At 39.6% G+C, this 144,179-nt stretch overlaps 1 protein-coding gene across 2 annotated transcripts; it reads left to right on the top strand.

Annotated features, from left to right (window-relative positions):
* Window positions 1–18,316: 18,316 nt before the first annotated feature.
* On the top strand, window positions 18,317–89,090 carry MAP3K7 (mitogen-activated protein kinase kinase kinase 7). 2 transcript variants are annotated; one of them, XM_066358865.1, is made up of 17 exons: window positions 18,317–18,756; window positions 34,160–34,270; window positions 37,047–37,112; window positions 37,993–38,038; window positions 39,747–39,885; window positions 48,280–48,404; window positions 50,890–51,018; window positions 52,802–52,932; window positions 54,790–54,871; window positions 57,394–57,524; window positions 58,175–58,304; window positions 60,900–60,980; window positions 66,140–66,204; window positions 78,141–78,246; window positions 83,903–83,964; window positions 84,663–84,778; window positions 87,354–89,090. In XM_066358865.1, exons 1-17 carry the CDS (start codon window positions 18,637–18,639, stop codon window positions 87,532–87,534), a joined length of 1,821 nt encoding a protein of 606 aa, XP_066214962.1. In that variant the 5' UTR covers window positions 18,317–18,636; the 3' UTR covers window positions 87,535–89,090. The 2 variants fall into 2 exon arrangements, with proteins under 2 accessions (XP_066214962.1, XP_066214963.1); XM_066358866.1 differs by lacking the exon at window positions 60,900–60,980.
* Window positions 89,091–144,179: the final 55,089 nt, after the last annotated feature.

Raw genomic sequence — 144,179 nt, forward strand, 5'->3', positions numbered from 1 at the left:
TATATTATATATATCCAGGAAGAATCTCCCACATATGTTAGAGTATGTATGTTTTTCAGGCCCAAAAAAGAAACAAAATTTTTACCCACTATCTGTATTTAGTAGAGTTGCACTGCCACAAGCAAGATTCTACCAGGACTGTTTGCAGAATACTAAATTCTTAGTTGAATTTCCCCTAGATGTAAATTCTGAGATGAGGACTGAGTGCACTTGGTTTATTTGAAAGTGACCCTGGCAGAGTAAAGGTAATAGAGCAGGGGTCAGGAACCTATGGCTCGCAAGCCAGATGTGGCTCTTTTGATGGCTGCATTCGGCTCACAGACAAATATTTAATAATAAAAAAAACGTTAAAAATATAAAACATTCTCATGTATTACAATCCATTCATTTCCTACCGCGCATGTTCATGGTTGCAGGTGGCTGGAGCCAATCACAGCTGTCCTCCGGGACAACACCAAATTTTTATTGGATAATGCGTAATGTACACGGGTTGTTGTATGGCTCTCACGGAATTACATTTTAAAATATGTGGCATTCATGGCTCTCTCAGCCAAAAAGGTTCCCAACCCCTGTAATAGAGAAAAGGAAAGGCAGCCAATATAGCACGCATTATTAAAGTACCTACAGTGGACACCACAGGAAAGCTCTAGAATTATTCAAGCAAAGGGGTGAAGAACTTGAGTATTTATACCTCTACACCATAAGTCACTGGATTAAGGGCCATTACCTGAAGGATATTAATTCCCACACATTTTCAGCCTCCCAATGGGCATATGGACAAAGAGGGTTTTGGAAAAGTAAGGTTAGCCTCCCAACAAAGATGCAGTTATTGGCCCTTGGAAGTCAAGCTGGTATGCTCGCACATCTGAAGAGATACATGCGAGACATTCATAGTGTCTGCTACACCAGCCAAGTAACAGCAAATGGTATATAGCAGAAAAGTCCCTATAGTAAAAAAAGAGAGAATATGAAAATAAAATGACTCCATTTTTGTTAGTCTAATAAGTACCATGTGTCAGTTCGAATATGCTATTGTTTTTCTTTTAATGAAGATGGCTTATACTGATTAACTAGGTTTTGAGTTATCTGGATATATAAGGTATAAAACTTCCTCTCATTTAGATTGATCAACTATAACTTCTTAGTATCAGGCTAAGTAGCCTTTAGGGGCACTATAGCTAGTGGCTACTACTGTTTACACTCAGTAAATCATTGGTGCCTGATAAAGACTGAATAAATAGTTGATAACTGAGCTCTCCAGGCACAGATACACCAGAACACCACACACAGTCATGGCAGCCCACTTGCACTGAGTTCTGAATTTTTTTTTAATTCACTCTTGACCACAAGGGATAACTTTGATGCAGGCCTTTTCCTTCTGTAAGAGACAGTTGTATACTCTGTTTTAGCCATAAAGTTTCAATAATAAAAATAATAGATTAAACCCTAACAATTTCCTTCTAATATAAACACAATCATATAGTAAATTTCAAAATCTAAAGTAAAAATCATCTTTTAAAAAAACGCATCTTGAAAGTAGTTATTTAACTTTTTGTTCTCTATATTCCCTAAATGTCCTGCATTTTTCTCAAGATCTAATATTTTAAAGCTAAATTTTAAATAAATATTTTACATCTTATTATGATTCTGCAGCTAAATTTTTATTGTTTTCAGAAACTGTCCTATTACCTGTTCAATATGTTCAATTGAAGATAAATGATCATTTCTGATACTTATTTTTCTTTACAAATCAAACTAGAGACACAGAAAATAAAGTACAGTTTTCCAAAGGGGATCAATGTGAGGGTTATTAACATTGATAATGAGTCATTTAGAAAAAAGTAGAAATAAGTAGAAATCATTCTGAGCAGGAAGGTTTGATAAACATTTTAAGAAATTGAAACCAAAGATGACTTTTTTTTTTTTTTTTTTTTGTATTTTTCTGAAGCTGGAAACGGGGAGAGACAGTCAGACAGACTCCCGCATGCGCCCGACCGGGATCCACCCGGCACGCCCACCAGGGGCGACGCTCTGCCCACCACAGGGCGATGCTCTGCCCCTGGGGGGGGGGGGTCGCTCTGCCGCGACCAGAGCCACTCTAGCGCCTGGGGCAGAGGCCAAGGAGCCATCCCCAGCGCCCGGGCCATCTTTGCTCCAATGGAGCTTTGGCTGCGGGAGGGGCAGAGAGAGACAGAGAGGAAGGAGGGGGGGTGGAGAAGCAAATGGGCGCTTCTCCTATGTGCCCTGGCCGGGAATTGAACCCGGGTCCCCCGCACGCCAGGCCGACGCTCTACCGCTGAGCCAACCGGCCAGGGCAGATGACTTTATTTTTGTTAATTTCATAAGTACCGTGTATGTCAATTTGAATATGCTATTGTTTTTCTTTTAATGAATATGGCTCTAATAAACTATAGAAATGATCCTGGAAAGTATAGTCTTATACTGGCTTATGTTGATTAACTAAGTTTTGAATTATCTGGATATATAGGGAGGTGAAAAACTTATTCTCATTTAGATTATCAAGATTGCTTAATTTGACCTCAGAATAAAATTTCCCTTTAGGCTATGAATTTCTTCCAATTTGGATCAGGATAATGACATATTATAAGCAACTGCCATTTATCCAGGAAACCAGAAGTATTTACTAGAATAAATCTCTAGAGAAATTTAGAGATTTAACACCCTAACATAAACTAAATGATAATATTATTTTTCATCCTCCCCAAATTATCAGTTTCTCTGTAATGCGATGCTGTATAACAACATTACATTTGATGCACTAGTTACTTTGAGTGAACCAATACAATTGAGTTATTGACTTTATAAAACCAAAGATTACAGCAAGATCAAGTTGTCCTCAGCAAGGTGAATTGTCCCATGGACCCAACTTTAGTCAAAAGGAATGTATATCAAATCAGAACAGAATTACTAGCATCAGCTTTCTTCTTTTAAACAATAGGAAAATGGGCCCAAAGTTAAAATGGTATCAATAATTTTTAGCTCTTTAAAATGAATTTAAATTATTTATTAAATATATGCCACTGCCTATATGTAACATTAGTGGTTCTGAACTCGGACTGGGCTATAAAATATAAACTAAGATTGCCTCAGTCACATTTTAGACCTACTGGGTTGGAATCTCAAGGAATAATACTCACTGACTGATCTGTAGGCTGAGGCTAACTTGTCGCATTATGTCATCTATTTCTGTTCCTCTTTATAGAATTCATTCATAGAACATTTTTGAGCATCACATATTTTCTATACACTCTACTACGTATATACCACTTCAGATACATTAAGCCCTAGGGATAGACATTTTAATAGTTAACAATATTGATATAATTCCTGTCCCTATTAACAACACAAATTTTTTAATGTTAATAGGAATAAAGCATAACTCACATAACATAACTCATTTAGCTTACTGTTGACAGCAGAATTAGGTTTCAAATGTTAAAAATTTAGCAAATTACTTCTTTGTTTAACAATTCAAACTAAGACTACCAGCATGGTTTTAATAATCCATGCTAATACTGTCTTCTGCACTTCAGGTAAAAGATTCCCTTAACGCAGTGGTTCTCAAACTTTTTGAAGTCCAGGCCCATTTAAAAATCCTACAAATAATTGTAGGCGCACTACCTACAAATTTCTGAGAAATTTTTTATAATAATTAAGTCAAATATTAAAGAACAAAATATAAAATCCAAGTGTGCTTTTATGGTAATTAAACAAAATAAATACGACAAAATTAAATTTATTCTGACATTAAAAAACATTTTTATGTTACATTTTTTGAGTTATGCTTTTTAGAATTCACAATAAAGAGGGGTTAAGAAATTTAAAAATGACAAAAAAGTTATCTTTTTATATATATAGATACGCTCTTATAGTAAGATTTAGTAAATTCGGAAGGTCCCAGCACGAATGTGTTAAGTTTTATCATTCTTGTATTTATGAGAAACATGAGCCTGATGTGTCCTAGCAATTTCTTCCATGTTTGGGCTTGTATTTAAAAGGAAAACTCTCATTTCCTCATCAATACATTGAAGAATTCCTCTTTTTATTTTTGTGTTGAGTGCAGAAAACCCCACCATACATGTCATCTTAACTTTACACCAAACAAAGGATAGAAGAAACTTGCCTCCAGTCTTTCCGGGGAGCATGGGGGGCAGTGTAAACAATCCAGCACCACAGCTTAACAGCCTTTTGCAACCTAATCAGGCAAGTGAGGTGGGGGGTTGGGCAGACAGTCAGTTTACAGCCAATTCCCCACACTTCTGTCCCTCAAAAATCTAATCTCCAAAAACCCTGTTGGTTTTCTGGTTCCCAACAGGCACATATTTCTGTGGAATGTTGCACTCGCCGGGTAAAACAAACACTGGAGACGTTTGGAGAGTTTCAGACAAAGTTTTATGGCCAAGAGAAAAAGAAAACAAAGCAAAACAAAACAAACCTGCGCAGGGGTGTACTCAAGTGATAGTCACAAGAGCCACACCCCGAGCGCCTACAGTCTAGGGGTTTTTATAGTATAGCAAGCAAGCAGTTCATACAGAAGCAAATTTGGCATTTAGCAATTGGTTCCCCCAAATTAAATTCTAGTCACGTGCCTTAGTAACCAGTCATACAGTTGAAAGCCCCAGCTGGAAATATCCCTATCTATCCCCTAGGATGTGGTTACATTTTCTGTCTTAGCAGTTCTTGTGACTTCCTTATCTCAAGGACTCCTCAGCTCCTAGCCATCCTGGGAGTCTGACGACTTCTCTATCTCAAGGACTCTTCAGCTCCTAGCCATCCTGGGAGTCTGGGCTCATCTGTTTACTGGACTAGTTCCTTTGAAGTTATTTCTAAAGCCTATTAATGTATTTTATAACTTTTATTCGAATGTCACATGGAATACCATAGGGCATGCCTGGAAATCTTCTAAGGCACACCAGGGCACCCTGGCACACACTTTGAGAACCACTGCCTTAAGGAATAGTTGTTATAATTCACTTCCTGAAAGTCTTCTAATACTTCTAATATTTCTTCAATTATCTGAGCACTAAATATTGATTTCTCAAACTTATTAAATGTGATAGAACAAGTGAATATTGAAATCAAACTAAAACACCATTTGATGATTTTCTATTTAGACTATTTCTCTGAATGCCTCTAGGCATAATTGAAAGATCCTGTTACTTTTCCTGTACCTTGTGTTAAAGTTTAAGTACATTAAATAATTGAATTGATTAACAATTTTTAGAATATTAATTAGCATTTCAACAGAAATTTAACAGAACTTTTTATAATACTTTAATCTTGATCGTACCAATTTCCCTCTCGGAACACTTTGAATTCCCAGAGATGACTTCCGAATATGGAGCTTCTATTTGCTTAATGGAGCTTTACACCACTGAGATCAGCTCTGTGGGGGCCTGGGGAGCTCAGAGCAAGATAAGAAAGGGGCTGCTTACAAATAAGAATGCAAAATAGACCCTCTCAGCCTTGCAGATTTCAAGCACTATATATCCCTTACCCTGATTACAACTTCAGCAGAGTGGAGTGGTTTGTTTATTGAAATAATGAATAGTAGATGGCATCCATTTTAGTGGAAAATTTTAATTTATGATTCCCTGAGGCTCTGTGAAATGAAACACCCTTATTTATAACTGTAAATGAAACCAAATTGCTTCTGGAATTTCTTCTGTGAAAGACCATCTAAGAACACTGATTTTATATTAGTCTTTGAAATAAAAGATTTAATGAATGCACTTTTGTAGTGAAGAACACTATTTCTATCAAGATTATTTTTATTCCTGAAGTATGTTCTAAACTGATTAAGTGTCTGCTTTTAAAAACTAATGCACATCATGACATTTAAGCTTGTCTCAGGAACTCAGAAAATAAAATTCTCTATTCTGTCTGATTTTATGTTTATTTTAGTTAAAATATCAGTTATTTCTGAAAGCAATCATTAGTGCCACAATAACATCTTATTATCAAACTTCAATGAGCAAAGAATTCAAATTAATTAAATAGTATTCAGGAAAAAAAAGGAAGTAACATTTACCCTAGCAAAATCTTGATAGAGAACTATCCTAAAAATTAGTCATTTTAAGAATGAAGTGACTTAAATCAGTGGTTTTCAACCTTTTTACACTTGGGACCAGTGAACATATAATTATTTCAGGGACCTCTAAAGCAGAAATCACTCTGAGCATAAGAGAATTTGATTAAGATCACTGGGTCTATAATCTTCACACAACATCACTGCAAGTTAACTCTTTTGTGGGCAGGCACAAAAGTTCTGGTGGACCAGTCTGCGGACCAGTGGTTGAAAAACATGGATTTAAATTGTGCAGAAGAATAAAACATTTTGAAAACACTCAAATACTTAAGAAATCTTCATGATAAATAATTGGTATGCTACTTATATATCAACTTGGCTAACTATTAAATCTTCTCTCAATGATATTACAGAAAATATTTGGTTAACACATTCCATATACCTGATGTAAATGAAACATCATTTACTTTAAAATGTAGATACTCATTTACATTACAGAAATTATTGTGTCTATTAATTTCAGGTGCTGTTCTAAATCCTTAGGAGACAGTAGTGAACACAATGCTTATAATCTGGGTCCCAGCGGAAATAACATTCAATGGACAGGAGTGGGGTGGGGGTGGAGGATAGAAAATAAACTAGGCAGCCAAATAACTAAAGAAGATAATGTCTGGCCCTGGCTGGTTGGCTCAGTGGTGGAGCGTCGGCCTGGTGTGCGGGGGACCCGGGTTTAATTCCTGGCCAGGGCACATAGGAGAAGTGCCCATTTGCTTCTCCACCTCCCCCCCTCCTTCCTTTCTGTCTCTCTCTTCCCCTCCCGCAGCCAAGGCTCCATTGGAGCGAAGATGGCCTGGGCGCTGGGGATGGCTCCTTGGCCTCTGCCCCAGGTGCTGGAGTGGCTCTGGTCGCAGTGGAGCGACACCCCGGAGGGGCAGAGTATCACCCCGTGGTGGGCAGAGCGTCGCCCCTGGTGGGCGTGCCGGGTGGATCCCGGTCGGGCGCATGCGGGAGTCTGTCTGACTGTCTCTCCCCATTTCCACCTTTCAATAAAAAAAAAAAAGAAGATAATGTCAGGTAGGTAAGGGGCTAGACATAAAATAAGACTGACTAATGAACAGAAAAAGGTGGAGTGGGGAGCTAAAGAGACGCAAATGTTATTACCTCTGGGGTACTGATTGAGCTGAGACAAGTAATTAGACAGAGACATCTATGGGAAATTTGAAATATTGCAAATCAAAGTTGGGAATACCTTACCTGTAGACCACTAATATTTAGGAATAGAAATCTAACATGTAAAAACAGTCCTTCTCCTAGCTTTTGTGGGGTTCAGGGCAAGACTATAAATACAGGCTCACATATTGTACTATATGTCTACATATTTATCAGTTCTAACTGAAGATAACAAACTGGTAAAGGTAATATAGTCCATCCTCCTATCATGACAACATTACTTTTACCAGAATGTAGTGGTATAAGCAAAGCTGGCTTTCAGCTCCTGACTTATGCCCCTCTTTTTCTACTCTGGACTAAATTCTATGTCGCAAGGAACCTTAAACACTCATATATCGACACCTCAACCTACCCATCTGAGCCTATTCACACTCTCTCCCCACCACAACATATCCTTGGCTAGCCCTCAAGAGGCAAGACCCAAATCCAATGGACACTTGAGTTTTTCTCATGTTTCACTTCTTGGAAGAACTCAATACTGAAACACTCTTTTACTTTTTTTTCCATACATTATAATGCTTAGTTTTCCACAAATGTCTTTGGTAATTCTTCTGCCTCTACTCATGTCTTTAAAAAATTTATCTTAAGGCTCTGTTTTAAGTCCTATTCTTCCTCACTTTACACATCTTCCCTAGGTGATCTCATTTATTTCCACAACTTAAAGTATCATCAATAGGTCAGTATCTATTTTCCTAGCTCCATCTTTTTCCCCAAGACAAACTGATTACTTGTTAGTTATACTTGGAAGCCTCTCAGGTATCTCTAGCTTAACATGTCTAAAACTGATTTCTTTATTCCCTTTTTCCCAACCTTGTTCCAGTCTTCCCTGCTTCTGTAAACAGCACCCTTTCTATCTGAGTTGCCTAAATGAGAAATCTGGGGATCATCTTTTACATTGTTCTCTCCTCTACTTCCTTCTCCCCATATGCAGTCAATGACTAATCCCACCAATTCTTTTCCCTCAGAATCTCTCAAATCTATCCATTTATCTATAATCCCTATGGGAACTATGTTCAAACCACTATTATTTCTTGCCTTGAGTACAGCAACAGCCTCCTAACTTGGTGCTTCTCAAAAGATTTCATGTCATGGCACATATAAAAAATTATTATAAAATACTCTGGGATAAACTAAAAAGAATTTGGAGGTATCTATTGCTTTCTCAGATGTAATTTTTGAAAATGAATACATAGTATTAGAGACAATGTTAAACATTAGATTTGTATAAATATCAAATACTTTTTCAAAAATTTAGTAGAGATTTTAAAAAGCTTTTCTTCATAAACATAACTTTCAGTATAAAAATTTATACTTGAAATGCCTACTACCAATTCCTGATCAAGACTTTTTAAGAATGATTTATTTGAACTTTTTTTTTTTTTTTTTTTTTTTGCATAGGAGAGAAAGAAAGAGACAGACATGGACAGACCGACAGGAAGGGAAAGAGATGAGAAGCATCAACTCGTAGTTGTAGCACTTTAGTTGATCATTGATTGCTTTCTCATATGTGCCTTGACCAGGAGGCTCCAGCTGAGCCAATGATCCCTTGCTCAATTCAGCAGCCTTGGGCTCAAGCCAGCAACCATGGGGGTCATGTCTATGATCCCACACTCAAGCTGGGGAGCCCGCGCTCAAGCCAGTGACCTTGGGGTTTCCAACCTGGGTCCTCAGCATCCCAGTCTAATGTTTTATCCACTGCACCACCACCTAGTCAGGCTCTTTGAATTCTTCTTGATTGTCATCATCAAAGAGAAACTTTGTTCATACATTTAAATTAAAAAAATATTTAAACATTTTTACAATCATTTTTAAGTTTACAATGATTGAAATCATATGAAAGACTCTAAACATTCTTTTAAAATTTCAAATATAATGTTCAAATTGTTGTGCTAATATAAATTAATTTTGAAAACAGTTAAATTTTTCATGCCAAGTACTTCAAAAACAATGATGAAGACTTTATCTGCAGGACACATGGGCACAACCAATACAGTTGCCTAGCATGTAGCTTGGTTAAAGGGAGGAGACAACATTAGCTGCGAACAGAAATGTCAGCTATTTGTAATGTCAGAGCACAGAATACCTTGAAGCTGCACCTGCCAAAAAAGTCTACTCCACCCTCACAGACCTACTTGTACCAACCACACAAACCCTTCCAACAGCTCCATAGTCTGTGAAAACCTGGGCTGAAGATGTGGGGAGTAGAAAATATGGAATAAACTTAAATACTAAAAAAATACATGAGTCTGGGGAGCTGCTCTCCGGAAGTATTACTGAATTGTTAAGGGGTTATCTATACTCTGCATATTGCAGTTTTGAATATAGTACAATAGAAAACTATTTCTGAACTTTCTGGAAAGAATAATATTTGATCAATTGGGCTAGTATAGTTCTGGGTCAGGGAGTTAAATATAGCACTTTCTAGGTACAGGGCTCAACCTAAACGGACTTACGAAAAATGAGTATTTGTTGCTTGCATACCATTCCCTGCTTTGCACCTCCTGAGTCTTCAGACTCTTCTTCTGGTTAACAGCGGCTCCTTCTCAAAGCCATGCTTCCTTGATTCTGGATCTAAGCTAAACAAGATATTTTTAACCTCAAACCTCCTGTCTTCCTTTCCTCACTCAAGGGTACAGTTACCAAGAGCTTTTGAAAAAGAAAGTTCCCTGCTCTTTTGAAATAAATAGCTACCAAAAGAGATTCTCTCTGTTGGTATACTGGAAAGTGAAGTATGTCATATAAAAAATTAAATTGCTACAGCATGCATTCTCAAGGGGGTGATATCAACTCCAAGGGGGTAAAAATTGGAGAAAATATCCCTTTTTATGTATAAAGCAGAAATACGCACACAGTACAAAAACATATATACAGTATTATCTGTAGTGTTAAGACTTTGAGTGCATTAAGAAAAAGTTGAAAAGGACTCCTTAGGGGCTATAATAAAAATAAAAAGGTTGATAAACACTGTTCTAGAGCAATGGCAAATACCACAAAAGGCAGAAGACAATAACGGAAATTCATTAATGCTATCATTAAGTTTATGAATACAATGAAACCTGAAGCCCATTCAAGCTGCTGACTTCCCTTCCTGCCCCCAAGTGAGAAGGGAGGAGGGGGGAGGCAGTCAGACAGACTCCTGCATGCACCCCACTGGGATTCAACCAGCATGCCCACCAGAGGGCCATGCTCAGCTCCTCTGGGGCGTTGCTCTGCTGCAATTGGAGCCATTCTAGTGCCTGAGGCAGAGGCCATGGAGCCATCCTCAGCACCCGGGGCCAACTTTGCTCCAATGGAGCCTTGGCTGTGGGAGGGGAAGAGGGAAACAGAGAGAAAAGAGAAGGGGAAGGGTAGAGAAGCAGATGGGTGCTTCTTCTGTGTGCCCTGGCCGGGAATTTAACCCAGGACTTACACACACCAGGCCAATGCTCTATTGCTGAGCCAACCGGCCAGGGCCTCTTGACTTTCCTTTTAACTAAGCCAATAAACTCCCTTTGTAGCAGTGGTTCTCAACCTGTGGGTCGCGACCCTGGCGGGGGTCAAACGACCAAAACACAGGGGTCTCCTAAAGCCATTCCGACCCACAGGTTGAGAACCACTGCTTTATAGTTAAACCATTTTGTGATGAGTTTCTCGTTATATATAACAAGTTATATTAACTGATAAAACATGGAACTCTGTACCTGATGTATTACTATATACCAGGGGTCGGCAACCTTTTTGGCTGAGAGAGCCATGAACACCACATATTTTAAAATGTAATTCCATGAGAGCCATACAATGACCCATGTATGTTATACATTATCCAATAAAAATTTGGTGTTGTCCCGGAGGACAGCTGTGATTGGCTCCAGCCACCCGCAACCATGAACATGAGCTGTAGGAAATGAATGGATTGTAATACATGAGAATGTTTTATATTTTTAACATTATTATTTTTATTAAAGATTTGTCTGCGAGCTGGATGCAGCCATCAAAAGAGCCACATCTGGCTCACGAGCCATAGGTTCCCACCCCCTGCTATATACAGTCATCCCTCGCCATATCATGGTTCACTTTCATGGTCTCACTGTATCGTGGATTTTTCACTATATCGCAGGATTTTGCACTATATAAATATTTTTATATATTTATTATTTTAATTATTTTTGCAGTAAAATAAGCAAAATAAGTGGGGAAAGGTTAATAACAGTGTGGGAAAGGTTTATAAGAGTGTGAGGAGAGTTTATAAAGCCTTAAAAATATATATATAAATAATAAAATAAATATGAGGTCGCTACTTCATGGATTTTCGCCTACGGCAGGGGGTTATGGAACCTAACCCCCAAGATAGAGGAGGGACCACTATATGCCAATGCAGCAGTACACTGAGGTAGAGCTATTTTAGTCTATTTCTGCTAAACCTCTATGAAAATAGATGACAGATATCCTCAAATCCAAAATGAGACAAATAAGATGAGAATCCCATCTAGAATATGCAAAGAGATAGTGGGATTGGATCTCAAAACTCTTTTGGCCCTCTTTCCCTGGATAGTGTAAAAGGCTTAAAATTGAAGACAGAGCTCAAGGTTAAAGGGGAGATATTAGGACACTGACATGAGGGTGGGTGGGAGAATGTCCAAGCTGGAAGGGATTTCAAGGAGACTACTTAAATAACTTGATATGTATCTTTAGAAGTCTGTGGAGACACAGTAGACTGGTGACTGAAGTTGACGTGAAATTAAGAAGCTTCTATCTTAATTTATAAAAGTTAAAGGGGATGCATACAAAACTTACATGAACTCAAATGGGTTCAGCTCTCCTACCACATTTCTCTATATTGACCCTGGAACAACACAGGGGTTAAGGCACTGACCCACACACACACACAGTTGAATATTCACATATAACTTTTGACTCCCTAAAAATTTAAGTACCGTTGGTATCCAAGGGGGATGGTTCTAGGACCCCTCACAAATGTCAATATCCACAGATGCCCAAGTACCCTATATAAAATGGTATAAATCTATGTGTACAGTTGGTTCTCCATATTCACAGACTCCTAACTACAGATCAGAAACACAGGTATATATTAAAAAAAAAAAAAGAGCCCTGGCCAGTTGGCTCAGCAGTAGAGCATCGGCCTGGCGTGCGGGGGACCCAGGTTCAATTCCCAGCCAGGGCACATAGGAGAAGCGCCCATTTGCTTCTCCACCCCCCCCCCTCCTTCCTCTCTGTCTCTCTCTTCCCCTCCCGCAGCCAAGGCTCCATTGGAGCAAAGATGGCCCGGGCGCTGAGGATGGCTCCTTGGCCTCTGCCCCAGGCGCTAGAGTCGCTCTGGTCGCAGCAGAGCGACGCCCCGGAGGGGCAGAGCATCGCCCCCTGGTGGGCAGAGCCGGGTGGATCCCGGTTGGGCGCATGCAGGAGTCTGTCTGACTGTCTCTCCCCGTTTCCAGATTCAGAAAAATACAAAAATAGAAAGAAAAAAAAAATCCTGCATATAAGTGGACCTATGCACTTCAAACCTGTGTTGTTCAAGGGTCAACGTACTTAGGATTCTGATTGCAAGTGACAAAAATACAACTTAAATCGCCTTTGAGAAAAATGGAAATTTACCAGCTCACGTTATCAAGTTACAGAATAGGAGAGGTAGATTGGACCTTGGGGATGACTGGATCCAGGGACATAAACACTGCTGGGATTTTATTATCAGAGATTACTAGAAAGGTGTCAGGCAGATCCCCCACCCCTAAAGAAAAGGTGATTTGTAAGCAAATAGAAATGAATTGATTTTAGACTAGTACCAAAGTCAGTGGATAAAACACAGAGCAGAAGTATTGGGGTAGAAGATGTTCAAAATCATGTAGGAAATTTACTACAAAATGTATCCAACAACAACAAAAAAGATTTATCTATAGATGAATGGATGGACTGATGAACAGATATGTGATAAAGCAAGCACAATAAAATGTTAATGGTAGAATCTTCATAGCAGATACATGAGTCTTCACCGTAAAATTTTCTATATGTTTGATACTCTTCATAACAAAATGTTGGGGGAGGGGGTAGTTAAGCAGAAGAACAGCATCATGGCTGTAGTGATTAGTCCCTTGTCAGCACAATTCTAGTGCTAAACTAAAGGTATGGGAAGCAGCTCTTGCACTCCAGAGAAAGGTAGACTGGCAAAAGCTACTAATTCATCCATAACATATAACAAATATTTCTTGAGTTCTCTGTTGCTAGCATTCACTATATTAAAAACAAGGTGTTGGCCCTGGCCAGTTGGCTCAGTGGTAGAGCATTGGCCTGGCGTGCAGGAGTCCTGGGTTCGATTCCCGGCCAGGGCACACAGGAGAAGCGCCCATCTGCTTCTCCACCCCTCCCCCTCTCCTTCCTCTCTGTCTCTCTCTTCCCCTCCCGCAGCCAAGGCTCCATTAGAGCAAAGATGGCCTGGGCGCTGGGGATGGCTCCATAGCCGCTGCCTCAGGCGCTAGAGCGGCTCTGGTCGCAACAGAGCAACGCCCCGGATGGGTGGAGCATCGCCTCCTGGTGGGCGTGCCGGGTGGATCCCGGTGGTCTGCATGTGGGAGTCTGACTGCCTCTCCGTTTCCAGCTTCAGAAAAATAAAAGCAAGGTGTTAAATCAGAAATGACTTGCAGAGTGAGAGTACAAGGTTAAGAGGTGATCATTCTAGCTTGGGAATTGAGAGTAGAAAAAAACAGGTAAAAATGGCTATCCCATTGACTTAATCTGCTCAATTTGATTAGTGCACTAGGCATCATTTTAAATGTAGAAATAAAGCTGATTTCTCACTTGGACAACTGAGTAGATGATGAGATCCTGCATGGAGACAGAAAATGCAGACAGAACAAGTTTGTGGTTAGTGAAAACTTTTAAATTTGCTTTTTGGGATCTTGAAATTTAGGTGCTACATCTAAATAGAGATGTCCAATAGGTTCAGAACTCAGGGGAAATGTTAAGCATTAAGAGAGATTGAGAGTCATCATCATAAAAGTGGCATAGGTAGTCAAGACCCTAGGTAAAATTATCCAAAGGGTGTACTGTGAGAAGAAATTATTCTTTCATTCTTTTATCCATTCACCAAGCTACCATTGTTTCTAGAATTATGAATAAAAAACCAAGATTTTCCAGGAATTCCTAACTTCTTGATTGTCAAATCCTACATTCTACTTGCAATCCCAAATTATTTAACTTAATTCTGTACAGCATATATTGGCCTGCCTACTCCTTAATTGGCAAGTTCTCTTCCAGTGATACTCAGATCACCCTTCCCCTCACTTTCTTCCCTTCTGTTCTTCAACCTCTTACTAAGACAGCATTTGACATTCACAGGATTTTATCCTTGGTTCTTAAACCTTCATCTATAATTCTAATTTTCCCAGTTTGGCTTTAAGTAAAACTAAATAAAGTACAACAGCTAATTTAAAACTAAAAATTATGTTGATAGCACAACACAGGCAATACTATCCACCTTGGACATACATTGACTTATATTCTACTAGCTTGTGGGGTTCATAATTGTTTTTGACAAGAATAAAAGTCTGAGATGTTCTAAATTACAGCAGCTGGGGAGTAAGAGGAGACGGAGCTGTCAGCCTGTTAACGGCTGCTGGCCAACGAACAAAACACTGCTCACATTCCTTTTATTGCCTGTTGGAATTTTGGGTTAATTTCCAGGTGGCTATTTCCACAGCTTATTTTAGCCAGGCACCATCTAACACCTGGGCTTTCCAGGTTGCTGCCCACAGTCAATCTACAGGAGCAGGCATTTCTTTATGTGGATGTAGTGCTTATCCAAGTGCTGGTCTCACTTCACCTTCTCTAACCCCTTTCCCGGTAGCTAATGTGAATTCTTTAAGACTACCTTTCTTCTCCCTACCTGATGTATAAAAATGCTTGCAAAACTGCACAATGGACATGCTGCCTTTTCTACCTTGCTATGCTTCTTGTGATTTAGACTCCATGTCCCAAGACATGGAGCTAACATTTTAGCTTAATAAAAACCTTATTTAAAAAAACAAAGAAACACTTCAGATTTGGAAGTTACTGTACTTCCCCATGTACAAAACACACCATTTCTCGAAAAATTTGGGGTCTAAAAACTGGGTGCATCTTACACAGTGATTATAATTTTTTTACTTGTATTTCCCGCTTTTTCACGCTTGTTTTTGCGCTCATTGTTGTAGATTTTTTTTACTTGCATTTTCCGTTTTCGCGTTTGTTGTTTTTTTTTTCAAATTTCGAGCGCCAAAATTAAGGTGCGTCTTATACATGGGAGCATCTTATACAGGAAAATATAGCAAATTTTTTTATTTGTTTAATATTTTAGTCTTTGAATCTATTTTCTCTTGTTCTGAAGATAGCAAAAAGAATATATAATTTTCAAGGGTACTGTTAATGATTAAATTATAAATGTGAAGCACCTAGCATGGTGCTCCTCCACACTCTGTGTACTATTAATTAAGGTGACCAACTTTTTTACAATGAAAAGGAAGACAAAAATAAATTGAAGTAAACACTATTGTAAATAAAAGAAACATTTTATTCATTGAAACAATACACTATAATATGATAAATGCATAATAAAAACATTTGCAATATTTTATATTATAATTATGCTTACATGCCTATTAATTTTTAATAATAATTGTAAGAAAAAAGTACTCATTTAGATACAAATACATCACATCACATGCAATGGATCGACTCTGCATAGATCAAATACAGACATTTACAGATCAGTCTTCCAATATCAAAAAGAGGATTTCCAATATCAAAAAGAGGACATGTAGGAGGACACTTTTCAAGGGAGAACAGAACTTACAAAAGGACTATTCTCCCCGAAGGAAGACAATTGGTCATCTTATAATGCAACCCATAACTTCAGTTGAACACAATAAACTATGTCAAATTATAAATACCTACCTTACTTAATATTAACTTCTGATCCTTGAACATTCAGCCTACATGTTGTTATTCAGGTTACATGTGTTGTAAAGTATCGTACCTTAATTCCACGGGTTATGTAGAGACACCAAGGCAGGATACAGAAGAGTTTTTAAGAGGAGATTTATTACTAAGCTGGCTGTATATGCCTTACACGGGGTATAGCTAACCCAAATCGTGTAGCATTGACTATAGCTTTGAGGTTAGTTATATACACTTGATCACATACAGGTTGGGGGGGAAAGGAGGGGGAGTGGTCTTGTACCTTTGTCTAGAGGTACATACATCAATCACACGATTTCAGAATGAGAGGGGGCTTACATGATGTCAGAGGATAAGCGTTTGTAAATCTCCCATTAAGGAGAAAGAAAGGGGAGAGGAAAGGGCTGCTTAAATCTTTCTTCCTTCTCCCGTATTCCTGGCTAGCTGTTTACCTTCTTTCTCACAGGTGTGGGAAGAGAGGGTGTCCAACTCCCCTTCCTCGTTCCATTCAAAACCTAGTACAAAAACCTCTGCCTTTTGACCCAGCAATCCCACTTTTAGGAATATACCCCAAGAACACCATAGCACTGTTTCAAAAGAAGAAATGCACCCCCATGTTTATGGCAGCATTGTTCACAATAGCGAAGATCTGGAAACAGCCCAAGTGTCCGTCAGTGGACGAGTGGATTAAAAAGCTTTGGTACATATATACTATGGAATACTACTCAGCCATAAAAAATGATGACATCAGATCATTTACAACAACATGGATGGACCTTATACTGAGCAAAATAAGTAAATCAGAAAAAAATAATAACTATATGATTCCGTCCATAGGTGGGATATAAAAATGAGACTCAGAGACATGGACGAGAGGGTGGTGGTTACGGGGTGGGGGGAGGAGAGGGAGGGAATTGGGAGAGGGGAGGGGCACAAAGAAAACCAGTTAGAAGGTGACGGAAGACAATTTGACTTTGGATGATAGGAATGCGGCATAATCAAATGTCAAAATAACCTGATGTTCTCTCTGAACATATGTACCCTGATTTATCAATGTCACCCCATTAGAATTAATAATAAAAAAAAAGAACCTCTCTACTTACAATATAATAGCCCTTCCTAAGCATGAATGTGATCGGCCATCTTGAGCTGGTATAAATCATGCACAAGTGTAGAAATTATATTTACAAAAAAACTCTCTGAATGCTTGGCCTAAATCATAAAATGCCTTTTAAGCCTCTTAGTAAAAGGGGTTTCTTATCTCAGTACAGAGTATGTCCTTGTAAGCCAGGAAGCTCCCACATTCTTCTCCTTCATTTTTCCACAAAAAAGAGGGGGAAAGAAACCTGACTCTTCCTTCTAAAATATTAATATTAATTTTTGCAATTCTTCCGTACCTTACCACACATGCTCTGACTCGCTCTATATACAGTGGTACCTTAAGATTCTAATTTAATTCATTCTGTAACCAAGCTCATAAGTCAGGCAATTAGTATATCAAACTGCCAATACCAGACCGTGCGCCAACGCGCCAACTAGCAGCAGCTTCCCGAATCACGACTGGTATCTCAGAATTTCCCTCGGATCTCAAACAAAAATACGGACCAAGTCGCAGCTCGTATCTTAAAAAAAAAAAAACACAAACTTATGTTGGTCTGTTGGTATCTCAAGGTACCACTGTATAGGGTACTTTTCTTTAGAATTCTTCATAGTCATGGACTTACTCAAAGTAACAGTACAACTGCTTCCTTCTATACATCACATTGAGGGAAACGTTTCAAAGGCTTAAGAAAATAGTTGAGCTTAGTTTAGCGGTGAATCTAAAAAGTAAGCGCCCAGACAAAAAGCCCAACACTACCACCGAATGCTGCAGGTCACTAAAAGAAACGGAAATGGGTCCATACATAGCACACGAAGCAGATTTGAAACCATAGCTTTCATCTTTCCCGCGGGTTCCTAAAGGACCAACCGCAATGGCATTCCAACGTGCTCTGCGCGACTTCCGTTCGCGCATTTTAAGTACGTCAGAGGGTCAGCTCTCGCGGTATCATCCGGTTGCTGAAGCACTTGAACAAAGATCTCGCGAAATTTGTTCCACAGATCCGAGTTAGCCTCTTACCCTCCCCCACCTCCCCCAAACTGTCCTTCCTTACTCAGTCTCAGTTACCAAATTCTCCCCTCCCTTCCCTTGAGCTCAAGGCCCTCCTCCTGTTTCCGATTTCAGGCCGGAATCGGAAGTACAGTGGGCGGGGCCCGGCGGCGGAAGGCGCAGCCCAGCCGGAGCGGGGACTCGGCTGTGGCCGCTGCCCTGCCTCCTCCACGCATCGCCGTGGCTCCAGACTGAAGGTCGGTCCGGAGGCGGGTGGGCGCGGGTCTCCCCCGGAGTGTCCGGGCGGCAGCCTCCCCGGGCCACCCGGGCTCCACGAGGGATCATGTCTACAACCTCCGCCGCTTCCTCCTCCTCCTCGTCTTCGGCCAGTGACATGATCGAAGCCCCCTCCCAAGTCCTCAACTTTGAAGAGATCGACTACAAGGAGATCGAGGTGGAAGAGGTGAGCGAAGCCCGGCACGGATGTGCGGGTCCCGGCCTGTCCCGCCTCCTCCTGGTCCCAACTCTGAGGGCGCCTGTCGGCCGGTGGGATTCTGGGGCCCCGGGGTTCACACGGGAGTCCCCGACGCCCTGCTGAGACCGGGTGTAGACGGAACTCTCCGCCTTCAGCTGCTCCGAGGTGTCTCTCTTTTTGCCTCACTTAACATTCTTGAGTTGGATTTGACACTCGTGTATCTGGTTTGGGTCATCAACAGGAAGGAATACTGGTGAGACAAGGTGGCCCACCAGTTCCCTTCTCTGTGAGTAGTGAATTCGTCAAAGACCGTAGCCGTTTTGGAGGTTTGTTCACTGAGGCGCGGCGTCCTTAAGGGCAACGGATTGTGCTGTGAGGATCGACATCTCTCTCTTCCTGGAACCTAATGTGTGCTCGGTACATGCTAGGTAAATTAATACATCATCGTATATAACAGCGTTTCCCCGAATATGGTCGGTTTGTTTCGCCTTTACTACAGAGCAGTAGTCATAATATTAAATGTTCTGCCTCCAGCTGGGCTAATTAAATGAATTTCAATATTAGTAGAGTGTAGACTGGTTACGACGAAAAGCTGTTTCAAGTTTCATATTCTGAAGAGATAACGAATGACTTCCGTGACAACTGGAATATAACAACAGACCAGAAATCGCTTTAGAAAACCCGAATCCATTCTCTGGTCTGTAGTAATTTAAGTTAGTTTAGAGCAAGGAAATCATGCGTGTTTAGTACATTGCTCCTTTTCAGATTCACAGAGTAGATTGGTTCTAAGGACCATAGCATTTAGAAAGGTAAAAACTGTGTACATATAATTTAAAGAATCACTTTGTATAGTATTAAAACTTTGGTTGAAAGTAGTATCAATCAGTTATTATTTATTCATCATTTTCAAAATTATTAAGTACTTTGCATTGCATATACCATGAAGAACCCTGTATGTCCTGTATCATAAACTCAGTTAGGACTTCTTTAAAAATCCACAATTATTTTTAGGTACTGGCAAGCTAAAAGTAGTGAGATAATTATCACTTAACAAATAAGTTTTTTTTTCTGTGCATGTTCTGAAGAATAATGGATTACATAATAATTTTTATTTTGTAAAGTAATCTTAGAAATCACTGAAAACAACCCTATTTTACAAGATAGTGTAAGTAGGAAGAGCGGAGCCTTTGGAGTTAGAGAAAGATCCAATATATCATATATCTGCTATGCCACTTAATAGCTGTGTGATTTGGAGCAAGTTTGATAACCCCTTTCAGCTTTAGTTTCCTTAACTATACAATAAGGGTAATTTTATTTTATCTGTATAACAGATCCTGTTAGGCAATATGCAAAACCCCAAACTCAGTGTCTGACACATATTACTAGGAAACTTTCAGAGAGGAAGTGACCTGCTTTAAGGTCACATGGCTAAAAGAAGGACCTGTATTTTGAAAAGAGAGGGGAATTTTTTCCTGTGTAGGTGGCTTTTTTTTCTTCTTCTTCTTTCTATTGGGGCTATAATAAATTCCTTTTTCAGAAGTGGATAGTTGATCTAATTTTTCTGGTTAACATTCTTTCTTTTTTAAGAATAAAAACTCAGTGAGTCAGTATAAAAGAATTGCAGTTTTTAAATAAGCATTTATGTCTACTCTGTGGCAAACTGTCATGCTTGTAGACTACAAATTGTTATATAATAATAACTTGTACTTCATGGTCTACCAGATGCTTTCACATACTTACATCATTTGATCCTTACAACCTTAGTTTTTACACACTACTTTCTAAAGCATTTTACATTCTTGCTTCTTGGAGGAATGAAAGTTACTAAGGAGACATTTTATTGCTCTTCCCCCAAAGTCATTTAACTTCTGATAGGTTTTTAAGTTTCCAAAGACCCCTCTTTTTGTTTAGATAATGTTTCAACCTTTCTTTGGTATATTTAGGACAGTGGTGAGAAGTAGAGTTTTGTTTCTAAATAAAAATTTCTAATATTAGGCAGTCATTTAGTTTTTTAATAGGTTAAAATCATGAATAAAAGAACAAAAAGACCAGAAACAAAAAGTATTTACATTGCTTTCAATATTTTATATGAACATGTATATATATTTCTATAAGTAAAAGAAAATCATATTCTGTATTAATCAAATAACACTAAATCAACATTATATCGATTCAATTAGAGACTATATAAGAAAAACATTCCAACCACAGGGCAGATATGCAACCATTTAGTAGATGCACATGTTTGAGGCATTAGCTGATTTTTTTAACCCTTGCATTCCTGATATTGTGACTCAGTAACAGCAGTGTGGCATCTCAATTCAATTCTGATACCAAATTAGAAAAGGTTTTAGCCTTAGAAGTCTACATAGGTACTTCTTTCTTTTAAGTCATTTAGTTTTTACCTTCTGGATTTATGTGTGGAAAATGTTAGAATAAGTTGTAAGGTAGGTACTTTGGGAACGAGCTTGCCACAAGTGGTAAAGGCATTGTGGTATACTGAGCTGGGTATTTAAAAAATTTAGATGTCACACTGATGCAGCAATAACGTATTTCTAATTTTGAACAAGTCACCTCATTTTGGGGGGTCTCTTGATTTCTCATGTGAAATAAAGGATTGAACAAGATAATTTTTAAGTTATCTTCCAATTCTAAAATAAAAACACATTTATTGTTTCTAGTATTTATGCTCTGTTTCTACAATGAGCTTTAAGGGCAGTGATGGGGATCTCCCATGGAATGTAGTTAAACCAGCTAATCCCGGTTAGACAGGGCAAGTGATATCCCCATTTTATAGATACTGATCAATGAGTTTTATTTGTTAGAAGCCTTATGCCTAACTAAATGGTAGAGTTGGGAGTGGAATTTGAGATTTCTCACTCCTGAGTCAGTTGTTCTTACGGTAGATTTACAATGTTTCTTTAGTTCTCTCTAAACTACTCTATAATGAAACCTTATTTTGAGGACGAGGAAACAAAAATACTGATTTCCTTTATAATAATTGGTCCTGAGCCCTTAATAAACATTCTTCTCCCTGCACAGTACTTCTAAGGTGCTGAGGAAAATGAGTAGAAGAATTCTAGAATGCTTTCCTTAAAAATATTGACTTGTGGCCCTGGCTGGGTAGCTCAGTTGGTTAGAGCATAGTTCCAAAGTGCAGAGGTTACCAGTTCGATCCCCAGTCAGGACACATACAGGAACAGATTGATGTTCCTGTCTCTCTCTTTCTCCCTTCCTCTCTCTCTAAAACCAATAAAATAAACATTTTAAAAATGTTGACTTGTGAGACTAGAATAAACACAGAACAATTAAAAATTACATTTTTATGCCTTACCAGTGGTGGTACCGTGTACTGAGCATCAACCTGGGACATTGAAGTCCCAGGTTTGAAACCCTGAGGTTGCCCAGCTTGAACACAGGCTCATCCGGATTAAGCACAGACTCACCAGCTTGAGTATGAGGTCGCTGACTTGTGCATGGGATCATTGACATGGTCCCATGGTCGCTAGCTTGATCCCAAAGGTTGCTGGTTTGAAGCCCAAGGTCACTGGCTTGAGCAAGGGGTCACTGGTTCAGCTGGAGCCCCCTGGTGCTGTGACTAGGAGTTGATGCTTCACATTTCTCCATCCCCCTTCTCTCTCTCTCTCCTCCCCCTCTCTCTCTCTCTCTCTCTCTCTCTCTCTCTCTCTCTCTCTCTCTCTCTCACGCGCACACACATCCGCACACTGAAATAAGTAAGTAAATAAATAAATAAGAATTACATTTTTAGCCCTGGCCAGATAGCTCGGTTGGTTAAGCATCGTCCCAATACACAAAGGTTGTGGGTTTGAGCCTCAATCAGGGCACATACAGGAACAGACTGATGCTTTTCTTTGTCTCTTTCTCTCTCTATATATATATATATAAAATCAGTCAATAAAAAAATTTTTTTAAAAGAGAAAAAAATTGCATTTTTAGGACCACAAATTTAAAGCTTTGAATATAATGTTAATTGAGCACTTAAGCTATACTTTGAAAGTAGGTTTAATCACATGAGGCTCCATTGAGTGGAAAAGAGTTTGAAACTAGATTTTGAATAAAATAAGTAGTGTGGAATGGGAAAGGCACTAAGATGAATTCTTTGCAGTTGTTTCTCTGCCTAGGATGAATGTTCTTCCAGAACTTCACAGCTGGCTCCTTCTCACCATTCAAGTCCTACCTCAAATGAGAGAAGCTTACCTGAGCAACCTAGGTCACTTCTATTCATCCTTGTGGTACTTACCAGTAACCAAAATTGTGTATTCCCCAGCAAAATGTAATATGCCTTATTGACACTTGTAACTCGAATACCTAACACCTAGAAGTTGAATGAGTAAATGAAGTTATGACAGCATAATCATGAACATTTAATGCTTGTTATATTACATGTGATAAAATCAGAGGTTAAGATTAGTTAGTGATTTGGCTAAAGCAGCATTTATACTAGAAATTAAATCTGATCCTTGTAATTGTCGACTCTATAACAGTCTGTGTTATACCTAGCAAATACTTTTGTTTAGCAGGGGTCAGGTGCTGTGAGCCAGGTATCAATAGGCCTTTACTAAAATGCTAAATAGACCATATGTGACATGGGTGCTTTTTAAAAGGAAGACTTAGTGTTGACCTCAAGTATGTAAAGCTTTGTTTTAAAGGGAAATATATATAGAATTTTGAAAATGATGTGCATTTTATAGTTGTAGGTTATGAGTATGTCAGCAACTGATAATAAGAAAAACCTAATTCATAGTGGCCTGAATAAAGTGAGTCCATAGGTTTGTTAGTCAGTATTTAACTATGGATATTCAAGATTATTAATAAGCTTTTCTATGTGAAACGTAGTGATCATTGGTTTCAGCAGATGTGGAACTGTCATCACAGTGAAGAGGTAGCCCAGTGATAACTTTTATATTGTGCATGTATAGCTTAAAAGATGATACGAGTATATTATTTGAAAAAAAGGCCTATTCAATGGCCCAGATGTCTTATGGCAGGCTTAAAAAGACTGAATGAAAAAATTCAAAAGAAAGTTTTAATCTTTTGTGTTATCAAGTCTGTCTTGTCAGCAGATGGCAGTTCTACTCTGCCACAGTTTATTAATAGATTTTGAAGTTCTGAAATAGTTGGAGGCTCCAAGTTCTAACTAATAAATGTAAGATATATGCCTGTTCTATCATGTTCCAAATTTCTAGCCAGCCTAATGGCAGCGTAGCCAAGGTTCATTCACTTAGTTCATAGAACAGCGCCAAACCAAACTGATAGCTATAGTCACTGAACTAAAAATAACATAAATTGGGGACAATGAAGAAGAATTATTTCAAGTGTGGTGATTACAGGAGGGAAAGAGGAATGGGAGAGGTGGGGAAGGCTAGAGGGGGATAAATGGTGATAGAGAGAGACTTGGCTTGGGGAGATGAACACACCATACAGTATACAGATGATTAATGAAATATATAGCTAAAACCTATATAATTTTATTAATCAATGTCACCCCAATTCAATTAAAGAATAAAAGTAAAAAAAAGAATTATGTCATAGTAAATTAAAAGCACAAGGGCATACATCCCTTTCCATTTAGTTTTGTTTAGGTGTTTTTGTTTTTAATAACCTGATTTGGATGAAGGAAAGGAGTAGTCTTCCATCCTAAGGAATCAGTTTTTTAAGGAGTTGCTTTCTTCACACACATACACCCAAAATTCTGATTTTGATTTTTGTTTCTTTTAATACTAATTGCGTGAAAATATTATATGCACCATTTCTTAAAATTGTGTTACATTTTTTATTAAATTAAATTTAAATCTGCTTTACTACTATATGAGATTAAAGTTGTGGACCCAAAACCAAGAGGAAATTAACCATGGCGAGTGGGGGAGTAGTGGAGATACGTATCGTAAAAGAATTGATCTAAGAACATTTTAATTTAGAAAACATTTGCCTGACCAGGTGGTGGTGCAGTGGATAGAGCATCGGACTGGGAGGTGGAGGACTTAGGTTCAAAACCCTGAGGTCACCTGCTGGAGCGTGGACCCATCTGGCTTGAGTGCGGGCTCACCAGCTTGAGTGTGGGGTTACTGGCTTGAGCGTGGGATCATAGACATGACCCCATGGCTGCTGGCTTGAGCCTAAAGGTCACTGGTTTGAGCCCCAGGTTACTGGCTTGAGCAAGGGGTCACTTGCTCTGCTGTACCCCCCCGGTCAAGGCACATATGAGAAAGCAATCAATGAACAACTGAAGGAACTGCAATGAAGACTTGATGCTTCTCATCTCTCTCCATTCCTGCCCATCTGTCCCTATCTGTCCCTCTCTCTGACTCTGTCTCACAAAAAAAAGAAAGAGAGAGAGAGAGAGAGAGAGAAAAAAAAAAAAGAAAACATAAATTTATAAGAAAATATTTCTAAATTGACTTCTTTAAAACCAAAGCCCTCTTTGAATTCCTCTTTTCTTCTATTTTTACAGATGAGGGATTGTGACAATTATCTGAAATATTATTCTTAGGTTCGCCATTTTATATTTATTTACTTTTTTTAAGGATTTTATTTATTGATTTTAGAGAAAGGAGGGAGAAAGGCGGGGTAGGTGGGAGCAGGAAGCATCAACTCGCAGTTGCTTCTAACATGTGCTCTGACCGGACAAGCCCAGGGTCTCCTAGCAGCTACCTCAGCATCCCAGGTCAGCACTTCATCCACTGCATTACCACAGCCGGGCTAGGTTCACCGTTTTAGTTGGATGTGTGTGATGGGGGAGATAACTTGTTATTTGGATGTGAGCCCTTTTTCACACTCTTGGTGAAAATTGATCCTTGGAGAAAGTTGTTCAAAATAATTGTTAGGAAAACTTACCAAAGAAACTTGTATTATTCATATATGAATGCAATCTGGAAAGCATATTTGATTTGTGAACTTGAACTAGAAATTTGGTAGTAGATAAAAAGTAACTTCCTTTCAGAGTTTTGTAGCTTGACTTTAGGATTTCCATTATTTACCTCAGTTGCCCTTGTGTGTCAGTTTGCTGTCTGTGCCATTCATTTCTATTGATCTATTATGTGCTCAAGAAAAACATTGGTTTGCTCACAAGAATTCTTTTTCTTTCTTCCTGCCCAAGATGGCATCTCAGTGCACTGCAGAATTCCCATAAATAATATCAACAACATGGCCTCTGCATCAATATGTGTGATGGTTTCCACTGAAGTATCGTGTCTCACTGTTACTATGTTTTTAATATAACCTAATACAGCTGTTCTCAAACATTAAAATCACCTGAAGAGCTTGGTTAAACACAGATTGTTTGGCCCAACCCAACAATAATTTGGGATTGGAACTGAGATTTTCTATTTCTCACAGATTTCCAGGTGATACTGATGCTTCTGAACCAGAGATCAGGCTTTGAGAGCCATTGGCTGAATGCTGTTGCTATTTTTATATCTGGTTTCTTGGCTTCTTGTGACATTCTCTTGGTTTGCCTGCCTCCTGACTCTTTGCTGGTTCTTTCTCCTCTGTTTGTGTTTAAAATGAAGTTCTTCCAGGCTCAGTTCTGGGGCACAATATTTACGTGTTATTTTTTGGTGACCTCATCCAATTGATAGACTAGAATACCAACTAAATTGTGCTGCTGACTCTCCTAAGTTCTTATCTCCTGCCTGACTTCTTTTTGACTCCTGTTTCCACTTTTTTTCGTGATGTTTCTACCAGCTAATAGACATCTTAAACTCTGTATGACTAAAACAGAACTATGTTATTTTTTAAAACTCTTGCTTGTCTGATTGTTTCTTATCCTTCATTAAACTGTTGGCTAATTATATCTTTCTCTCCACCAATTCTGTCTCCAAACAATCAGCAGGTTCTTTTGACTTTGCCTATAAAACATATCCCAGACATGCCCATTTTTCTGCACTACCATCAATCTTGTCCTCACAGCTATTCTATCTTGCTTGAGCTGCTGTTTTAATTAGCCCTCCTACCTGGTCTCTCCATTTATACTCTAGCACCCCTCCAATCCATTCTTTACATAAGAGCTAGAATGGCCTGACCAGGTGGTGGTGCAATGGATAGAGCATCAGACTGGGATGCAGAGGGCCCAGATTCAAAACCCCGAGGTCACCGGCTTGAACGCAGGTTTGCTGTCTTGAACGTGGGATCACAGATATAATCCCATGGTGGCTGGCTTGAGTAAGGGGTCACTTGCTCTGCTGTAGACCCCTGGTCAAGGCACATATGAGAAAGCAATCAATGAACAACTGAGGTGGCACAGTGAAGAATTGATGCTTCTCATCTATTTCTCTTCTGCCTGTCTGTCCCTATCTGTCCCTCTCTCTGTCACACACACAAAAAGGCTAGAATGGCTCTGGCCAGTTGGCTCAGCAAAAGAGCGTCAGCCCAGTGTGTGGAAGTCCTGGGTTTGATTCCTGGCCAGGGCACACAGGAGAAGCGCCCATCTGCTTCTCCACTCTTCCCCCTTTCCTTTCTCATTGTCTCTCTCTTCTCTTCTGCAGCCAGGGCTCCATTGGAGCTAAGTTGGCCTGGGTGCTGAGAATGGCTCCATGGCCTCTGCCTCAGGTGCTAGATGGCTCTGGTTGCAATGGAGCAAAGGCCCAGATGAGCAGACTATTGCCCTCTAGTGGGCATGCCAGGTGGATCTCAAGTCGGGCGCATGCGGGAGTCTGTCTCTCTGCCTCCCCGCTTCTCACTTCAGAAAAATACCAAAAAAAAAAAGGCTAGAATTTTTTTTTTTTTCAGATTTTGTTTTTATTCATTTTAGAGAGGGGAAAGAGAGAGAAAAGAGGGGAGGAGCAGGAAGCATCAACTCCCATATATGCCTTGAGCAGTGCAAGCCTGGGGTTTTGAACTGGCAACCTCAACATTGCAGGTTGATGCTTTATCTGCTGTACCCCCACAGGTCAGGCTAGAATGATTTTTAAAATGTGAAATCCTGTCACATCTTTTCTCCTTCAATTCCTCTGATTGCACTTAGACTGAAATTCAGACTCCTTTTTATGGTGCAGAGAGCCATTGAGGATCTAGACTGCCTATCTCTCCAGCCTTATTTTGCTTCACTCTTCACCCACTACACACTGCCCACACTGAATGAACACTCTTTCTCTGGGTCATCACTGAAATGTCCTTTCTCTCAGTGAGCCCTTGTAGGACTGCACTGTTTAAAATTGGGGCAGGGGTTGCATATGTGTGTACACAAAAACACATACATTCTGCTTTTCTAAAAATTATACATTTTTCTTATATATCCTGTTTTTTCATTTGTCTCCCTTCATGAGAATATAAGTAGTAAATGCAAAGATTTTGATTTGTTTACTCCTATGTCTTGAGGATAGCACCCAGCCTATAGATGATGTTATGTTCAAATATGGTCAAATAGGGAATGAGGGTTTTTTCCTCCCCTTAGGACCTTTACATTACAGTAGTCTCTCACCATAGCGCGGTTCACTTTTCACGGTCTCACTGTATTGCAGATTTTTTGCTATGTCACGGGATTTTGCGGTATATAGATATAGATATTTTTATATATTTATTTTTTAATTATTTTTGTGGTAAAATAAGAAAAGTAAGTGTGTGGGATGCCTGACCAGGCGGTGGCGCAGTGGATAGAGCGTCGGACTGGGACATAGAGGACCTGGGTTCAAGACCCCGAGGTCGCCAGCTTGAGCACGGGCTCATCTGGTTTGAGCAAGACTCACCAGCTTGGACCCAAGGTCTCTGGCTCGAGCAAGGGGTTACTTGGTCTGTTGTAGCCCCCGGTCAAGGCACATATGAGAAAGCAATCAATGAACAACTAAGGAACCGCAAGGAAGAATTGATGTTTCTCATCTCTCTCACTTCCTGTCTGTCCCTATCTGTCCCTCTCTCTCTGTCTCTGCCACACAAAAAAGAAATAATAAGTATGGGAAAGGTTTATAAAAGTGTGGCAATGGTTTTTAAAGCCTTAATATATATATAAATAATAAAATGGAATATATGGTTGCTACTTCATGGATTTTTGCCTATGAGGGGGCAGGGTTCTGGAATTTAAACTGCAGGATAGATGAGGGACCACTTGTAATTCTTTCCACTTCTTTAGTTGGTCCCTTGTGTCATTCAAATATTAAGTTAGTAACCTCAGATGGCCTTCCCATACTATCTTGCTTGAAGTTTCCACTAATCTTTGTTATATTACCCTGTTTTTTTCTACATGGTATTTTTTTACAATGTTATTTTTTTATTGATTGATTGATTGATTTTTAGGGAGAGAAGAAAGGAGACAGACAGAGAGGCAGAAACATCAATCTGTTCTGTTTGTGCCCTGACCAAGGATTGAACCCACAACCTTTGTAGATCAAGACAATGCTCTAACCAACCAAGCTATCAGGCCAGGGCCTGTTATTTTTTTATTCAGATCTTTTTGTCTATTGACTGTCTTCTTCCCCTTTCCCTTTAATTGAAAGTATGTTCCGTGTAGATCAGGGATATTGTGTTATTTACTACTATATTTCTGATATCCCAAAGACATTCAAGAAATACTGGTTTAAGGAATAACAAATGGGGTTTATTGTTCTCTCGGCATAAACCTCACATTCACCTCTTGAAAGCAGGAGGCCTTACCCCTTTCTCCCTGCTTGCTGATTAGGCCTTCCCCTTAGGCTTTCTTGATCAGCTGAGCTCTACATTTAACCCCCTGTATTTGAGATGTCTTCCATCTGATAGAGGTTCCAAAACTCTGCCCAACAACAGCCTCCTTCTTGCAGTCAGAAGATTCTTGAATTTTCTTGTTACCTTGCTTTTCTCTTGGCACAAGTCTTTCTGTATCATTTCCATGTTCTGTTGGGGCTTCAGAGAACCTGAGTAGGGCCTCCACCTTCTATCTTCCTTGCCATTTACTCATTTGTTGCTTCCCATGTTGGCAAAGAATATTCTCTGAGGTTGCCCCCTCCAGGGGATCTCATTGAGAAGTAGGAGATAAATTCTTTCTACCCTCAATCCCTAAACCCGTCCCAGAAGGGGAAGGGGAGGTTGTTTAGCCACTATCATATGCTTTCACCTTTGGCTAGTGTTTAAAAAAGTATGTAAGTAGTGCTGCTTTGTCTGTAATTTCTTCTCTCTCTTTCTCTTTCATCCCATAAAGTCAGGGACCAGGGGTTTTTTTATGTATTTTTTTTCATCCTTAATATTTACACATTTATGCCATTTGAAAAAAAATGTCATTTTTTGATACTGCAATATGGTGATTTATAAGAACTATATAGTTGGTCTTTCAGATGACCAAAATATATGTTTTTAATATATTTGGTCTTCATCTAGGGTTCCCAGTTCACAGCTCCTCAAAATCTCAGAATTTTATGACTGAGGAGAGCAATAAGTATGTCTTTTGTTTGTGTTTATTTTTGTTGATGTGGTTACTTTTGGACCACACCTGAAAATGGGACCTGTGGGATCTGATGCTGTCTGTCTCAGGTACATAGTGTCAGAATTGAGTTGAATTGTAGGACACCTAACTGGTATCTAAGAATTGCCCCATGATGTGGGGAAACTTCCCCTCCACATATTGGAATTGGTGGCCCGAATCATTCAATACACAGAAATTTAAATTCTTTAAATATTGATTCTATACATCTAACCTCACTCCTTTGAATTCACAGCAATTATTTTTTCTATCATGTAATTTGCTTTACATGCACAACCTAGGTGGACATCTTGGACTTTTTTTTAATCATTTTTAGATCTGTTGATTTATTATACTTGTAAAATAGCTTTATGGTGCTAACTTGAGTTAATGCTTTTAAGATCATGGGCTCTCACTTTACATGAATATGCCTGTTTTGTATTTTAGAGTATTCCAAAAAATTGGTTTCTTAAGCAAAAGGGAGAAAATTTATCATGTCCTATTTGCCCACATTTTGTTCCTATGTTTTTAAGTTGAAAGCTCAGCAGCCATCATCTCAGCACTAGGTGGCACTTGTGCATCACAATTAGTAATACATACTGTACTTAACACGGTTTTTGTGACAACTGCATAATCCACAAATATGTTTGGAATCCCTCTGTGGACATTCCTGAGAATAGGAAAATGAAACGAGAATACTATTAAGTACCATTTGTTTTGATGTATTTGTAAATACATGCTTGAAGACTAGAGTAAATTACTTCATAATTATTATTTCATAGTAATACAGAATGGTAAGGAGAGTCTCCATCCATACATTCTTAACCTAATGTGTAAAGTATTTTTCCCCCGCCGAGGAAGAAGAAAGGGCATAGCCACGAAGTGTGGAATAATAAAGGCTTTATTTAGTACAGCGCATCCTACCTGACGATGTTCTCTGGCCCTGGGGACAGAGGCCAGGGAAGTCGCATGGGGTGACCCGTGTGGGGAATATTTAAAGGGTCTCTAGGGTGGAGGCGAATTGATATGACGTGGTGAAATCTCGCTGGCTGGCAGACAGTCGCTCTTTTCCAAAGGGCTCCTGGGAAGTTTCTTTTGGCGTGCATGGGTGTGGGCGGTTCTAGCCAAGTTCCCAGGTCTGGTGTCTCACGTGACCTTCCCCCATTGCTGTCCACCTTACATTCCGATCTTTTGTGTTAATTAGGGGCACCACTTATTCATCTGACTACTTTCTGCTGATTAGAGGCGTGTGGGGAAGGGAGATCAGAAGGTGGTGGCTTTGAGAGGAATCGTGAGGGACATTTGTTTGACCGTGACTTGAGAAACTTCGCGGATGCAGTCCTGTAAGGATTTAAAAAAGAGGAGTAATAAGGGGATCTGCAGGGTCCAGCCTTTTGGTGAGCTGGAGATGGGTAGGGCCCAGTGGTTCTGACTGTCAGCAGTCCTGTATGGGGGCAAGCTTGAGGCAAAACTGCATGTCAGGAGTGGCATAAGAAGGGGAAAGGAAGGGGTCCCATCCACTCCCATAACCGAGACCTGTGAGGGAACTAGAGGTCCAGAGTGTGATGGCAAAACAGAGAAGGCAGCTCCTGTGTCCACAAGAAATGAGATGGACTTACCCATTCCTGCAGCATTACTCTGGGGTTTGGTGAGGGTGATGGGGGTCTCCGAGTCCAGGCCGTGTCAGTCGTCCATGATGTCTAGGAGTTCAAGCGGTAGGCCTGTCTGGCTGGCTTGGCCTCTCATCTGAGTGGCTTGTCCTCCACGTAGAGACGCTGAGAATGAGCCTGCTGCCAAAAGGGGGCAATCGCTCCGCCACTGACCAGACTGTTTGCCGTCAGGGCAGGGCTCAGTGGGCAACTGTGGGCAGGAGCCCTGCTGGGACCAGTGACCCTCCTTGCCACACTTAAGGCAAGCTCCTGGTGAGGATCTTCTTTGCAGCCTGGACTTAGGTTGAGCACCTTCTGTGCCTTGCCCCTATTGCTCTGCCGGCCTTAGGGCTTCCACAAGAGCCTGGGTTTGGAGTGTTACCTTCTGTTGCATGCGGGCCCGGCAATCAGCCTTGGCCTGTTGCTCTTGACTATTAAAAACCTTAAATGCCGTGTTCATCAGGTCTCAGATAGGAGTTTGGGGGCCCTCTTCCGCCTTTTTAAGTTTCCTCCGAATGTCCGGGGCCAATTGGGAAATAAAATGAGTAGCTAATACAGTGGCCCCGGCACTGGAAAGAGGGTCTAAACGAGTATGGAGGACCATAGTGTCAGTGAGGCGATTTAAGAAGAGAGCCAGATTTTCCTCAGGTCCTTGAGTAATTTCCCTTAATTTGTCATAGTTAACTACCTTTTGTGCTGCATCCTGCATGCCAGCTACAAGACATTCAATCATTTGGTCTCGTCGTCTCCTACCTGTTTGTTCCGTCTGGTAATTCCAGTTGGGGTCCGTATCAGGGACCACCTCTGGGCCCACCAGCATTTGAGGGTTTGAGGCGTGGACCTTATCTGCATGAGCTCGCGCCGCTGTCTGGATTCGGTCCCATTCATCGGGGGTAAAGGTAGAAGACATAATAATATAGAGATCATGCCAAGTGAGGTCATATGCCTGAGTGATATATTGGAATTCCTTGGTGAAATCTCACTGGCTGGTAGAGGGTCGCTCCTTTCCAAAGGACTCCTGGGAAGTTTCTTTTGGCGTGCATGGGTGTGGGCGGTTCTAGCCAAGTTCCCGGATCTGGTGTCTCACATGACCTTCCCCCATTGCTGTCCACCTTACATAATGTTTTCATAAAATTAAAGTTTGTGTTTGGACCTGTTTGCTATTCTTCATGGTTAATTGTGAGAGAAATGAGTAGTGCATCTCGTTACACTGGTTCATAACCAACTCCAAGCACTTACTATTCTTTTGTAGTGTTAAAGAAAAAGTCTGGTTTTGACTTAGGAACCCTGTAAATATTAACTGAGGAAAACGTAAGCATCTCCCTTTTATTGTTGAGAAAACAGAAGCTCAAAGACATTGACTTGACTAGTATCATAACTAAGAGATAGACAGAACCAATGTTCAACTCAAGTCTATTGGGTTCTAGAGCCCAGACATACTTTTTCTGTACTTCTAATGGTGACAGGTTTAGCCAGCACTCATTTATGTTAAAGCAACTGGATGACAATTGCAAATGACTAGTGTTGGTTTCTTTGTCTTATGAGAGGTGGGGTGTAGAGCAAGAACCTAAAGAACAGGAGGAGCCTGAGCACCCTGGGCTAGAGAGGGGAAAGGACAACACATTGCCGAGTTGTGCATCCATCACCATAATTCAGTTTTCAAACCTTTTATCACTTTGGTGTAGGTCTCCTCCCTATTTACAGTTAATCCCAGTTTTCACTCAGTCCCAGGGAAACTACTAATTTACTTTGTATATCTATGGATTTGCCTTCTCTGGACATTCCATATAAATGGAATTGTACAATCTGTGGTCTTGTATTTGGCTTCTTTCACTTAGCATAGTATTTTGGAGATTCCTTCATGTTGTAGCATGAATAAGCAGTTTCTTTTTCTTGACAAAGCATTCTATTTAATACATAATGCCACATTTCATCTATCTTTCACAGTGGCCAGCCTTTTGTCTATATTTTTATCCTTTCCCTTTTACTGTTCGCCACTACTGAATTATTTAAAGCTACTTTTAATTTCATAAATATGATAGCTTAAAACATGAATTATATGTTTCTGCTTTTTATTTTTCCAAACCATTTTTTCTCTATCTTCTCATTCATCATGCCTTTTTAAATTTATTTCCTGTTTCCAAAAGTCTTGTTTGTTTGCTGTTTTGGTTCACTTGAGAATGAAGACATGTCTAGACCATAAACGTTCAAAGAAACAAATACATTTCATTTATCCTCACTTTAATAAAAGTTCTTTCAGATTGGCTCTAGTGTTACATGTTGGGCTGGACTTATTTGTCTCCGATTCTCATTGTTTGTTTGTTTGTTTAATTTTTCCTTTCTTTCTTGTTTAACTTAGGTTGTTGGAAGAGGAGCCTTTGGAGTAGTTTGTAAAGCTAAGTGGAGAGCAAAAGATGTTGCTATTAAACAAATAGAAAGTGAATCTGAGAGAAAAGCTTTTATTGTAGAGGTAAGTTGAGATGTCATTTCTGTTGTGTAGTTTTTCACCCCAAAATTTTAAGTATAAAAAAATTGTCTCTCATTTGTCATTTCTCTGTATATTTGAATATCAGTAATTTGAACTAAAGGTAATGTCATATGAACATTTTTTTCAGTCATAGTCTTAATTCTGATTAAAAATTAGGGAGAAGGGGGGATTAAAAAATTTTTAAGGGGGACTTAATTAAATGAATTTATGCCTGAATTGAAATATAATCTTATCCATGTAATTCAGCTCTATTTTCACGGTACACAATTTAAATTTTAAAATAAAAAAGCAATGCTATTCTCTCCCATTATCTAAAATTAAGAAGGGAAATTTTATGCATTCATTTTGACTAGATATTTTTAGAAATTCAAATGAAGTTATTTTAAGGGGAAATTATTTCAAATTTGCTTTTTCTCATATAGCATGAAAATTTACAACTCTGTTCTCTTACAGATTTATTGATGAAGGGAATTTAACAATCATGAGAGTGTTGTATTATCAGACTTACTCTGTTAATTTTTGCTGTTTTGTATATTAGATCACAGCATTTGTTTAATCAGAAGTTTTATCACTTTTTAGCCTCATTGGACAATGGATAAGTAGTCTTTATAACCCTCTGAATTTATATGTGATTTTATTTAACGATAATTTTAAACGATACTGCATGGTATTTTTAAATGTATAATACTGAGAAATGAGAACTTGGTTGTGATATGCTGAAGTGGATTTTGTAATTAATTGAATGAGTTGAGAAATACTGATGAATGGTTTGATGTTATCATAAAGAAAATTATTCTCTATTGGTGTGCTCTGGAAGTCTGGCCTCAGTGTTGCCTTATTCATCATTTTTGTCTATAGTTTAGATAAGGTAGTTGATTGTATACTGTTGTATTGGCAGTTTCACAAAACTTAAGTAAAAACGTTAATTGTTAAATGCTAGGAAATAAGAGTGAAAAATATTATAGTAGTTTGGAGAAAAAAATTATTTTTTTGAGAAAAAGTATTTTAATCAAGGTTATACATACATGTAACTTAAATTGATAAATGGTTTTCCACATATTCTTTCTAAAAAAATTTAAAGACTCCTGTATCTCCTGACATCAAGTTTTCTGCTTCTCAAAGGCAGCTACTTTGAGCTCATTTCTTAATTTTGTTTGGCGTTCCCCGGTCCAGAGACTCCTTATTTTACCTTCTCTACAGTGTCCACTTCTAATCTTTGGGATGATCAAGAGCCAGTCACTGACCTACTCGAAGTCACACGGAGGGAAGGGATCTTTGAGTTTAACTTTAAACCAGTCTCTACACTCTTACTAGCTTACTTGCATAGGTACCAGCACTTCCCGCCTTTTCGGGGTTTTGGGAGCTAAAGCTGGTTGCTCTCACTTCTTCTCATTCCCCTAGGTCTGCTCTGTCAGTTATCGCTAGTCATTTGCTTCCCAACATCCGAAACTCACATTTTCTTCATCCTTCTGAGCTTAAGCCTTGAAAGAAATACCTTTACTGTTTAGTGGGATTTAGGGAAGGAACAGGAATAAATGCTTAAATAATCTGCTATCTGAAGCTCAGTGCTAAATCTTAACAAGATGAAATATAATAAGTATATATTTATATATAATAAATGAATGTGTACAATAAATAGTGATAATTCTTCCATTACAACCAAAAATTCACAGATATTGGCTGTAGAAAAATACAACATTTTAGTTGCATATAGTGAAAAGGTTTACCTTAGTGGACTTCATATGAGCCAGCAGTATAATGTAGGTAATAGAGAAGGAAGGGAAGAAAAGAGGGGGAAAGGCAGAAAAGAGAGAAGGAAGAGGAGAAAGACAGCAAGGAGCTATTTGAAGGGACACATTAATAGGAGTCTGAAATGTAAAGCAAGAGAAATGAGTTCAGCCAAACAGCGCACTGACCTCAGTATGAACCATTGGGTCAGGGAAGATTAAAACTGGAAGTAGAGAGAGCACCTAGGAGAAGGCTGTAGTAATTACTGCAGTGGTTCAAGTTGGAATTATTTAAGGCAATGGTATTGGAATGGAGAGGAAGGAATTTATTCAAGAGATGTGAGATGGATTGTAAGGAAGAGGATACAAATACGCAGAAAGAGTACAGATTTTAATTCAGACCGAAGTTGAGACCCTGGCTCTGCCACTTCCTAGCTATTGGGTATTTAGCAGCTCACTTTACCCTTTCTTAGCCTTATCTTAAAGGTCCCTCCCTCATCTTTAAAAAAGAAATGATAATACCTACCTTGCAGAGCTGTGAGAATTATACAGTCTCTATTAAGTGCTTACCCGGGCCTGCATAGAGTAGGTAGATTATTCAGCCTGAGCTGTGATGATGAAGACGACCATGAGATGGCTTCTCTGGCTTTGATAACAGCCCGGTGCCATCTCTGGGAGGGTGTCCTAACATTCTTGGCAAAGTTGATTTCTTCTTATTTATGTCTTGTTTATAATTCCTGTTATGGCACTTTACACATTGCTTTATTTGTTTTAAATAATTGCCAACTAAATAAACTGTGAGATCTTTAGGGCAGGGATTTTATGCCATTCTGGGCAGACACTTATGACCACAGTGCTTTCTGCATATAAATAGTGATTGTTGTACTTGATCTTAGCCAAAAGGCCAAGAAACAGTAAATAGTGATTATTGAATGATTAATGTTTGTTACCACCCTAAGATTTTTAATGACGCTGTGAAATCAGTTCCTCAAAAGTTATCACATTTTAAAAGAAACCTTAATTTGTTACAGCTTCGGCAGTTATCCCGTGTAAACCATCCTAATATTGTAAAGCTATATGGGGCCTGCTTGAATCCGGTAAGTTGATCACTTTTTCATTGTTAGCTGTGTAAGGAATGAGTGGCAGATAGGTGCAAGTATGTAGTTTAGGTTTTTTTGTTTTTTGTTTTTGTTTTTTTTTTTTTGTATTTTTCTGAAGCTGGAAACAGGAGAGACAGTCAGACTCCCGCATGCGCCCGACCGGGATCTACCCAGCACGCCCACCAGGGGCGAAGCTCTGCCCCTCCGGGGCGTCGCTCTACTGCGACCAGAGCCACTCTAGCGCCTGGGGCAGAGGCCAAGAAGCCATCCCTAGCGCCCGGGCCATCCTTGCTCCAATGGAGCCTTGGCTGCGGGAGGGGAAGAGAGAGAGAGGAAGGAGGGGGGGGTGGAGAAGCAGATGGGCGCTTCTCCTATGTGCCCTGGCCGGGAATCGAACCCGGGTCCCCCGCACGCCAGGCCGATGCTCTACCACTGAGCCAACCGGCCAGGGCCTGTAGTTTAGGTATTTTGATGATATATTATTTCTGGGACATAATTATACTTTATAGATTTGGTTGTAGTCTGTTAGCAACACTGTATATTGAAGGAATTGTTTAAGGTGTTCTTATCAATAACCTAATTTCCATATGAGGCTTAGGATAATCTGTGATGGCACCTATTCATTAGCAATGGAGAAAGTCCCCAAAGCTCTTGTGTTGTGTTTTTACATACTTCTCTACTCTTAGACACTGGGTGCCTAGACTGACAATGTTTTAGATCTTAGACAACTTTTCTTCCCCTAGTGTCCTGTAGGTAGGGGCCAAAAGAATGTTTTTTAGTGCACTTTTAAAGTCATAAGTTGAACTAAATTATCTTTCTAGTCCCCTAAGATGCTGTAGCTCTTGTGGTTAATTATTCTGGCCTATGCTTCCTTTAGGTGTGTCTTGTGATGGAATATGCTGAAGGGGGTTCTTTATATAATGGTGAGTGTCGTTAGACCTAAAACAATTGAAAAGCTTTTAAAGTAAACTATAAGTTACTTAATGTTGTTCACAATTTATCTTCAGAGTCTCAAAGAAGATAACTTTAAAAAAGAAATCGGTGTTGACCTGGTTTTAAGCGTTCCACTCAGTATAACACCTTCTACACACCTTTGTGCCCCCACCTGCCAAGTCTCCTCCACTCCCTTTCCCTCCCGTTGCCCCCTCCCCTAACCCCACTCCCTCTTCCCTTTAGCTATTGCTAGCTTCCCTGTTGTCTGTATATATAGTGTGTTACAGATATATGATTTTGGCTAATTCCTTCATGTTCTTTGATCCCCCTTCTCTCTGACAGCTGTCCATCTGTTCCCAGTGACCCTGTCTCTGTTTCTCTTTTATTGAATGGGACACTCAAAACTATGTCAACACAACATATTAATAAATAAATATATCTGCAGAAAAACAAAAACAGAGAGAGAGACCCACTTTAGACCAAAATAAATACATAGTGAAAGTAAAGGAATGGAAAAAGGATGTATTTCATACAAATGGAAATGGAGCAGATGACATCAGCAGCATAGCAGTATGAAAGGTGTTCCAGCTCTCACCCCTTGAAATTACAAGTTGCACAGCTATAATTAAACAAAGGATACCCTGCCCAGCACACAAGCAAGTCTGATAGATCTTTGTATTAAAACATCAGAGAGTGCGTGGCTGAGTGAAGAGGGGAGGAGGGAAAGAGAAAGGACAGAGACAGGTGCCATAGACACAGTCCCTCCGCCCCCAAAAAAATCTGGTAAAGATTAAAAATAAAAAGATAAGACCTACAATATTAGTATGTAAAATTTAGAAATCTAAGTATATCAATCTTATAAATTGATGGTACTTTTCATAATGTTAAAAGCATTTAAGTCAAGTAAAATTTGCTTTTTAAATAGATTTCAAAATATTATTTTATTTTAGCTTTTTTCTTTTTGCCTCTCTTAGCGTTGAGCCTCCCCGTTTTAGAACTCTTTAACCATACTTCCATTTCATTCTGCTTTCTTTGAAAAAATAAAATTGGGGAAACTCAATTCACAGAACATTTTAATTATAACAATGAAAGAAAACTGTTATTAACTAGTGACCTTTATAGAACAGAGCTCTGTCACTCTAGGCACCAACCATATATGTGAATGTATTGTCTTTTGTTGCACCATATATATAAAATGTTGCATTTTGTTTTTTAAATTAACATTTTATATAAAGTTTTACTTATATTTACTGCCCATATATTCATCATTCTTAATGTGCATCTAATGCTCCATTGTTTTATTTGGTTGAACCATTTCTAGTCTTTAGCTATTATAGAAAGTATAATTGTAAACATTTTAATACATTTTGTTTCCTTCTGTACTGCTACTCTGTCTTTCATAGTAGTGTGCATCACATTGCTTTTATATAATTGTGAGATCCTGCATCTGTCAATATGGAAAAGTGTGGTAGTGTATATTAATTTTACTTAAATGTATGTATAACATTCAGTGGAAGTGCTATATTAGGTACTTATTCCTTTGAAATGATTAGATAGTTCCATTTTTTTATTTAGAAAATAACTAAAAGCAGGACTGGTAGGAGCATGTGTAAAAATACCCAGTCAGTGCTTGCATTCATCTTGTGTCTTTTATTATATACAATAAAGTTCTTTTTAGTTTGTGCCTTTCTTTTGCAGTGCTGCATGGTGCTGAACCGTTGCCGTATTACACTGCTGCCCATGCCATGAGTTGGTGTTTACAGTGTTCCCAAGGAGTGGCTTATCTTCACAGCATGCAGCCCAAAGCTCTAATTCACAGGGACCTGAAGCCACCAAAGTAAGTCTCTCTCTCTCTCTCTCTCTCTCTCTCTCTTTCTCTCTCTCTTTTTCTTAAACCCCTCCCTCCCCCTTCCTTACCTTCTTCCCTGTCTTCCTCCATCTCCTCCCCACGTCTCACTCCCCACTTCACACTTGCCACTCCCCAATTCAAGCTATGGGGTGCACAAAAGCTTCTCTTTTCTCTTTCCTGGCATAAGCGTGTTTATGTTCACTCACCATCAGAACATCAGAAAGAGAAAGAGAGGGAAGCATTAATTTTTGTTCCCCTTAGTTGTGCATTCATTGATTGCTTCCTGTATGTGCCCTGACCGGGGACTGAACCCACAGCCTTGGCATTTTGGGATGACGCGCTAACCAACAGAACTAACCAGCCAAGGCTCATACTTTTTTTTTTAACTTAACTTCTGAGTCTTATCTTAGCTGTCTATCTTGGCTAGTGAAGAAGAAATCACTTAGCCTTTTTTTCTTTTTTATGAGTCCTTTCCCCCTATATCAACAGAGTTGAATTATCAAAGCAAAAACATGGAAATGTAGCTGTTTTCCAGCAACAAATTGACTGATTCAAAGGATACAGGCAAGCATCAGGCAAAGACAAAGTATCCTTTTCTTGGAGGAACCCGAAACCATTAGATGCAGCTCTCTAAAGTGTCCCTTTCCTACTGTAGTATAGAGCATGTTTTAGCTTTGGAATAACCAACTAGTTATTCAACAACATGCGTGAAGATATCTCACAAAAGGAAGGCATTTCAGTTTTCTGACATCTTTATATTTCATAATTACACAGCCTAAATGACTACCTTCATTGCCTAGCTAACCATATCCCAGAATTCCATAAATTTTAGGATTTCAATTTTATTTAACCAACCTATTTAAAGAAACCAGGTATGTCCTACTAAAATCATTTGTAGATAAGGACTCTTTTTTTGTTAATAAATACCATTAACATATTTATAAGAGCTCTAACCCAGGTCATTTGTTCCCATCGGGCATCCTATGGTTCAGGGGTCCCCAAACTTCTTACACAGGGGGCCAGTTCACTGTCCCTCAGACCATTGGAGGGCCGGACTATAAAAAAAACTATGAACAAATCCCTATGCACACTGCACATATCTTATTTTAAAATAAAATAAAAAACGGGAACAAATACAATATTTAAAATAAAGAACAAGTAAATTTAAATCAACAAACTGACCAGTATTTCAATGGGAACTATGCTCCTCTCACTGACCACCAATGAAAGAGGTGCCCCTTCCGGAAGTGCGGTGGGGGCCGGATAAATGGCCTCAGGGGGCCGCATGTGGCCCACGGGCCGTAGTTTGGGGACCCCTGCTATGGTTGGACGTGTAGTATTGCAGATTGTTTTTGGATACCCCAGTGTACAATTTGGGCTTTATATATAATTAGAATTGATTTTTTTAAATGTATTGGGGAAATGAAAGTTCTTTGGAATGGCTGTGCTTTCATATACAATTATAAATATAGTTATAAACACACATACTGTACCTTGTCACTGGAAAACTGTGGGTTCTGTGGTCAGTGAGAGTTCCTAAAAATGTCATCTGATGATTTGGTTAAGTGTTTTATACAGTATCAGCTTGTGCTTGTGCTCCTGTTTTATGTATCTATTGCTAGTTCATTTACATGTACTTCAGAAATTAAAATGTGTTTGAGGTTCTAACTCTGTGAAAGTAAGCCTACAAAGATAATTTAGATTCTTATTTCAGTGAGTCTTGAATGTAATGCTCAGAGCTGGTGAACTATTAACATCTCATGAATAAAGTGCTCATTGTAACTGAATAATATAAAAGTCATTCAGAAAAATTATTGTGATGTCTTGATTGTACCAGGATAAAACATGGAAACCAGTTACATAGGTCATCTCTTTGGTCAAGGACTGAAAGAGCTTGAATGAGAACAGTGAAATGAAAAAAGATTGTGTTGAGGTGCATAAAGGGGTAAATTGTATTTAACATTCTTTCTACTTAAATTTAGAAGTATTTGTGACATTTTGGAGATGTGAGTAGTTTATCTTGCTTATCTTATGTTGGACTAAAAGAAAAACAGATTTTCTAAATAATCCCTCCAGTTAGAATTTTAGTATGAAATTATATACAAAGATTTTGTAAAATTTATAATTCTAATAAATCCCCAGATACTGCTGTTGAATATTATTACAGTGTGATGACCCATTTTTATTTCTATTTGTCATCAAAAGAAAAACCTAAGGAAGAGAATGCTACTTGGTGATTGTACTTGGGTTATGTCGTTCCTAGGAAAGTCAGAATCTTCATTTCAGAAAATTTTTCGGAAATTTTTCATGAGGTCATTTTAACCATAAGAGAGTTATACTCCTTCTACACACATTTCCTAAACATAAAAATTGTTTTGGTATTGAACATTTTTAAAAGTATCTTCAAAATAAATTGGACATTTAAAATAAAGAGCATTCTTCTATATTGGTTTATGTTATTTTCTTTTAATTAATTTTTTAAAAAATACATGTTTATAAGTAAATACAAATTCAAATAGTATAGAAAAATACGAAGTAAGTCTTTTCTACCTTCCAGTTTACACTCCTCAGAAATAGTGCTTCAATTTTATTGCTTTAAACATATATGGGCTATACTATACATAATGTTGCTTTTTTTGCTTACATGGACATCTTTTCATATCAGTATATTACAGATATTTACCTCTTTATTTTTGATGGATAAATAATATTTCTTAGTAACTTTTAAGTAAAAGGAGTACTTAGAAACTATTCTTAGCTTTATTTTAGACTTGGAAAAATTGATTCATAGAGTTGTTTTTAGAAAACACAGTGCTACTAATCATTTGACCTTTGGAGATTAATGCCCTAATTCAGGGGTCTCCAAACTTTTTACACAGGGGGCCAGTTCACTGTCCCTCAGACCATTGGAGGGCTGCCAAATACAGTGGTCCTCTCACTGACCACCAATGAAAGAGGTGCCCCTTCCAGAAGTGCAGTGGGGGCTGGATAAATGGCCTCAGGGGGCCGCATTGCGGCCTGCGGGCCGTAGTTTGGGGACGCCTGCCCTAATTGGTGCTTCCCAAACTTTCCCACCTACCCACTACAGTTATTATATTGCTCAGTAGGTCTGAGAATATTGACAGAGCCTAGAAAAAACCTTCAGTAAAGTTACTTATGAATTGGCATTCAACTTCATATAGTAGCAATTTGTTTTAAATTCATTGTTAGGATGTTAAAAGTACTTAGAACTGAGTAAAGTGATGGTCCAGGGAGATGTGCTAACTTAAACCTGGAGCTAACTAACCTGTAAGCTCCCTACCACCTATCCCAGCATACACTGCTACACTGGCGAGGTTTCGTACCCAGGTTTGAGAAGCACGTGAGGTTTAAGCCATGGTATGTATCCATTTTAACTCTGACACCCTGTGTGTGTTCAGAGGGATGTACAGAAATGAGGCTTGGGTTCTTACACTCACATGCTATGAATGTTCACACTCAAGCAATATTGCCAACCAGGTAAACTGAAAAGTCATCCTACAGTGAACACTTCATATTACAGCAAATATCCTTTACATACATAGGTGATCTTACAAGAAAATAAGGGACATTATCAGGGCAAAACAGAGAGAACTGAACCCTGAGTTTGGGAAGCATGCGTGGAAGCCAACGGCTTTGCTGTAGACCCCACTGTTTGTAGAATGTAGGGCCCAGGTTTTAATGGCTTCTGTGTAGCTGGCACAGGTCCTTTGTTCTGCAGGAGGTGAAAGCAGAACTGACACCTCTACATGAATTTAGCATTCCTGGCAAGCACGACATAAAGAAAAGTAAGCTGGAAAAAAATCAGTTTTCTGAGTAAACTTCTCTTTCACCATGCTATTGTGAATTTGAATTTGCCCTATTTACACAAACAAGAAAACCCTAATAAGACAGGTTAAAAGTGCTTAAAGTAATATGATTTCAATTGAGGCCTTTAGGATTATTCCAGATTAAGATTGATGAAATATGAAGCCTCAGTAAAAATTACCACACCCACAGGATGCAAGTTACCATGAGTGAAAGCAGAATTAAACCCTTAATTTTTTTCTTTTTTTTTAAGAGAGAAAGGAACATTGATCTGGCCAGAGTGCCCACAAATATTAAGACTCAAAATAATTTGGAATTACCAGATATGGAGTATAAGATATAAAAGAAGGAGTTAAAATGTACAAGGAATGAAACTTATCAAAAATGGCCAAAAGAACTAAATAAAACATTTAGAAATAATTGAAATGTTTAGCAATCATGAAATAGGTGACAAGAGAGTCCAGAAAGTAACACAGACAAATTGATGAGAAAAAAATGATAGATTAAGGAACGTGATGAAAAGGAAAGGACTAGCAGCGGATAATTAGAATTCTGGTAGAAGAAAATAGGATAAAGAGAGACTTCCAAAAGGGGTTGACCAGGAATTTTCTGGATAAAAGATAAGAATTCTAAGCGGGATAAATGAAAAGAAATCTACCTTGTGACATACCATAACGAAGCTACAGAACAAAAAGGAAGATTTTAAAATCAGCTAAACAGAAAAGAGATTACCTACAAAGACTAGACAATTAGACTGATGTATACTTTCCAACACCACAAAAGCTACAGGACTGAGAACAAAACGGCACAGAGCTGAGAAAAAGGAGTTACGTACCTAGAGTTGCATATGTGCCCCAAGTTATTTTTAAGGATGAGGGGTGCAAATTAAAGGTGTTTTGAAATAACGTGAAAATTCATTATAAACAGGCCTTCATTAGAGGTATTTTGGAAAGGAAGAAAGTGATTGTATAAGGCAAATACAAGATTCAAGAGGGAATGGTGAAACAAAATCAGTCAACATACATAAGAATGCACTTTGGCTATAGAACACTGTAAGAGGAGATGATTAGGGGAGATTCAAAAAAGAATTATTTCTATTGGTTTACAGAGTAAGCTACATGCCCGTAAGCCTTTTAGGTAATGATAGAGTCTTACATTTTTAAATATGTCATTAACTTCTTAATAATCTTATAAAAATTATCTTTTACTTTCATGGTTCTTTTTACACTTTCAAAATGCTTGAAATATATCTTATTGCTTATAAGAATAGCAAGTTACATTGGGATATCAAAAACCGAAGTCTATGAGTATTGATTTCTTACTTAAAGGAATCTTAATACCTGGGTATATTAGTTGTTTCGACACTAACTACTGTAGGCAATATGAGGCTTAACATACTCATGTGAAATGCAAAACAGGTGTTTAGATTAGGTAGCTGACCCTCTGTATAGTAATTTAAAGACTTGGTTAGGCTCCCTTCATCTTGTACTTCTGCCATCCTCCAGGACTTTGGGAACCAGCAGGTAAAGAGAATGGAAATCATGTATGTGAGGTTTTTTAGCCAGACCTACAAGTGACAGTGCCCCTTCTACTCACATGCCAGTGGCCACATCTCAGTGTTAGCCACACCTACCTGCAAGAGATGGTGGGAAATGTATTACATGATCCTGAAGAAGGGATGAGTTTGGTGAGCAGTGGGCCAGTCCCAGTCATATCTACTTTTTGATTTTCCAAGATCTTTTCTCCTCTTACCATAGGTAGAACCATTCACTGCCCCTTTGCCAGTTAAACATCCCAAAGATGTCACCATCCAGCTCTCAGTCCAGGATCTCTGGATGATAAGCAGTCCTCTCCAACCATTCTGGATATGTCTCCTTGCAGTCTTAAAATAAATGAATTAAAAAGACAAGTTCTCTCTCATCCTGCACACCTCCTCCTCCGTCTCCAAAGCGCGCGCACATGCGCGCGCGCACACACACAAACACAAACTGATATAAGAGGGACAGGACAGTCAGTAAAAGTCCCCATGGGAAAAACGATGAATGGAGGCATACTGGTTTGTATGGAGATTACTGGTTTGTAGGGATGAAGTCCTTCATTGTCTGATCCCTGTGCCCTGGGTTATCTTGATCAGACCCTGATTCTTCCCTGGAAGAGCAGTTCCCTTATCCATTGCTCACTGCGCATGACACCCTTTTGTAGACTTCTCCCTATCCATTCTCCATAGCCATGTCAGAAGTTGGTGGTGTAGTATATACTCCCCTCACAAGCTGTACAGCTTTCATAGCCTCTCCCTGCTTATGTAGATCAGGGGTCCTAAGGGTTGCTGAAGTACGCAGTCAAAGGCTTTTTTATTCCAGGCTGTGGCCTTGGCAATGAAATTTCCTTAAAAGTAGGCTTGTGATTCCCCTGATTCTAGTTAGTTTCATGTGACCCCTACCAGAATTCTTTCAGACACAAACTTGAACTTGGTTAATTTGATTCCTGGCCTCAGTGTTTTTTCTCAACTGAATGAAGACACCTAGAGGTCACCCAAGTCTTGGTAGGAAGTATTTTGCATTAATTTGTTCGCTGCAGTGCTGAGTCTTAACAGACCTGTATCAGTGTTATTGCTTTCTGTTTGGAGTATAGAAGCAGTCAGCTTTTCCAGTCTGTTAAAGCCACGCATTCTCACAGGAGACACATTTTACAAACGTTTTTCCATATTATTGCATGGGTCTCTTTTCTTTCCAGCCTCCAATTTCAGTTTTCTTGCTGCCTACTGCTAAGCTAATGCCAAATATAGTACATTTCTGTTGTAGCAGCACCCACTTTGCTGCCATTTTCTTACATTGGCTAGAGTGACACTGTTATAATAGAAAAGACCTGAAATTTCTTGGCCTAACAAAATGCAAGGTTTTTTATTGGTTTGTTTTGTTTTATTTTTTTCTATTCAAATATTTTTGTTTAGTGGGCAGTTTTTTACATGGTGGGTCAGGATCCCAGGCTCCTTTTGTCTTATAATTCAGAACCCTTTGCATTCAGTGGCATATGGGGGAAGGAACAGGAGAATACATGTGGGCAATTGTTAGGGGCCAGGCTTGGAAATGAAGTACCTCATTTCACCCACATCCCATTGGCTAGAATGGTCATGTGACATCCAACTACTTAGAAGCCTGGGAAATGTAATTGTGTGCCCAAGAGGAAGATGAAATGGGGCCAGTGAGCAGCTAACCAGCCTCACTTTTGTTCACCATAAAGTTAATAAGAACAAATCGGGTTATTTTAATTTTTTTTTTTTTTGTATTTTTCTGAAGCTGGAAACGGGGAAAGACAGTCAGACAGACTCCCGCATGCGCCCGACCGGGATCCACCCGGCATGCCCACCAGGGGCTACGCTCTGCCCACCAGGGGGCGATGCTCTGCCCCTCCGGGGCATCGCTCTGCCGTGACCAGAGCCACTCTAGCGCCTGGGGCAGAGGCCAAGGAGCTATCCCCAGCACCCGGGCCATCTTTGCTCCAATGGAGCCTTGGCTGCGGGAGGGGAAGAGAGAGACAGAGAGGAAGGAGGGGAGGGGGTGGAGAAGCAAATGGGCGCTTCTCCTATGTGCCCTGGCCGGAATCGAACCCGGGTCCCCCGCACGCCAGGCCGACGCTCTACCGCTGAGCCAACCGGCCAGGGCCAAGAACAAATCAGGTTAGCAAAAACTTTTAGACTGATCCAGAGTATAAAATACTTACAGTCTATAATGTGTTATGTATTAATGTGTATAGAACTGAAACAGAACTTTGATGAAATAATATCTTACTAGTTGTAATGCACTTTGATATTTTGGATTCTGCTTTATTTTTTTAAATGCTATCATAGTCTACTGAATTACTTATCTATGCCAGATCCATCGTCTAGATTTTTATAATTTTTATTTTATGACTAGACTTTTGCCTGCAGCTTGAAAAACTCTGAAATAGGCAGACTAAGTATAGGGGCAAGTGATTTACAAAAAGGTACTGGATTGGTGTTTATCCACATCAGGACACCATAATGTTGACCTACTTAAAGTTTATTAAACCTCATATTTTATTTTGGCCCAGAGAGAACTAAAGTCAGGAAAAATTCTGGAGATAGAGATAGAGACATCAAAATGTGGGTCTAGCAGTCTTTCTAAGAGAAGTAGGTTAAGGTCAATTAATTTTTTCTGATATTCCTCTGAACTACTAAGCTGGTATACTGACCAGGTAATATTTCACAGAAGTTGAGTGGTGACATTTTCCCCTATACACCTGATCAGCAAACTGTGGCTCGCGAGCCACATGCGGCTCTTTGGCCCCTTGAGTGTGGCTCTTCCACAAAATACCACATGCTGGCGCTACCTCGATAAGGAATGTACCTACCTATATAGTTTAAGTTTAAAAAATTTGGCTCTCAAAAGGAATTTCAATCATTGTACTATTGATATTTGGCTCTGTTGACTAATGAGTTTGCCAACCACTGATAACCCGTTCTATTTCCATAAATGTTTCTTTTTTTATTGTAGAATCAAATATTAGTCTTATGACCTTTGTTGTTCTTTTTAATAGCTTGCTGCTGGTTGCAGGGGGGACAGTTTTAAAAATCTGTGATTTTGGTACAGCCTGTGATATTCAGACACACATGACCAATAACAAAGGGAGTGCTGCTTGGATGGCACCTGAAGTTTTTGAAGGTAAAATGATAAGCATGTTGTGATTGGTAATGTCTTATTACTTCATGTAAATCCAATATGTGTTTATGACCTTGCTCTGGTTTTATTTCTACATGGTACATAATTATAAAGTATATATTAAAATCTAAGGAGGTATTAAATAAATATAGCCTAAGATCTTAAATCTCACAGAAAGACTTAAGTTGTCTGGTGCCTTTTATGCAAATTTAGGCTATGTACAGCTGATCCTCATTCTCAGATTCCGTAATTGCAAAATTGCCTATTAGTAACCCTAAAATCAGTATTCGTGGTACATTCATGGTAGTTTGCAGGCACGCATAGAGCGGAGGAAATTTCTGAGTTGCCCTGCACACGTTCTCAGTCAAGGTTGAATAAAGCAGTGCTCTGCCTTGTTTTAGCTTTATACTGTGATATTTTTGTCATCTTCTTAGTGCCAGTTTTTTGTTTTGATATTTTTTGTGCTTTTGGTTGTTGATTTCACTTTAAAATGGCCTCTAAGAGCAGTATTGAAATATTTTCTAGTGTTCTTAAGTATAAGAAGGCTATAATGTGCCTTACAGAGAAAATACATGTACTAGCTAATCTTCATTCAGCCGTGAGTTATTGTGCTGTTGGTGATGAGTGCAATATTAATGAATCAACAACACTATATATTAACTAAGGTGTCTTAAACAGAAACAAACATGTTATATATTGGTCACTTGACAAAATGTGATAAAGAGTCTCACAGGAAATTAACCCTATACTTCCTTGAGGAGCAAATGATTCAGTCTATTAATTCAGTGTTCATAGCAACTTTATAGAACATAATTACCAGGGATAATGGGAATTAACCGTGCTTTTGTATTGGTTTCCTAGCAATTCAGTGAGGATGCTTTAGGAATAATACAAGTAATTGGGAAAAAATACGGTACTAAGTGTGACAAATAAAGGATACGCTTTTGTTTCCTTTCTTTTACATCTCTGTGCTCACTTAAGTTCTGAAAGAATGATGCATAAATTTTATCCTAGGTTTCTGTATAAAAACGTCAAGTTATCTGTTAAATGAGAAAAGTTGAACTGAAGTTGTGTGATTTGTATATTAGGACACAAGAATGCCCATAAAGTTCGATATGTTCAGTAATCAGATTCTGATTAAGGCTTATTCTTTTCTTCTTTTTTTTAAAATGAATTTGAAGTCTTTTGTTTGTTTTTAGCCACCAACCTACCCTCCCCCATACCCCGAGAAAGAAATTTGCTATGCAACTGGTCACTTGAGTGTAACCATTTTGCCATAAATTTCTATTTAAAAGTTAGTGGACAAATAAGTGTTAAATTATACAAAATTAAGTAATGCTTCCTCATAATAATGTTTTCAAGTTCATGTTCAGAATGGTATTGTTTTAACATTATTTATTTACTTAATATACCTTTCTGTGAGTTAAAATAACATAGCATTTCTATAGTATGGAGCATGAAAGGAATTGTTTATACACTAGAACCCAGAAATAAAAGTTATTGATAATTGTTAATTGTTTAGAGCAACAAAACTCAAACTATTAGTCCATGCAAATTTTATTTCTGAAAGATATCATCACCTATAGCCCAAATTAGACTGTACTGTCATTGTAATGCTTACAGTGCACTGCTAAGTGCATGTATACTGTTATTAATAATAATTGTTCATTCTTACAGTGGGTTATTTGAGGTTTGGGGTGTTTGGGGGTTTGTTGGTTTTTTGGCTATTTATTATAACGATTCACTCACCAATATATAGATCTTATAAATTTTGTTGTGTAATCTGCTTACTATAAATTTGTTATGCATAATTTTCACTGTTTACAATTTATTTTTATGTATTCAGATTAAGAGTTTTATCTTACCATATATTGGAAAAATAAACACTAAATTAGACATTTCTTCTGCTTCAATAGTCGGGTATTTTTCACCAAGAGAAGGGGTGAAGAAATTTTAAGATTAAAAATTATAGAAAGGAATGTACAAGTGTTCCATTCTCTGCTCCAGAGAAAGTATATCTTAGGCCTGTGCTTCTTGATGTAAAAGTTGATAATGACTAATTCTTTTTGGAATTAAATTTATCGGGGTGCCACTGGTCAGTAGGCCACTGGTTTCAAGTGGACACCTCTATGGTACATGATCTGTATGTTGCATTGTGTTCACCACACAGTCAGATCATCTTCTGTCAGCATATATTTGGCCCCTTTTACCCTTTACTACCCCCACCTCCTTCTCTCTGATAGCCACCATACTGTTGAATGACTAACTTTCTAAAGTAGATTTTCTAGTTAATTACTAATAAAGACTTCATTCACTAGAAAGTGTATTTGTTACAAAGACTTAAGGAACTTCAGTAAGAGTAATTTCTCAGCTATCCATGTGGCCCCCTCTTGTTTTTGTACATGATGCACATTCTTAAATTTTTAATAGTTGTTTCTATAAAGCCATGTGGGAAAAAATCTTAAAATTACACTACATTTTTTTCTAGGTAGCAATTACAGTGAAAAATGTGACGTCTTCAGCTGGGGTATTATCCTTTGGGAAGTGATAACACGTCGGAAACCTTTTGATGAGATTGGTGGCCCAGCTTTTCGTATCATGTGGGCTGTTCATAACGGTTTGTGAACAGACATTTTTCTTTAATTATTGGCATATTTTTAATACAGAACAGTGTTTCTCGCCCAAAGAAGACCATTTAGCTTTAACATTAAAAGGAACAACTCTGTTACCAGAACACTTTCCCGCCATCAGTTTCCCACCCTCCTCACAACCCTCAAATCAAGCAGGGCAGGGCTGAGAGTGGCCCTGGCCTTTGCAGGAGGCCGAGGGGTTCTGCTGGCTGTGCTGGTTTGGGGAAGGCTGTAAGTAGACGGCAGGAGCCAACTACTTAGACTGGCTCTCACCAGTGCCTGAAGGAGCATTGGGCTGAGCTCTGCCGAGGAAATAAATTTTAAAATTAAATGAACAGATGAATGAATGAATAAATGAATGAATGAATGAAATCTTCCACATGGTTAAGATAATTGGGGATCTATAGCCTTTACTCCTGAGGAAGCACAAGGATCTCTCTGAGGAGAGAAAGCAAAGAATAATAAGAGTTGTTACTTAAACCATTTAGAAAGACAAAACACAAAGTGCTTTATGTATTTTTTCATTATGTCTTCTCATTCATCCTTGTGAGGTGAATACTATTACTGCCTCATTTTACAGTTTTACAAATTAGGAAACTGAAACCAAGAGAGGTTAAGTAACTTGCCCAAGATCACAAGATTAGTAACTGATATTGCTGGGATTCAGCCCACATCTTTCTGACTCCAGTACTCACATTTTTAAGTTATATTGACTTAGGGATCCAATGTCCTTACATTCCATCCCTCCTCTTTATTTCATATCTCTAGTTAGAATGTTCTAACCACCCGTGATGTTAGAATTTATCTTCATTAATCAAGTTACTTCACATTTGCTTTGGAAAATAAACTTCATGAAGGGAAATTGCTTAACTTTTCTAACTTTTAACATCACTCTCTGTTATTTAATTTCTGTCAGTTGATTATAATCATTCTGCTTACTGGCATTTAAACACACTGTTCCACAAGTGACACAAACAGATGCCTGCCTAACTATTTCAGTCATTTGTAGGCCTATCAAACAGAACCATCATCTGAGTAATTGTAGCACTTGACCAGTTTCCTGTACTGCCTTTCATTTTACTTTACTGTCTTGTAGAGAGTGCTAGGGCGTTGACCGAGACTTCTCTCCTTTTCTCTCAGTCAGTTGTCAGTAAATAATTGAATGTCAGTGAAGTGAGGCATAAAAGAACTAACTCGCTAATTGAGGAAATTGCAAAGATTTCATTGTATTTGAGGCCTTCTTTAAGTTAGGAACCGTAATAGTACAGTTTTGATAATTACACAAAAATTGGCAGTTCTCAGCTTATGAAATGATTGATTCACAGCAGCCAAAAGATCTGCCTCCCACAAAAGAATCATTTGGAGATGACTTCTTAAGTATGAAAGATGATTTTTTAAACACATTTGAAATTTTTGCAGTGAGTCTGAAAATATAAAGTAAGATTACTCCACAATACCACTTCATTTTTCTTAATAAAATACACATTAAGTCATTATTATTTGTGAAAAGAATGTTTTTAACAAACAGAATATTAATTCTCACTCTTACTATTGCCATACAGCATATAAGATTTTTATTTTAACTTTTCAAAAGATGTAGCTTCTCCCCTTTTTGAAAATATGATGTTAACGTGAAGGTGCCCCGCCCCCCAAAATCTTAAATTACAAGGTCTGTAAAATAAATACGGCTTTAGAAATACATTTTAAAAGCTGAAAACATCCTTTGGGTAAATACATTCTTTCTCTCCCTCCTTTAAATTTTGATTATAGGTACTCGACCACCTCTGATCAAAAACTTACCTAAGCCCATTGAGAGCCTGATGACTCGCTGTTGGTCTAAAGATCCTTCTCAGCGCCCTTCAATGGAGGAAATTGTGAAAATAATGACTCACTTGATGCGGGTATAATCCTTCTTTTGAGGGGCTTTGGGTTTAGGGGAGTGTGATGTATTCTGAGTTTTAATGGAGTTCTAAAGTAAAAAGACATTATTGCTAATTTCTGCTTTATATTTTTCTGTATTTTCCAAGTTAACAAAGGGTACTTATTACTCCCATAGGTAGAAAAGGAAACATTATTTTGGAAAAGAAAATTAGTTCTTTATAATGAAAGGGGTTTAAACTAGGTTTTTGAACTTTTTTCTTTCTCCTGCTTAACTTTGTGAGTAAATGTGTTTGTTTCTGGGCCTGTTGCCTCATCTATAATGTGAGAGAAGCTGAATTAGGTGATCTCTAAGGCCTTTACAGGACTTAGATTTTTATGACTCTTACTACTTACTAAACTAATTTTAAAAATTGTTTTAGTTCAGATCTTCATCTTTATCAAACAGTCATTCATGCAAAAAAATAGATTGTATTCCCAGACACATTTATTTAAATGGTCTTTTTTACCTTTTGTTTTTTTTATTGCATATTTTTAGCTGTTCATTTGCCATTAAAAAGTTAAACTCTCTTTTAGAATTTATAGAATTCTTAAATTTGGAACAACCCTTTTACATGATTATCAAAATTTCCTAGGCTACAAAATAGACACTTTTAGAATTTTTAAAATAATTTTAGGCCTCTTGTTTTGGTACAGTAACAAAATCTGTCAGGTGGTACCTTCACCTCAAAAAGTAGTCATACTATGAAAGTTTCTGAATTTCAGAACAATTTTCTCAGTAGGAGGATCTTTCAGTCTCCTTAAATATATAGCTAAGTGATTTTATAAATGGCCAAAAATATAATTCGTTCATTTTTTTTTCAAAATAATGTAGGCAAGTCAGCTTGAACTAGTATGATTAAAGCTAACCATCATAGCCTGACCTGTGGTGGCATAGTGGATCGAGCGTCGACCTGGAATGCTGAGGTCGCCGGTTCAGAACCCTGGACTTGCCTGGTCAAGGCACATATGGGAGTTGATGCTTCCAGCTCCTCTCCCCACTCTTCCTCTTTCTCTTTCTCTCTCTCTCTCCCCCCCTTTCTCTCTCTCTCTCTCTCTCCCCCTCCCTCTCTCCTCTCTCTAAAAATGAATAAATAAAACAAACAAACAAAAAAAGCTTACCATCATATTAGAGTACTAGTTATATACAGAATTCTAGGCCCTAAAGATGTGTTCGTGAGAAAATAACTTAGTCTTTGTAGTCAGTTGCCTTAAAACATTGGATATATAAATTGTTCAAATTGTAATTAATATGTGCTTTGTTTAATTTGAGAAGAAAATCTCTCCTTTATTCCCTAAATGCTAATTTTTGTACAATAAGTATTGTTAAGACATGTCCAATTCATAGTGGGATATCCATAATCTACCCTTTATTTAAAATACTAGTTCTAACCATTATTCTCTGGCACACCAGTCTCAGTTGTCAGACTAACAATAATCAGCAATTTGGAAGTTTACATCACTGCTAAAAGAACATAAATATGTTTCATATAAGGAGGAATAATAATATATCATGTTTCATATAATCCCTTAGAGAAATATAAATATTTGCTGTTTTCTTCAAGACTCTGGTCTCTGTGTGAAATAGCTACTTAAGTGTAATCCATGGCTTTGATCACCATTGAAATTCAGAAAAGGAGCACATTATCGTCATCTCTATAAAATCAAAAATCTGGATACCAACAAATTTATTATGTGCCTTAGGGAAAATAAAGCAGTGTCTCTGCTACATTCAAATCCCACAACAATGAAATAATTCAGATGCACTCTTGAAGTTAATTTTTACAGGATTTAATTTGTATTAAATAAATTTTAAATTGGATTTACTTTTTTATATATAGTACTTTCCAGGAGCAGATGAGCCATTACAGTACCCTTGTCAGTATTCAGATGAAGGACAGAGCAACTCTGCCACCAGCACAGGTAAGCAGATTAGACGAGTAATGACGTAACTTTTTTGTGTCTTTCCCATGAAATTGCAATCAGGAAGCAATGAATGATGTCCCCACATGCAATTTAATTTCTTCATTTCATACAATTGACTGCAGTTTGAGTTTCCAGGTGCATCATTCTTTATGAAGGTCCCAGATTAAAGAGTTACCTGCTTCCAAGTCTTGGAATTCTTACATAGTTATATATAAAAAGATTGAATATTATACTGCTGTGAATGTGATTCTTCTTTGAAAAATAGTTTTATATAGATACTGCTAGCTCAACTAATATTAGAAATTATTGTAAATGTATATACAAGGGGTCCTCAAGTTAATGACACAGTTCCATTTCTAGGACAGAGACATAGCCTGAATTTTGGTGTAAGTCGAAACACACCCTAGCCTGTCACTTACCTATCCTAACACAGTTGTAAAATCATAATCTGGAACATAAAAACACAACTAAGCCACAGAAAAAGGAAAAGGACATAAATATACTGTACTATACAGCTGTATAGTACACTGTACAGCATATTCTTCCGATGCTAACAACCTAAGCTGAAGCACTCATGGCTCATTTTTTAAAAGTTTTTGTGAGAGTGAGCGTAATAAGCAGAAAATGCCATATGTTGAGACTGTCATAACCTGAAGACCCCCTGTAATATATTTCTTCATTGTGGACACCCTACTGTTTTGGTTTTTATAGAAGAGTCTAGAGCCTTTTCTACAGTTTTAGCTCAGAATTTCTGTTTTCTAAATATGAAGTAGAAATAGGATTTGTAGTTTGTGATCATCAAAAATGATAGTGGAAATAATGCTCTTAGAAAAATTGTATTTCTCTATATTTGGGAATATATTATGATACTTTATTAATTTAATTTAAATTAAAAGATATGTGTATGTATATACATATATATATATATATATATATATCCTGTACTTAAAAATTTTTTTTTATTGACAAATGTCTTTACTGACCTGTTTCTCCCATCTCAAAAATAATTTATTTATTTTAAGCTGGTTTACTGTTTTGCTAGTTATTCCCAAATTCCAGTTTTACTGAAAATCTTTTGAGTTGCTCTGCATTTTAAAGTGAACTCTAAAATTCTCTTTTTTGCTTCTACAACTTTGAAACCCTCTCCCTGTTTTTATATTGTGACTTTAGCCCTTTGAACCTTTCACCTTTTCACTAACTCTCAGCCCTCTTAGGCTTCTTTATTTCCTCCACTAATTCCAGGCAGTTATTATAATTCCATTGGGAATAGTTCTGAGCCTTCTAATCCTCGTCTCCAGCTTGCTTGGCTAAACCACAAGCCTGATTAAATCGGACTCAGCTTACTTGTTGCCTCTATCAGTGCAGCTGAATGTGGCTGGAGATGATACAGATTTGCTATCCTCAAATGCCTATTTAATGTTGCTGGACAGTTACACTTTATTTTAGTCCATCTCTCCTCTCCTAGATGACTTAGTTTTATATTTTAGCCTCTCCCTTCAAACTTTAAACATCTCTTCCCCACTCCTCACTCTCAGCTGCCCTTGTTTACTATTTCTCTGAAAAAATTGGTATAATCAGAAGATGGCTTCCTGCACTGCATCTGCCCATCTACCTCTGTCTGCCCCTCCACATTCTCGTGTTGCTGTGGTGAACTATCCCTGCTTCCATTCTCAGAGCATTGTTAGTCTGTGTTTGCATTCTCTAGCTTCTCTTCCCATACTCTCTTGTGTCCACTCCTCAGGCTTTTATTATACCACTACTTCAGAATTGGTTTTGTCACCAGTTTTCTCCAGATTGAGAAACCTAAGTGAAGAGTTTTCAGTTCTCATCTTATTTCACTACCAGCAGCATTTGATACAGTTCATTATGCTGTCTTTATACAACTATCTTCAGCTGGTTTCTGGGATACCATGCTAGCCTAGATTTTTTTATTTATATCTCTGGCCACTATTCTGATGGTTTTCTGTACTGGTATTTCTCATCTTCTCAACCTGTAAATGTTAGAGTACCCAGGGCTCAGTAGTTTAGCCTCTTTGCTTATTTATCTACACTCATTTCCTTGGTAATCTCACTTAATATCATGGCTTTATATACTATTTCCCTATGTTTTGCTCCATCCCAGACCTGAACTCCATACTCATATCCAACTGTTGTGTTTGCATGATACCTAACAGGAACTCAAACGTAATCACTTTCCAAACTAAGCTCCTGATACCCCCTTCAGACTCACTCCTGCCATGGCCCTCCCATCTTGCTGAACCTAGCCCCTTCGTACTGCTAGTTTGGGCTAACAACTTTAAAGTCGCCTTTGACTATGCAAAGACTATTTAGGCATTTTTGTTCCCTTTTTGTGCTGTTCTTAAATTTCATTTAAAATGGTTTTTGGGACTATCTTCGTTAGCTTGGAAAGTATTACTTATTTTATGTCTTTCTAGTTTAGAAAAGAATTTACATTACATATTGAATGAAGCATTTGCATTATCCCCAGCCTCTGATCATAAATGTTTCTGCTTTCCTAGGCTCATTCATGGACATCGCTTCTACAAATACCAGTAATAAAAGTGACACTAACATGGAGCAAGTCCCTTCCACAAATGATACTATTAAACGCTTAGAATCCAAATTATTGAAAAATCAGGCAAAGCAACAGGTTTGTTTTGATAGTAAAAGTAAAATCATTTGGTATCCTCATTAGTAATCATAATACCAACTGAAGCGATTTGCCCTCTTCTCTTATACAAAGTCTGAAACTCGTTCCTGAAATATCAGATAAGCTTAAGAATAGAGACGTACAATGAGACTCTCCTGTTACCAGATTCTTTTCCCTTCTGATGATTGCTGCCTTTGCCAACTATGCAGCTCCCTCCCTACGCTGATCCCTAACTTTAATGGTTGATGTTTAAAAATGTAACATGGCTATTTCTTGGCTGGACTACCCAGTTAAAGGAGTTGTCCTAAATCAATCATTTCATTTTTTTTTTTCAGATTTATTATACTTTTTCTTTACTGGTTTTAAAATATTCTAAGGTGTGATTTTATTTATCTTGCCTGCGGCATTTGGGTTAACGAGTAATTAGGGCATTTAACTCCAAACTCCAGTGACTGCGCTTTTTCAAAGGCCAGTACTGCAGCTTGCTCTCTCACGCATGTAGCTCCCTCTTCGTGAAAACTTCCCTTTTCTTCCAGAAACAGAATAGAACATATAAGAATCCCAGTTATATTCTTCTTCCTTCTATCTAGGCTGTCTAGGATTTTAAGTCTAGAGTTTCAGTAATTCACCTTGACCTGTAATTTTAACAGAGTGAATCTGGCCGTTTAAGCTTGGGAGCTTCCCGTGGGAGCAGCGTGGAGAGCTTGCCCCCGACCTCCGAGGGCAAGAGGATGAGTGCCGACATGTCGGAAATAGAGGCCAGGATTGCTGCGACCACAGGTAAAAGGGAAACAAAGTTTGAAGAGGAGTGGAAATGAAAGTTTCAGTTTCAGCAGGGGGGTTTGTATCTTAAAATTTTTTAAAGTGGGAAGTAGGCTTACAAATATATTTCCTAAGCTTCTAGCGATAATTTATACATTTCTCTCAAATTCCAAATAAGATATGATGTAAAATTATTTAGATCATAAAATACACCTTATAATTACAGATTTTATCAAGTGTAATTCTTTCAATGCAAACATAAGCGGAAAATCTAAGTCAGAAATTGGAATTCTACCAAAACCAGAATGTTTTGAAAGTTTTGAGTGATTCTACTAGAATTTTGTGCTGAACTCAAATAATAGCAAATATTTTGTTGTGAAATTAGTAGAAAATGTACTCCAGATCCACATAGGATTTGGCCTTACTGTTTGCTCTTCCTCCTACCATTAGCAAAGATAGCTACGTTGGTTGTGGTTATGCTTTTAATTATAAAATAAAAGATCATGTTAATTTTATTTCATCTTGAAAAAGCTAACATTTAAGTTCCATTTTGTCAGTTCTTAAAATAATTGATTATAGAAGGACTGGTCACACACAAAGAAATTCTGTGTGTTGTTACCTGAGTCAACATCTAATCTTTTTAAACCAGGTTTCATTGTAGTAACACTGGTTTAATTTGCTTATTTTTAATTCCCCCAGGGGTGAAAGGGAGCTGATTTCAAAAGTAAATATGTTTCTGTTGTGAAAAATGTAGAAATATAAACAACAACAAAAAAATCAAACTTCCATAGTTGTCCCACTCAGAGATAAACACGTTTTTATATTTACCTCTATCTAGTTTTAACTATCTGTGTGCATACATGTAAATTAGCATATGTATTATTTAAATTAGCTAACCAGGTGTGTTGTTTTGTTTTGTTTTTTAGGTATTTTGTCATTCATTTGGTTTTTTTCTAAATTTGAATGTACTCATTTTGTGTGGAGCTCTTTTCAGAAGTTGTCCAGAGGACCAGTATACTTTACTTGTCTTCAACTAATCATGATCACTGATTGTATTAGTTAGTATAGAATCAGGTCAATATAACAATATCCAAAATAACAGTTTGTTTAACACATAAACTTTTTAGTTTTCACACACTTAAGCAAATCTGGAGGTAGGCTCCAAGGTCCTACTGGATTCCTTTGTCACGCTGTGCCACCATCCCTATTGTGTGGCTTCCATCCTCAAGGCTACTTTGTGCCCCAGATGGTTATTGTAGTTCCAGTCAGCACATCCACACAGTCCAGAGCACAGGAAGGAAAACTGGAAGGCCAAAAGGACACATATCCAAGCTCTTCAAGGAACTTTACAAGAAGTTTCCCCAAACAACTTCCACGTACATTTTATTGCCCATAGTAATAGGGCCAGATAGCTACATGTGGTTCTGGGGAAAAGAAGGATGCAATCTTTTATCTGGGAACATTGCTGTCCTGAGTAAAGTCACGGGTCTGTTGCTAAGAAAGAAGAGAAAATAGTGAATGGCAGGGCGTTAGCAGTCTGTGCCACAGAGATGGGTCTTCAGAAACGATTGAGTTGGTTGGAGGTCACCAGCCACTGACAGGCTCTCCTGGTGTGTATGAATCACAAGTATTTTTGTGGAGGGAGGGGGGTCTCACTGTAGTGGCAGATGAATAGGGACATACCCTCACACTTTGGGGAGCTTTTTCCCTTCAGGGATACCATTCAAGGTAGAGCTGCCATAGTTTTTGCTACCCTAAAACAGGAAGTAGTGCTATAATAGTAATTTTATATCTGCTAGTGTTGATTTTCTAGTCAGGTACTGATTTATAATTATTCTTTACAGAAGTGATTTTTCTCTAGGTCAAAGATAACTACACACATTTGTATTGCCTGGTCCTTTTTATGCCTATATGTAGAACAGGCGCTATGGAACAGCCATTGAATTCTACACAATTCAGATTTTTTTGTGTGAATTACCTCACTTTGAAATACCTGTATTCTTCAGCTTTTCAACACTACTCATATTAGCTGGAACATACCCTGGCCTAAACTATGAAAACTATAATGTTCAGTTTACTAGAAGTAAATACTTTCATTCTAAAAGCGCATACATTCTATACTTTGATTCAATGATTATCATTTAACCAATGAATTTTACTTTATAAGCACACTTCAGGAAACACCTATGTTGAACATATATTCCTATATTTTTGTAATTAAAACAAATATGGCAGCTTATGTCTTTTAACTCCTCTCTTCTCACTTTTCATCCTTGCCTCCCCCATCGCATATGAGTAGTTTCACTTACGTAGATGGTGTGAACATGTTTGAATTTAGCTTCCTCATTACCCTTCAACTTTGTTTGTCTCTGTCCATGTTTTTTTTTTCTTCTGCTAATGAAAGCCAGTGTGTGAAACATCTTGTATTGGTAGTTGCTCCTTAATCACGCCTTTTCTGAGCATGTATGAAAAGTCAGATAGTTCTGCATGCCTTTCTGCATGGAGTGTTATTAACATAACTATTTGAAAACTATTCTGTTTTTGTAATTTATTGTTTTCTGTGTTAATGTTTGTGGTTGTTTGCATGTATACTGTATATATGTGTTTTTGCAGCCTATTCCAAGCCTAAACGGGGCCACCGTAAAACTGCTTCATTTGGCAACATTCTGGATGTCCCTGAGATCGTCATATCAGGTATCATAGACCACCTGAGTTGGTCTTATAACTGTGGAACTGGAGTAATGATCCCTGGTACTTACAAAATGCTTCTTGCTCCAATTTTTATAGGACATGAAAATAGATACCTTGCATGCAGTAATTAGGGAGACAGATTGAAAACTGTATACATTTATCTACACTGAAGTGGGCTTGACAGGATACCTCAGATATCCAAAAATGAGGATAAAATAGAAGGCAAAGTAAACCTTTTCACAGAAGGGAGAATGCCAGCCAGACTTTACCAACTTCCTCTCAGCTTTTAGGTGAGTAGATAAACTGAACCCAGACCTTCTTTATACCTAGCAGAAAGGAAACATCCATTTAAAAATATTTGTTGTCCTTGGCTCCTTTTCTTAGTTACTGCTTTTGGGGCTCTGTGTAGGCTTTCTGTCAAGCCTCTTTCTGTTTGTAGCAAGTGGAATATGAAGTTAAGAAAAAAGAGTTGCTAATACCATTTTGCCTTAACTTAGAAAATAGAAACAAAGTAAAATTAAATGAGATTTGCTGTTTTGCATGGTATCTTACCAAACAATCATGGCCAGTTCTGATTCTTGTGTTCTGTCTTGAGAATCTTCTCACAAATTACTTGTTTTTATGCCTAATTCACACATGGTACTTCAGTGTCTCAAATTTGTAAATTGCTTTTATATCTTATGGTGATGATTCATAGGTGAATCTGAATCACCATTTTTGATAGAAACTTAAATGGCACATCCGACCTTCAATATTGGTTAATAAATGTTATCCAAATTATCATTTCTTTATCCCCTGCTTTAGGTTTTCCTATACCTCCCCCCCAAAAAAACTTTTTGATAAAAAAATATACGATTTTTTTACACATGTGCTTTGGGTGAACTTCCCAGCACTCTGTACTTTGCCTGTGGTTATGCTTTTAGCATACTGTTGTATCATAGTTAAATACCTAGTGGTTGTTTTCTCCTCTAGGAAACTGAAAACTGAAGATAGAGACAATGTCTGTTATTTAGTATTGATTGCATCAGTACTACCTGGTCAGTGCTTCATAATTAGTATTTAATCAATATGTGTCTGTTAAACAACTGAACAAACTTATTGAGGTCCAGTGGCCAGAAACTAATACACATGTAAAATCCGTATAAATTATAAATATGTTTGAAATACAAATTATACAATTCCTAGGGACCAGTTTGTGTATACAAAACCTTTTATTTTTTTTCTCAAAAAATTTTAAAAGATTTTATTTATTGCTATTAGAGAGAAGAAAGAGAGAGAGAAGGGGAGGGAAGGAGCGGGAAGCATCAACTCGTCATAGTTGCTTCTCATAAGTGCCTTGACTGGGTAAGCCTGGGCTTTCGAACTGGCGACCTCAGCAATCCAGGTTGTCACTTTATCCACTGCGCCACCACAGGTCAGGCTACAATACCATTTTATAATAAAGTAATTACTTTTTATTCTAGTTATCAAAGTAGTTTGTTTTATGTCATCACTATTGCTGTTCAGAGAACAGAGTTAACCTATTTCTTACATAGTAATTTTATTTATTAAGTCATGGGCTTCTTTCAAAATTAACAAGTACTTGAGATCATTTTACCTTCATGCTAAAAGGTACTGTGTTTAAGGGAATAATATTCTAACGAAAGTAGCAACATTTAATATATATACTGCTGAGCTGTAATTATATTAAGTGTTTGAGGGAATCAGGAAAATTTAGGCAAATGATAGTACAATTTTAATCCAGGTCTTACGGGTCTTATGGGTAAGCATTAAGAAGACACGTGTGCGCATGTGCATGCACACACACACACACACACACACACACACACACACACAGTGGGCGATATAGCCAGTACTGGACAAGATGAGGGAGAGAGAAGGAGAGAAAATAATAGTCCCAGTGTTCTCAGTCAGGGTGAATTTACCCCACAAGGGACATTGGGTAATGTATGGAAACATTTTTGGTTGTCACAACTGGCAGGTGCCGCTCGCATATAGTAGGCAGAAGCCAGGGATGCTGCTAAACACCCGCTCTACCAGACAGCCTCCCACAGGCTACATCGTCTGGCCTAAAATGTCAACAGTGCCAGTGCTTAGAAACCCTCGTTAGATAGATGCTCTTTGTGCCCTGTAAAGCAGTATAGTTTAAAGTACGTTATCTTTACTGACCTTTATAACCATCTTAAACTAGGGTTATCAGGTAAAGTGACAAATAGCTATTTTAAAGATGAAAAACTTAGATCTGATGATTTTGAGTGTTTTTCCCAGAGTCACACAGTAAGGGTCCCAACCTAGATCCTTTCTTTGACTTCAGATCACATCCATTTTTTCCTCTTTTGTTTGAGTCAGAGAAGATAAGAGTAATTCCTCCTCCTTATGGTTTGCATTAAAGAGAGCTCTTCAGCCAGGAGACCATCTTTAATGACATTGGGTCCTTATGGAATCAAGAAACCCTAATTCTGCACTTAATTGCCAGAGGAACAATGGTGTTCAAATGGAAATAGTATTCAGTAATACATTTCATTAAATATTCTTAACTGGTTTTTCCCCCCAAATACCCTAACTTAATGTGTTAGGTTAATACATTAACCTAATCAGTTTCACCTTATTTTAGTAAAAGAATGCAAGCACTGGAACCAAAACAAATGGATGTAAAAGTCAAACATTAATTTGTTCTTAGGTTTAGGTTGTATATTAAAATTAAAAATACAAATATAACCTATGCTTTGAGAATATTGCTAATATTTTACATGGACATATTAATTATAAAGGAGAATGGCATTTTCTTTTTTACACATGAAGAGCTAGCTCATTGTCCCACAATTTTTCATTCAAAACTTATGGCTCTCCAAATTTTTAACATTTTGGTTAAGAGATGTCTCTAAGAAAATGTAGTGTTGATTTTTACATGATGAGAGTCTTCAAGAAGTTTGGAAAACAGAACAATAGGGGTAGTTAAGGTTAGAAAACTATGAGCTTACTTAAACCATTAAGAAAACCACAGCAGTCTCTGGAAGCCCTCTGATGTCTTTATAACTAGCAGCCCAGGAAATCAGTTGTACTTAAAAGAGCGCCTTTTTGAAGAGATAGGTTTTGTTTCTGTGACATCGTAGAAACAACTGAATTGACCCACAAGCTGCTATTCCAACTACCCTTTCTTTTTTAGGAGTGGGGAATAGGGCGGCCTGGGGATGTAGTGTATTTCTTTTGTTGCTCTTAGAAAAGTTTTTTTTTTTTTAAATATTATGTGTTCTCTATCATAAGTCATGAAAAGTTCCAGAATTTATTACAGAATAGAATACTCAGGACATCCTTTTCAGGGTTCAGATTCCTTGACCAGGCATCTTGCCCCCTCTTTTCTACTTTTCTTTAATACTACGTACCATGTGTAACATGCACATACCAAAGAACCATGATAAAAATGGAAAATAAGTGAGTTTCTACATTAGTATTTAGTTGCAAAAAAAATTCAGAATCAATCTAAATGTACTAAACACACCCAGCAATTTTCACTTTTAATAACAGGTATTTGATAATTTTTTTACATTCATATTTCTAAATTATATCTAAAACTTAATATTGGAGCAACAAGTATTTGTTGATTGAAGTCCTTTTTACTTTATCTGAACTATTTGCCAGATGGTTTCTGCCATGGTCATGCTAATTAAAATGCATTGCTTAATATTGCTTGCTTTGACTCATGCTATAGCTTAAAGATTTTTTAATTTATGGCATTTCTTAACTGTCAGCTCTCTTTACCCTACATCCTTAAAAGTTTTTACTTCCCTTTCCTCTCACCCCCACCTAGATTTGAGTTTGTTTTTGTTGTTATTGCAATGGTGATGTAATGATTTTTAGACACATGCTGGGTGGTTCCCCAGATTCACAAATGTTGCTTATCTGAAAAGAGAATTCCAGACACTTTTACAAGCCTGGATCATGTAAGCTAATTTTAGAATGATTGTGTTGAATGAAATGTGCCGAAAATTGCTTATTAGTCATGGTAATGGGGATCCTTTCTGTCCTCCGGAAACAGGGATGGCTAAGTTTCTCAAAAGTATCATAGTGTGCCTGGTTCAGTAAATATGCAGTTTGTTGTCATGTTAGTTTGTAACCAAAAGTTGGAACATTACTATTTTATTGTAAGGTACTTTTAGCTTATGTGCAAAATAATAATGGGGTTATGTGGATTAATATGCTAAATTATACTGACAATTGGTTTAAAAGAAGATACTTAGAATTATGGAAATGTAAATTTTAAGAATTAATTCTGCCCACTAGTTGAGAAATTACATAATATAGCTTTCAGAGTGAAAAGAATTTTGAGTATTGTGTCAGCTGTTTGTCATAATATTTTGGTGTTTCCTTTTAGACAGCTGATCTCTCATCTTAGAAGATACTGTATAAACATCCCTGTTCCAAATAAAAATGCTAAGTGAAGCTGTTGCTTAATTCCTTCTCTTTCACCAAAGACTTAAATTTATAGAATTCTTTCATAAACTGATTTTAGATTATGATAGCATAGAAGTTCCAAAGGCAAGGTTAACACAACAGCCCATTTAAACAAGCTGTGTATTTGAGAACAGAATGAGAGTCATTCATCTCCAGTAGGAAATTAAAGTTGTTGTTTAAAACCAGTTAAGTTACCTGATTCTGACAAAAACTAATGGGATTAAGTAAGTGTGACTGGGTTTAGTAAATGTAAGCCTAAGCATCCTTTTAGGCCCTGAAATGAACAAGGTACTTACTGCTGTTGGTTAAAGTCAGTCTTGTCTTACAACCTGATAGCTGTCTTGCTGGAGAAGCTGTAACGTAAGGCCCTTGAAATAGATGCCGTCATCAGCCCCATCCCCCAAGCAGTCATCTATTTAAATACATGACAGAAGATGGTGGGAGAGAGTTCAGCAGCTATTCGTGTGGTAGGAGTGGTTATTGTATTAGGACATACTCTTGTAGGCTGGCAACTTTTGAGTTAAAACACTGCAGCTGTTTCTCTTCCGTTTTTAAGTCTTTCTCTCTTTTTCTTTTTATAATTCATTCTTTTTCTCACAAACATTTTGTGTAGATTCAAGGATCAACAAATTTCAACTTCCTATTTTAGCAATTACATCCTTATTGTCTGTTTGAAAAATTTCAGTATTTAACTTTTTTATTTTATAAAGGCAACGGACAGCCAAGACGTAGATCCATCCAAGACTTGACTGTTACTGGAACAGAATCTGGTCAGGTAAGACTTATCATTAAAATTCTAAGTCTTTGAAGAATAATAATAGGCAGAAATCAGGAATTAACTGTAATATAAATGCTCTGCAAAATTATTTTATGAATGAACCTAAAATTATTATAGAGAAATTCATTTGCACTTGAATTTAAATTCTTAGGGGGAAAAATCTAGATGCCATTATTAATTTAATTTAAAGAATAATTTAGGAGAGGTTGATTGATTTATAACACTGTGTATGTTATGTGGTTTTTATGTATGCCTTAATAAGGAAGTATTCAGTTTTGTATTTAAAATTTGTCATTATCATTGTCCTCTAAAGGAATCATTAAATATTTCCCCAATAAGACATCATCCCTCTGAGATCATATAAGACCCTGACATACCTGGAGGACTCTTAACATCTTTTCATTTGTCATACTCACTGGATTTATAGTTTTATGAACTAACCTTAAGACAAGATTCAGTAAACAGATGGATAATAGGCTTTATCTCAGTGGTTAAGATTCTCATTCTTCATCTTTATATTTCTGGATGCTCTGCTAACCTCCCCTTAGCACTTTATCACTGCGTTTTTGTAGATGATCCAGGCAGTGCTATAATTAAGCCATCGAGGATATAAAAGTTACAGCTCAGTCCTTGTAGCTTTGTCTCTTATTCAGATTGATAAACTTGACATATATAAGATTTATATATCTTTTTTAAATAAATGAAAACTGATTATGAGATGTTTGTTGATTTTTCAGTTGTACAGAAATAAATTTTGTGAGTACAGCATGTATCTGAAGTAATTAAAATATCACATTATGATCTATACTCTTATAAAATTATAGGATTATATATATTACAAACTTATTTAATTTATGGTAAAGTATATTAATTAGTACTTTTATTCTAGAAAGGCATTTAATTATTTCATTTTTATAACATACTTTAAATTTTGGAGAATTTTTTGTAGTTCATAAAAATTTGAAAGCCTTTATAGCCATCAGTTTAATTAACAAAAACCTCTTGAGCTATTTATATGATAAATACACTAGATCTTCATTTATATCTGGACATATTTTTATTTTTCATAACGTCTTTACACACACTCATATGCATAAAATTACACATACATAAAATATATACATACACATTAATTTATTATATATTTTATGATATTAAGTGACCCTAAATCTTGATTTTATTTAATAACAGCTTTTTCAGTATATCGGCTTTTGTGAGACTCCAGAACTTCTGAATGAACTTTCCCACTTTTCACCCCCTCAAACACTTAAGTGTTAATCAGGCATTTAGTAACAGATAGCTTAACATCTGGTGTTTGCTTTGATTCTTTAGAGGCTTGATGAGCTCAGCCTTTTTACTCTGTTTATTATTGCCATCGATATTCCAGTTATGAGAAACTCTAGCCAAGTGTTCTCCCATTGACTAGGAATGAGAAGCTTGCCCTAAGACAGTTTAGGAGCATCTGCTAGTGCAAATATTTTTCTCTGTACTCTAACAAAGGCATGGCTATAGCTCAGGACTGACCTCGCCAGCGCAAGCCCTACTTATTTCCTCACAAGTTCTGTGTTACTTGAGATTAGGATTGTTACCCTTTTCATTTACAGTATATTCGAGTAATAAAACACTAGAACTGAGGGAGACTGGTTGTGGGACATTTGCATGGTTGTCTTGGATTACTCCAAAAGGGGGAGTTTGATATGACAATAAAATGTGTTCTAAAATAGGTGATACATAGCCATTGTATGACCAGTTTTTAAAATTGATTTCACTCTTTTTTTATTATTATTATTATTATTTTTAGTGGGAGGCAGAGAGACTTCTGCATGTGCCTCGACTGGGATACTCCCCGCAAGCCCACTAGGGGGTGAGGGGGTGATGCTCCACACACTGGCCTATTGCTCTTTTGCCCAGCAATTGAGCCATTTCGTAGAGCCTGAGGTGGAGGCCATGGAGCCATCCTCAATGCCCAAGGCCAACTCACTCGAACCAATTGAGCCATGGCTTTGGAAGGAGAAGAGAGAGAGAAAAGGGGAGGGGGAAGGTGGAGAAGCAGGTGGTCATCTCTCCTGTGTGCCCTGACCAGGATTTGAACCTGGGACATTCACACACTGGGCCGATGCTCTACCACTGAGCCAGCCAGCCAGGGCCAATTCACTCTTTTAAAATTACTTAAGTATTGGAAACTTAACATGCCTAATACCCAGTTTGTGATGAGAATGGCAAACAGTAACTCTAATGTACAATGAAAACATTCCCCCCCTGAAATGTTATGATAATTGACCACTAAATAATTTATATTACTCATGAAAATAACATTTATTTTAGAAAAGTATGTCCAATGTGCATTTTCAAAATTGAAGGTATAGTTCTTTTTAAAGTCTGTCTAAGCAATGATTAAACATTTGCAAAGGGTTTGTTTGTTTGGGCCATGGAGATTGATGAAGAATATGAAGAAAATAATTTGCCCACCTAGTACAATTATCAGAGGAAGAGAGAGAACTTACTAATAAAGTTTAATGGTACATCTCACAGAGGAAAGTAGAAATTAAACTGACCAGAATTTGTATTTTGGCTCTTGGTTCAAGACTGAAAATCACTTAGATTTTTCATATGTAAACTAAAATTAAACTGGTTGTTTTTATCCTGCCATTTCTTTTGAGAGGTATAGTAAACCAAGCAAGCTTCCTTATTACAAGTAGTGGCCCTGGCCAGGTAGCTTGGTTGGTTAGAGCCTCATCCGGATACACCAAGGTTGTGGGTTTGATCCCCGGTCATGGCACATACAGGAACATACCGATGTTTCTGTCTCTCACTTTCTCCCTCCCTTCCTCACCCTCTAAAATCAGTAAATTGTTTTAAAAAGTAATTGTGTAAGTATTTTTGTAAACTCACAACATATAAATACCTTCAAATACACTTTTAAATTAATTCAGAAAGCTTTTTAAGCACATGTAATGGATCTGGTGCTCTAGATACTTTGGAAACATACCAAAAAAAGCAGCCCCTCATGTCCAGTAACTGGTTTGACATTGAGGTGTCAGTGTTGCTAAAACATAAACAGTTTCTCAGAACACCAGTAGACATGGTTATGTTAAGACCATAAAAGATGAGACAAAACAAGACCATTTGAGGGGGGGGGGGTCTTTTTTAAGCAGGCGAGAACGAAACAGGGAGGGAGAGAGATGAGAAACATCAACTCATAGTTGTACTACTTTAGTTGTTCATGGATTGCTTTCTCATATGTGCCTTGACTGAGGCACATGCTAAAGTAATCCTAGATCTCTTTAATTTCAAGTGTTTTGCTTCTGATAATCTACATAGTCAGTAATTATTTAAATAGTTTTGAGTGATGATGAATTTTAGCAATATATTATTGAGCAAGGCTAACTCATCTTGATAATAAAATTCTACATATGATAACACAAATTTATATTTTATATATCTAGGTGAGCCTTTCTGTGTTTCACTAAAATTATCCATTCTCACGCATACCCCTTCCGGGAATGTTTGTAAGACAGATCTGATTTTAAGAACTCTCTTGCAGGGGGCTGAAGCCAGTAAAAATCACAACTGCAAGATGATACAGTTATGAGTATTTAAAAAGCTAGACATGCTGTACTTTTGTTTAGAGTTTAGAATCTACTTTTACTAATCAGATACGTGACTTTGGGCAAGTTCCTTAATTTCCCTAAGCTTCAGCAGCCTCATCTGTGAGTGGAAACCATGATACCCACACCTCAGGTTTCTTATAACATATGAAAGTACCAGACACACAGTAGATGTTTAATACATGTTGTCTGCCTGCCTCCCCATGGTGCGCCTTCCAGGGTCCTTCCCACTTCTTGCTGTTATGATAGTGTGTTACTGTCCAGAAGTAAAATAAGCACTTGGAGAGAAGTAAAATTTATCGGCATTCTATACTTTCTGTATTGTGAGAGAAGCTTCTATCAGGGATCATGGAAAATATTTGCCATAAAGGCCTTTTATCACATACCCAAAGATATATGTCATATATTCTTTTTATTTAAGGGATATAATTTATTTTACTACTGTTTGTCCATCCTCAATCAGCACCTTCTTTAGTCTAAATAATTTTCTGTTGAAACTCCAAATCAGAAGTTCACATAATAGTTTTAAATAATTCCTGGTTCATAGGAATTTTGTAACTTTCTCTTAGATAATTTAAAGACCATATGAGAATAATAAAATTCTAAAATTTCCTTGTAATGAACTAGAGTGATGCCAGAATTAGATTGAGCATATATCTTCAGATTAGAAAAAATATCTTCAGTATACCACAATATGTATGGATTTAATTGAATTATCTGTGATTGTCATAGTGGAGGAAGTATGCTTATAAATCCACGTTACCAACTGATAATCCATTTATTTTTAATATCTATGTTATTCAGATGTTTCTTTAGCAAGAATATTACATAAATCGAGATTTAATCTCTGTTTTATGCTTGTATAATTTTGGCAACTAAGATTTCTGAGGGTCTTAAATAGATTTAAAATGTCAGTCTAAATAGTAGCACTGACCATAAATTCTTGCCCCATGAAACTATTTTCCCAGTCTTTCAGGTGAGACATAAAAAGAATCAAAGCTTTATTTTTGTCTGTAAAATAACACCCAATTTCTTTTTATAAATATAGAGATAAAGTTCTGGTCAAACTCCAATTCTTGTTCATGTCTACTGATGGTAATTTGCCCCTGCAGTTTAAATTTGGCTTAGTATTCTTTTGCTGCCTTAAATTGCTATGTGGTGTTTCTCTATTCTCGTAACCACTTTCGTATCCAATCCTTGTGGTAAGTCAAGTTTCTCTGTATCTCTTAAACTTTGCAGTTTATGTAAGTATAGAATAAAGTAATTGTAAATGTCTTGAAGGAAGGAGCAACCTAATGAAGTTAATAGTTTGAGCGTGTTTGTGGCCATCTGAATTTTACCAGTGATTTTTTAAAAATAACTACTATAAAATAAGACATATTTCATAGCGAGTTATAAGCAGTAACATAAGTTGAACCCACAATCTAGATCTTTTTAATTGTTACCTATTACCTGTTCCTCTTATTTATGCCTTTTATTTTTCAGATAATAAAAAAAAATACAGTTATGGCTTGTTTTTAAATATTTCTTTAATTTTTTTTACAAGCATATTATGTTATTCATTGAGATACCAATTCCTTGAAATATGAAGACTTTTCAGGGATTTAAACTTAGCTCTTTAGAGCTTTTCTTATAGCTTTAAAGAAAGACAAGTTTTGAAACTTGACCTAAAAATACTAGCTTTATTTTTTAGTTTTGTAGCCATAGGAAACCTCAGGTAGAAAAAAATAACTGCACAGGAGATGCCATCCAAGAGTTTCTTGGAAAATAGAAGGTGAAAATAAATCAGTGAGTAGCAAAGAATTATCTCAAGAAAAGTATAAACTTAAGGAATACTGTAATTCATAGTAGGTCTAAATAGGATTATTTGTTTTAATATGATAGATGTTCAGTGGCCTTTTTCATACAAAATACATTCTTATCTATTGTAAACCTAATTATTACTTGTATCTTCTTTAATGTCTCATAACTGATACTGAGTCTCACATGTTACAAACACATTTATTTCTCTTAAAATGTTAAAACTATTAACATAAAATTAGGTTGACTCTGATACCCTCCTTGCTAGCACTTTGAAGAAAAATTATTTTTATTTTACAATACCAATTATAACTGTGGTCAAACCAGTGTACTCCTTTTAAACCACAAGACTTGCTTATAGTAAAAGAGATTAAAGGACTCAGTAATAATGTCAGAATATCTATACTTGTTTTACCAAGGGTAACAGCATTCTATTAATAAGAGATATATTTCATCACTATTCTCTTTGGTGTGCATTCTTGTTCTTAAATATAAAAGGTAAAGAAGCCTAAGCACCAGTCTTATTTCTGAGTTCCAGCAGTTTATACACTCATTTTATTCAATGAGTATTGATTATGAGGTTATTTGCATAGTCAGTAATTTTCTAAATCTTGGGCAGTATAACACAGAAGTACATATGATCTCTGCCCTTAGATCATTGTGCTTTTGCAAAATCACAAACTTTAAAAGTAGTGTAAAGCTGAAGTTTATGTAGGAACAGACTATAAATACAGCCTAAAATCAAGGAGAAGACTGTCTTTGTGTTGCTGTTTAGTCACTGCATAGTTTTATATAAGAACTGATTTTTTATTTAGAAAGAGAATTGGTAGGTGCTATAAGTTTACTTATACATTCCCATCTTATATTTACAAAAACCTAATTATCTGCTATTTAGTGAACTTTTTTTTAAAAAGACTAGAAAGCAAGATTTATTTTTATTTTTTTCAGAGAGAGAGAGTCAGAGAGAGGGATAGATAGGGACAGACAGGCAGGAACGGAGAGAGATGAGAAGCATCAATCATCAGTTTTTCATTGCAGCACCTTAGTTGTTAATTGATTGCTTTCTCATATGTGCCTTGACCGCGAGCCTTCAGCAGACAGAGTAACCCCTTGCTCGAGCCAGCGACCTTGGGTTCAAGCTGGTGAGCTTTTGCTCAAACCAGATCATCCTGCGCTCAAGCTGGAGACCTCGGGGTCTCGAACCTGGGTCCTCCGCATCCCAGTCCGACACTCTATCCACTGTGCCACCTCCTAACCATTTTTATTGCATTAAGACACTTCAGGTACATTATTGCATTTGACTTTTTACAACCTGATGAGATGGATAATACTGTCTTCATTTTACTATTGAGTCTTAAATACCTTAACCTAAACCCACACTGCTAATAAGTCACACACCAAAGACTCAAGTTCTGGTCTGTATTGTCTCCTATTCCTGACTTTTTAACTATTGCTACTTCTCATCCACACTTGATAGATGTGGAGCCTAAGATTCAGAGAGGCTGAGTTACTTGTTTAAGTTCACACAGCTATAAATAGCAGAACTGAGATTTAAACCCAGGTCTCCAAAGCATTCAACTAAATCAGCGATTTTCAACCCCTGTGCCACAAGAATTCTAAAACATGCAATTTCTGAGTATTTAGTCAGGGGGACTGACCCCTTTTCCCTTAGATTGTCACATTAAAAATATGACAACCACCACACAACAATAGCCTTCCTTCATGAATGAATCAAAATTATACCTATTGTTTTTGTTAGATGTGCAAAAGAATATATAATTTTTTTTTGTATGCCACAGAATTTTAGTAATTAGTTTTATGTGTGCCATGAGATGAAAAAGATTGAAAATCACTGAACTAAATCATTTGAATTGGCTGATATTTGACTGTTTCTGACCTATAAAAGTGGCAGTTATATATAATTCAGTTTCATACATGCTCTTTGCACTCTACCATATAATCCTTGAATGAATGTAAGGTCAAGATTGAAAGCAGGGAGGGAAACAAGGGCATACGGAACTGTCAGAGGAGAGCCGATCTGGAAAGATAAAACTGGTGGAAGAAGTTCAGGAATGCCAGGGTGAGAATTTCAGAACTGAGCCAACAACAGCCATAAACAGCTTGTGTTCTGCACTCTGCTAGGCACTCCTCATCTTCTAGCACAGGTTCTGGTTTTGTGCACGAAGAGCCAGGTGTAGCAAGAGTGAGCAGATATGTTGAAGGAACCTGAGCTGGGCCTTGACATGATGGAGAGGGACTAGCAAGGAGAGAGAATGAGCATCATGACACACAGGGTTCTTTGTAAGTGTGACATGAATGAACTAAGGTTTTGGAAATAGTGGTTTGATACTGAGTTTTAAATTGTTTATGATATAGAAAAACTTTTTGGAATTTCTGGTGCAATTTCAATAGGTACCCAAGAAGAAAGTAACACTTCATGTCTTCTTTTCTTCCAAATTATTGTATGATTTAATCTCTGAAATTGTTATAAAAGTGCCTTTCGTTCTTTAGTATCCTCAATCCATTTTGAGTTTTCAAGGCTTAAACTCACAGAATTTTAGCACTAGTTGAAACGCTGAAAGTCATCACATCCTCGCATCTGCTAGTTTCTACTCATGGGTACTTTATACTACTGTATGACCTCATTTTTACTTGATTCAGTCTTTGAGTGTTTCTTCTATGTTTATATACTGAAAATGGACATAAAATTCTTTATGAATTTATATATTTTTTGATGTTTCACTTTATGTAAATCCATATTCTTTTTTGAGTCTCCTATTGGGTATTTAGTAACACTTCAAGGATAAAAAAAAAGATGCTTTTTAAAAAACTCTTATGAAATCCATTTTTGTATATATGTCCTTGAGAGTTTTTAATATATGATATATAAATAGAGAACATAGGTAATGTATAAGCAGTGAAATGATGTGTAATGTGAAACCTGATAATAGAATGAACACTCATGAACCCCCTCCCACCTACCCAACGTAAGAAAGGGAACAGGATCAATTCCCATAAGCTTCCAGTGTGTTCCTCACCTGTGGCCTCATGCCGTCCTCTCACCAACCCACAGTGCCGTTTTCCGTTGCATATCATGTTTCTAGACTATTGATAAACACCCTTCATTTGGTTAAGATATTCTCTTCAATGAAATTTAAGTTTGTTAAATGGATGTTAAATTTTATAAAATACTTTTTATGTATTGAGGATCTTCTTTAATCTGTTAATATGATTAATTGTATTCATAGAATTCCTAATGTCAAATGACCTGTGCATTTGTAGGATAACTTCAACTTTTAAAATATTTTTATTGTTTTTACACTACCATATTTTTTTCCTAATGTAATTTTTAGAACTTTTGACTTTTACATTTATTTTGTTAAGTGAAATTTGCTACTAGTTTTTCTCATACTGTCCTTGTTTATTGAGCAAGTTTTCTGCCTTCACAGAATGAGTCAGGAACTGTTTCTCATTTTTTTAAGAATGATTTCTTTAAGATGGAAAATGTTATTTTCATGAATGATACAACCCAGCTGTAAAACCTTGGTATTTTTTATAATGTATGGAAATCTCTATAATTTATGTGTTGGTATTTATTATGTATAGAAATTCTGGTAATTTATGTGTGTTTTTTTTAATTTGTCTATTTCACTTTGTTTTTTTAATTACTGACCACAAAATGTTTGTAGTTTTCTCATTCTTATTTTTTAGTGGGGAAACTTATAGTTTGCTTCTTTTTCTAACTATGTTAAGTTAAATTCTTAGCCTGTGAATAAATTTTAACTGCTTCTTATTTTTTCACATACATATTTTCCTCTAGGCGCTTCTTTAGTTGCATGCCACAAGTTTTAGCACAATTCGAGTTAAAATTTAGTTCAAATATTTTTTTAATTTCTTTTTTTCTTTTTTACCAATGAGATATTTATAAGTATTTTTAAATGTTTAATCATGGGATTTTTAAGATTAATTGTAGGCCCTGACCAGTTGGTTCAGTGGTAGAACATCAGCCCAGCATGTGGATGTCCTGGATTTGATTCCCGGTCAGGGCACACAGGAGAGCGACCATCTGCTTCTCCACCCCCTCCCCTTCCCTCTTCTTTCTCTTTCTCTCTCTCCCCCCCCCCCCTGCAGCCATTGGCCCTGGGCACCATAAATAGCTCAGTTGCAAGCATGGCCCCAGATGGGCAGAACATCAGCCCCAGATGGGGGTTGCTAGATGGATCCCAGTTGGGGCACATGCAGGAGTCTGTCCATCTCCCCTCCTCTCACTTGGAAAATAAGAAAAAAGTGAGAAAAAAGTTGTGAATCAATATAAAAAGATGGCACTAAATTTTTTTAAACTTTTTTGAGATCTGCTTTATCATTTAGTATATGGTCAGTTTTCTTAAATGTTCTATAGTTGCTTAAAAATTTCATATTCTCGGCCCTGGCCAGTTGGCTCAGCGGTAGAGCATCGGCCTGGCGTGCGGGGGACCCAGGTTTGATTCCCGGCCAGGGCACATAGGAGAAGCGCCCATTTGCTTCTCCACCCCCCCCCCTCCTTCCTCTCTGTCTCTCTCTTCCCCTCCCGCAGCCAAGGCTCCATTGGAGCAAAGATGGCCCGGGTGCTGGGGATGGCTCCTTGGCCTCTGCCCCAGGCGCTAGAGTGGCTCTGGTCGCGGCAGAGCGACGCCTGGAGGGTCAGAGCATCGCCCCCTGGTGGGCAGAGCGTCGCCCCTGGTGGGCGTGCCGGGTGGATCCTGGTCGGGCGCATGCGGGAGTCTGTCTGACTGTCTCTCCCCGTTTCCACCTTCAGAAAAATACAAAAAAAAAAAAAAAATTCATATTCTCATTTTTCAGGTATAGGTTTCTTAGAATTCCGGGTATACTAAGTGCATGTTTTGTTTTTTGATCTGATTTTATGTATCATTTACAGAAGATTATTAAAATGTCTCACTATGATGGATTATGAATATTTCTCATATTATAATTTTATTATTTTATCTGTTTAGAAGTAATATATAGTTACAGTCTATATTGTAATAGGCACAGCATATAAATTTTGAATTGTTCTGAATTAAATTACTTTTATCTGTCTTCTTAGTGATTTTTTTTTATTTTTGCTCTAAAATATATGTCCTCTATTAATATAGTTATATAACTTTATTTTGGGTAATTTGGCCTTGTTATTTTTTTTATCCTTGAACTGTCTGTTTTTTCTATCTCAGCAAATTATGTGTATCTTTTATAAACAGCATTTAGTCCAGCCTGACAATCTGATTTTTTAAATATCTTAACTGGAGAATGTAATCTATTTATATTTCTTATGATTGCTAATCATAATAAATAAATTTGTTCTCTCTTTTTCTTTCTCCTTTTTTGCCTTCCTTTGAATTCAGTAAATGTATTTCTTACTCAATTCTTTTTCTCTTTGATTTGGGAGTTAAGAGATATTATTACTTTTAGTAATTACCTCTGAAATTTTAAAATTCATGCCCATCCTAAACTTAATATCTTTATCCTCATCCTGAGCAATGTGAGGATTTTTAAATTTATGTTCCTCTTGGTGATGCTGTTGTTATTCAGATTTTAGTACCATCTTATTTGTTTGCTAATTCTATAAATTTGTTACCATTCTTATTGTTTAATATTTTCTGTGTATGGATTCATATTTGTGTTTACCATAATCCTGATTTCAAGTTGGCCCTTCAGTTAGGGAAAATTTTTTCTTCTCCCTGAAGAACATGCTATAGAAATTCTTAGGTAAGAGTCTGTGAATGACAGACTCAGTTTTTGCTTATCTGAGAATGTTATTCTGACCTCATTCTTTATATTTTTGTTAGCTAAACAATTCTAGTTCTCAGTTCTTTATTTTAGCAGTTTGAAGATAATTCTACTTTCTTCTGGCTTTCCTGTTCCTATTGAGAATCTAACTGGTATTTTATAGATCATCTTTTCTCTGTGTGTGCTTTATATTCTCTTCTGTTTGTCTTTGTTCTCTAGAATTGGATTATGATTTGTGCTATGTTTAACTCAATATTGTAGGTTTTCTCGTACTTTTTCTGCTCAGGATTTGTTATATCTTCCATAAAGTCTGGAAATTTTTTGCAGATTCACAGTGGGTACATTTTTGCTCCTCCATCCAGAGCCACTGCCAGATTTATTTATTATTTTCTTTTGTAAGATAGGGCTTTTTTTTCCTAGTTTCTTCTTCCCCCTGAGAGTAAAGCCTTTCTTGGATTTTAGCTTTAAGCATGGAGGTTCTCCAGCCTTACTCCCATCCTATAAAGGCCCAAGACTTGACAACTATTTCTCTGAATGCAGCATGCAGTTAAAACAAAAGCTCTAAGCCATCAGCGTTAGTTATGTGTGTGTATATTTGGGGGGGGGGGGGGGACACAGTCTCCCTAGGATTTATTTTGGGTTTTTTTTACAAGAGTGTTTTGGGAGCTCTACTGATAAAAAGGGAATTATGTGCTTTGTTTTAAGTGGAATTTTTTTCTTGTCATTCTTAAAAAATAAATCTCCTGTTACTTCTTCTTGTAGGTGGGCAGTAGGTCATCCAGTCCTAGCATTAGAATGATCACTACCTCAGGACCAACCTCAGAAAAGCCAACTCGAAGCCATCCATGGACCCCTGATGATTCCACAGGTCACCAGTTTATTTCCTCATTATATTTACCATGTTTATTTTCATTTAGTTATGTCATTACTGCAATCTTCACAAAGGCAGGCATTGTACAGAAGTTTAAGATTTTCATACTAATAAAACCAAGTATTTAGCAATAAACTTAAAAATATCTTTTTGAGTACTGAGATAGAGACCATTGGCCCTCTGCATTTTTTTTTCACCAAGATGCATTTTCAAAACATATATTTTGAAAATGATTTGTTTTGTGGTTTTCCAGATTGAAGCTTCTGTGTTCCTGATACTTTAGTCTGTTATTGTCCCATTATGATTCATCCTACCAGGGGATAGTAGTAAAGTTGTTATCTTTTAGATACCTAAAATCAACAGAATGGTAAAAATACTTCTCTTTATATCAGTCTTTTGTTTTAAAGATATAAGGTACTTTTGGTGAGAAGAAAAATTTCTGATTGTGACCTTTTGAATTTGTCTTAAAGAATAGGAAAACTTCGTTTCAGTTATGTAAAGAGTTTGTTTAAAAGACCTTTCAAAGCCTCTTACAAGTTATTAAAACTCCCTAACATGAATAACTAACTGGTCAGACTATTATTAATAAACTCTAGTGATGGAATAGTTTCATTATGGGCAAGCAGGAAATTGTGCCATTGAGGAATTAACTTTTCCTTAGCATCAGAAGAATTCCTTGATAAATACTCACCAGTATGATCCTATAAAAATTATTTGTATCTTGTGGTGTCAGAGAAGGAACAATGAACTTTTAGACCTTGGAAAATTAAACCATTTGAGATTTTATATAAGATCAACTATGTTATTAATAGTCGCAAGTAAATTGAAATTAAAAAGACAGCTCTGTGTGTTTATAAACTAAAATACTGCTTATAAGTATTTATAGAAATTTGGCATGGTTTAGTCAAATTTATAATTTAATTTAAAAAATTAACAGGGTGGCTTTCTCTGTGTCATGTAAGATAGAACTATGTTTAGCCAGGGGTGTGCTCTCTAGTTTTAGTAAGTTTAAATTTAGTGGTGGCAAAAACTCTTCTAAGTTTCACCCTTAGCACAGCCCAACCTAAGACTGCTCAGAATATTTACTACTGCTCAGCACATGCACAGAGTTCATTATGACAGGCTGCTCCTCAGAGGCAGACAGGGAAATGCTCATGACAGATCTGATCATTAATCGTCAGGTAATAGCAGCTCTTTTCCGTTCCTAAACCCTCTGTTGAGGGAGGACTCTCCCTGACATTACAGCATTTGCCTAAATCTGGTACTTAACATGACAGCCTCCTAACTTCAGCCTCCTAGACTAATCTAGACATGCCAGTCAACATGTAACAGATTGGGAGTTCATGAGGGTACGATCAAAACTCTCTTACATCCACTTCACTTCACTGTTGTGTTTCTACTTCGTGTGTACTGCTACCTTTTCAACCCCCATCTCATTTTTTTTTCTTTTTTGGAACCCTGAAATACCATAAAATATCAATAGCTAGAAATCATAGGTAGGTCCAGCTTGCCATATTAACTGAATTGTTTCTTTGCCTTGAAATTATTGCAAATATGTGGTTATCATTTTTAAATAATGTTGAATACAGTTTTAGAAACTGAGGCTCTGATTTAAGTTTATAATTAATGAAGTTCAGCTTTGTACAGTTTCTAAGAAAAGTATTGATAATCAAGCTAATAGAATAAATTGTAGGGAAGAGATAGGTAAAGCCTTTATGTTTGAAGGCCCACTGACTCAGAGAAGTGCAAACATAAGTAAAAACAACCTAATTATATATATTTTTTATAATAAAAAGGGAAAGCTTTCTCTGTGTTTTCCAGAGAAAAATATAAAGCATGACATTTTAATAATCATAGCACATTATGAGTGCTCTTGGGTTTCTGAGTTTCTATTTATTTAAAAAAATAAATCAATGACAAATTACCCAAGAACAGCTACTGAGATCTATGTCTAGAGCAGGGGTTGGGAATCTTTTTGGCTGAGAGAGCCATGAACGCCACATATTTTAAAATGTAATTCCATGAGAGCCATACAACGACCCATGTACCTTACGCATTATCCAATAAAAATCTGGTGTTGTCCTGGAGGACAGCTGTGATTGGTTCCAGCCACCCACAACCATGAACATGAGCGGTAGGAAATGGATTGTAATACATGAGAATGTTTTATATTTTTAACGTTATCATTTTTTTTATTAAAGATTTGTCTGCGAGCCAGATGCAGCCATCAAAAGAGCCACATCTGGCTCGCGAGCCATAGGTTCCCAACCCCTGGTCTAGAACCAGTAGAGGAAGCCAAAGAGCTTGGGAAAACTCAATGAAAAGTTTCTCCTGTGCCTGGTACTTTGCCAAGGTAGAAGTATAAGACATGGAGACATGGCCCATTGCATGCAGTCTGATTAGAGCATCATAGTACTGACACATGAGAGTTAAGTCATCATGCTATGTCATAACTACTAAATTTGTAGTACAAGCTGAATACTTTAATAGTTAAGACAGAAATCAATTAGGTAAGATCTGGCATAGTCTGTGACTTTTTCATAAAATTGTGGACGTTTTGTTTAGTTAGAAAGAAAACAACAATTTACATAAAGGGAACATGTACTTAGATAATATGAGATGGTTATAGGCACTGTGTTTGAACAGCCAGAAAAGAGATTTTTGCCTAATTAAAGAAAACAAATGTGAGTCTTGACATTTAAGAAATGAGATTAGATTTGATTAGCAATTGGAAACATTAAAAAGCAAACTCTCATGGAATATCCTTTGCTATCATATGATCAGTTACTGTTATAAGAGACTAAAAAAGTAAACTTCAGTTTGTGTATAAGTGAGAAAATGATATCTCACTTCTTGGTGTTAGAGAAAAACTAATATTCAGTAAAGGACCTTCAGATCTTCACCATTGAAAGGCCTTGCATGAGTAAATCCTTGGGTTTTTTTTCCCACTCCTAGATTATTGTGAAACATTGGAAATTATACTTAATTCTGAAATACACATCAGATACAGGTACTGATTTAATAAGATACATCGAGTATCAAAGATTTAAGAAAGAGTAGGAGTGGAAATGTTAAATTGAAAAAGTTTCAAGACAATTCTTCCTATAAAGTCAAGGAGAAAATATTTTTAATTAATTTTAACTTTGTGGAAAGTAGTGTTCCATGGGAGCATAGTTTGATATGCAACAGTGGAGATAGCTGTTGGTCAGAGAAATAAAAAATTCACTACTTCTTATTTAGCTATTTCAGGAAAACATTTATATAGTATATAATTTCAGGGTAAATAAGGCTATCCTATGGAATACTCTGTTCTTTCTTTAATAAACATTACTTTTTATTTAATTTTTTTTATTTTTTCAATCTGAAATACAAACTTGAGTATTTTTTTTTTCTTTGTATTTTTCTGAAGCTAGAAACGGGGAGAGACAGTCAGACAGACTCCCGCATGCGCCCGACCAGGATCCACCCAGCACGCCCTCCAGGGGGCGATGCTCTACCCCTCCGGGGCATCGCTCTGTTGCAACCAGAGCCACTATAGCGCCTGGGGCAGAGGCCAAGGAGCCATCCCCAGCGCCCGGGCCATCTTTGCTCCAATGGAGCCTTGGCTGTGGGAGGGGAAGAGAGAGACAGAGAGGAAAGAGAGGGGGAGGGGTGGAGAAGCAGATGGGCGCTTCTCCTGTGTGCCCTGGCCGGGAATCGAACCCAGTACTTCTGCACGCCAGGCCAACGCTCTACTACTGAGCCAACCGGCCAGGGCCAAACTTGAGTATTTTAAAATGCCTTTCCTTCCTTATTCTGCATTTAGCATCAATAACAAGAATAATAGTAACAATCACCACCATGTGTTGAGTGCTTTCATATGCCACATTGCATGGTATTTCTTACATGCATTATATCATTTGGTCTGATTTAGCTTAGCTTTTAGAGTTACTTGCAAGCATATTCTCAAGAGTTAAAAAACAAAAAAAAACGACTAGACTGTCAGTCAGTAATAAAGGTTGGGAGGTTACTGGGCCACAAACTCTTAGTTTTGTGTTGCATTGGATGCAGTGCCTTGCTGCTATCCTAACCTTGCCTTTATTGCAATACTCTTTCAGTGAGTTACTGTCAGAAAAGGGGCTGAACAAGCAGCTCACTTGTGTGGTCCATTTGTTATGTACTAAAAGTAGGAAAGCAGCTAGCTACTTCTGAAATAGAAAAGTCCATATTGCGTCATAGTTCTCCTGCCTGCTTCGGGAACTATTGTGCATAAATATTAACGTTGGGAAAAGACCATTCCTTGCTGCTTAGGCAAGTAGTTAGAGCAATTTTACCTCTACGGAAATACAAACAACAGCTATCCTTTCTTACAGTTTGATAAAACTTAACTGGTTGTTTGAATTAACCCAACTAACTGTTTGGGCACAGCTTTGAGCCACAATTTGTATATATGCAATATACTTCCTACCGTAACATCTGTCATTTTCTGCAGTGATCCTCATTAGGACGGATGGGGTGGGGGCTCCCACTAGAATCTGTAAAGTTGAAAGCGATCCATTGGAGGAGGATCTGTCTTGCTTTCCCTTTGCTTAACCTGTTAAGGAACACTGAAGTGCCGAGCTGACACAGCCTCGCAGTAAACGTAGCGTGATCAGGGAAGGAAAGAGATGTGGGATTGATTACGTAGTGACTGTGAAGACTGGATTTAAAATGTAAAGGGCTAGTTCTAAATTAAAATATAAAGGGTACTGTAGTCGCCATTCTGTGTAACAACAAAAGTGTTAAAACAGCAGTGTAAATTTAAGTTCTGAACAAACTGACCAAAAGACACAGAATTTTCAGGGCATGTTTTAACACATTTAAAAGATCATTACTTTAGCCCTGGCCAGGTAGTTCAGTTGGTTATAGCATCTTACCAGTATGCCAACGTTACACATTCCATCTCCAGTCAGGGCACAGGTAAGAATCAACCAGAATGCCTGACCTGCGGTGGCACAGTGGATAAAGCATTGACCTGGAACGCTGGAGTCGCTGGTTTGAAAGCCCAAATCAGCCTGCCTGGGCAAGGCACGTATAGGCGTTGATGCTTCCTGCTCCTCCCCCTTTCTCTCTCTCTCTCTCTCTCTCTCTCTCTCTCTCTCTCTCTCTTCCCTCTCTCCCTCCCCCTCCCTCCCTCCCCCCTCCCTCCCCCCTCCCTCCTTCCCTTCCTCTCTTTCCCCTCTCTAAAATGAATAAATAAAATCTTTAAGATTCAACCAGTGAATGCATAAGTAGAACAAATTGATATTTCTCTCTCTCCTTCCCTCTTCTTTGTTCCTTCTTTCTCTCTCTTCCCCTCCTTTCTCTTCCTCTCTCCTTTCGTCTCTAAAATCAATAAATAAAAATTTTTAAAAATAAATACACATAAGAGATCATTACTTTAGTATATCACTGTTTTTAATTAAACAAGAGCTTACAAGCTTTAATGTTATTTAATATATAGCCAACTTACATTGTAAGAACGAGAGTATGGTTGTATTCTAATTATCTAGTAATTGGACATCCTCTGTTTACCTTTAGAATTCAAAACTTTTATGTATTATTTACTTTAGGAAAAAAACTAATATTTTGTGCATGTTTTTCTGCTTTTATATAATAATTTATGACAGAAAATAAATGTGTCTTTGAATTACAGATACCAATGGATCAGATAACTCCATCCCAATGGCTTATCTTACACTGGATCACCAACTACAGGTAAGGGAGTACTGTACTTTCTCAATGTTTACTTTTTTCTTAGAAAAAGTTTAGAAAATTTATCTTTAAAGCTGATAGTTGTGTTTCTGTCATTGCATATTCATCTATTTATGCTTTTAAGTAGCCTCCTTAAACTTGTTAAAGTAAATGATTCTTTTAGTTAAGTTCATCAGATTTAAAATTGGCAAAATCATTTGTTTTTATCCTAACAGTCCTGTTAAAATACTCTCATATCTTTAAGACAGCCAAGAAAAGCATTTTTGTTCTTTAATTTTAGTGCACTAAAATATAAAATTCATAAAAGCTTATTTGTATGTTATAAATTTTGTGATCCATTGTCGTGTTCATAGTGACTGAAAATATAAATGACACACTTCAGTGTCTCCTCATGAGTAGTATGAGAACTGTAAACACCTTTGTGTATAACACAGTTTGGCAGCCCGAACTAGACAGCCACAGGCCAAGAACACTAGTCACGGCTGTCTGGAACAGCAGAAGTGTTAAAACAGCAAGTATAAATTTAAGTTCTGAGTTAACTGACAAAAGGACAGATTTTTCTAGGGCATGGTTTGTAACACTTATTTTTAAAAGATCATTACTTTAGTGCTATAAAAATATATCACAGTCACTGTCTTAACTCTCAGCTAGATATTGAGATTTGATTTAATTATGTTTTAACATGTTTGACTTATTTTCAGCCTCTAGCACCGTGCCCAAACTCCAAAGAATCTATGTCGGTGTTTGAACAGCATTGTAAAATGGCACAAGAATACATGAAAGTTCAAACAGAAATTGCATTGTTATTGCAGAGAAAGTAAGTTACCTTTTATAAATAAAAATTAAAACTCATTTAGTATTTTGAGTTTGAAATATGTTAAGGTACAATATTGTCTGAAGACATGAAATTCTTATCTTCAATAAAATATGTAATAAAATTACATATTTTATTATATTTTTATATTATATATTTTAAAGTTAAAAGCTGTTTAGATTTATTGTTTAAAAATTTGTTTTCTTGGACATAGGTAAAAAAATTTGATTTACTAATGTTCAGTTGTACTAAGAAACATTTTTATAGATACAGTCTTTCCAAGTGTGTGGGTAGGAGACTAGAATTCCTTGTTGGTGGGCTTTATATCATAGTGACGAGTGTTTTCCTGGGGAGTTTTACACTCTCACATGTTTTTTCCCTGAGTTATAGAGACTGCTTTCCTCTCTTTTTTAAGAAATACAGTACAATTTTTATATTCCTTCATTTGCAGTTCTCTTTTTAAAAGCTTTAGTTTGCTTAAGCACAACCCTCATGACATTTGATGCCTCTGAGGCTGATTTATATGATAACTAAAATAGTGTTGTAGGAAAAAATCATAGAAACTATCTATATCTATATCTATATCTATCTATATACAGTGTGTCCGTAAAGTCATGGTGCACTTTTGACCGGTCACAGGAAAGCAACAAAAGACGATAGAAATGTGAAATCTGCACCAAATAAAAGGAAAACTCTCCCAGTTTCATACCTATTCAGTGCAGTTCAATGTGGGTTCACGCACAGATTTTTTAGGGCTCCTTAGCTAGCTATCCCATATAGCCTCTACAGACTCGTCACTGACTGATGGCCTACCAGAACGGGGTTTCTCCACCAAACTGCCTGTTTCCTTCAACTGCTTATCCCACCCAATAATGTTATTCCTATGTGGTGGTGCTTCGTTATAAACGTGCCAATATTCACGTTACACTTTGGTCACGGATTTGAATTTAGCGAGCCACAGAACACACTGAACTTTCCTCTGTACCGTGCACATCTCGACTGGCATGGCCATGGGCTGCTCCGCTGTATACATGGTGTTACGTCATCATCTGTGCATGCCCACATGCTGCCACATCATCTTACAGAAACTGGGAGTATTTGGTGCAGATTTCACATTTCTATCGTCTTTTGTTGCTTTCCTGTGACCGGTCAAAAGTGCACCATGACTTTACAGACACATTGTGTGTACACACACACACACACACACACACGGTAACAGGATTTTCTCTATTGATTTTAATCAAATAAATAAAAATTCTCATTTCCTGAAGTAATCTGTGGAAAGTGTTCTGTTAGTACTTCTGAAAGAATTGGAAAAAATAATTGCATCACAGTCCACTGATAAGAGTGATTTAAATTACTCAACCTAGTATCTTAACAGCAAGGCTAGATAGAAATACAGTATATCAGGGTGGGGTAAAAGTAGGTTTACAGTTATGAGTACATGAAACAGAATTTGTTCTTGTATTATAATTTTTTATTTTATTTATCGGTTTTAGCGAGAGAGGGAGGAATAAATTTGTTCGTTGGTTGATTCTTACATGTGCCCTGATGTGGCTGGAACCTGCAACCTCGGGACAGCATTCCAACCAACTGAGCTACCTGGCCAGGGCTAGTGTTTTACTCTCCATACTAACAACTTGAAACCTACTTTTGCCCCACTCTATCTTAGAGTCTGCAAATTGAAGAACTAATTATGGAACTTTTGGCACTTCATGTTTAAAAAACATTCTGTATTTTCTATTTCACATATTTATCTATACATTTCATACATTAATCATTTGAAAGAGTTCAGTGCTGGAAAAACTAAATAGTAGATTAGGGGATGTGAAAACTATGACAGTTTTAATCAATTTTAAATACTTGAAATACTGAGAAATACTACTAGGAAATCATTTTTGAGGCCTTGCCATTAATTATTCAGGTATATCCAGTAGCCTCGCTTCAGGAGCTAGTACTGAATATTCCCCAAATACAGACTTAAAAGTTTATCAGACAATAAAAGACTGAGGGTCTCATGAAAATGTTTGCAAACATGAGTAGTTTAAAAGTGGTATTTTGTATTGCTTTTACTGTTTTAAAATAGGAAAAAGTTTTAAGTTGATGGCATCTTTTAATTAGCTTGCAAATGTTCTGTTATCTACCACTTCCACTGTAGTTAGATTGTGACTTCAGAATATAAGTACATGAGTTGTAAAAGTGGAATGTGAATGAAAAAAAATTCAAGTGTTATATTTCTATAGTCAGATGAAGCCCTTCCCAGCCTTTTTTCTTCCTTCTCAAAAAGTTATCAAATGAAATTTTCTGAAACTTTTATTATACCATTTTATCAGTTTTCATTAATTATCTAAGTACAGTTACTTATTAAGAGGATAATGATATTTTTCCGCTTACACCAGAAGAGTAGTAATATATAGTTTCCATTCTAGCCCATAAATACATACATTTGAGTGGTGTACCTATGATGCATCATCGTAGACCCAGAATGAAAGTTTAGTTCATTGAGCTCCCATCATCAGCTATTAAGATACGGATTTTCCCATCATATAGAATATCTTAATGTTGGTATTTGTTTTAGGCAAGAACTAGTTGCAGAACTGGACCAGGATGAAAAGGACCAGCAGAATACATCTCGTCTGGTACAGGAACATAAAAAGCTTTTAGATGAAAACAAAAGCCTTTCTACTTACTACCAGCAATGCAAAAAACAACTAGAGGTCATCAGAAGTCAGCAGCAAAAACGACAAGGCACTTCATGATTCTCTGGGACGGCTATGTTTTAAAATATGCAAAGAGACATTTTTTTTAAGCCAAGTAAAAACCTTATACTGACAATCATGAGTGTTAGCTTTTTGGCGTGTTCTGGATGCCAGCTGCCTATATTTGCTGCATTGTTTCATCGTTTATTTTTCTTTTCTCATGGTGGACATGCAGTTCAACTGTCTCCTTGCATAACACGGGGACATCTGTGACTTGAATGAGTAGCAGTTCTCAGTTTCAAAGCAGCTGTGTGAACTGTGGCTGTGTGTGCATGCTCTTGTGTGAAGGCTAGCCCAACAAAAACAGGAGGTGTCAACTAGCTGCTACGTGCAAATAGCATCTTTTCCTCGAGGTAGGACCTCAAGAATTATTTTGTTCTTGTATCTCATCACAAAAAAATGAGTAAATTATTTTTCCAAAAGATGGTATATACCAAGTTAAAGACAGGGTATGATAAATCTAGAATACTCGGTGGTGCATTTTAGAAATGCAGAACCTTTAGGGATAGTTCAAGGGAGGGCTTGTATGCCAGCCTCCTTGGATCAGTACATACCTTAGTTTCCTCCACAAGATATTTAAAGGTAAGTGGTAGCTGCTGTATTTAATAAAAGCATATTTCAGTAGACTGAAATTTGACTAGGATACATTAAATAAAATGAAACCCTTTTTATAAGGTATAAAGGTTTTGAATTCTGTGATGGCATGTAGTGTGTTGAAATTGTAAAGCTTTTATGATTCTGATATTAATATCTCTTAAATGAAATTTAAAGGTAAATGAACACTATCCAATTTAAATGATCATTCCTTCCTGCAATGATTATTGGATTGTTTTTACTATATATTTTAAAAACTAAAGAGAAATAATGGAAAATTGAAATAATTGCTCCAACGAAGAGGCTTGGACTTGGTATTTTAACAATACCAAATGTGTAAAAATCCTGGCAAATCAGGAAATGTTAGTAAGGAAGTTAAAGAAGTAATTATAAGTTTATCAAGTATCCTACTATCAGTTATAAGTTTATCAAGTATCCTATTATCAATATTGGAATAATTGATTTTCCTTACAAGCCCCTCCTAGAATGCCTGCTGCCTTTCAACACTTTTAAGGGAATTTCAGCACTTATAAAGAGAAAATTTATATTGTTAACAAGTAACTTTGCTACCAACTTTGAAAATAAAAATAATAAAACTTCATTGAAAAATAGACTATTTAAGATCTATTTTTTCAGTTGGTATTAAAATAAATCATATTTTGATACCAGTTCAGTGTGTCTTTTAAATAAGGATGTCATCAACCTCATTTTTATAGCATTAATGTTTTTTGAAGAAAAATTTAAATGAAAGCATAATTGCTATGATTATTAGAATTATATCATGATTGTATTGTAGTTTTGCTCTATTTCAGATAAGCAAGTTGATCTAAGGAGTTGTCAAAACTATTCTTAAAAATGCTAAAGCAGGTAACTTCCTTTTGTTATTTTTCCTCCTCCCACTGAGTTTTATAATGTATTCTTTGTGTATACAAGCAATAAAGGTAAAGGCCAGTTTGTACTAACCTGTGTCATTTTCAGCTTCTTCCAATTAAGTTTCTGGTAAATAAATGTATACCATTGTTTTACTTAAACAAAAGGAGGGTTATCATTCCCAAATAATGTGATTGCCTACCTGCAATTAATGTTGGGCTTTAACACACTAGTAGTGAAATAAAATTGGCACAGAAAATAACTGTAGACTAAGGAGAAGCATAACTCAGCCGTTGCTTAGCTGCTTGGACATCCATCCGCCACTCCACCCATGGGGCCCTACTCAATGTTTATAGACTCTTCCGAATATCGCAGAAGACCATGAGATAGCCACGTGTGGATGCTAAGGCTTGGCTCTTGCATTACGATTTAGCATTCTAGATTTTGACTTTGTTTCTTAGTTTTTTTTTGTGTGTGTGTGTGTGTGGTTTTTTTTTTTTGTATTTTTCTGAAGCTGGAAATGGGGAGACACAGTCAGACAGACTCCCGCATGCGCCCGACCGGGATCCACCCGGCACGCCCACCAGGGGGCGACGCTCTCGGGGCGTCGCTCTGTCGCAACCAGAGCCACTCCAGTGCCTGGGGCAGAGGCCAAGGAGCCATCCCCAGCACCCGGGCCATCTTTGCTCCAGTGGAGCCTCGCTGCGGGATGGGAAGAGAGAGACAGAGAGGAAGGAGAGGGGGGGGGGTGGAGAAGCAGATGGGCGCTTCTCCTGTGTGCCCTGGCCGGGAATCGAACCCGGGACCTCTACACGCCTGGCCGCCGCTCTACCACTGAGCCAACCGGCCAGGGCTATTTCTTAGTTATTAATGTGTTTTGCTCTACATTACCTGCTTAAAGGGAAAATGTTTAATTATTTTTACTATTACATGCAGTCACTTCATAAAAATATTTGAATAAGTAAATGGAATAAATAGTAGTTTTACATCATGGTGCCAAATGCAAAAGAAAGGCTTTTGCACACTTGCTTATTTGTTTACAGTAAATTCCTGGGGATGCTCAAAACTGCAATCATTCTGAACACGAGGTACAGTCAGCCTTACTTGGTTTTTAAGTAGTTGTGTTGCCAAGCTCAGACTTTGTAAGTCCTGATTATCTTTGATGGTCAGAGAAAGAGATTGCAGTAATCATTAAAATCAACAGCCAGGTTTAGTATTGTCTTTACCCATCCGGCCTTCAAAGGAATATGTTAACCAGGAGCCAAAAATTTTTCTAATTCTGATTTTACTGTTTATTGTAACCCTTGTTTTGTGGGTGGAAATAACAGACAAGTGGCTAAAAGCCGCCCCCCATCTAAGAAATTCTTGACCAGTCCCTGAGCAAGCCAGAACTGTATTTTGTTCTTACCTCCAGGGAAAGAAAGCTTTTATCTAATCTAGAGGGAAGTAGTCCTCAGCCATAAAAATACTCTTTTGAGTTAAATAAAAATTAGTTAAGAATATTTACCTTAAACTTCAACAGCATAAAAAAAGGACATGGAAACTATAAAAAAAGAACAAACCAGTTAGAAATGAAGGATACACTAACTGAAATGAGGAATAAATTACAGGGAATCACTAGTAGAGTAGACGAAGTCGAGAATCAAATCAGCAACTTGGAATATTAAAAAGCAGGAAACACCTAATCCGAACAGCAAAAAGAAAAAAATCCAAAAAAATAAGGGTAGTATAAGGAGACTCCGGGACAATTTCAAGCGAAGCGTATCAACAGTTACATCATGGGGATGCTGGAAGGAAAAGAGAGCGAGCAAGAAATTGAAAACCAATTAAAAAAATAATAATGATGCAAAAATTCCCTAACTTGGTGAAGGAAATAAGAACAGAGAGTCCCAAACAAGGTGAACCTAAAGAGACTCACCAAGGCACATCATAAGTAAAATGCCAGAGAATCTTAAAAGCAGCAAGAGAAAAATTCCAACAGAAATATTGCAGGCCAGAAGAGACAGGCACAAAATATCAAAACGATGAAAAGCAAGGACCTACAACCAAGATTACCCAGCAAAACTATCGGGTAGCATCAAAGGACAGATGAAGAGATTCCTAGATGAGAAAAAGCTAAAGGAGTTCATCACCACCAAACCAGAATTATATGAAATGTTAAAGGGTCTTCTTTAAGAAGAAAAAAAAATTAAAAATATGGAAAATAAACAGCCCTAAAAAAGCATGAAATCTTACCATTTAATGTGAAGTAAAATAAGTCAGAGAAAGACAGATACCACATGAATTCACTTCTGTGTGGAATCTAAAGAACAATATAATAGTTACAGAAAACATGATGTTTGCCAGAGCAGGAGGAGTTCCCTAGCGGGGTGAAACAGGTGAAAGGGTTGAGAAGTCCAGATTGGTGTTTACAAAACAGTCACAGGGACGTAAAGTACAGCACAGGGAATACAGTCAATAACATTGTAATAACTATGTATGGTGCCAGACTGATACTGGAAAGAAATATCAGGGGGATTGCCTTCTAAAGTATATGACTGTCGAATCATGCTGTACACTTGAAACTAATACAAAATAATACTGAATGTAAAATGTAATTGGATTTCTTTAATTTTAAATAAATTACAAAAAAATATTTACCCTATAGCAACATAGCATATTGAAGAGATTCGTTTAAGTGTTTACAAACGTTTGACTATTTTTGCTGAAGTGTTCTAGGGTATTGAATGTCCTTTTTCCCTCCAAGTTTCTTTTTATGTTATGTTCCTAGCTTCAGCTGCTGCCTGTAGCCGGAAATCACAGGCCACACTGTGGAAGTATTGTTTCTTTATGTAGGTGTGTGGTTTTCAGCAGTCAGCTCCTCTTCAAATGGCAGGAAGTTCAACTTCTGTCGTTGAGAACAGGTTATGTGAAATGATGTAATGCAGAAATCCTTGAAAATGCTGTATTATTGAAGGAAATTTTTTAGATTTATTTTTGTTTGTAATAAAATTCAGATTGTTATTCTAAATGGGTTCCTAAAAATGGTGAATCATTTATATCAGCAAATGAGCCAAGAGCAACATACCTTACACAAAATCGAATAAAAACTTCAAAGTCAGTACTCAGACAATACTAACACTGCTGTAACATAATCATGAGTTTTGAGAGACTGGGTGATTGGCCGGTTTACACATCATCTCCAATTCATATTTTTGGTTAATTGGGTGCTCTTCACAATTTCAGTGAATTCTGCTTGTATGAAGTACAGCATGGCTTGCATTGCTAAGTGATTTTTCTAGTTAGAAACTGATTCTTTTGTAATAGATCTAAGTTACCTTAAGTATTTTATTCCTTTACCAACTTACACATATGCACACACACTCTCATAAACTACCTTTATGTTAGTAAATACATTAATTCATTAACTGAGTCCTTTAACAGATTTTCATTGAGCATCTGCTATAAGCCAAGCTGCTATGGCTAATGCCAAGTTACATATTCATTTCAGTCACATGGTATTCCCATTTCACAGATGGGAAAATAGGCTCCTTAAGGTTAAGACTTGTACCCGAGTCTGCCTCTCCCACCTCTGTTTTAAGCAGAATCTGGCCACTATTGGTCTACAATGTGAAGAAGAGCATAGGCTCACACCCATTTACCAAGCGTGGCACGTCACATGGCAATCCAACCTTTAGGGGTGTGGGAAACGTCTACATAATGGGCAGATATGTGCCTATCTAAGAGGTGGGAAGGAGCGTGGTCACTGCACTGCCTCTGAATCTTCTGTGCCTGCTCTTAATAATAAAAAATAAAAAAAATAGGAAAGACTGCCTCTCAAAAGAATGCAGAGGTAATCTGCATTTTCATTAGTATCAAAATCAATCAATATGGTATACAATACTTAAAGATTTCCCTGTGTTTATAACTGATGTAGCTTGTAAAAATAAAACTTAAAAATGTGAAGTTGGAACACTAGTTGAAGTACTAATTGGGAACTAGATTTGAACTAATTTAGATAGTAACAGACAATCCACCTTAGAAAATAACTTTTCAGTTAGACCTCAAATGAATGACTGAATGAATAATTTTGGTAGATATGATTTCACTTATATGTGGAATCTAATGAACAAAATAGAAACAGACTCATAGATACAAAGAACAGACTGACAGCTGTCAGAGGGAGGAGCTCGGGGTGCTGGGGTGAAGGGATTAAGCAAAAGAAAAAATCTGCTAGAATAACCCATTATGATGGGGAAAAAATAGCCATAAGATGAAAATTTTTTAACATACTTAGAGATACTATTAGAAAGAAACAACAGAATTAACATTTACCAAGAGTATAGAGTGGCCCCTCTATTGCAGGGGTTAGTTTCCAGAACCCCTCACAATTGGCAAAGATTCGCCAAGTAGCAACCTTGTATTCTTATTTTATTATTTATATATTTTCTTAAGGTTTATAAAACCTCCGCACACTTATAAACTTTTCCTACACTGTTATTAACCTTTCCCACATTTATTTTGCTTATTTTACAGCAAAAATAATTTTAAAAATAAATATATTAAAATACCTATATACCAAAAATCCTGCAATACAGCAAAAAATTCACAATATACAATTTAAAAATCCGCGATACAGTGAGACCACTGAAAGTGATCTGTGATATGGCGAGGGATGACTGTACTTTGTTTCAGGCATTTCTTAAATGTTTCTTGCTTTAGAGAAACTGAAGCCCAAAGAAAGATATTTGAAAACTTGCCCGCTAATAATGATGGACAGTTCAAACCCAGGTCTTCTACGCCTCAAGGCCTACAAAAATCTCAGTTACTTTAGAACTTGTAATAGATTTTCTAGTAGACAATAAAGAGGAGAACTAGGTTCCTAAGCCCATTCAATAAAGTCTATTTGGTCTTCAATGGAAATGAAGCAGTAAGTGCTACTGAGAGGAACAGTTACAACAGGGACTATGAGAGAAAAAAGAAAAATGAAGTGGTTGATGTTCAAGTGTTGACACTGTGGTGATTTTACCCATTTTCCCTTTTTATTGTATGCTGTGTAGTAAAAATAAAAACCAAGAGGGAAGGACATCTTCACATAACTATGTTTCCTGGGCAGGAACCCAGGGCCCTTTGCCAAGGGCACAATTGGAGCCCTTGCAGGAATCCTACAAGGGTGAGAACTTTTCCTCCCTGCTGGCCCCAACCTATATCCCTGTAGGTCGGGGAGGGCATTCCAAAGGTTCTCCCACAGATCTGATGAGGGTGAAGCACAGTTCCCACAGAGGAGGGAAAAAATGAATCAGAACTTGAATAGTTTACATTTTGTTTTTAATGCACTTTCTGATGGGCTGTGCTGGGCAAACCAGTGTGTTGGGCTCGCTGGCTTGTACTTTGCCTGATCGGAGCATGAGCATGGGGCAGCACCACGTGTGCATAGTCTATGTAAGGCTGCAGGGGCTTGTTCTCAGGGCGGCGGGTTGTAGACTGCGGGTGGCCTGCCGCCATTGGGAGGGTCATTTTTTGCTATTGTTTGCCGGAGAAGGGGCTTTCACCCAGCAGTCTGTTTGTTCATCAGCCCCGAAAGGGAGGAGCAGTTTTCCCTTCCTGCTTGCTCGTCAGCTGTTGCGAAACTCTAATAACAAATGGAATGGCCCACCATTTTCCGGATCCACAGTTCCTTTACCATCTGCCCAAATTCAGTGTGAACCTGCATGGCCATGGCCACTGGCCTTCCACCCAACCTCTGAAATTCTGCTTCTCAATGACAGGAATGACCCAGAGATGTAAACTCCCTCCCCCTCCACATCTTTCCCAAGTGATTCTTTTGCACAGACAAACTTGAGAATTACCTGCACCATAGAGTGGATATAAAGGATATTAAAATGTAAAATTTTTTAGATCCTAACTCATCCTGCATTGTGAAAGCTAAAATGATGAATGAGATACTATGAGTTATATGAAGAAATACGTATTTGGTCTTGTTCCCTATTCCTGGCACACAGCTCCTAAAGCCCTTGCAATTTACCAAGTGGTGAAAATAATAACGTGTCTTTTGTCGTATTAATGAGGTGACTTTATGCAAAGTCCTTGGGTAATGCAGTGATGGGAACTAGTTGCCAAGAGAACCGACTACGTGGTTAGAAAATTGGAATTTTTAATCTCACCCCCAGACCTCAGGGGAGGGAGAGAGGGGCTGGAGATTGAGCTCAGTCACAAATGGCCAATGACTGAAGTGGCCCTACCTGTGCAATGGAGCCTTCGTAGAAACTCCAAAAGAACGAGGTTGGGAGAGCGTCCACATCAGTGAACAAGGGAGCTGTCACAACTTCTCGCCTTTCTTCATATCTTACCCTATGCACCTGACTGTTCCTGACTTATATCCTTGTTGGGCAAACAAGTGTGTTAGACTTGCTCGCTTGTACTCTGCCTGACTGGTGCAGGAGCACGGAGCAGTGCCATGTATGTGTATAGTCTATGTAAAGCTGCAGGTGCTTGCCCTCAGGGTGGCAGATTGTATTGAATAGATTGTGGGTTGCTTGCTGCCATTGGGAGGGGCCACTTTTGCTATTGTTTGAGGTGGGGGGAGAAAGGGGTTTTTCTCCCAGCCTGTTTGGGTCGTCAGCCCAGAGAGAGAGAGAGAAGCAGTGTTCCCTGCCTGCTTGCTCGTCCACCATGGTGAGCCTCTAATAAACGGAATGGCCCACCATCCTCAGGCTCCACAGTTCCTTTACCCTCTGCCTGGATCCAGTGTGAACCTACATGGTCACAACCACTGGCCTTACCATCCTTTTATAATAAAGGCACCCTGTAAGGCTGGTGGCTGTGGCCATGCAGATTTGCATTGAATTCGGGCAGAAGGTAAAGGAACTGTGGAGCCCGAGGATGGTGGGTCATTCCAATTTATTGGAGGATCACAAAGACAGGCAAGCCAAAAGAAGAAAGAGAAAAAGATACAAAGGGAAAGGAAAACCTGCTTTTTGCAGCAGAGGGCAAGGGATCAGGAAACCAACCTCACCTCTCAGTGGCGGGGCACGGTCTGAACTCATCACCCTGAAGGGAAACACTTAAATCCTTACAGTAGCGCTGTCACGTGCTCATGCACTAATTGCACAAAGGGCTTGCAGCCGGTAAACCTGTGAGCAAGCCTAAAACAGCCATTTTCCCCACACATACTAAGTAAAATGTTTCTCAGTGAGCTGCTCTAGCAAATTATTTGAATCCAAGGGGTGGCAGGGTTGTTGGGAATCTCTAATTTGTAGCTGATCAATCAGAAGCACAGGTGACAACCTGTACTTGCTCTTGGTGTCTGAACTGGGGTTGGGAGGGGGCAGTCTCATGGGACTGAATCCTTCAGAAATCTGATGCTCTCTCTGAGTAGTGTCAGAATTGAGTTGAATTGTAGGGCACCCAGCTAGTGTGGAAGAATTGCTGGATGTAGGGAAGGAACCCACACATCAAAATTAGAACCAGGATCATTAATGAGCCTGAGGAAGATAAACTCTGCCATACCGCTGATGTTCACAAAAATAGGAGCAGGAGGTAAGAATAAGGTTAGGAAAGATGCAGAGGTAGAGCGTTCAGAAACAATAGAACGCCAACTCAAAATGTTTCTAAATCAGTGGAGGCTGGAGACGAAAACTGCCTTTCTAAATAAGAAAGCATAGCTGAATATTCTGAGAAGCAGAAAAGTTCTGAATATACAAACTTTGTCTTCTCCACCACTTCTATCCCTAAGGAGGAAGCAAAGAAAGTAAAAGTGTAATTAGAAATCACTTTAGAGGCATTCTACTCTACAATTATGTTTATCATAGCAATGAGTTGTGTGTGTTTTTTTAAAAAAAAGGCTACCTAAATAGGTATTAATCATCAGTTAAATTATAGTAAAATTACACCATGTAATACTACAGAACCATTAAAAAGTATAATATAGTTCTATCATTGTATAATTCTGTCCAAATTGAATGCTTCAAAATATTAAAAGATTGATACACCAAGAAGTAGGGTTTATAATAAGAATGCAACATTTTTTAACTTCAGTGTAATTCATTATATAAACAATTTAAAGGAACTGTACAGTTCTATGAATAGATACCTAAAGGGCATGTGATAATACTTACAATAAAATAGGAGGATTAAAATGTAATTTCCCAAACTTAATAAAAACCACTCATCAAAACCAACAGCATATTTAAATAAGTGACTGTCATTTTAATTAAATCTGAAACAAAGCAGAGATGCACTATCTTTTTTCAAAATTATTTTTTTTTGTTTTAATGAAAAAATACCCCCAAATAGGATAATTGGTATAAATACTAGAAATAGAGAAATACAACTATCTTTATTTGCATAATGTAAAATTGTATATAAAGCCCACAAGACTACTTAAATTCTATTAGAATTAGAGAATTTGATAAAGTGCATATAATATGTATTAAAATCATTAGTTTTTCTCTATAGTAATAATAAGTAGAAATAAGATTTTTTTTAAATTACATCAACAATGGCAATAAAAGTATAAAGTACCAGAGAAAACATGTAATAGAAAATAGGAAGCACTGAAGACACCAGTCTTCTTGAATAATATAAAACAAGACCTCCCCCAGCTGGGCAGCTCAAGCCCCGTAAGCCTGGTGACTGTGACCATGCAGATTCAGGTTGAATTTGGGCAGATGGTAAAGGGACTGTGGAGCCGGAGCATGGTGGCTCCTTCCAGTTTACTGGAGGTTCACAAAGACAAGCAAGTCAAAAGAAGAAAGAAAAAAATATACAAAGGGAAAAGAAAACTTGCTTTTCGCAGCGGAGGGCAAGGGATCAGGAAACCAACCGTGGTGGGGCACAATCTGATCTCATCGCCCCTGAAGGGAGCACTCATATCCCTACGCTAGCTAGCACTCACGTGCTCATGCGCTAACTGCACAAAGGGCTTGCAGCCGGTAAACCTGCAAGCAAGCCTAACACGGCTGTGTTCCCCATGACTAATGATTTTGAGCATCTTGTCATGTGTTGATTAGACATTCATATAATTTATTTTGTGGAGTGTCCGTTTTTTAAATGAGATGTTTCTCTTCTTAATATTGAGTTGTAAGACCTCTGTATACCTTTGTTATAGTTCTTTATCTGACATGTGTGCTATAAATATTTTCTCCCAGTCCGTAGCTTGCCTTTTTCATTTTCCCAATCATACTTGTCAAAGAAACAAGATTTTTAATTTTGATGAAGTCCAATTTATCAATTTTTAAATTTTATTTCGGCCCTGGCCACTTGGTTCAGTGGATAGAGCGTCAGCCCGACACGTGGACATCCTGGGTTTGATCCCCGGTCAGGGCACACATGAGAAGCGACCATCTGCTTCTCTTCCCCTCACTCTCCCCCTTCTCTCGCTCTTCCTTCCTGCAGCCAGCAGCTTGTTTTTCTCGAGCATCAGCCCCAGGTGGGCGTTGCTTGGTGGATCCCAGTGGAGGCACATGCAGGAGGCTGTTTTTCTCTCTTCCTTCCTCTCACTTAAAAAAAAATGTTTTAAATTTCATGCTCTATATTTGATGTAAAAAAATTTTACAAGGATTTTTCCTTATGTTTCTTCTAGAAGTTTTCCAGTTTTGGCTTTTACATTAGGTCTGTGATCCATTTTGAGTAATGATTGTGTTTGGTGTAAAGTAAGGATTGATGTTCATTTTTTCCCATACAGCTATTCAGCTGTGTTCCATCCAGCACAATTCTTTGAAAAAGCTTTCTCCTTGCCCGCCCATTGAATTGCCTTAAGCACTTCTGTTAAAATCTAAGTTTATTGGTGGATTTACTATTCCTTCCCATTGTTCTATATCAAATTGTAGCCTTATAACAAGTCTTGAAATCAGTAATGTAAATTCTCCAACTTTGTTCTTAAAAAATGATCAGCTATTTCTATGTAAATTTTAGTATCAACTTGTTAATTACTACAAAAAAATCCAGTTTGTTGGGATTTTTTTTTATCTGGATTATCTTGAATCTATAGACCAATTTGGGGAGAATCGACATCTTAAAAATACTGAAATTTCCAATCCATGAACATGGTGATTTTCTCCCTTTGTTCAGATCATTTCTAATCTCTCATGGGAATGTTTTATAGTTTTTAATGCAGAGATCTTGAACATATTTTGTTTCATTTATTTCAAACTAGTCTGGTACCTTCTATTAAAAGTAAAATATTGTTGGACAGAGCATCCTACATTGAGGAATCTATAGGATTAAGAGCATCTGTATATAAGGACATCAATACCAAGAAGTTATTTGAAATACTGCATAATAGCAAAACAAAAACAAAAAACCTCTTTAAACTATAAAGTAATACCCTAAACAATGAAAATGTCTACCAACAAGAAAAAAAATTGAATTATGGTAAATTATATAGTTTCTTAAAGGAAGAATTAGACTACATATGTTGATATGGATCAATGCCTATAATCAAATACTACATGAAAATAGGGTTTTGAAGAACAGATACATGATGCTATTCCTGTCAAAACAAATTAAAAAGCAACACAGGAAACCTGTGTGTGTGGAATATGACATGCAAATAAATATGGTGGCGAAGGATACTCTTAAAAGTGGTTGTCCCAGAAAAGGTGGATGGTGGTGAAGAGGAGGTTACCTTTGTTTTATGTTTCTGAATTGTTTTGGCATGTTTAATGAGGATAGATAACTTGGTAATTTAAAGATCCAAGCAAAGTTGAAGGAGGAGGAGGCAGATGTGGACATAAGACGGTGACTGGTCATGTATTAAAAGATGCAATGATCTATGGTGGCACAAGTTGCTATTGGATGGTGGGAATTAAGGTGATTTGTATTTTCTAAAATTCTGCAACAAAAATATTAATTTCTTGATTTACAAAACGACTTCCATTTTGAAAATAACTTTCAATTGTACCACTTTTTACAAATTGTATCAGATGAATGAATAGGACTTCACGAAATACATCACAGGCATTTATAGCATATGTAATATAACCAACCTTGATGTAGGCCTTCAAAGATCATTGTTTAGAGATAACCAAAAATATTTTTTGTAATTGATCTCCTGTGATTTTCTTAATATCCATGCAAATAGTGTGACAAAGCCTGTAATAAATAAGGAAGGAAGTCTAGGAGGGAAGGAGAACACAGGAGCTCAGCCGTGACTTGCTCTAGAACCGTCCAGAGAGGACAGATTACAGCCAGCAGTTTTTCAGAGGACTTCGCAGCCACATGTATGAGTCATAAACCTCTCTGCACCTCGATACAATGTTTGATCCGAGGCATACATGGAAAGCTTCAGGAAGTTACATTTGTCTTTCTTGAGGGAAAGAAGAGGAGGCAAATTCATAAATCAATAAAGAACAAATCCCAACCTCTACCTGAGACATTCAGTACATAGTGTTATGAGCAGACTCAGCAACAGCATGTGCACATGGGCAGAAAACTTTCACAGATAAAGCACCTTTGTGCCTAAAAGTGATCACACACTGAAACCAGGACCCACAGGAGCTCTTGGGAAGCAGTGTTCTCTTCATGCTCACGGACCTTCACTGACTGTGAAATGTCTTTAACTTTGCTTACTTAGCTCCTCTAAGTACATAAAGTAGAAGCTTCTTGTACTTTTCTGTTCTGGTCCTGCCAATAGGTGCCACTTTGTCAACCACTTGGGGACATGACAAAAATGAGAGAAAATACTGCAGAGAGATACCTTAGTTTTTCATCTATTTTAGCTTATTCTCACACTTAGGAGGCACCAGATGTGTCTACTTTTCCCAATATTAGCCATGCCAACTGTCACACTTAACCTAGTGCTGCTAGCTTCAGTGACAACCTTAAAACTAACAGAAATCATGTCCTCTTTGGGTGGGTCTCTATTTCAAAAAAAAAGACAGGAAATCTGTGTTTATTTTTCTTCCTTGCCTAAACAAGTTAGTACCTGAGCCAGTTTTGCTGCCTAAAATATTTAAACATCGTTATAATTTTTCCTTAGAACTTCATTTAGAATCTGAACAACCTGCCATTTCCCTTAAATAGCAACCTGTCACAGTGACAGATGTGGGAGAAGGTTGGTCCGCAGTGCAGAAGCAGGCTGTGTTTCAGCATTCTGTTCCACAGATGAGCGAGCAGGGCAGGGTCATTAAAGGGAAACAGTAAAATACGCCCCGACTTAGGCACAGCATTTTGGTAATTTTAAGGGGGGGGGAATGAAATGTCCTATTTTACTCTTAAAAATAGCCAAATGGGACTTAGAAGTATTAAGTGTTTGCTACCTAAAAGATGTTTTTGGCTCTGGCCAGGTGTCTCAGTGCAGAAAGCGTCGCTGCTTGCCCAGGTCACAGGTGCCATCCCCAGTCAAGGCGCTTCAGAGAAGCAGTAAATGAGTGCACAACTAAGTGGAACAATGAGTTGATGTTCCTCTCTCTCCTTTCCTCTCTCTTTCTCTTTCAAAGCAATGGAAATTTTTTTTTTAAGGACTTTTTTTTTTTACCTTTGTTCCAAATTCTCTTCTTCTGCTGGCTGTAAGGATTGGGACATGTTATTTTCCATTAAAATGTGAACTTTTTAATTGAATTTGTTGGGGTGAGATTGGTTAGTAAAATTATATAGGATTCAGGTGTACAATTCTAAAATATATCATCTATATATTGAATTATGGTTTCAGCACCCAAGTCCAGTCTCTTCCATCACCATCTATCCCCCTCTACCCTCTTCTCCTCCCCCACCCCTTTTCCCTTTTGTAATCGCCACACTATTGTCTGTGTCTGTGAGTTGCTGGGTTTTGTGTGTGGGGGGGGGGGTGTTTTTGCTTAATCCCTTCCCCTTTTGCATCCTGACCCCTAAACCCCCACCCCTTTGACATCTGTCAATCTATTCTCTATATCTATGAGTCTGTTTCTATTTTGTTTGTTAGTTGGTTTTGTTCATTAGTTTCCTCATGTAAGTAAAATCATGTATTACTTGTCTTTCTCTGACTGGCTTATTTTACTTCCATAATGTTCTCCAGGTCCATCCATGCTGTCACAAAAAGTAAGATTTCTTGCTTTTTTATGGCTGAGTAGTATTCCATTGTGTAAATGTACCTCAGTGTTTTAGCCACTTATCTACTAGTGGGCACTGGGACTGTTTGCAGATCTTGACTATTGTAAAAATGCTGCAATGAACATAAGGGTGCATACCTTTTATCTCACGGGACTGTCCTTTACAAAGTGATTTCAAGAACACATGAATATGCTCCTTTTAATTATTTTTCTTGGTGAATAGTTACATTTTTTAATGATTTTATATGAAGAAAAAGGAAAAATCAAATCATAGTGATGGGGACAAGGTCAGACTATTCACCTACATGACAATCTCCATTTTTTTATTTGTAATTGTAGGGTAAGTGTGCCAACTCTAGATGTAATGGTAACAGGTTCATTTCTGCTTTGTCTAACATCAGCAGTCATCAGATTGCTCCGGGATGTGGGGAAGGAGCCGGCGTCATTAAATGAGCTTTGTTCTGGAGCCTGAACTGGGAGGCTTGTCGCCGACTGGGTGAGGGACTAGCACTTCCTGGAGGAAAAGGATCTTGCTGGTGGCTCACAAGACCTGGCTGGCGGATCACTTCTGGTCTTGGTCTGGAGCCACCTTGCTGGCAGGAGACTTGGGAGAATCCAGAGGCCCTGTCTTAGTTACCTCATCTAAGGCCTGGATTCAACTCTCACTGTTGCTAGTGTTGCCTTCCCCACCCTCCACTAGGGCTACTTCCCATCTTCTGTACCTCTATTGCAGGTGTTGATGATAAGAGAAGAGGAATCAAAAGGTTGGGAGAAAATAGAATTGAATGTGTGTTTGTTCATCCCACCCTTCAGAAGAGACTGTAAGTCTTCTCATTTACAGGAACAACATAGTCACATAAACCAGGGGTTCCCAAACTACGGCCCGTAGGACACATGTGGCCCCCTGAGGCCATTTATCTGGCCCCCACTGCACTTCTGGAAGGGGCACCTCTTTCATTGGTGGTCAGTGGCAGATGCATCCTGTGCTCCTGGAGTACTATATGTGGTGGTGCTGCAAAGCACGGCGTCCCTCACGTACAGTACTACTTCCAGCGATGCAGAATGCACGCATCACGGCTCTGGAAGCACGTCATATCATTTGTTACGGCTAGCAGTGACAAATATGGAACTGGACATTGACCATCATCTCATTAGCCAAAATCAGGCCCATAGTTCCCATTGAAATACTGGTCAATTTGTTGATTTAAATTTACTTGCTCTTTATTTTAAATATTGTATTTGTTCCCATTTTGTTTTTTTTACTTTAAAATAAGATATGTGCAGTGTGCATAGGGATTTGTTCATAGTTTTTTTTATAGTCCGGCCCTCCAATGGTCTGAGGGACAGTGAACTGGCCCCCTGTGTAATAAGTTTGGGGACCCCTGACATAAATTCTTCACAATCCTTTGTAAAACATTACCTTGAGTTAGGAATCAATATACGTTGTGTGAACAAACATCAACATCAAACTCCGTGGAGGAGCTCTAGAACTGCAGAGTCCTGGATTTGGACCAAATGACTGCTGCCGTGCCTGAGGGATGTGTTTGCAAAACCAGCAGAATGGAGCCTCTCAGAGAAAATGGCAGAGTAGCATCCCCAGATCAGCATAGGACCCACTGTAAATCTGCTGTATTAAACCAGAGGGACACTGAGAGAAAAGCTGCCTCCAAACATTAAGTGGAAATTGAACTTAATACTCTAATCACCATAAATCGTAGTGATTACTCGTGTAAAGCCATAAATGTACACCTAAATGAGTCATCTAAGGAATATCCTTTCAGTTATTAACTTGGCATAAATACTAATCCCCAAAGATTAAGCTGCACACTAATCACTTTGAGCATTTAAGGACCTTGTGAAATCTCAAATTTCGTGTTTACATATGGTAATTTTCCCAGCTGTAGGTGAGTAGGTGATCATTGCTGTGTAAGCAATAACGTAGAACAAAACATGCTGTCACAAGGATTGGGCTTCCATTGCTTCTCCCAACCCCTCCCCCTCCTTCATTCCCAATTTGAGCTTATTTAAAACTCCTCAGACCTTGGCTCTGTTTTAACACAAGGGCAAAACAAGCCCTGAAATGCTGACGCCTCCTTCACTTCTGCCTGCTTGGTCAGCTCTTTCAGGATCATGGTTTTATAGCATATCCACCGTGGCCTGGCCACAGGTCCGGGAAGGCAGAACGCCTCAGAGCCAGGAAGCAGAATACTGTATACCTCAGCAAGTATTTCAACAAGCTTCCTGAGCTTTAAAATGCATTTCGATGAAGAAATGCATTTTGAAGACGTACATTATTTTTTTAGGGTAATACATGCGTACAGTTTTTAAATCAAATCTATTTTCTTCTGAATGAACAACCACTGCCCCACCCCCTGCTCTCAATCCATTTTTTTCTGTTTACCCCATATTTGTAAATAATATTGTAACCACAGAGCTAGCTTAAAATGATCCTATCTTGTTTAACGACATGCTGAGTTGCTTTTCAGAAACCAAAACTACAAGTTATGCAGCCAAAGCATGTGCAGAGGAGAAAACTGTGATCTCAGGTGCACCCAGAACCAGTCTCACCCCGACCCCAACACACACACACACACACACACACGCACACGCACGCACGCACACGCACGCACGCACACACACACACAGAACCAAAGGACCAGGACATAACTGCAGCTTGTCCATTGCCAGGAAGAAGCTGACTAGCATGTGCAACCTGAGGATTAGATGTCCATTAGAGCTATATTGTCTTTATTTTTAAATCATTTATTTCTGAACTGAGAGTATTCCGATTAAAGAACTAGAAATGTCATGAGAAAGGAAGGAAAACATCCTAGTAAAAGGTATGTTAACTCTTTCCATTTTGTGCCCTTTATAAATAAAAGCAATGGTGAGAGGCTTGCTCACCATTAAACTGGAGAACTAAAACGTGCTGCCTCCTTCCTGCATCCCTGCTTTGCTCTTGTCCCGCTGCAACCCATTGCTGTGGAGAGCAGAAGTGAGACTGATAACATAGATTGTACTGTGACTGGCTTTGGCTTAAAATCCTTAAGTAGATTTCCATGGTATTTGGGGTAAATCTGAGACACTACGTGCCTGCAAATTCGTACCTTGTCTGGCCACTGTCTTCCCCTCCAGTTTCATCTACACCCTCTTCTTGCCTGTGGCATGTTCTCAACCACCCGCCAACTAACTCTCGCTCAGCCTTTAGGTCCCAGCTTCAACAGTACTTCGTCAGGAATCCTTCCTTGATCCCAGTCTAAAATAGGCTTCTTTGGTATGCTTTTTTTTTTTCAGGTGAAATTCACTTATATGTCAAATCTAAAATAGTCAAATACATAGAAGAGAGAATAGAATGGTGGTTGCCAGGACCTTGGTGGGTGAATGGGGGAATACAGGGGAGGAAGGAAAAATGAGAAGATGTTGATCAAAGGGTATAAATTTGGGCCCTGGCTGGTGGCTCAGTGAACAGAGCATTGGCCTGGTGTATAGATGTCCTGGGTTGATCCCCAGTCAGTGAACACAGGAATAGTGACCATCTGCTTCTCCCCTCCCTACCTCTCCCCTTCCTCTCCCTCTTCCCCTCCTGCAGCCAGTGGTTCAGTTGGTTCCAGTGTGGCCCCAGGCACTGAGGATGGCTCTGTTGGAGCGCATCAGCCTCGGGTGCTAAAAATAGCTCCATACTCAAGCATCGGCTCTAGATGGGGTTGCTGGGTAGATCCTGAACAGGATACATGTGGGAGTCTGCTTCACCATCTCCCCTCCTCTCACTTAAAAAAAATTAAAAGAGTTATAAACTTTCAGATATAAGATTAGTAAGTTAAGAAGATCTAATGTACAACATGGTGACTACAGTTAATAATACTGTCTTGTGTACTTAAAATTATACAAGTAGGGGGTAGATTTTAAGAGTTCTCACCAAAAAACAAACAAATACAAAAGAAAAAGCAAACAAAGAAATGGTAACTGTTATGGATATGTTAATTAGCTTGAATGTGGTGATTTTACAATGTATACCTATATTAAGACAAGTTGTATACCTTATATGTATACTTTTTATTTTTTAATTATACCAGAAAAAGGTTGGGGGGAGGAAAGCTAGAACCCTGTGACTCTCAAACAATTGCTTTGCTTTCTTTTTTTTCTCTTCTTTTGTCTGCATCGGGGCAGTCAACCTTTTTATACCTACTGCCCAATTTTGTATTTCTGTTAGTAGTAAAATTTTCTAACCATCCACTGGTTCCACAGTAATGGTGATTTATAAAGTAGGGAAGTAACTTTACTTTATAAAATTTATAAAGCAGAGTTGCAGCAAGTTAAAGCATATAATAATAATTACTTACCAAGTACTTTATGTCAGATTTTCACTAAGTTTGGCAGAATAAATCTTTATAAAACAACTTACTATAGTTAAATCTATCTTTTTATTCATACTTTGGTTGCTCTGCTACCGTCCACCATGAAAGCTGGAACGCCCACTAGTGGGCAGTAGAGACCAGGTTGACTACCACTGGTCTACATTAAGCATATTTGCTTAATGTACTTTCTTTAACAATTGCAGAAACATTCCCATTTTCCAGTTGAAAAATTCTAAATACTATTTTCATTGTGATGAAATACATATGACATAAAGTTTACCCTTTTAACCATGTTTAAGTGGTCAATTCAGTAGCATTAAGTATATTTACATTGTTATACAACCTTACCACACTCAGCTCTAGAACCTTTCATCATCCTAAAATAACTATATTTTTTAAGATTTTATATATTCATTTTAGAGAGGGGAGAGAGAGAGAGAGAGAGAGAAGAGGGTGAAAAAGCAGGAAGCATCAACTCCCATATGTGCCTTGACCAGGCAAGCCCGGGTTTTGAACCAGCGACCTATGTTCCAAGTCAACACTTTATCCACTGCACCACCACAGGGCAGTCCCAAAATAACTGTTTTTAAATATTAATATTTTCTTAAGAGATGTGTTCAAAAGTTCAAAGTAAAATATTGATCAGTAATTAGTACTTTTTAAAAAAAGAAAAACCAATAAAAAAATTTTCAATATAATCAGATGAAGTTATTGAATTCCCTAAATAGAAAAAGTGCTTTTGAAATACTGTAATGCTGGTGGTTGAGGCCAGGCAGGTTCTCACTGATTTCGGGCAGAGGAACTGCAGAGGAGGAAAGCGTCGGGCCATACCTGTTTATTGGAGACTTTCAATGACAGGTGAGCTAATAAACAACAAAAGGGAAAGAGCTAATAAACAAAGGACAATTCGCTTTTTGCAGTGAAAGGCAAGGAAGTAGGGAAAATCACACCTCACGGTGGCAGGAGAGCGATCTGGGAGAATCACCCACAGGGGAAGCACCCGCAGTCTTACACGGACCACACACACACGTGGCACTGCTCACACGCCAATCAGGCAAAGAGCTTGCAGCCGGTAAACCAGCGGTAAGCCTAACCCAGATGTTTTCTCCACATTCCAACCCTTTAGGGTTGCTCGCCTCACAATCTACATGACAGGTATCTTCCACGATGGTCCCTGTGCGAGGAGTGAGGTACATTACATAAACAGAAACAGTAGAGACTACAGCAATAGAATTAAAAACACAGCTATGGGCGAGATGATAGAGTGATCAGCAGCACCAAGAGAGGCAAGTCTTTTCCCTCTGGCAGAATACAGGCCAGAGTTCTGTCCACAGACAGCACAGCAGCAGGTTTTAGAGACCGCCCTGGGCGAGCATACCAAACCTTACTGGCCTGCACACCAGGCTCTGCTGGTTCTATGTGTAATAAAATGGGAGAACTCATTATCGACCATAAAGAAACTACAAAGGTGCCCTTCATAATGCTGTCTCCCTGAGCACTCAAGGGATAATACACTTCTACCTTAGGTGGCCAGGTGCTGGTTGCCCAGGGAGTTAACTGGAGGTCCACTTCTAGCCCCGTACCCCACAGTGCCAACAAGGCCAGCCATTGTAGGAGGGGGGCCTGTACAGTCCAGGGCCACACCCATTGAAGCTGTTGGCCTTTAAGGAGGGCTGTTGGTTCAGGCAGGAGCACGTTGCCCTGCCACCCAAAGCCCGACCTGAGCAAAGCGTCCTTGATGTGTATCTGCGACTGGAAGGGGGCAGCTGCCAGTGCAGAGCTGGGCCACCCCCGTCGAGGTCTCTCATTCAAAATACAAAATACTGTCCACCAGTGGCATGTCCACCCAGTAAGGGAGCCAGTTCCCCCCTCTTGTCACAGTCCCTGCTTTAAGAGTCCATTATACTGCTCAGTGATACCAGCAGCCTGGGGGTGGTAGGGGACATGGTACTTCCAGTCCACCCCTAGGTCTTGAGCCCATTGCTTCACCAAAGAATCCATGAAATGGGTACCATTGTCACTTTCAAGGACCAGCAGCTGCTCATACACAGCACTCAGGCGGTCCAGAGCCTGTATGACTGCCCTCTGGTCAGGGTTATAGGCAGGGTAAGCAGCAAGCAGACCGCTGGTAGTATCTACACAGGTGACTGCATACTGGTATCCGTCCGACTTTGGTAAGGGTCCAATGATGTCTATCTGCCGCTGTGTCAGTGGAACATGACCTCTCTGGATATGTCCAGGTGACAGCAGTGGTCTCTGAGGGTGCTCCTTGAAACATACTGCACATTGCTCACAGGCTGCAAGTACCTCTGCATAGGACACAGGCAAGTTCCACGCCTTAACCTTAGCCCACATAGTTTTCTGTCCCGCATGGAGCAGACGCTGGTGGAGCCACTGCGCCACATCACCTGCAGGTGCAGTCTCCAACCATTGCACCCTCGCCAAGGTGTCTGCCTCATCATTCCCAGGATGGACTACAGAGGAATGCCCTGTGACATGGTATATTGTCACATGCTTCTGGTGTCCTATTTCCCATAAGTTCTGCCACATGACCTGTCCCCATAGAGGACAGTGCATTACCATCCACTGGTTAATGTGCCAGGTAGCAATCCAAAGGCTCAGGCCATGATAGACAGCCCAGCTGTCAGTGCAGATCACCAGAGGTGAAGGTTCATTATGGGCATCTAGCCATGCAGCCCTTAACTCTTCCCATTGGCTGCTTTGGCCTGTACCCGTGTCCATCCAAATAGTCTCAGTGGCCGGATAGAAGTCTATAGCCGTCCATTTGGCAGGTGGGCCCCTGCTAGAACCATCAGTGTACCAGACATCCTCGGGGATGGGTGTCTGCCCCTCCTGGTAGGGACTAATTTCAGGTTCTGCCTCCTGAACCCCAGCTGCACCTGACTGTAAGGTCGCATAGGTTGTAGTACTCCAGTCCTCTGATAACTACCAGTGTCATGTGGAAAAAACCTACTCAAGACACAAACTTATGTCAGAAAGAAGAGGGGGAGGCCTGTCAAAGGAGGCAAAGAAGACCTCCTGAATTTCCTTCTCCCTCAGTTTTTTTTTTTGAGCAGAAGCAGAACAAAGGTAACAAGATTACAAGGGAGGAAGATCAGGTGATAAATGGAAAGAACGACTAGTAGACTTTTTGCTGACATGGAGAAAGGGCTAATTTTGGTCAGTACATTCCTTTTCTTTTTCTAATTAACAAGCACAAAGGAAGGGGCAATCTAGAACCTCCAGGCTAATTTTCTAAAGCCTGTTCACATGCATTCCTTTGTGTCTGCACAAAGGTCACCCACTTACACAGTTTCCTGGTGTTTGCATCCAAGAGACATTCACTCAGGGCTTCTAGCTCAAGTTCCCCAATCCAAGTCATAGAGGGTCAAGGATAGATGGGTGATTCCCTACAATAGGCGGCTGGACCCAAGACTTCCTGCAGTTCTGCTCTTGATGGGCTGGTGCTAAGAGCGCAGCATTGTTGCAATTATGCACCCCGCCTGGCCAGAGTGGAGGTTTGGGTCGTACAACTACGAGGTTTGGTTGCCCAGTCTCTCCTACATCCTGCAGTTGTGGTCTTGACAATAACTGGAATTGTAGTCATAATATTCTCAGTGGCTAGGAGGGCAGCATACACAGCTGCCAACTAATTCTCCACTAATGAGTAACGGACTTCAGTGCCTTTCCACAGCTGGGTCCAAAACCCAATAGGTTGCTGTAGGCACTCTGTCCATTGGCACAAGACCCATCCAAACCCCTCAGAGGTGACATAGACATCAAGCTCATAGGCCCTGGCAGGATCAAACATATTCAAGGCCTATGCCACCTTGACAGCTCTTTTAGCTGCTGCAAATGCACCTTGTGCCCGACCAGTCCAATCCCAGCGAACCCCCTTCCGGATAAGGTGATATAAGGCATGCAGTAACTGAGCTAAATGACATATTAATGCTCACCAATATCCCAACAGACCTAGGAATTCCTGTAACTGCTTTACCGTAGTGGGTACAGGGTATGTTTGGATCTTATCTATAACTGCGTCAAGGATAACCTTTGCCTTCCTCAACCAGACAACCCCCAGAAACTTAACAGATAACCTAGGTCATTGTCACTTGTCCTTGTTGACCGCCCAGCCACATGCTTTTATATGGGATAGCAGGGTAGGGACTGCTTGCTCCAATTCTGGAAGAGAGTCATTAGTTAGCATAATGTCATCCATATAATGACACATACCAACTGCCTTTGGTTGTTTCCATTTAGCCAGGTCAGCAGCCACAAGCCCATGACACAATGTAGGGCTATGCAAACAACCCTGTGGTAACACTGTAAAGGTCCATTGCTGCCCTTCCTAAGTGAAGGCAAATTGGTCTTGACTCTCTGCAGCTGTATCAATACAGAAAAAGGCACTAGCCAAATCTACACAAAGTGGTATGTCCCCACTCATGGCTTAGCCAATCCATCATATTAGCTATCAGGGGAACAGCAGTGTGCAAAGGGGGAACAACTTTATTAAGTTCTCTATAATCTACTGTCATTCATCAGGTTCCATCTGGTTTGTGCACAGGCCATACTATTGTCACTAGGTCTGAGCTCACCCTGGAACTCTCAACCTCAGGCAGGCTCTCACACAGAGCTCTTGGTTTCTGCTCACAGGTTGTAGAAAACACTCAGCCCATGGCCCCCAAAGGGACAGCCACAGGGCACCATATGCTGGAGAACAATGACCACTCTTCTGCCTCACACTTCAAGGGTGTCGGCAGCTCCATACAGATCTGCTCCGAATCCTGCGCCCACTGCTACAGATGTATTGCTGATGGTTGAGGCCAGGCAGACTCCCACTGAATTCAGGCAGACAGTAGAGGAACTATGGAGACAGAAAGCATCAGGCCATACCTGTTTATTGGAGGCTCGCAAAGAAAGGTAACTGAATAAACAACCAAAGGGAAAGCACTAATAAACGAAGGAAAATCTGCTTTTCACAGTGAAGGGCAAGGGAGCAGGGAAAACCACACCTCACAGTGGCAGGGGAGCGATCTGGGAGAATGGCTGCCGACGGAAGACACTCACAGCCTTACACAGACCGCACACACGTGACGCTGCCACACACCCACACACCCATCAGGCAAAGTGCTTGCAGCAGGTAAACCTGCGAGCAAGCCTAACACAGTTGTTTTCCCCACAGATACCTTCCATGTTTATGAACTGATTTAAATACCATTTATTTGAGGGTCCATAGAGATGTAGATGGCAAGTTACCATGGAAACAAATAGTCTCTTTAAAGAAATCATAGATTTTTGTGCATTATCAATCATACTGATCAGTAAAAAAACCTTCTATTCCAAAAATCAATACATGAAGTTTTATAAGCATCAATGATTAGCCTCAGGTAAGTTGGTGACTTGCTTTATTTGCATCTATTTGATCTACAACTGCTTGTACAGCAAAGGTATAATCCACTCCATGTGTGCATGTCAGAATCTCACAGAAAACTTGAAATCTATTAATAATCAAAGCTATTCTTGACAGCAGAGCTAGTTTCTGTTTCTTCTTCAGCTGACCTGAGGGGGCATCTCCAAGAAGTTCTGCTTGGCTGCTGGGTTCTGATGCTGGGTTTTAGTGCCACACAAATCACAGTCACCCAGGGGCTCCACCACGACAGCCCCTGACAGCCATGGCAGGGGTGCCCGGTGGGCTCAGTCAGACCAGTTATAATCAGCTGCATATTATTTTATTTTACTTCCTCCATTTGATAGAAGCAGAATCACCAAATTCAAAAGATGACTGGGCAGCGAAGGTGAATGGAGCAAATGCCTAATATCTGACACCATTTCAAAAGCAACTGCCCGGGTGAGCCTTTAATAGAATTTCCCAGTTTACAACTCTGAAGATGTAGATGGCAAGTTACCATGGAAACAAATAGTCTCTTTAAAGAAAGACAGGCTCTTCTCCCAGCCTGAGCTCTTTCCAGTGAGGAGGAGGGGGGAGTTGGAAAAAGACAGACCAAGGGTCTGCAACTAGAACAATGAAGGGAAATTTTCTTCTTATAATCAAAATCTTACCAGTGATATTTGTGTAAAAGGCCGGCTCCAGACTCTCTCATTTGGGGGGCTGTACTATTAAAAGAAACCTCACATCAGATGTTTTGAGATACTTAAGCAAAATGATACTTTATTGATAGTTTCTGTAAATTATTTTCTTTATTCAATTCATGACCCACGCTGGAAACAAGTGAAACCCTCCAGTACATGACATCAGAAGCTACGAGGGCTTGCTCTTCTTGGTCTTCTATCTCCTACACACACCCTGTGAGATAACATTCTGTTGGCTGTTATTTTCTGCTTGACTATATGTACTTATATGCACACATTTAAAAGAATATAGAAAAACAAAAATAAATAAATAAACCCAAATAAGCCAATTTTAGAAAGGGCAAAGGACTTAAGTAGCTATTTCTCCAAAGAAGGTACACAAATAACCAGTAAGTACATGATACAATGCTCAGCATCACTAATCATTAGGGAAATGCAAATCGGAATGAGATATCACAATGAGATACCACTTCACACCCATTAGTATGGCTATTACTCAATAAATCAATAACCTAAGTATTGATGTGGAGAAATTGGAACCCTATGCACTGCTGGTAGGGATGTATCAATGGTACAGCCATTAAGGAAAACAGTATGGTACTTCCTCAAAAAGTTGAAAACAATTACCACATGATTCAGCAATTTCACTTCTAGGTATATACCCAAAAGATTTGGAAACAGATATTTGCACAGCCAGTTTTACAGCAACATTATTTGCAGTAGCTAAAACATGGAAGCAACCTAAGTGTCCATTGACAGATGAATGGATAAACAAAATGTAGTATACACATGCAGTACAATATCATTCAGCCTTAAAAAGAAGGAAATGCTGACACCTGCTACGGTCTGGTTGAACCTGTGAGAATTTATATCATGATCTAAGCTATTCATCAGAGCACAAATCTTGCATGATTCCACCTATACAGAGTAGTCTAATTTATAGAGACAGAAGATAGAAGCATGGTTGTTAGGAGCCGAGGGAGGTGGGAATGGAAAGTTAAGGCTAAATGGGTACAGGATTTAGGTTTGGGAAGATGTAAAAAGTTCTGGAGATGGATGGTGGTGGCGATTGTCCAACAATGTGAATGTACTTTAATGCCATAGAACACATTTAAAAATAGTTAAATGGTAAACTTTGTTATGTATATTTTAACAAAAAAAATGTTTTTAGTTAATTATATATGTATAGATATACAGGGTGTTCTGTGTACATAGATTTTTTTTATAATATACATATGGATGTACTGCAGTTTTGTTTTGCTTTTGATTGCTCTTACTAAAAGAGAATTGGCCCTGGCCAGTTGGCTTAGCAGTAGAACATTGGTCCAGCATGTGGAATTCCTGAGTTCAATTCCCAGTCAGGACACACAGGAGAAACGACCATCTGCTTCTCCACCCCTCCCTTCCCCTTCTCTCTCTCTCTCTTCCCCTCCTGCAGCCATGGCTAGAATGAGCAAGTTGGCCATGGGCGCGGAGGAGGGCTCCATGGCCTTGCCTCAGGTGCTAAAATAGCCTGGTTGCCAAGCAACAGAGCAGCCCCAGATGGGCAGAACATCAGCCCCAGACAGGGGTTGCCAGGTGGATCAAGGTCGAGGTGCATGTGGGAGTCTATGTCTCCACCTCCCTGCCCCTCACTTGATAAATAAAAAAAAATTATACTACACATATATTCATAGATAGATAGATAGATAGATAGATAGATAGATAGATAGATAGATAGATAGATAGATTTGTAGAGAGAGGAAAGGAGAGAGAGAGAGTAATATCCATTTGTTGTTCCATCTATTCATGCCACCATTGGTTGATTCTCTTATGTGCCCTGACCAGGGATCAAACGTGCAACCTTGGCATGTCAGGACAATGCTCCAACCAACGGAGCTACTGGCCAAGGCCTACACATATTCTTTATGTAACAACCCTTAATTATGCTTGGAATTAGGGATTCTATGGGTCAGGAATCTGACCTAAGCTTCAGGGAGTCTGAGGCCTCCTCTAGGAAGACCCAAAGGCTGAAGTCGGAATTATCTGGAGGCTTTCCACTTAACGTGACTGGTAGTGGACGTTAGATCCTCACTTGGGCTGTGCACCAGAACATCTACTCATGGGTGTTTTCTTTGAACTTCCTCAAGGCATGCAGTTGAACTAAAAAGGAATTATAAGAGAGCAGAGCAGAAGTATGTGGCATTTTTACAACCTAGTCTCAAAAGTCACATTGTGTCCTGTATCCAATTGGTTTAGGCCACTACAAAGGTCTGTCCAGGTTCAAGAGGAAGAGCTCAGTGGGAAGAGTGTCAAAACCCTTGGTTAGAGGAGTATGTGGCCAGGGCGATATTGTAGTCATGTTTGGAAAATACAATGTCCCCCAACACCTTCATTAGTTAGCAATTTGCTTTTCCGCCATTTCATTGACATCCCTTTGAGTCCGTAAAGATGTAATTTTCTCATTTCTTTATAATGACAAAATTATTTTAAATTCCAAAAATAACGACAGTAACAAAACTTGGAAAGCAAAAGAAAAATCTATCCACCATCCCCTTCCTTCAACCAATCACTGTAATTACTTTTAGACATTTACTTCATAATTTTCACATACCGTATACAGAGTTCTATTTGTTTTCATTTCTCCTTAGCGCATAAGCCCCCAAATCTTACATTTTATCACTGTTATCTTGTTTATCTTTCTTTTATGGACAAAGCAAAAATCAGAATATAGTACACTGGATATTAAGTCCTCAACTCAAAACTTTTGCTGAGCCTAATCCTACCTAAAACTCACCAGGGAAAGCCACACCAAGGCCTCCAAGTCCTCCATCTTCCTTCTCTAACAACAAAAAGCAGAGACTGCACAGAGACGATGCAAAGGGAGTATCAGGAGTGAGCTGTGCCTGATGCCACAGTTGTGTAAGGAGCATGCAGCGACTGACCTGGGTCTGCAATGCCAGCTGGTGGACTTTCACTCACTTTTCAGCAACAAAAGCTTGGCTGTGAGGTTTCAGCAAAATACAAGGATCTAGCGTTATTAGAGATTGGCAAAGCACGTGTCTCCCAAATTACACTCCAAACCATTGCTGGTGTTCACTGGCCTGTTGTGATATGAGAAAAATAATGACAATGTGGTGAGCTTTTCATAAAGTTAAATGTATTCCATTTAAAAACTGAGCTTTATCCTGAGATCATCCTTTTCTCCCCCAATGTCAGCATTTGTTTTCTTTAATGACATAATTTTGACCATAGGTTTTCTTAACATTCCTAATTAGCAAAATAAAAAGCTGGCAATTCTAACCTTGGTCACCCTTAAACTTAGTTTCGACAATTTTACTGATTCCTGACATCCCAAAGTCTGGGATGCCCTGATGCAGTCCAAACTGCCTCCTTATGCGAGTCTCTGGGTTTGATGTGGTCTAATGTTCGACAAAAGGGATTCATTCTAAGGCGGGGGGGGGGGGGGGACTGACATGAGAGGGGGATCTGAAACTCTGAATTCTGCGTGTACCAGTCCAGCTGTGTGAAGTCGCGTGAATCACTTATGCTCAGAGCCTCTTACTCAGCCATCCATTCGTCAGTGCTAGTGGCTTCTCCCCTGCGCGGGACCAGAAGGGGTGCAAGCTTAGCTGCTGGAAGTCCCAGCGCTGTGTTAGCGCCCAGTGCTGTGCCGCCTGGGCGGAGCTCCTGTGTTAGCGCCGAGAGCTGTGCCGCCTGGGCGGAGCTCCTGTGTTACTGGGCGGAGCTCCTGGGTTAGCGCCCAGTGCTGTGCCGCCTGGGCGGAGCTCCCCTCTCAGCAGGCCTGTAGCCGCTGGTGAGACAAGGAGGGATGCTAACACACCAAGTATCTCCACAGGAATTCCTCGTTTCAATCAGACGGATATTCTCTAATTAAACTACTGCTGCAGATATTAAAAAAAAAACAAAAAACAAATTGCCATCTAATTTCTCTTTGATTTGCTTTTTTTCCCACTTAGGTTGCAAGGTTTTACAGAATTTTCCCCAAACACTCGGAGTCGGCAGTAATTTTATTTCATTCTGATTAAACTTCAAAGGACAAAACGCCAAGCCACTGGAACCAGCTAAGCTTTTTCAGCTTCACTTAGGCAACGAGCATTTTGGGGGCGCCTACAATGTGCCTGACATCGTGCTGGGTGTTAGATACAGAGATGAATAAATAGATCTAGGTCCTCGCCCTCGCTGGGTTCAGTGTTTCCAGGACATGATCGAGCCATAAGTGGAGCACTAGAAAGCAGTATGGTCACCACAGAAATGCCATCCCCCAGCCATTTTATACAGTGCCCTGTGGGAACGAAGTGGTCGCTCTGGCCGAGCTGACACCTTCAATGAAAGACAAAGGATGACTGGAATTGAGCCCAACGAGAGCATGAAGGACATCTCAGGAAGAAGAGACAGCATAAGCCCAAGTCCAGAGGTGGGAAATGGCACGGCCTCTGGGGCGTGTGTATGTGTGCGGTGTGTGTCCATGTTCATGTACGCATGTGTGTGTGTGTGTGTGTGTGTGTGTGTGTGTGTGTGTGTGATTGTATCTTCATAATAGGAAAGGGCTGGAGGAGGTATTGTCTGGGAGACTTTACTGAACGGCATGGGGACTGGCAAATTCACCTGAAGCAAGCTGGTAGTATCAATATTGTTTGTGGATCTTGGGAAAAGAAATTCAAAGGTTTGCTTAGACAACCTAAAAAGAAGAAAAAAAAACTGACTCCTCTGCAGATCAGTTTGACTTGAATGCATGTTTTGACCACACACCGATTAGAGGTTCTGTAGACAGCAATGCTGACCCCTGGGAAGAGGAACTCGGGTTCTCCTGTAGAGGTGATTTGGGGGACACTTGTCCTCTGGGGGCCCAATCCAAGGCTCCTCCAGCCTTGATGTCCATACGACTCTCGGGAGATCTTGGGATGCAGATTCTGATTCAGTGCCTGAGGATTCCGCGTTTCTGAGAAGCTCCCGGTGATGCCAACGCCGCTGGCGCCCAGAGCACACCTTGGTGGTGAGCTCCATGCCCTGCTGCCCCAGCCTTGCCCGCCCGCCTTGCAGACCACGGGAGGTCCACTGCCCTCCCGGCAGAGTCAGCACTGCAGAGACCACTGAGGAGCCACGTTTGAATCTCCCTGCACGCGGACACAGGGCCCCTCCAGCAGAAGTCCAGGACCCAGGTTTGGGAGGGCTGGCTGCTGACTCCACAAACCTAGAGTAGAATCTTGGAAGTGGGAGGAAGGAGGTAGAAATGGTAGGATGGAGCTGACAGTTGCTCAGAAAATAGGCCCAGAAATCTCATGTGATGGAAGTTAAGTAAGATACTAAGGGACACAAGAAAAGGAAGCAAGAGGTTAGGTAAGAATTCAGGCAGAGCCTTGGAATCAGACACTAATCACTGACTATGTACCAGGGACTGCATTCATACTTTATACACATGTCATATTCCATATTGACCCAAAGCCCTTGCAAAGCAGATTGCAAATCCCGGCTAACAGATGAGGAAGTTGAAGCGCAGAGTTCAGTGAATCACTGACCTCCCAGCAGGCACGTTGTGGAGCTACAGTTCACACCCAGACTGGCACGATCTAAAAGCCTGGGTCTTTCAGGGACTACACACTGTCTGCCATCCCTTATAACACGGGGCAAAATCTGGGCTCTCGGCCTGAGCCTTAGGTACCCCAGGGTAGGATCTTTTGATATCTGAATCCAAAAGTAAGTGATGTGAACTATGAATGAAGAAAGCTCTAGGCCAGGAGGAAGCAGGTGGAAAGAAGTTGGCATCTAAAGGAGACCTGGTAACTGGAACCGGACTACCGCAGACAAAGTAGCCTGCTCTCCTGGTCCTAAGGAGAGCTGCCTCCATCGAGGCCAGCCAGGGGTCCAACAGGACCCTTGTGGTCCTGGCTCATGCAGAGGAAGGCAAATTGGTTGGTGGACATCTTATAGCTGTTTTAGCAGAAATGGAATGTTTACCTGAGACAGAAAGATGGAGCACTAAATGGGGAGAACTACCGTAGGACAGAGTCTCTTGAACATAGTAAGCAAACAGAAATTGATAGCTGCTATTACTATTATTATTGCTATGGTTGTAGGGTTCTGTTTCCGGGCATTGCTAGAAAACCAACCAGCACTAGAAACATTCTCAGGCACAATTAGGTATGAAGTACTTCAGGGAAACCAAAGTATTTATATAAATGAGTTCAGCCTGGTGACCGCAACAAACCAGTGGAAGCTTCATAATGTTTCATGGAGGAGCATTCATCCCCACAGCATTCTGCATCACTAACATTCAGATTTCAGGGTGATGTTTGCATGTGGTCACTGCTTATGCTCACTTGTTCCTCCTCACTGAGCTATCCTCATCCACAAATTGTGTTTCTAGATGCCGGGAGCCTTCCTATTGAAAGACCCTCTCGGCTCCTCACAGTCTTCCTCCCTGTAATCTGGAGATGATCACCCCTGTGCTGCCACCTCAGGACCATGAAGTGGGGGAAAGGAGGTAAAACAGCCTGCCAAGTCCTACACACAGAGAAGCCATGATATTACTCTTCAGACATCTTGCTATTCTGTTTTAATTTGGCAATTAATTCTTTATTAAAATTTTATTATTATGCCCTCTAATTGCCTCAGACCCTTTGAGAAAACAGGTAGCATTTAGTTACATCTATCCATCCATCAAATAAAAGTCTACATGGAACCTAAAAGCAAAATTACATGTAGAGATCTAAATATACCTACAGGTATATAGATATATGTATATATGTATGTATACTGATAAATAGATAAACATGTAGATAAAATTTCTTCTCCGTACTAAACTCAAATGACTACTTGTTAAAGCAGTTGAGACATTTGCACAATTATTTTTAAAGATTATTATTTAAAAACAGATGACTGGAAATCATTTCTCACTGCAGCTCAGTGGAGGACCATCTAATTCTTGAAAATTTAGACATTCTTTTAGTAATTTAGCACAAAAATGGGCCTGGCTCAATCTGCTCTTCATATTTTGGTAATTTAAAAGGACGTACAGAATTTTATTTTAATGGTAATTGCAAATTCATGCAGAAAATGTAAATGCACATTTCATGATTAGCTTACAGCATAAACTATGGCTTCTATTAATGTATTCCAATCTGTAATTCTTTTCACAGTATGAGATTTGAAAGCTGTGATTAAAATTAATTAGGTTAAGTAAAGTTTATCCCCCCTGAGCTCTGCTATTGGGAAAAAGCAAGAGGAAAATGTGAACTACATCTGGCTCTGCAGGACACTGTGCCTTCCCACGAAGCCAGCTGACTTCTTCTCTCCCCACAGAGGTCTCCTGCTGCTTGTTTGGCATATCTCAAGCACCATGTATCTCCTCAAGGAGCTAATTGAACCATTAAACTATTCTTTGCTGGCTCACAAAACCACATAGGCTGTGACTGCATCATCTTCAAATAAGGATGTTAGGTAGATAGAGCCACCAATTGTTTAAACACAATAAAACACAGACATCTGGTAAACCCAAAGAAATGGTGGCCACCCAGAATCCGGTGCTGTCATTGCGATGAAAGACCTACCAAAAGAGGGAACAGGAAAGATAATAACTAATTAGCCCCTGTTCAGAGCTCTCTGTTTTGCACATAATCGTCTTGAATATTAGCTCAATCAATTTCCTCAACAATCCTAACAAAGAATCCTCACTATTGTCTCGTTTCACAGATAAGGGTACTGATGGTAAGAGAAGCATCCAGATTCAAGGGGTGCTCAGGTCTTCTGAGTTCCTATTCTACACACCTGTGGCTCTGCTCTGTAGCTACTCAGAATAAAACAGAGAAAAACTTTTAATTTATGCCTGGTCTAGGTTTTCATAATAGGTTGGAATTCATTACTGAGTCTCCTGTGAGGTGAACTAAGACAACGGTTAACGGCTCCAGAATGGTTCCGTGTATCCCAGTATGTAGAGCACTAATTTGGGGGCCAAAATACGACAAGGTGAAAAGCTGGCACAGGAACCTTACTTCTTATTAAAGATCCTGGTGAGAGTTCTCCAGTCTTCCCTAACTGTCCCTTTGCATAATAAAAAGCAACCTGACCTGTGCTACCCCCAGCTCCTCGTTTCCTTTGGCACAAGGGAGTCCCAGCCCCAGTCCAGGCCCTGGGAACGCAGACATGCAGGACACACCGTGCCTCTTACCCAACCTACACCTTGAATCATGATAAACCCCCATCTCCTGTGACTCATCCAACCTAGCTCTCCACACGGCCTCCGACTTTTTCCAGGGAAGACGAGGTGGTCCCTATCTGTTCACTTGTGATGATATGTGTTAACAGACCATTGAGAAACCTCTCCCTGGCATTTTAAATGGTACCTCCGCCAGTGTAGTGCACAGAGGAGTAGCTTTCAAGTACAGGGTTCACTCACAGTTCTGCCGTGGACTATGGATGATGCATTTAATCTCTTCTTTTTTTCTTTCTTTCTTTCTTTCTTTCTTTCTTTCTTTCTTTCTTTCTTTCTTTCTTTCTTTTTAAATCAGTGCTTTTGTCTATTAGCACTGTCTGAAAGAAATTTCTGTGGCAATGGAATTGTTCTACTTCTACACTTTTAATATGAAAACCACCAGCCACGTGTGAGCATTAGCCCTTGAAATTTGGCTAGTGTAGCTAAGGGACCAAGTTTTCCAGTTTTTTGTGTAATTTAATGTTTGAGTAATCACGTGTGGCCAGTGGCTGCTATATTAGACAAAGGAGATAGATGATCTCTTAAACCTCTATCATCACTAGAGCTCTACATTAAATAAAATCTGAAGGTAGGAACTTCTAGTCACATAACAGTAGACTAGTGAGAAAGATGGAGGAGTGGGTGGGAAGTAGTGATGACACTTATATGCAGCCACATAGAAAACTATAAGCTCCTGGGGACTAAATGTTAGACAAATTTTGCTTTTAAGGTAGAGGATGGGCCTGACCTGTGGTGGCGCAGTGGATAACGCGTCGACCTGGAACGCTGAGATCACCGGTTCGAAACCCTGCACTTGTCTGGTCAAGGCACATATGGGAGTTGAAGTTGATGCTTCCTGCTCCTACCCCCTTTCTCATTCTCACACACACATACTCTCTCTTTCTCTCTCTCCTCTCTAAAATATATTAATTAATTAAAAAAATAAGAAAGGTAGAGGATGGTGCAAGAACAGTCCTTCTCTATTGCCAATGGAGGTTGAGCCAAAGAAGCCCAGTTACAGATGCATGTGGGGCCAGTTCCTACAGTATAGTACTGGCGAGGTGTGGGGTCTGCTACAATACCGAAAAGTGAGCAGGGACTAGTCTCCAGGACCCTTTGCTTGCAGAGGCTTCCAGAGTTCTGGCTGCCTCCTGCTACCCGTGAGAGAGGATTCAGTGAGCTCCTCTAACTCTGTCCATCTGTGAGGAAGATGTTACATGGAAACAGGTCTTGATTCTGCTGGAGAATAATATCCTATTAGCGCTTTCCAGCAACAGACAGACTGAATGAACTTGTGAATTCCTCTTTACTAAAAAGCCTTTCAGTTCAACAAACAGAGACAGCACTGAACCAGGGTTTTAGAAAAATGAGATGTTTCAGATATGGCCCTTGACCTTCACGTAAATAATGGCCTAGGGGATGAGTGGGAATTCCCTGCCCTGTGCTACAGGTTACAGGCAGTAAACAATCAGGAGAAGTTTATAAGCAGGCTTAGATTATTATATTGGTAGATATTCCTTTGTGAGCCTATGCAACACTTGATGTTTCAAAAATTAGCTAAAATATACAATTTAACTATTAGGAAGGATTTGGGACCTATCACTTCAATACATTTACCACATTTTGTGTTTCAAGGACTCAGCATGTCATGGGATAAAAGTCTGGTTTAATTGGGGCTGGATTGAGGACAAAGCCACCCACAGAGGACAGGGGCACGTGAGCACTGCTTGCTATTCTTACGGTAGTTAATTCAAGAGGACAGTCCCACATTTTGAAACTAAGGAGTCTCCAGAAATGAAGAATATTTTCCTAAAATTCAGAAATTAAATGAAGAATTGAGTTTTCACATGTTCGTTAAATATAAAAGGAACAAATTGTATGTGCTTAGGAGTTCAAGAACACGGCTTGGGGAGGAGGGTTGGAGAGGCAAAGGGTAGGGTTGACTCCATGTTAAGGAGTGGGAATTACGTTTGTTCTCAACCTTTTCTATCCCTTCTCTCCTCAAAAATGTTCCTTTTCCATTTGATAGGATCATAGAAGTTAGAGGGGAGTGGTATCTCGGAGAGTATCTGCCCAGCCCCTCTACTTCACAGCAAGAAAACAGTTTAGATCTCCACAGACTGTGAGCAGGGACTCCTGGCTTTGCTCTGCCTTATGCTAATCTGACAAACTAACTCTGCTTAATGTAAACACACTCAGTTGTGGGGAAGACCTTCCAGCAAGCTCCAAAGGCTGTTATTTGGCTCCTGCAGTCCCAGGTCCTGGTCAGCAGAGCTGGGCTGACTTGGAGAAAGCGGTAGGAGTTACAGTTTCCAGCTCTGAGGTCACACATCACATTTTCACAGCTTTCTAGAACTGGCAACTCTGGACAAATTTCTTAACTTCACCCAACCTTAGTTTCTTTTCTTCTTCTTCCTCTTTCTTCTTTCTTCTTTTTTCTTCTCCTTCTTCTTCTTCTTCTCCTTCTTCTTCTTCTTCTCCTTCTCCTTCTCCTTCTCCTCCTCCTCTTCCTCCTCCTCCTCCTCCTCCTCCTCCTCCTCCCTCTCCCTCTCCTCCTCCCTCTCCCTCTCCCTTTCCCTCTTCCTCTCCCTCTCCTCCTTCCTCTCCCTCTCCCTCTCCCTTTCCCTCTCCCTCTCCTCCTTCCTCTCCCTCTCCCTCTCCCTCTCCCTCTCCCTCTCCCTCTCCCTCTCCCTCTTCCTCCTCCTCCTCCTCCTCCTCCTCCTTTTCTTCTTCTTCTTCTTCTATTGAATTTATTGGAGTGACATTGGTTAATAAAATTAGGTAAGTTTCAGGTGCACAGTTCTAAACTATGTCCTCTGTATATTGTATTGTGTGTTTACCCCCCCCCACCTCAAGTCTCCTTCCGTCACCATTTCTCCCCCCCTTACCATCTTTTACCTACATAGTGCTTCTCTGAGGGAAAAATGCAACCATGAAGCCTTTATATAAAGATTAAGCTCAGCATCAACATCAACTAATTTTATATTAACATTACTACCTAAGGTCGACTATTCTGAACTTGTTTGATGAGTCAGAGGCTTTAGAACTAGGCAGACTCCACTTCGGATGAGATTTGTGGCCTTAAGAGCATTACTTAACCTCTCGTGGCCTCAGCTTTCGTGTGCAATCAGCAGTCCTTCAGGGTTGCTTTGGAAATTAAAGCATACAATGGTTATAAATGAACCAGTAGATGCTTGGCAACTGTTCATCTTCATTTCAGCAAATCAGGACAAGAGTGCTCTCAGGAGAATTGGAAGATTCTGTAACACAGGACCAGGATACTAGTGGTCTATGCCTGGGGTTCTCCATGGAGTGCGGTCACATCCTCCCACAGGTCCCTGAGGAAGCAGAGTCCTGGTTCCTCCCCACACGCTGTCAACCCACCTCAGGGTGGCGGTTGTTGTCTTCTGCACAAAGTTTTACCCTGGTAAATGGGGGGCTATAAATCACAGGGTCTCCTTCACCTCTTTTTATTGTTAACGCTCTCCACGACACGAGAATGTCCAGGGCTGGAACTTACCCACTGTCTTTTGGGTTTGTTTGGTTTTTGTTAGTTTTCTATTTTCAGCACTCCCGAGAGAGTGGAATCCTCTACTTCCTGGGGAAAAGGGGAGGCTGGCTGGGGGTTTTGCTTAAGCGAAATGGAGGCATCAGGGCATGGAGAGGAAGAGGCACCGGGCATCTGCTAGGTGAAAAGGGGCAGCAGCATGTTAAAAGGAGGGCGGGACACCACACAGCTTACAAAGGGATTTCACCTTCGAATTTTGCAGCCACTCAAACACTGGGTACTTTAACTTACATTTCTCTAAAAGAAAATGGAAAGTTTAAAACTTTCCAGTGAGCTAGTGACTCAAATGAGCTTCATTGGTCCCTATCTTGACTCTCACAAGTTCTCAAGTGCCTTGGGAGAATGACGAAATTAAATTAAATTAGTAAATTAGTTTGCAAAGCTGTGAATAAAATGGCCATCTTCTAAAATTTCCTTGAACAAGATGTTGGTCCCTGATTTGGTGATAACTGCACAGCTGGGTGGGCCTGTGGGGTGCAGAATTCCTCCCAGACGAATCTTGCTCTTGGAACCACTAGGTGGCAGTACAAGCACAGCCTTAGCACCAACTATCCCCAGGAGCGACTAGTGACAGGTGTCCTAGCCAGGCCAGCCTTAGTCATTCCACAACTCCAGTGTCCTGTCGTGTGGTGGTATCGGTTTCAGTGTGTGGTTATCTGGAATTTTCTCTGTGTCCTCTAACCTCACCAGAAGTTGCGTAGTTTTGCTGGGGAGATATCTGCTATGGGACCTTTTACTGAATTAAGAATGAGGGATTCCTATGAAAAAGGTGAAGGGATTAAGCAAAACAAAAACAAAGACAAAGCTAAACTAAAAAACCTTCACAGACCACAGTATAATGATTACCAGAGGGAGAGGGCTTGGGGGGAGGTGGAAGAGGGTAGAGAGAGGGTAAAGTGGATGCCAAGTAATTGCCATCATGGAGTCAGCAGAGCTGCCCGGATCCTAGAGGGACACAGTGGACCTGTGCTGCAGACACAGGTCTGCAGCTGCACAGCATCCCAGCCTCAGCCACAAAGCAGCTGCTGTCAAAAGGAACTCAAAGACTTGGAGTTGGCAATTTGCTGGGAGCAAATTTCTCCCAAAACATGGCATGTCAAAAGACATATTATGGGGTGGCCCAGCCTGACTGCCTTAGAAAGGACCACCCTGCACAAAAACTAACTCTATTGTTAATATACAGAGTGTCCGTAAAGTCATGGTGCACTTTTGACCGGTCACAGGAAAGCAACAAAAGACGATAGAAATGTGAAATCTGCACCAAATAAAAGGAAAACCCTCCCAGTTTCTGTAGGATGATGTGGCAGCATGTGCGCATGCACAGATGATGACGTAACACCGTGTATACAGTGGAGCAGCCCACGGCCATGCCAGTCGATATGTGGACGATACAGAGGAAAGTTCAGTGTGTTCTGTCGCTCACTAAATTCAAATCCGTGACCAAAGTGCAACGTGAATATCGGCGCATTTATAATGAAGCGCCACCACATAGGAATAACATTACTTGGTGGGATAAGCAGTTGAAGGAAACCAGCAGTTTGGTGGAGAAACCCTGTTCTGGTAGGCCATCAGTCAGTGACGAGTCTGTAGAGGCTATACAGGATAGCTACCTAAGGAGCCCTAAAAAAAAAATCTGTGCGTGAGCCCACATTGAACTGCACTGAATAGGTATGAAACTGGGAGAGTTTTCCTTTTATTTGGTGCAGACTTCACATTTCTATCGTCTTTTGTTGCTTTCCTGTGACCGGTCAAAAGTGCATCATGACTTTACGGACACACTGTATATTAGTTAATAAATATTGAGCACATAGCAGGCATTGTATTATAGATGACTTCACTTAATCTTACAATGACTATAATGGGTATATATTATTATTATCCCAATCTTCAAATGAAGAGATTGGGCATTAAAGAGGTGAAGCAATTTGCCCAAACCTTAGAATTTGAGTAAGGGTCTCTCTGATTGAAAGCCCATAATTTGTTTCACTATACAGTGTTTAGCACATTCTTTGACAGTGCAGAGGTAGAGTCACACCCCACCTCTGCCACAGAAAGGGGAAGTACAAACAGGGCCCTGTGTTCTATTGTAGAATTCCTTGAGGGTTTAGAGCAAGATGCCAAGATGGAGGCCCTGGGCTGGCACTACCCTCACCCAACTGGCTGGGACCTACATCAAGCCCTGCCGACCCAGCTCAGCAGAGGTTCAGCGAGGCAGCCCATCCCATCCAAAGGCCAGGGAGGCCTAGCGATGATCGATTTCGACCCGGAACAGGGGAAGACTGAGGTAGTCCAGAGGAGGCGGCCAGTGGCTCAACACCACAGCTAGCCTGTGTGCGGGTATTCCTGGTAGATGTCTGTCATCTGGACACACGCTTCTTGGTGGCTGTCACAAATCCACTGTGAATGGCAGTCATTGCTTCTCCTTTGTGCCTCTGGACAGAAACCCTACTTAAGCCTTCTAGTCAATTAGATAGCGTGAACCAAAGATCTTGATTTCACTCAGGGAACACATCTGGAATTGCAAATCTTCCTCTGGGTTTATTGCCCAAATGCTTGTTCTGGTCAACGTCAACACGAGAACAAAAGGACAATGTGGAGAGATTTTCATAATGCTACGTATTTTAGATTTAGAAGGCTATCCTAATTTTTAGATTCTGTCCTCATTTTTTTTATAGTTAATAATGTTTCTCTTAGGAAGCAGTGGGAGTTGCTTTACATCTTATATTCACTGGCAAAAGCGTGAAGAGCCTATGAAACACTCTCTTTTTCTTTTTAAAAAATTTTACAGATTAAAATCTGGGAACTCAAACTTCGTTCGCATGCTCACGTTAACAGTGTTTCACACACTGCCATCTAGTGGCCACTCTAGCGCACACTGGCTGACTCCTGCCTTTGAGAACGTAAATGGTAGATGCCTGCACACCCGTCTGTGTATGTGTGCGGGAGTGTGTGTGTGTACTCAATTAGGTGCTGACAAGCAGAGATGTGTGAGCATGGGAAAATGCGGGTTTTGAAAATTGTGCAGATATATTCGGAGTGAACAAATCTCCTACTCCAAACCCATGTGGGCAGAATTGAAAGCAGGTGTGTGGGATTAGCACTCAGTATTTTTTCCAACATCCACCACCAAAAGGTCAGCAGCACAGAAACGTACATGCTCAGGAATGCTATCAGCTAATAGGACATGTGACGCTATAGAGGAAAAGCTTTCAGGACTAAACTTGAACCAAATGTGTTCACAATTTAACTCATATCTTTGAACAGAGGCATCCCTTCAAAGACTGAGAGGACCCATCAACCTTTCATAAATGGATATAAGTATATATTTCTGCAAGAATCTTGTGTTCTGGAGTTGGAGGGAAGATGTGGGTTTGCAAATACCAGACAGTCCTCACCTTTTTAATTTTTTTATTTTTTATTTTATTTATATATATTTTTTGTATTTTTCTGAAGCTGGAAACGGGGAGAGACAGTCAGACAGACTCCCGCATGCGCCCTACCAGGATCCTCCCGGCACGCCCACCAGGGGGCGACGCTCTGCCCCTCCGGGCATCGCTCTGCCGAGACCAGAGCCACTCTAGCACCTGAGGCAGAGGCCAAGGAGCCATCCCCAGCGCCTGGGCCATCTTTGCTCCAATGGAGCCTCGCTGCGGAAGGGGAAGAGAGAGACAGAGAGGAAGGAGAGGGGGAGGGGTGGAGAGGCAGATGGGCGCCTCTCCTGTGTGCCCTGCCTGGGAATCGAACCCGGGACCTCTGCACGCCAGGCCGACACTCTACCACTGAGCCAACCGGCCAGGGCCAGTCCTCACCTTTTTTAGTGACCTACATGTCGACATGTCCTGTTCACCTCTGCGCCCCACGACTGCTGCAGCCTGAAGCGTTCTCCCTCAGCCTGCCACTGACCTTCTCCTCCAACGTGGCTGCTCATCCACTAAAGCGGACTCCATTCCAGACTTCTAGGGTGGAGAATGCACAAAAGCCTAGGCCCGGGGTACACAGAGGAGACTGGTGCCGGCTCCTTAGAGGCCTGCATCTACACAGCCTCTGAAATTCAGAAGGCCTTGGGCAAAAGGGGGCTCTAAACCATGTGATGTACTGTAATTTACCTGAGTCATCTTGAATTGAGTTGGGGATATTCGGGTTCTGTACACCCATGCATGAGCAAGCGGTCTAAAACTTGCTAACAGGTTATATTCTGAAAGGTCACGTGTGTACTGGCACTACTTGAAATTTGGAATACATTTCCACATAAAACCAGTGCGCCACAGTACTCACCTTCGCAGACTGGCTCGGGACACCCAGGTAGCTACGTGTGGGTTCCTGAGCTGCACTCAGACTTCCTGTGGGCCACCTGCACTTTCCCTGGGTGGGGCGCATGATAGGAAGGGGGAGATCCTGTAGAAACGTAGTCATTGATTCTTATAATAATTGTCAGTAGAAACTCAGTGCATCAGAAGAGTACCCAAGGGGGAGAAAATCCAGAAATAAAGAAAAACATCTGAGTATAATTGATCACATTTGCCAAGCGGATGTGCTCAAAGAATTCTTAAAGAAGACAGCAGCCAATAGTTAAAGAAAGAAAGTGCAAGGTACAGACAGAACTCTTGCAGGCGTCCCCAAACTACGGCCCGTGGGCCGCAATGCGGCCCCCTGAGGCCATTTATCCAGCCCCCACTGCACTTCTGGAAGGGGCACCTCTTTCATTGGTGGTCAGTGAGAGGACCACTGTATTTGGCAGCCCTCCAATGGTCTGAGGGACAGTGAACTGGCCCCCTGTGTAAAAAGTTTGGAGACCCCTGTGCTGTCCTGGCCTCTGAACATCCAGGGCTGACTTTTGTTCCTTTCAGTTTTCTCCTTGATTGTCCGCCTCTCGGGATGTGTGCTCCAGGAGAGCACTGCCGTCCGCCTCTCGGGATGCGTGCTCCAGGAGAGCACTGCCGCCCGCCTCTCGGGATGCGTGCTCCAGCAGGGCACTGCCGCCCGCCTCTCGGGATGCGTGCTCCAGGAGAGCACTGCCGCCCGCCTCTCGGGATGCGTGCTCCAGGAGAGCACTGCCGCCCGCCTCTCGGGATGCGCGCTCCAGGAGAGCACTGCCGCCCGCCTCTCGGGATGCGCGCTCCAGGAGAGCACTGCCGCCCGCCTCTCGGGATGCGCGCTCCAGGAGAGCACTGCCGCCCGCCTCTCGGGATGCGCGCTCCAGCAGAGCACTGCCGCCCGCCTCTCGGGATGCGCGCTCCAGGAGAGCACTGCCGCCCGCCTCTCGGGATGCGCGCTCCAGGAGAGCACTGCCGCCCGCCTCTCGGGATGCGCGCTCCAGGAGAGCACTGCCGCCCGCCTCTCGGGATGCGCGCTCCAGGAGAGCACTGCCGCCCGCCTCTCGGGATGCGCGCTCCAGGAGCGCACTGCCGCCCGCCTCTCGGGACGCGTGCTCCAGGAGCGCACTGCCGCCCGCCTCTCGGGACGCGTGCTACAGGAGGGCACTGCCGCCCGCCTCTCGGGACGCGTGCTCCAGGAGAGCACTGCCGCCCGCCTCTCGGGACGCGTGCTACAGGAGAGCACTGCCGCCCGCCTCTCGGGACGCGCGCTCCAGGAGAGCACTGCCGCCCGCCTCTCGGGATGCGCGCTCCAGGAGAGCACTGCCGCCCGCCTCTCGGGATGCGTGCTACAGGAGAGCACTGCCGCCCGCCTCTCGGGATGCGTGCTACAGGAGAGCACTGCCGTCCGCCTCTCGGGATGCGTGCTACAGGAGCACACTGCTGCCTGCCTCTCGGGATGTGTGCTACAGGAGCGCACTGCTGCCCGCCTCTCGGGATGTGTGCTACAGGAAGCACTGCACTCCTGGGGTCTGGCTCATCGTAGGTGTTCAGTAAGCATCTGATGAACCAAACTGCCAAGAACAAGCATAATTTATTTCTTCTGTTCAGCTTGTATACATTAATCAAGTGCCTGCTATCACACAGGTGTGTGCCAAGTGCTGGGATCAACAGTGAGCAAAGGCAATTGCGTTTCTGCTTTTATAGCTGGTGGCAGACTAAATAATGAGCCCACCAAAGATGTCCACATCCGAATCCCTGGAATTTCTTGTTACCTTACATGGCAAAAGGGACTTTGTAGATGTGACAAAGATAAGGTTCTTTTTTTCTATTTCTTTTTTTTTTTTTTTTAATTAAGTGAGAGGCAGAGAGACAGAGACAGACTCCCACATGTGCCCCAACCAGGATGCACCTAGCAAGCCCCCATCAGGCGATGCTCTGCCCATCTGGAGCCACTGCTCTGTTGCTTGGCAACCGAGACATTTTAGCACCTGAGGTGAAGCCATGGAGCCATCCTCAGTGCCCGGGGCCAACATTGCTTGAATCATTGGAGCCTGGCTGTGGGAGGAGGAAAGAGAGAGAAAGAGATGAGGTGTGGGGTGGAGAAGCAGATGGTCACTTCTCCTGTGCGCCTTGCCTGGGAATCAAACCCGAACTTCCACATGCTGGGCCGAGGCTCTACCACTGAGCCAACCAGCCAGGACCTATAAGGTTCTTGAGAGGAAGAGATTATCTTGGATTATCTAGGTGGACCCAATGTAATCACAAAAGTTCTTATGAGAGGACAAAGGGACTCAGGACCACAAGCGTTTAGAAGCTGCAAAAGGCAGGAAACAGACTCTCCCTTGAGCCTCCAGGACGCAGTTAGTCCTAATAATGCCTGATGTTAGCCCAGTAAAACTGATTTTGGACTTTGGACATGCAGAACTGTCAGATAATCAATTTGCATTGTGGTTAAAGTCACACGGTTTATGGTAATTTGTTAGTGGCAATATGAAATAATACAAATTGAATATAGCTGTAGCTTATTAAACATTTTGCATAATGTTGAACAGACATTACAAAAGTAATCCCGATAAATTATTATAATGGAGGAAGTATAGAGTGTTGATTAGCTCATTTACCTTATTATTTCACCACAGATTGGCTTAATAATTCATCCTTCTTTTTGCCAATCAATGTATGTGTCTAAGGCTATACCTTTCTGGGACAGCAGGAAATTCATTCTGTAACTTCCAGTGTTAGGTTCTGAGACTTCAAATACTTATAAAAACATTTGAGTGATGAATCCCTCCTCATAATGGCAATTTTTACTTAGGAGGAATATTGTTCCTTCATTGACAATCAAGTTCAACTTGATTTTCTGGTCACGGCACCATTTAAAAATAGGAATGTGGGTGCACAGTGCAGGGGATAGAGGGTTTTATATTGAGTGGGACACTTGAAGCCATGTCAACACTATAAATAAAAAATTAATAAAGGAAATAAAACAATAAAATAAAATGGAGCGATCTTGCTTGCATCCCATTTCTCCAGTGGGGAAATCGAGGCACAGATCTCTTCCAGTTTGCTTTGCCACCCAGGAGCGAGAATCTGAGCTCAGCTCTTTGGACATCTCTAAACTTTTGGCCTCTGCTCATCATTTCCCAAAGGTATCAGGGAAGGAGGAATTAGAGAAACAGGAGGAAGGAGATAGCTTGCAAGGAGAAGAGGAAGGGAATTCTGGATAAACACTAATAGTCAGAACCTGTGGAGTAAAAGAGCCTCCTTTTTTTAAAAGACAACTTGGGGGAAATTTTGACAATTGGATGTTTCATTTTGAAACTCATTTAACCCAAAAAGTCAAAACGAAACTCCAGGGGTGAGAACCCACAACAATCAAAATAAAAACAAGTTTTCACAAGCCTTTTTCAAAGCTAAATAAAGATTTTTCAGATAGATCTACTCACCTCTAAATTCATGACTTTTTGGAACTATTTCAGAGATTAGTTGAAAAAAAAAGAATGTTAATAAAAAAAAGTGCGTGGGAGAGAGGCGCAACAAAGCTGGGCGCGCGAGTGGCGGGGCGGGGGTGGGGGTGGTCTTTGTTTCGGCCTCCCGAAACAGTCCAGACGTTTTAAAATACCACTTGTGGTCACCTACACTGCTAATATTTTCTAATTGCAGTCAAAAGAAGCTGACTAAAGGTTTGTATGTTTGCTTCAGGAGTCAACTTTCAAAAGCCAGTGCCCTCAGTGTACCAACCTTTAGCCATTTTATTTCTGCCCTGCTTCCCAGTGCGTTGATATGAAACCTTCTGCGTTCTGACATAATGAAGAGCAAGATTAAAACTGAAAACCAAAGAAGTCTGTTTGCAACAAGGACCACTACATATGAGCCTTTCTTTTTTCTGCTTATCTCATCTACTGTTTGGGCAGAGGAGGTGGAGGTGGAGAAGAGGTGGAGAGGAGGAGGGAGAGAAGGGGAGGAGAGAGAGGAGGGGGAGGGGAGGGCAGGCGATGGAGAGGAGGGGAGGAGGAGACAGAGGCAGGGGGCAGGACTAACAAGGCAGCTGGAATCACCTGTGGCCTGAGGGTTACCCCGGAAAGATGGCCTCTCGGGTTTCTCTACGTGTGGTGAGGGCTTTGAACCAGGATGTTTGAACTGCTGAGCAATTTCTTATTAAGACATGAGCACCGAGGTGTCAGCTGGAGCTTCAGGCTCTTATTTGTGGTGGGCTGTTTTCCTGCCACGGTTGTTGTGGTTTACCGTTTACCTGAGTGTTCAAAACTGCTTGGCTGAATCCAGTGGCTTTGCTTCAGATTGGGTATCTCCGCCCAGGCTTGGCCCTCAGTGACACGTGTCCTGCCAGGCAGGCGTCTCATCTCCAGTCTTGCGGTATCCCATGCACCTTCGAGAGCAGAGCCACTTTGAGACTGGGCACCAACACTATCAGGCCTTTAGCATAGCGTGTTTTTTCCAGGAATGGTAATATGGGGAGAACTAAGATAGATCTGCAGATTCCTGTGCAAAAGGTGATTCCCCAAAATGGACAATGAAAATCAATCATAAAACCATGCAGTCCCAGAAAGGCATAGGTAAATCAAAAGCCTTAGAGTTTTGTGAACTGTTCCAAAGGTAATATCGTGAACATGTAAAAAAAAAAAAAACATTTTAAAAATAAAGTCATAAGAGCTTAACAAAAGTGAGGAGAGGAGCTAAATAGCCAATAGGTTATTGATTGAATAAATTATATTATTCATATTATTGTCATAACCAATAACTACCATTTACTGAATGCTCTGTCCTAGGTATTGTACTAATTGCTTTATGTGTGTTATCACATTTAATTCTTAAAACACCCAGGAACGTCTACTCAGATAGGTAAAATTCCTGATCCATGACCATAGTGCGAGTTTAGTGAGATAATGTCCTTCAAAATTCTTGTCCACCTGGAACCTCAGAATGTGACTTGATTTAGAAATAGGATCTTTGAGGAGGTATTTAATTAAGAATCTCAAGATGAGATCGTCCTCAATTCGTCAGTGACAGGTGCCCTTACACGAGAGAGGAGAGAGTAGCGTGAGACACACAGGGACACGGGGCAGAAGTCCATGTTAACATGGAGGCAGGGATGGAAGCAATATGTCTACAGGCAGAGGAATGCCAAGGGTCCCAGCAGCCACCGGAAGCTAGGGGAGAGAGGCATGGGACAGATTCTTCCTCAGCGCTCCGGGAGGAACCAATCCTGCCAACAATCTGATATCAAGCTCCTGGGCGCCTGCACTATGAGAGCATAAAGCTCTGTTGTGTTCAGCCGCCTGGCTTGGGGTCATTGTTATGGCAGCCACAGGAAATGAACAGCCAGTGAGTGGCACACACGGGACGTGAGCCCAGGCTGACTTCAGAGCTCTCCCCCTGGACTGTGTCCTCTAACAGCAGGGCTGAGAGTTCGCTGCACAATGTCATATTTGGATTACAAAAAGGAATATATGCATAGAAAAGAACTGGAAGAATATACAGCAAAGATATTTATTTCTGGGGAGTAAGACTCCCGATGGATTTTCATTCCCTACTGTTTGCTTATCTGCTTTTTCTTTCTTCTGCATTGAAGCGCAATACTTTTCATGGTAAGATGCGCACTGAAGTATGCAGGAGCAAAGGGACGTCATGCTGCAACTTACTCACAAATAGTTCGAGCAAAAAAATACTACATACGTACCCTACAGCGAGAGAAAAATGGTAACACAAATGTGGTAAATTGTGAACTAGCGGAGAAGCTGGCTAAAGGTTACATGGGATTCTTTGTACCTTTCCTGCAACTTTTCAGAAACTCTGAAATATTACAAAATTTAAAAGTTACCTCCCCCCAAAATAAGAGTCCTAACATGGAAAATATCCGAAGTTGAAATGGAAACAATTTAATAAACATAAATGACAAGAAGAGTTTATTTGAGGAAGAAAGGTGAATATTTGCATTACAGCAAAGATGACTTTCAAGGGGGAGATAAATGAAGAGAAAGAGAGAGAGAAAAAGAAAGGTGAGAGAAAAAAGTAATGCCAAAAGGAAGTCCCGATTAAGTGCATGCTGCGGGGCTAGGACAGGCCGTCAGCACTCCGATGCCCGGCTTCGCACACACTCAGTGATCTAGGGCCAGGCGGACAAGGAGTCAGAGGTGAGGTTTGCCTGACCTGTAAGGAAGGAGTCAAGTCCCCCAAGATCACCTTCCCAGACACTTTGAGCTCTGATGGCAGCTTTGAGTCACTGGTTACCCACTCCCCAGAGGGTGTTTGTTAATGATGACTATGCAAATCACATTTTTTATTTAACACGGACAGGCAAAGTAGAAAAGAGTTTCATGCTCTTTTGAAAATGTAAAAACTATTAACAGGCCACTTGACATTTTTATTTTAGTAGGACAGAAATTCTAATTGTGTGCCAATTTTAAACCTCACTTCCAACCAATGTGTCTAGTTACCATCTGGGCTAATACAGGGAACAGTATGTTCACATATTGGACTTAACTAAAGGGGGGGAAAGTATTATTACTAAATGGCATTATTTCAGATGGTCCATTTCTCTTTTGTTAATTTGTAGAAAAATCTCTGACCACTACAAAAAAAAATAATAACTCAGTGTCATTGGCATCGTCTCACTTCTGTACAAAATATTGTGCAACTGAGCTAGTTCTCGTGCCCTGGAAGGAACGGCTTGTTCCCTGCTATTGGTGTGAATGAGCCTGGCTTAGGAGTGGCCCCACCTTCATCTCAAACAGCATAGATAAATATATGGCTTGGCAAAGGCACATTGAATATATTATATGCACTTAATTGAGTCAAAGAATAATAGGTCCATTTTTATTCCATTCTCAAGTTGTTTCATGTTCAGTGTTCCTTCATCACAAAGGTTTGCTAATTGTTCCAATTTGCATTGCCAAGGAATTTGTGCCTAGTAATTCCATTAATGTTTGCATTTCTGGGTTCCTACAAAGCAATTCTCCGTCCCAGTGCCTCTGAGGACACATTTGGACAGGAAGACTCCCACAAAGAGTAGGGGGTAGAGGCAGTGCTCTGTCCTGTCATCATATGTGTCTATTCTGAATGTCCCTGGAGGTGTGGAGCAACCCAGTGATGTATTGGCTGCTTAGGATGCCACCCACGAACCATTCAAATAGAATTTACAGCCAGTGGAGGGGATCTGGGTGGGAGGTTTGTTGTGTGTGTGTGTGTAGATATATTTCTTAATATATTTGAAGTACAGATGGGAAGGTTTCTTTTTTAGCCTTTCCATTATGAGAAGAAAAGTAGCTTCTTGGGAAAAGTCTAGACCATCAGCCCCACCTACACTTTAAGCTCTTTGAACCCTTTACTGCTGGTTTTATTAACATTTTCTGCTTTGAGGCATCATCATGATGTCCAAACAGTGTGTCCCTTTGAGTCCTAAATCTTCCTTTTAAGGTGAAATTTCCTCCCAAAGCCTGGCCGGGCCATGGCGTTTGGGGTTTTTTCTCTTTCTTTCTTTTTTTTTTTTCTTTTTTTTTTTTTTTTTTTTGCGTAATAGCAGTAGTACTTACAAACTCACACATAAAGCATGACAGTGATAACCAACCCTGAGTCTACAAGCAGTTTTTAAATCATTTAGGTCAGTCAAGCTTAACAGATAAGTACCTGAGGAACAGGTGCCATTGATTAGACACTCGCATCCATCCTGGACCATGATTCTCCATCCTGAGAGGATGGATTAGAACTTGCCGCTGATGAGTTTTTAGTTGACCTAATGATAAAGTTAAAGCTTTCCTAGTAGAAGATACTAAGACAGTTTTCCTTGTCACAGATGACTAATGTTTCCATGAACTTGGGTTGAGACTGTGTTTTCATATTTCAACTCAGAGTAATTAGTCTACATATATTTTCAAGCTTCTTCTCACCCGCATTACAAAAGAGGTGGGGATCAGGTTCCCGCGATTCTTTGGATAGTAACAGCAAATAAGGATTATGTACATTAGTGTCTGATGAATTTTAATTTTTCCATTTCCAGAAGAAAAAATTTAGAGTTAGAAAGATGGTTTTCCTGAATGTTTACACAACTGAATTCATAATGTGTGGGGCAAATATTTCATACAGGGCTACTTGTTACCTAGGGACCACAGGTAATGGGGACTTCTGAACCTGCAGTCAGTGAAATGGTCACCAGCTGAGCAAAACTGCCTTGGGTTTAGAGTGGTGGCTCTCAACCTCCAGTGTGCCTAAAAATCACCCAGCAGAGAGACAGTTTTAAAATGTGGGTTCTGGGATCCCTATTCAGGTATGGATTCCCTATCCAGATATGGATTCTGTAGGCTAGAGGAATTTGCATTTTTAACAAATACTCTGGGTGATTCTGACAAAAATAGTTTGCAATGAGACATACTCTCCTATAACTCTGTTGGTAAATAATTAAACACAGACTTTAATTAAAAGATTTTTGGTTCTCATATTTTCCATTCAAAATTATATTATTTCAAATATTTCACCTACTAACACAAAAAGACATTCAACATCATTAGTCATTAGGAAAATGCAATTAAAAATTATAATGCAGCCCTGGCTAGATAGCTCTGTTGGTTAAAATGTCAGCTCAGCACACAGAGGTTGCCGGTTTGATCCCTGGTCAGGGCACATACAAAAACAGATGGATGTTCTGGTCCCTCTTTCTGACTTCTGCTTTTGCTAAAATCAATAAATTTTTTTTTTTAATTTCAAAAAATTCTAGTGAGGTACTACTTACTACACGCCCATTAGGATGGCCATAATAAAAAAGACTGACAATACCAAATTACATAGTAGTTGTAGAGAAACTGGAACCCTTATGTATTGCTGATGGGAATACAAAATGGTGAAACCGCTTTGGCAGTTTCTTACAAAGTTAAACATGTATTTACCATGTAATCTTTTAATTACCCTAGCTATGTTCCCAAGAGAAATGAAAGCCTATGTCCACACAAGACTGGTACATGCATGTTCACGGCAATATTATTTATAATTGCCCTAGATGGGAAAAAACCCAAATGTCCATCTCCTGATGAGCGGCTAAACAAAATGTGATATAGGCATATAATGGACAATTACTTAATATTTAAAAGAGAATGAGCTACTGACATGTTGAACAATGTGGATATAGCTCAAAAGCATTATGTGAAATGAAATAAGCCAGACACAAAAGACTATACATCACCTGATACAATTTAGATAAAATGTCTAGAAAAGGTAAAATCTACAGCGATAGAAAATAGAGCAGTAGTTGCCTGGAGCTTGGAGCAGGATTGACTATGAATGGATAAAAGGGAGGTAGAAATGTTCTAAAATTGGATTGGAAGAATGACTGTAGAACTCTACAAAATTACAAAAAAAAAATTATTGAACTACATAGTTACAATGGATGAATTTTAAGGTATATAAAATTATATTCCCCCATAAGGTGTTTAAACAAACAACAGGCTCTCAAAAATGGCAACTGGATGGTACATGAATGAATGAATCAATACATTCAAAAACATTTCCAAGTATGTAGGAGATGGTGGCCAAAGGAACATATATATTCATGTACCTAAGTGCTTTCTGCACTCTGTCATCAACTGCAGCCTAATGTCAGTCACATTAGTTGGTGGTTTTTTCTTTTCAGCTCGCTCTGAGTCACACTTTCAGCCTCAGCTTTCAGGAATTTATCTCCAACTTTCCTGCTGCTCTTGGCTTTTCTCATTCTGCACCACCACTGGACGCCCTCTCTTTAGGCTAATAGGCTATGCCGGCCTTTCAGCTTTCTTAACAGGCGGAAAGGACCGTCCACCATTCCCTCTGACTCATCTGCTTTCTTTTCCATGTGGCAGGAGAAGAAAAAAAGAGTTTTCAGTCACATCGTATGTCTCTGTGTCAGCAATTCAATTGTTCCCCTAGCAACCATCGCTTTTACTGCTGGCTTTCCGATACACGCTGCCTTCACGCAGAGCTTAGAGTCACAAAATATCTTGGTTCATGCCAGGAGCAGTTTTCTAAAACGGCCAATATCTCTTCCAGAGCAAACTATTTTTAAAACAATATTCAAACAGAACACACTGTTGTTAGACAAAGACGGTGATGGAGGCAGCACAGAGGAGATGGTGCTTCTTTGGGTCGTTGGCTCTCACTGAGAGATGGAGCATGTGCGGCCATAGACTCCTGGCTCCCCTCCTGGCCTGAGATGTCATGGGTCACAAGGGAAATCAGAAGTAAAGAGGACGGAGAATCACGCTGGGTGGGAACAATGCAGGAACTTTCCTTTGCCTACAGAAGGATCGAGGCACTGTTTTTTGTGTTACAAGCATTCCAGATATATCATTTTTCCATCTGCCTCCTCGTGGGAGCAGATTGCCCTCAGTGTATTTCTACACCCAGGTGAAAACAAAAGCTGAGGGGTAGCTCAAAGGTGTGCTTTCCTTTATTTTTTCATCCATTATGTATTTCCCAAGAGAATCTGTCTTTTTCTTTCCTCCTTAGAAAAGGACACATTTCCTATGTCAGCCAGTGTTCGAGAACCACACTGGTTCTTGCAGACAATGGAGATCCTGTGAATGCTCCCTCAAGAAAATATCTCACAACCACCTTGAAAAGGATTTGGTGTTTGTGATAATTCCATTTCACAGGTCCGTCTGCAGGACTGAAATTGCTCAGGGAGGCCCTGGCTGGTTGGACTCACATGTGAAAGTCCTGGGTTCAATTCCCGGTCAGGGCACACACTAGATGCGACCACCTGCTTCTCCACCCCCACCTTCCTCTCTCTCTCTCTCTCTCTCTCTCTCTCTCTCTCTCTCTTCCCCTTTCATGGCTCGAACTTTGGCCCCGGGCACTGAGGATGGTTCCATGGCCTCACCTCAGGTGCTAAAATAGCTCAGTTGCAGAGCAACAGAGCAGGGGCCCCAGATGGGCAGAGCATCACCCTGTAGTGGGCATGCTGGATGGATCCTGGCTGGAGCGCATGTGGGAGTCTGTCTCTCCGCCTCCCTGCCTCTCACTTACTTAAAAAAAAGTTGCTTAGGAACAACTTTATAGTTTCTTTTTCAAGTAATAAGAGTAAAGAGGTATTTTATCACTATTTGAGAATTCAGTGGCTTTTTAGCATTTCAGAAGAACACTTGTTCTTTAAACAGTTGACACCAAATATCTTTAATGACCCCCTCCCCCTCACTGAGTACTATGTGTGTACTGGTACAGTAATTACAAGATTTGGGGAGCTGCCTTATTTCAATGTATGCACTATTTGAGGTTTTGTTTTTTAAATCTCCTTTTGTTTCAACTTAAAAAAAATCCATTCTTTTCCTGAGTTAGGCAGGGGTTTTTCTTGTTTGTTTGTTTTTGCAATTAGTCCAAATTAAGGCAATTTCTCTAAATATAAATTATTTTTTTAAAACCGTTAACACAGCAGTAAAAATAGTAACATTCTCGGAGGAGAGAGACTCCTGGTCCGTCAGCACATGCTCTTGCTGCTACAGCAGCTGAGTCTCAGCTTTGTGGTGTGGATGTCCCCACAACAGTCCTTCCAGGTGTACTTGAGAGACTGTTGTCAAGGCAGTCCACTCCCTTAGGGCTTCCTGAAATACTAAGTCACCAAGAATGAAAATCTTGAAGCCCACCTTAAAGTTCTGAGACTATTCAGAAGGCCTTGAGGATAAAATTCACTGGAGAATTATGACAAATAGCCCAAGGGCAAACACCACCACCCCTTCTTCACACTCAGAAATACAGAGATCTATTTCCTTTTCAGTTCAGAAGGAAAGCGTAAAGGGAGTCATAACAATTTGCGTTTGTTTTGGAGAAATCAATAGCGTGTTATTTTATTATGACAAAAAAAGAATATAGGTCTTAATTCCTCTATCCTTGGTAAAAACTGTCCACTTAAAGACTCAGACAGGTACATGTCTTGGATCGAATCCATCATTACCGAGCTGCTGAAGAATGAGGGGCAACAGTTTCCCGGCCAGCCTGCAGAGAGAGGGAGGCAGGGCGAATGTCCTCCAAGGCCTCTCCATGGCTAAAGTCTATGCTTGTTCTTCTGTCTTCCGATAGTGGATAGTGCTACGCATGGTTTTCAATGAGTCTGCCCCAGCTGCCTGGACCTTCTCCTGGGCCCTTTATTTCTCTGGGAACTGCTGTTCTCACATACGATGTTCATACATTCTGGTTTACACAAGCCTGTCTTCTCACCACCATCAAAGCCCAAGTCAGAGGTGGTAAAAGAAACTACAGTGTGTCCGTAAAGTCATGGTGCACTTTTGACCGGTCACAGGAAAGCAACAAAAGACGATAGAAATGTGAAATCTGCACCAAATAAAGGGAAAACCCTCCCAGTTTCTGTAGGATGATGTGGCAGCATGTGCGCATGCGCAAATGATGACATAACACTGTGTATACAGCGGAGCAGCCCACGGCCATGCCAGTCGATATGTGGACAGTGCAGAGGAAAGTTCAGTGTGTTCTGTGGCTCACTAAATTAAATCCGTGACCAAAGTGCAACGTGAATATCGGCGCGTTTATAACAAAGCGCCACCACATAGGAATAACATTACTCGGTGGGATAAGCAGTTGAAGGAAACCGGCAGTCTGTCAGTGATGAGTCTGTAGAGGCTATATGGGATAGCTACCTAAGGAGCCCTAAAAAAATCTGTGTGTGAGCCCACATCGAACTGCACTGAATAGGTATGAAACTGGGAGAGTTTTTCTTTTATTTGGTGCAGATTTCATATTTCTATCATCTTTTGTTGCTTTCCTGTGACTGGTCAAAAGTGCACCATGACTTTACGGACACACTGTATATACACAGACCCATACATGTGAATATCCACACTTCTAAAAACACATGTTCTAGGAGATTCAAAGGACTGAGGCAGCCCAGAACTCAGTGCTCTGAGTTTCAAGGTGACTCTCCTTGGCAGGAAGTGACCCCGTCCACATCCTGCTCAGTCTCATGGGGCCCATCGGGCATCCTGTTCCTGGCTGGTGAGGTCTGCCTGCCACAGCCTTGCTTTCTAGGCTGGATGACCAATTGGGGACCTCTTAACCACAATTTCTATATCAAGTCATAAGGTGGATTGCCTCAGGAATTGGCATGCACCAGTCCCAATCACATGCAGCCTTTCTAGTCCCTTAATAAGAACTACATGTTCATAGCCTGTATGTCCAGTGAAAATTTTCCCTGAGTTCAAGTCTAGTAGGAGAGTCTAAAGCTACTCTATCAAAGCTACCTGATCATTGTACAGAGGACCCCATTCATCCTAAGATTTCTGACACTCACTCAGGAATCAAGTAACAGAAATCTTCCCATGCTCTTGTCTCTCATTTTTTTTCATCCACCCCTTTCCCTGGCCCACCCAAAGCAGGTCAGGGCCAAGACGATTCCCATGGTAAGTGGAGGCTTCAAGGATGTGCCTGGGAGTCATTTTTTAAAGGAATGAATGGGTGATTGATTGGTGTATGACTGATTGCTGTATCACCAAGTTAATTACTGATGTTCATTGTAGAAAATGGGTCATTGGGAAGATGTGCTAAGAAAGTGATGTGGGAATAGCAAAAGGGGAGGTGGGGCAATCAAAATATTTATACAAAAAGAGATACGAAGACCACTCTTACAAATGTGTATACATTGACGTATACATGTATATATTAAATTATATTAAAAGATTTGGAAAATGTAGAATAGTTCCAGGGAAAATAAAATAAAATCTACAACTTGACTTCTCAGACAGCACACTTGCTAACCCTATGGTGTATATCATTCATCCTGTTTGGTTGTTTTACATAAGTGGAATCTAAGCTTTCAGTTTGGTAACATGTTCTCTTTCCAGTTAATCATATTTCCCACGGACCCTTTTCATGTCGAGCAGCTGAGAGCCCGAGGCAGGGCTGAGCTCCTTACATCACTCCAGTAAATGTCAGGGTGATTTGTTACTTATTTTATGATTTATGATGTAGTATTTGGTTTGGGTTCAGTGATGGGTTCCCACAGTCCTCAGATCTGCAGAATTACAGCCTGATAGAGCTAGAAAGAACCAAGAGTGATCCTGGAAGTCAAAATGCCTTATCTCACAGATGAGAAAACTGAGGTCTGACTTGAAGCCAAACACAGCTTTCACTGCTCCTGGTCTGCTCCCCCTGTGCCGCGTCCACAGCATGAAGAAGCTCCCCTTTCAGCAAACAGTCCACAACAGGACTCCAGTGGGACAGCTATGCAGCCTTGCCTGGACTTTATCTAATGAAGGTCTCTGAGCCTCCCTCAGCAGAAGGTGAGGCCATGGTTGGGGGAACATAGCGGAGGGCTGTGGCTGGCAGGATACGGTGGGTCATCCACCAGCTGTTCTAACACAGCCCAGAGAAGACACCCCACTGTTCTGGGCAGTGGGGCCTGAGCTGTTGGAGACACAACTCTGCCTTCTATGTGCACAATTAGGCCACTCCTCACCACCATCTCTGTTCTGAACCTCCTCCCTCTTGGATTATTGCAGTAGCTCTTTACTGGATTTCTGCTTCCACCCTGCCCACCACAACCCCACACTGATCTCCTATAACAGCCAGTGAGATCCCTTTAAAATATTAAAGCTCTGCTCAAAACCCCAGTGGCTTTCTATCTCTGGGTAAAAGCCGAAGTTCTTGCAATGCACAAGGCCCTTCCCTCCCCACCCATTTGCCTTTCTGTCCTCCTATTTTTCTCTCTTCTTTCTGGGCTCTTCCATACTAGCCTCCTTGATCCTTCTCAAACTGTCTCAGAGTCATTGTATTTGCTGTTCTTTCTGCTTGGAATGCTCTTCCCTATACACAGTCCTAGTTTGCATTCTCATCTGCTTTGGGTTTTGGCACAAGCATCATATTCTTGGGGGAAGAGCTTTCCCTGAGAATTTTAAGTGGGAGTCCTACTTAGAATTTTAAATGCTTTCTACCCTGCTCCCTCTTTCCTGATTTAATTTTCCTTAGTCCTTATCATTATATGACATACCATATATTCCATTTATTTTTCATTGTCTGTCTCCTTACACTAGAATGTAAGTTCTGGGAAGTCTGGGATTTCTGTCTGTATAATAGTCAATGTCTTTCTGATACAAGTCATAGAAATCAACTATAACTAGCTTAAGGGGAAAGGGCAGCGATTTATCACAAGGACTCAGAAACCCAAGAGCAGAAGGCAAACCTGGTTCCTTCTTGAGGAGGGATTGGGACCCAGAGAGATAGCTCTTGTTTTCATGTTGGTCTTTCCCTATAAGTCTGCTTCTTCCTTCTCTCCGTACAGACTGGCTTTTCCTGCTTCCTTAGCCCACATATATCAGACCACAGCTCCCAGTCATTTAGTCATTTACTAGTCATTGGATATAATATGTGCCAAGTGCTGATCTAGGTGCTCAGGAGGCATCAGTGAACAAAACAGAGCCCTGCCTTCATGGAGTTTCCATTATGGCTGGAGAGACAGCCTACAGGCCCAATCAATGAGCACATTCTATATAATAGATGAGAAGAATGTGGAGAAACAAAAGCAGAGCAGAGTAAGAGGGCAGAAGGATCTGGAGCACGTGGTGGGGCAGGTAGAATGCAAGTTTAAACAGGAATTGGAGTAGACCCCAGTGAGCCCATGAGATATGGGGAAAGATTTCAATCACCACAAAGACTCAGACTCAGACACCC

This window comes from Saccopteryx leptura, chromosome 1 (assembly GCF_036850995.1).
Source record: "Saccopteryx leptura isolate mSacLep1 chromosome 1, mSacLep1_pri_phased_curated, whole genome shotgun sequence".
Taxonomy (NCBI): Eukaryota; Metazoa; Chordata; class Mammalia; order Chiroptera; family Emballonuridae; genus Saccopteryx; species Saccopteryx leptura.

Bases quoted from the DNA above. Each gene is read 5' to 3' on its own strand.
- MAP3K7 (XM_066358865.1), top strand. From the start codon at position 18,637: ATGTCTACAACCTCCGCCGCTTCCTCCTCCTCCTCGTCTTCGGCCAGT. The intron at 38,039-39,746 runs GTGAGTGTCGTT...TTTCTTTTGCAG, and splicing joins AGGGGGTTCTTTATATAATG to TGCTGCATGGTGCTGAACCG. The intron at 60,981-66,139 runs GTATCATAGACC...TATTTTATAAAG, and splicing joins CCCTGAGATCGTCATATCAG to GCAACGGACAGCCAAGACGT.